Source organism: Ailuropoda melanoleuca, chromosome 4 (assembly GCF_002007445.2).
Source record: "Ailuropoda melanoleuca isolate Jingjing chromosome 4, ASM200744v2, whole genome shotgun sequence".
Taxonomy (NCBI): domain Eukaryota; kingdom Metazoa; phylum Chordata; class Mammalia; order Carnivora; family Ursidae; genus Ailuropoda; species Ailuropoda melanoleuca.
The window spans coordinates 61,386,962-61,531,140 of NC_048221.1; the positions used below are offsets into that span (position 1 = coordinate 61,386,962).

The 144,179-nt window shown below is 46.6% G+C and overlaps 1 protein-coding gene across 3 annotated transcripts; it reads right to left on the reverse strand.

The window, feature by feature from the left end:
• Window positions 1–39,408: 39,408 nt before the first annotated feature.
• Window positions 39,409–112,489, reverse strand: NCK2 (NCK adaptor protein 2). 3 transcript variants are annotated; one of them, XM_034658923.1, is made up of 5 exons: window positions 112,387–112,489; window positions 109,935–110,119; window positions 76,863–77,104; window positions 55,582–56,303; window positions 39,409–40,773 (listed from the first exon to the last, which is right to left on the reverse strand). In XM_034658923.1, exons 3-5 carry the CDS (start codon window positions 77,086–77,088, stop codon window positions 40,579–40,581), a joined length of 1,143 nt encoding a protein of 380 aa, XP_034514814.1. In that variant the 5' UTR covers window positions 77,089–77,104; window positions 109,935–110,119; window positions 112,387–112,489; the 3' UTR covers window positions 39,409–40,578. The 3 variants fall into 3 exon arrangements, with proteins under 3 accessions (XP_034514814.1, XP_011229447.1, XP_019660625.1); XM_011231145.3 differs by lacking the exon at window positions 112,387–112,489 and adding an exon at window positions 85,483–85,580; XM_019805066.2 differs by lacking the exon at window positions 112,387–112,489 and having other exon boundaries at window positions 76,863–77,101.
• Window positions 112,490–144,179: the final 31,690 nt, after the last annotated feature.

Genomic DNA, 144,179 nt, shown 5'->3' on the forward strand with positions numbered 1-144,179 from the left:
GGAATATGTTCTACATTTTAGGGGGCAAACTGTAAAGTCACGTGTCAAAGATCTGCGTACAGGAAGGGCTGAAGAACTACAGCCAATTATGCAACCTTCTTAACCCAGCTATGGAAAAATACCAGGAACAATTCAACCTCTCCCAAAGAGGCAAATGGCCTGCTGACAACCTCGCATTTCAGCGTTCAGGTATACTCATACAGCACAGACGGTGAAGGCTCAAGTAGGACTCTGCTAAAATCTGGTGGCAGAATAGAAAAGTCAGAACTATGATACCTGCTCCTGCAAGCGTGCTCCTTGCAGTTATTAACATGCCAGGCCTCACGGCAGCACGGAGACAACGAGGCTCCTACCCTCCCTACTCAGGCCGAAATCATCACTCTGCTTCAGATTCTTTCCAAAACAGTTCTCTGACTATTGCTAAAGTAAACCTTTCTCTTTCTATGAGGAAAAAAAGGAAAGCTATGCCCTGCATGCGGTCCCCTCCATGCAAGGATGATTAGTGTCAGATGCCATTTTGATTCCATTGCTCACCCAGCAGCTAGCAGTGAGCACATGGGATTAGTCAAAAGCAAACAGCAAGGTCCCTTCCAGCTGCTAGCCCTGGAAATTGGGGATGCTGCCAGGTAATTAGTGCCCCACTTCTCTAGGCTCTTCTAACTGTGGCAAGGCAGTTGCCATCAAAAACCTGACACACTAGAACCAAGTCTCAGTGAGGCTGTGCTCCTTTGAGATGCCCCAAGTTCTCATGAACATTTCCGACCACACTGTGGTCTGCAACAGGCAGGCCTGCAACGGGGGGACTGGGTCAGCCCAATTCTACCCACTGTCCTGTTCCAGTAACAACAGGAAGTATCAGGGACAGAGATGAGGGGAGAAACCAAGGCCTCCTTTGCCTAGCTGGTCTGTTTCTGAATGACTCAGACGTGGATATTTTTCTCAACATGCAGGCCCTCCCTAGAGTTCCTTCTCTTTCATGAAGATCTAAGTGATCTCTCGTGGAGATGACTCGGGGAAGCTGGGCTCCTCCGGGAGGAAGCAGAGTTGATGTGAAAGAGATGATTGAGGTTGGTAAGGACATGGTGAAAGTGGACATCAGAAAAAACAGGCAGAGCGCTCTATCTGTGGATTGGTCTAGAAATGGTTAGAGAGAAACTAGGACTTATTAAATGTATTCACATTGCTAATCCCATCTGGTGCAGACTATAGATAGATATGTCCATTCTACAAAAATGCATCACTGAAGACTGATAAATACTGACAAATGAGTCAGGCCTATGGTGGGTGTTCAATCGATGTCCTGGAGTGAATGAAACCTGGTGACACCGCCAAGGAGAGAATACGCTGTGCAGGTATCAGAGTTCTGTCTGAGGGAGAGACTTAAACATTTAGGGATAGAAGTGGCAACCACAGCAGGTCACCTTGACCTAGGTGTTCTTAGGTTCATGAAGAAGAACTCGTGTGAATCATCTTAGTTACGCAGAATTTCCTACATTCGGGATCTTGTTGACTGCATTTTCCTGGTGTCTTTTCATGTGCTTCACTTTTCTCTGCATTTCCAGTAAATGGTAGAGCTATAGGCTTGATTAGATTCTGACTCAATTCTTCTGGCAAGAATTCTTCATGGATTCTTCATGTGTATTTTGCACTGCATCTCTTGAAGAGATTAATGCACTTCTGGTGACTTCGGTGTTGACCAATGGGCTGTCAGCTTGCCCCACCTCCTAAGAAGTTACTCACTAATCCTTCACCTAAGTGTCCTAGCACCTACTGGGGATTGATGCCCAGATCCATTATTTCATGAAGGATCATGTTTCTCTTCTGAACTGGCCTCAACCCAGGGCTACGATCCCTGATTCTATCGAGTTCTCTCAAGTTTATGGCTATCTGTAGGTAGGGTTGGGGTTGGGGAGGGTCAAAAAACAACAGAGGACAACTGAACAACAGGAGCCCTTTATGATCGATGATGTATTCCTTTCCAATTGTCGATCACTCTATGTTATGCAGAAGACCTTCAAGTCCAGTGGCTTTCGTAAGTGGTGAGGCCCAGTATTCTTACTGCTACTTCCAGTGCAGGAAGACACTTCAGTGACCTGGGCTCAGGCCCAAGTTACCCACCTCTGTAAGCTAGACTGCTGAGTAATTTTACTTAATGTTATTATTCAACTTCCTCCTCCATGTTCCCGAACTGGGTCTTCTCAATAGAAAGGCAGTTCTGGACGTATTACCTCGCCATACACTCCAGAGTTCATTGTCATCATTGCGATAACAGGTGATCCCAAATGAAAACTGTGAAGTCTATCTGTTCCTCTGCTTTTCCTCTGTCTTATCTGTATGGAATGTGTGTGAGGTTGGTTTAGGGGATAATCTGGTAAAAAGTGAGCCTCAAATCTGGGGGGTTTAGCATTTTAAAAGTTTGCTTTTGACTTGCAGTGCATATCTGATGTGGGCTGGTGGGGAACCTTGACCCATACAGTCACACAGGGTCCTAGGCTGACAAAGTCCCCACTTTTTAAATCCTGCATCATCTGGAAGCTTTATCTCCAAGGCAAAGAGAGTTCTGGAGGTTCTTGAACCAGAATCAAAATCTTTGGCTGGAAGCAGCTTAAGTCACTTCTGCTCTCAGCCCATTGGCCAAAATTCATTGCTGGTCCCGCCTAGTCATTTAATCTTCCTGGTGCCTGGAATGGGAGGAGAACTGGATGTGGGTGGGTATGAGAAATACCCACCACTGAATGTTAGAAATTTGTAGAATAAGGCCTGCTGTCATTTGAAATTTGTACATTGAGGCTTGTCAGTCGTAACAGGTTCTGGGATTTTGCACATTCTTTTATTTACTTGTTTGCCAAAGTTTTCCGGAACTTTACATTTGCCAGACACGTATTGCAAGCACTGGAAATGGAGCAGTAAACAAGACAAATCTCTCCCCTCATGGTGCTTACCTTCCCAGGTCAGAGGAAAACAGTAAACGATGAAACCAACGACGATACAGTACAGCGTCGGGCAGTGGTAAGTGCTGTGATGCAAAGTAAAGCGAGGACATAGCTACAGAGGTGAGAAGCTGGGGCCGACTTCAGGATAAGCTTCTCTCAGGAGTGGACCTTTAAACAGAGAACAGTACGGAGGCCGGTCATGGTGGAAGTATGGGCCTGGAGGAAAGCTCATACTGCCTGATGTGGAAGTGAGTGAACGGGTTCAAGAACAGCAAGTCGGGATGGGCAAACAAGTGCAGGCAAGTGGGAGGAACACAATCCATTCCAGTCATGGAATCCATAAGGCACGGGGATGACAGGCACAGCTTAGGGAGTCTAGTCAGTGGCACTGTAGTAGCGTTGATGGTGACAGACGGGGGCTACACTTGTGGTGAGCGTGGCATAAACTATAGACTTGTGGAATCACTGTGTTGTACACCTGCAAGTAATATAGCCTTGTGTGTCAACCATCCTATAAAAGAAGGAGGAGGAGGAGGGAGAGGGGGAGGGGAAAGAGCAGCAAGTCAGACACTACGGTGTAAGCACAACAAAGGGGGAGGAGCTGTAGGGATGAGGTTGAAGGAAGTGTCCAGGGACCAGGTGCCCGGGACTTTTTGAGCCCAGGGAGAATTTTGGATTATATTTTATGTGTGATGAGAAGTCATGAGAGGATTTTGAGCAGGGCAGTGACCTAATATAATTTTTACTTCTTAAGGGGGAGCAAACACATTGAAGGGGGAAGGGGAGATTAGGTAGAAGGCTCTAGTGTGAGCCCCAGAGACAGATGGCTATGGTGACCAAGACTGTGAGGGGAGTGGCTGGACTCAAGGTAGAGTTTGACAGGCCATGTGTCCCCAGAGGTCCCGGATGTTCAATCTCTCCGTGCCAGTACATTCGGGCACGAGAAGCTGTGTGATGTGATAAAAAGCGGGAGCCCTGGAGTCGGGCAGAACCATGTCTGCCCTTTTGCTCCATCAATCGCCAGTTTTCTTATCTTGGGGGAAGTTGCTAAACTCAAGAGCCTCTGAAATGGAGGTGACGATGCCCATCTCATACGGTTTTTGTGAGGGTTACAAATAGAATATGAAAGCACTTCCATGTTGCTTACCATTTACATTGGAATATTCCACTGGGGTAGTTTCAATGTACTCTTGTTTGGTATTTTAAATGCATCTGGAACACCCTGATCAGGGCTCCGTGTCCCAGCAGAGGCTGGGACCAGTCCTTCCGTGCTTGCTATTCAAGGTGTGTACATGACAGCTTGCTTAAAAATTAACTTGAGAGGGGCGCCTGGGTGGCACAGCGGTTAAGCGTCTGCCTTCGGCTCAGGGCGTGATCCCGGCGTTATGGGATCGAGCCCCACGTCAGGCTCCTCCGCTATGAGCCTGCTTCTTCCTCTCCCACTCCCCCTGCTTGTGTTCCCTCTCTCGCTGGCTGTCTCTATCTCTGTCGAATAAATAATAAAATCTTTAAAAAAAAATTAACTTGAGAGAGGTCAGAAATAATATTTCACTAGTGAAATTCGTGCTGGCTAAAATAGCATAACAACAAGGTGAGCCCAGCAGCCTAGCACTTTCTGGAAGGATGACTTCAACTCCTGTTGTTCTAGCCTCTGCCATTTCCTGGAGGATTCCCCTGCCGGGCCTGATTCAAAGGTGAGAAGGTCCTGCCCCTGTTATATCACCACATCTGTCTTCAGGAAACCCTTTGTGCAAGAGGTTGTCAGAGGGCCCAGAGGACAGGGAAACCTGGACTTCCCCAAACTTGTACCAAGAGCTCATCTGACTCCTCTGGGTTTTCTAATGAGGAACATTCCGGAAGTCAGCCTGATATTTGTTCTCACTATAAACTTCAGTGGAAAGGATGGGATAGGGCTGACCTACAAGTGCCCTCCTTCTAGTCCCACCCATCTTTAATCCCCAGAGGCCACCTAGATCAACTGAAAACACCAGCAACAATAAAAACCCAGTTGGACCTTGTGGATGGGCAATTTGGCTGGGTCAGTTCTTCACAGGAGCTTAGCTCAGCGCCTGTCATACAGGAAGCACTCAATAATAGCAGCTGTTATTATTTTATGGGTGAGAAAACTGAGGCCCAAAGTTACCAATCCGTGAGAGGCAGAGCTGGGAAGAAGGCTGAACTCTGCTTGGTTCAGAAAATTCAGTCTTATTCACCCTACTACTCAACTTTTGAGGAGACAGGGGCTGCTCATGGAGGCCCCCCAAGGGCCAGACTAACCCACTGAGTTACTGTCGTGCTGCAGGGAAATTTATAAAACTCTTCTGACAACAGAGAACAGGATAGATTTCAGTGGATAGAAACTAGGGACAAGGAAACCAGCTAAGATTCTCCTTAAATAGAAAACCAGACTTGGATGTGAAGGATAGCAAGGGGCAAGCCTAATGACCGTGTGCCAGCTTGCAAAGGAAGGGGTAGCAGAACATGGTGGCTGTCATGGAACGAGATGTGTGAAATGATGCTGAGCTCCTGTTTGCTCACTGGAAAATGATGGTAATACTGGGAAAGGGGACACTTGCTTCCAGGGTCTGAGAAGCATAAGACTGGGAATCTACTCCTTCTCGGCTAAGCTGTTCAATAGTTGGGGCAACCCAAGCTTGAAGACATCTACGAAGGTCTGGCTGATGAGGCTGGGGACTGTGAGTTGGAAGGTGTGTGTGTCGGAGGGGGAGTGTGTGTTGGTAGAGGTGTGCGAGTGTGTGTGCGTGTATGAGTGTGCATGTGTGTATGTGTGTGAGTGTGTATGTTGGGTGGGGTGCCTGGACAGACTTGCTTCAAGTAGCAGATGCATGATTACATCCGGAAGTGAATACCACACACCATGCCCTAGAGTCACTGGGTAGCTGAGCTTCCAAGAAAAGTATCTTGGAGCCGGGCCCCCTCTATTCCAAATATGCAACCTTGCTAGCTAGTAGAAAAATAAAATCCCGGCATCTGCCTAGTGTGATGGGGATTGGCCTTGCAAGTAGCCACACATCGCTTTCCCGGTCCATGAATGATCTGAGGTGGGCAAGGATAACGGGGTTAGGCTTCTCGATCTTGACTTTCTGGTGTTCTCTGAGGCGTACAACAAGGAGGGGGGCAGGGCGAGGCATCAAAACTGGAGGTGGCCTGATGTGGGCTCCTTCAGAAGACAAGAAACTGGCCATCAAACTATCAACAAGAGGCCTCAACACAAGCAAGAGAGGCTTTAGATGTCACTTTGAAAGGTTCGACACATGCCAATTATATCTTCCAAGAGCCTAGCTATATGTTGGTGGGGGAAGGAGAGGTTTGTTTTGTTTTGTTTCTCAAATACAAGGAAATTTTTGGTTGAGAGGAACTGATGTGTTACTAAGAGTTACACTTAACCCATTTAACTGTCATTTCCTGAGAACTTCTAAAGCTTTCAGCTTTTAGATTGGAAAGATGCAATGCATTGATCTCAGGAGGAAAATCTGATTCAGGCTAGATTGAATCTAAGTTTATTCCAGTAAGAGAGTCAGGGGCATTTTAAAATATCACATTTGCATCACTAACTGCAAAACAACTTTCTAATTGCCCTATTGTTTCTTTCCACCTTTCTTTCCACATGTCTAACCCAGCCTTCTTTCAAATAAAATATTATGATTTTTAAGCTATTCTGTCTTTCATCATCTTAAAAAGATCTTTATGCCATCAAATGGCACTTGGGGTGGAGATTTTTCCCCCACTCCAGGCTGATTTCATTTCTCTAAGGTCATCTGTGAGAACCCACATTGCTTGCTTTCTTTCTTTCTTTCTTTCTTTTTAAAATTCAATTAGCCAACACATAGTACATCATTAGTTTCAGTGAATCATCGGTTTCAACAATCCATCAGTTGCGTACAATACCCCGTTTTCTGAAAGCTGCCTTCAAAGTGCTGGCCCTGAGAGCGACAGAGAAGTCACAGGACCCAAGAAACCCATTCACTCCATTTGCAGTGGCATTTTTGCCAGCGCAGGCCTGGGCATCGGGAGAGCCAGACTTGGGTCCCTAGGACTCAGGCACACCTCCTTCACGCTGGGTGTCTCCACACTCCCGTGCAAGTAAGGCAGGTGTCAGGTCAGGTGATGGGCGGGTCCATTTCAGCTCTGAAACTTCCAAAATGCCCACTCTGGTTCTTAGACCTTATGTTACCACCCTCCCAACCCCAAGGCCTTTGGTTTTCTTAATGCAAGAGATCAGCTTTCATTGATCACTTCGTACGATGAGCTGAGCAATATTTTTCAATTATCTAATTTTCAATTACCTAATTTTCCCTTAACTCCCCATTATGGAACAATTGTTCCTGAATTTATCTAGAAGTATTAAATTGGAAGGAAACTGCAAGTGTTATTTTACCTTACAGAGGAGGACCGTGTAGGTGTGGCAACCTAGAGGCGAAGGCCCTGCTCCTTTGTTCTCTTTCTGCCCCTTGCTGGTCTCAGCATCTGGGCCAAAAACAAGGGTTGCCAACCACAGTCTGGTCTTTCCACAATGCAAGGTGCTGTGGTCTCTCTATGTTCTGTCTTCCACCTCTTGGAATAATGAAGTCTCAAACTGTTCTACCAGCTTCATGAAGTGCTGTTAACTATCTGTCCCCAAGCTGCCTCCCTCAAGGCTCCAGAGAATTCCCAGACTGGAGGGGCAGATGTGATTCCTGACCATCTCCTATCCTGGAACATAAACTTCGGAGGACAGTGTGGGGTCTGGGTGCTCCCAGCACTGTATCCTGATTACCTAGCCCTCTGCCTGGCACACAGTGCTCATTCAGTGAATATTCTAGAATAATGAATGAATGAGGTGCTAGCACTCCTACCATTATGTGTCTTTCTCAGGCATCTTTCCTAATCTCCTTAGCGCATCTCTAAATCCAAGGAATAAGTAATGACTGCAGTATTTCTGTGGCCACCGAGCACATCTGTCCGTCCAGCTCATTGTCTCTGCCATCTCCATCCTCAGAGAGGACAGGCCATATAAGGTAGTTCTAGAATGTAAAGGCGTTGGAGCCTATCAGGCCAAATCCACTCAAAGCTAGCACCTCCAGCCTTTCTCATTTCCCTTTGAGTAAATTGGCATGTGGAGAAATCCTTCCTTATCTTTCTGCAACTTCTTAAACCTTGCACACTTGACCCCGGCCCCGGCCCCGGCGTAGCTGGTAATCTGGAGTCGTCCTCTATTTGAATTATTAGTCTTCCCAAATGCACAGCCTTATTCTTGCAGGTTTTTTTTTTTTAAGGGTTCATGACCTTGACATTGCTTTTTAGTGACATTCCCATGGAACTTCAGAGATCGGAAGCTTTCTAAAAGGCACAGTCCCTCTGGTGACATCAGTGGATTGCCTTGTTCTATGTAGGGGCCAAGAGCTGGCAGCCCCAAGATGGGTCACTTTGCCATGAAGGTTATTTTGAGTTAAAAAGCAACTGAAACCCAACAAACTCAGGAACAGCTCTTTACCTCCCCCTCAACTGGTTCGGAGGAATTGAGAGAGAGGACCTGCTCCAGGAAGGGAGCTATCCCCATAGATAACACCATCATCCGATGACTAGGTGAGGTGGACAGGGAGGAGATGCCTAGCAAGGCCTGTTTGAACAAAGTCTTCTGTGCCCCGTTGCTTCTGAGGGGCCCAGCAAACATGTGTTTATGAAACATTTACACTTTTTCATCTCCCTGTTTAATTGCACTTCTTCTCTTTGAAGTCCCAGACTCCTGCCCCTTCTCCTTAGTTCATGATGACATCTACGCCTCATTTGGCTTGTCTCTGGAATTTCCATGTGGACTCCCCATATGTATGAAATTAATGGGTGTTATATGCAGCTAATGAATCATGGGACTTTACATCGAAAACCAGGGATGTACCGTATGGTGACTAACATACTATAATAAAAAATATTATTATAAAAAAAAAAAAGAAAAAAATCTGCTTTTCTCCCATGAATCTGTCTCATGTCAATTTGATTCTTAGTCTGACTAGAAGGACTTTGAAGGGGACGGGACATTCTTGTTCCCCAACATCTGCGAGAACAGCAGCCAGCACCAGCGGGCACGGCACCCGCCCAAGGGGCAGCAGGGAGGAGGGCAGGCGGAACAGACACTGGCCGGCTCAGCCATACGGGCCCTCTTCTTCCTCTTTCCGAGGGGGAAAACCAAGACCTCCCCCACCCCTGCCACTGTTTTGGCCACACGCTCCTCAGGAGTGTGAACTCGTAGGACAGAAGAGAGGACTCTGTGGGATGAAGTTTAAACAATGGATCCAGCCCTTCACTTCAGAACTCACTAGGTGTTTCTTTTTTCTCCCTGCAGTTTGGCAGACGCTAGGTTCTTGGTCGCTGGTCTTCCCCTCACCTGGCAAGTCTCTCTCTTCAGACACAAGAAATCTCTGTAATTCCTGGAAGCGAGATCACAGAACAGACTCCTGGAAAAATCATGGCAGACCCAAAGCTTTGTGTCCAGCTCACCGTGGACTCGGGCCTTGACTGGATGCAGCACAAGGCCGGTGCTTCTCAAGGGGCCCCGTGTTTGCAGAAGAGAGGAGATCGTCAAAAGCTGGATAGTATGTTGTTAAAAACCAGTCTCCCCACAGAAAAACACTTTCATATTGAAGGTGTGAGTGTTTGATGGGAAGATAGGGCATAGCGGTTGAGGGTGTGGGCGCCTCAGCCCCTAGCCCCCCGCTCCTGCCTCTCACAATCCCCTTTCCCTCACCGCCCCGGCCTGGGGGCCCCTCAAGGGGCATCTCATGAGACCTAGAGTGCCCCTTTCGAGAGCTCCAGTCATGATTTGCTTCCTTTAAGATCACTTCTGCTGAAATAAAATGTTTTCAGACATTAATTTTAGGCTCTTCCCTCCAATAAACGTCAAGCCTGTCAGACAGTAGCAGTCCTGAGTTTTTCCCATCTCTCTTTTTCCCTATCCTGCTTTCAGAAGAGTTGCTTAAAAACAACAAAAGCAAGAGAAAGCGGTAAAATGAGCCCAGGGCAGGGTGTGAGACAGAAGAGACCGGCAAGCCTGGGCGGGTCCAGGCGGTAGAGGTGACCCCAGACCCTTGAGGTTGTGTGGGAGCCACTGTGTGACCAGCGGACATCCTCCAGGCTTCAAAGCTCTGCACGGTGGGGAAACTGTCCCCTGCTCCCGTGTTCGTCAGTGGGGAAACCCACTCAGTGGTGCACCAGCTCGGCCTCAGGCTTGAACAAGAGCTCAGAACCGCTGGCCAGCAGTGGGCCTCTTCTGGCTGCTTCGAAGTCTTGGCTGGCCGAGGGAAAGTCCTTAATCCCGCCTATTGTACTTTGGTTCCAGGAAACAAAGAGTGGGAAGGGCTTGCTCAGCGGCTTTAGGCCAGGTCTTCCCCTTCCCAGGCCACAACAGGACACCTTCCCTACCTGCACTGCCGCTAAGTAACTGCTTCCTGCTGAGAGCATGTTTCTCTCCAAACAACCCTGGAGGGCTGGGGAAGGCATTCTCCCTCATGTTTCAAAAGGAAAGCTAGAATATAAATTGATCAGCAGCTTGGTATTTCAGGGTAGTGACGGCATTTTGGTAAAAAAGGCAGAAAGCGGTGGTGGGAAACGGGGAGCATGGCTGGATGACCTCTGTGCCCTTGAGGCAGTCAAGAGTTTCTGTTCTTTGCCTAACTGCACGCTAGGCCCGAAACCCCAAGAACTGTTCAGACAGACTTGGTGTTCATGTAACCAGGAAATAAGGCAGAAATCCAGAGAGATGAGGAAGGTAGGGAAAGGGGCAAACAGCACTCCTTGGGGTTGGCTGTGAGCCCACTGCTGGAGACCTGCTCTGAGCCGAGCCCACAAATGACCTCCCGCTGGGTCCCTGCCTCTGCAGCTCCCACCAGAGCAGGTGACAGCGACTGGGTGGAGTTCCAGAGCCTTCCTTGAAGGGTATGCAGGGAGGGGTGGGCCCCAGGGAGAATCATGGTTTCCCCTGTCTAGGCCCCAGTGAGGTCACCGACAGGGGCCTCTCTCCTCAGCCCTGAGGCGGGGCTGGGAAGTGGAGGTCACTGTTAAAAAACAAAGTTCAACCGAGTGAATTTGAAGATCTAATTGGCTTTCTTCACAATTCCTCAATCAGGCAGCATCCCATCTATCAAGTAGAGGGGAGCTCTTCTGAGCTGAACAAAAGAAAGGTTTTGAAAGACAAAGATAAGGCATTAAAAAAAAGAAGAAAGGAATTTATTAGCAAGGAGTTCCTTGTTTAGGCAAGGTTGTCCTCCTAAGGGGAGAAGATAGGGGCCTATCAGCAAATTTCCTAGTATTGACCAGGAAATTCCAGGTCAACTGGTTAAAGGTTATACCTTCGCCCGGGGGCTTGACAATGTTGTCAGGTTAGGTATTAAATCTTGGTTTGCGGACTGGGTGCCTTAGTCTACGTGATGTCATTTGGGGCCTGCGGTTTTCTTTAGAACACCACTAAATAAATATCTGAGGAGTGAATGAGAGGATTTTGTTGTATTCAAACACACACCCTTAATAGTGCTCAAACCCAGCTCTGTCTAATTTTCAAGGCATGTTCTCTTTCCTCCATCGTGCTGAAAACAATTCAATTACCTTTGCTTCATCAGAAAGTGATTGCCTGCTCCATGTGAGCCAGTCCTGGGTAGCCACAGTTAAGGGGACACAGGGAGTGGGGAGGAGTAGTTAAGACAGACAAATTCCAAGTCTCGTCATAGGAGCGCGTGCTCACTGCGTACGTGCTGAGAGGCAGTAGGGCCTGTGAAGGTGTTAGTGAGGAAACAGAGATCACAAGACACTTTCTGGAAAGGAAAGAACAAAACAAATGTAGGTATCTGATGAACCACACATTGATAAAACGCCAAGGCCCAGAGGATCCTGTGACGGGTAAGAGTCTCACCCTTGAGGGGGCGCCTGAGTGGCACAGCGGTTAAGCATCTGCCTTCAGCTCAGGGCGTGATCCCGGCGTGATGGGATCGAGCCCCACGTCAGGCTCTTCGCTATGAGCCTGCTTCTTCCTCTCCCACTCCCCCTGCTTGTGTTCCCTCTCTCGCTGGCTGTCTCTGTCTCTGTCGAATAAATAAATAAAATCTTTAAAAAAAAAAAAAAGAGTCTCACCCTTGAGATTTCCTGTTTTAGAGGCTGTATTAGCCCGGGTTCTCCAGAGAAGCAGAACCAGCAGGAAATACAGAGATGCTCAGATTGAGATTTGTTACAGGAATTGGTTCACATGGTTATGGAGGCCGAGGAGCCCCATAATCTGTCTGTGAGCTGGAGAACCGGGAAAGCTGGTGGTGTAACTCAGCTCAAGTCTGAAGGCCTGGGTACCAGGGGCCGATGGTGTGGGTCCTGGGTGGATCCGAAGGACCCGGAGGCTGGAGTGCTGATGTCTGAGAACAGGAGAGGGACGTCCCCTCAAGTAAAGAGCAAATTGGCCCTTTCTCTGCCTTTTGTTCTATTCAGGCCCCTAAGGATTGGGTGATACCCAACCTCATGCATTGGTGACAGCAATCTTATTTTATTCATCTGCGAATGCAAATCCTAATCTCTTCTAGAAACACTCTCACAGACATACCCAGAAATAATGTTTTGCCAGCTAAATGGGCTTCCTTTAGCAAAGTCAGGTTGACATAAAATTAATCATCAGAGAGGAAATCAGAATTGAACTCAAACATTTCCAAACACTGGGTATGCCTGGAAGCCAGCCTCCTTTCTTGCACTGACACAGCTGCTTGTTGATCTAGAGTTAGGCTGTCCCATACCATAGCCACTGCCACCTGTGGCTACTGAGCATTGGAAATGGGCCGCCAGATGTTGTATCAAATATACACTGGATTTCAAAGACTTACTTTTAAAAAAGGCACTATCTCAAAATTTTTTACATTGAATGCATCTTGAAGTAAAATATTTTGTTGAGTTAAATAAAATATATTATTAAAATTAATTACAATTTTATGTGGCTATTAGGAAATTTTAAATTGCATCTGTGGCTTGCATTTTTTCTGCTAAACCAGCACTGACCTAGAAGGAAACCTAAGATCCCCTTTCACAATTTTCTTTAAACCAAGACCCCAGGAAGAGTCCGGAGGAGCTTCCAGACCTGTCTTTTTCGTACTCCCCACCCTGAACCTTCGGGCTGTCTTGGTTCTCCAGAGTCACAGAACACCCGAGCAGAGGCTGATAAAGTCAAAAATATTGCTCCCGTTGGGACCCCTCCAAAAAGGGCCTTGGAAAATGGACTCCTGAAATGGCCTGCAGAGATCCTGCATGGAGAGCTCCGCACCCCCAAACAGACCAGAAGCACATCCTCCAACTGGCTATTTCTCTGTGTGCTGTGTAATATAGCAGGCAAAACCGTGTTAGTAAACTTGGTGCAGGCTGGACTAACCCAAGTTACTTTCTCCAAGTTGCAGGAATGCTCAGAGCCTATGTGTATTAATAGATATTGTGCCCCCCTGAAAGTCAAACATTTTTTTAAAGATCTATTTATTTGAGAGAGAGAGAGAGAGAGCGCGTGCGCGTGCACAAGTGGGGGGAGGGGCAGAGGGCCAGAATCTTCAGGCAGACCCCACACTGAGCACGGAGCCCAACTCCAGGCTTGATCTCACGACCCATGACACCACAACGTGAGTGGAAACCAAGAGTTGGACACTTAACAGACTGAGCCACCCAAGGCGCCCTTCAGAGTCAAACATTTTATGTGACTCTTCCTAAATTTATTGAGGACAGTTTCCTCACATCTTGTTTGAGTGTCCACCAAACATACATCAAGAAAGGCTGTGTGGGCTCTGCCACCACCTGGTCCTCTCCCTCCCTAGAAGTAGCCAGGGTTACCAGGCACGCCCACTGGGTCTGAGAGAAAACCGCAGTCGCTTCTAGTTTCTAGAATACTTTGCTCACTGGCATTTGGCAAAATGGCACTCGATTTAATAACAAGAGGAATTTGCGGATACTCAGCCAGGTAAGACCATTTTTCTCTGCCTGGTTTTGATATTCTGTGCTCCAGACCTCGGGAGCACTTAATTGTCCTCTGAGTTATATGATCATAAGAGATTTCAAAAAATATATATAATTTGTGTACTGGGAGTAAGCAAGAGAGCTTTATATCAATGCCTAATTCATTCACCTCTGCGGAAGAATATAATCAATTTCCAACAGATAGCTTGAAGATTTACAAAGTGTTGAATTAAGGATCTTACTCAATAATCATCACTACTATTATTTCATACCCAGGCCCAGGGTGTGGGGGCAGTGGAGGATAGAGCCTGCCGGTGGCCTGCTTGCTGTAAACCACCAGCAGGCTGGGCCTGAGGGACGGTTGGAAGGGGGCCAAGAAGCTCATTTGTGTCAATCCATCTTGCTAACATTGGCTGCAGTTCTGTTCTATCCCAGTCCCTCTTCCCCACCTCACCCCTGAAACTCTGAGGTCCCTCCCAGATACTCAATTCAGGCCACAGCTAAGCTTCCAGCTTCTGTCATTCGTTCCCCACACCTGGCTCACATAAAAAAAAAAAAAGAAAAAAAAGTGACCTATAGGTCGTTTTTGCTATCTCAGGTATTTTCTTACTCTTAACTCAATCCTCCTGGCTTCATCATCACCTTAACATTTTTCATGAAACGGAACAGCGACACTGTGCCAGGCATAGGGCTAAATGCTCCTACAGGGTCTGCACATACAAAACTGGTTGGTTTGGGGTGTTTTTAAATTTAATTTTATTCAATTAATTAACATGTAGTATATTATTAGTTTCAGGGATAGAATTTAGCAATTCATCAGCGGCATACAACACTCAGTGCTCATTATATTACTTGCCCTCCTTAATGCCCATCACCCAGTTACCCCATTCCCCCACGCACCTCCCCTTCAGCAACCCTCAGTTTATTTCCTATAGTTAATGATTTAGGGTTTAAAAAAAAAAAAAGTCCTGGCCTCATTTGGTTGAATTCATTATCCCTTTTTGTTCTTTTATCTTCATGACAATGAAATTAAAGGTTGATCCTGATTCGTGGTGGACCACGTCTGCCAGCTGTCTTTCTTCTGGAATGCTCCCTCGTTATCCTAATGCTGGCAGTGCTCCTGTTCTCCGGAGAACCTGCTTTCTGTTCTCCAGAAACTGGAAACTCCTTGCTGGCTGGTCGCAGGGCAGGGCCATCCCCGGATATGGAGCCTTCTCTGCCTCTGCTAACACAGCAGAGACCCAGTTTCAGCTGACAATCTCATATTGCGGGACAGGAAACAAAAGAGCAATTCAGTCCTTGTGAAAACTTGCCAGATTTCCATGCAACGATTTTCCTTCTTGAAATCACTTTTTGTGTTTCCATCACAGAAATGAATTCAAAGGAAAATGAGTAATTGCTGGTTTACTCGGAATCACTGGGCCCCCGCAAGTAAGTGCATTCCTGCGTGAATCTATTAATTTCCATTTCCAGGGCTTTCAGATGTAAAACAAATGTTTGATGTAATATGCACCACTACTCTGCTATAATTAAACCTCTTACTGTCTAAATTGGTGGAGCACTTCATCGATCAGTGTAAATTTGGTCCTTAGGAGATAGCTTTCCCTTTCTTGATACGTGGGAAAATGGCCCCAAGTCTTCTGTAAGATTTCCTGGATGCTGCTCTCCCCCAGGTTACAATAAGAGAAATGGCTGCTTCTTGGTGGCCTCACTGCAATGCTCATGTCCACTGACGGCTCAGTTCATATGTACTTAAAGGGGAGTGAATGGTGGGGAGTCTTCAATTAGGAATCAAAGACAATCGACCCTTGAATAGTGTGGGGGATTAGGGATGCTGGCCCCCGGCAGTCAAAAACCCATGTATGGCGTGCCTGGGGGGATCAGTTGGTTAAGTATCGAACTCTTGATTTTGGATCTGGTCATGACCTCAGGGTCCTGAAATGGAGCCCGGAATTGGGCTCCACCCTGGGTGTGGAGGCTGCTTAAGATTCTCTCCCTCTGCCCCTTCCCCTCCACTTGCACACACTTTCCCAAAAAAATTTTTTTTTAAAAATCCATGGGGCGCCTGGGTGGCTCAGTCGGTTAAGCATCTATCTACCTTAGGCTCAGGGCATGTTCCCAGGGTCCTGGGATCAGGCCCCGCATCAGGCTCCCTCTGCCCCTTCCCCTCCCCACCCAAGCTCTCTCTCTCACTTTCTCTCTCTGTCTGAAATAAATAAATAAAATCTTTTTTAAAAAGCCACGTATAATTTCGGATTCCTCCAAAACTTAACTACTAATAGACTACTGTTGACCTTACTGATCACATAAGCAGTTGATCAACACATATTTTCTGTGTTATATGTATTATAATAGTGTATTCGTACAATGAAGTAAGCAAGAGAAAAAAATGTTATTAATGATATCATAAGGAAGACAAGATACATTTATAGTACTCTACTGTATTTATTGAAAAAAATCTGCATATAAGTCGACCCGTGTTGTTTAAGGGCTGGCTGTATACTCCTGAGTTCCTGTGCAACACCATTCTGAGCACAATTTACTAAGCACCCCCCCAGGGCTCTAGAAGCCAGTCACAGTATTCAAGATGCGGGCTCCCCGTTAGCCAAACCACGTCCTGTATCATCTGCATTGTTCTTCCACAAAGTGGGGAGGCTGGTTTCCTGCCAGGTCTGATAGCCTGGAGTTCATTCCTCACACAGAGCCAGTAGGAGGCCCGGAGCAATTCTCAGCCACTGCTCCCTTCCTCACCCAGGTGCGGGGGCTACCGTACTGCCACATCCAGGTCGGTCCTGGCCCCAGGCCCTAGGGCTAAAGCCAGACCCGAGGCAGGGAGGCTGTCAGTACTCCATCACCCCTTGGTTAGCTCTCACTGCACCCCGCATTTCAGACCCCACGGCTTAGGCCTTAGCTCTCCGAAGACGGACGCCACGTCCCACCTGTATTCATCCTCAGCGCTCAGCTGCAGACGAGGAATCTGCTTGAGCTAGTTGACGAACAAAACGATTTATCTCGGGCTACTGAATGACTTCCCCAGTGCTTGGAAAAGCTGAAGGACAGACCCCGGGAAGATCTCCCTGGAGCTACTCTCAAAGCCACCTAGCAGAAGCAGGCGATGTTCATGGCCATCGGGGAGGGGTCTGCAGGACATGGCTTCAGAACCGCCCCCCTCTGCTCATGTCACACTGGTCGAAGTAGATGTCTCATCCTCTGCCTTTCGGGCCACTTGACTCTTTCCAAATTTAACCTCCCCCATTTGCATCAGGAGATGGATCCTAAGTGATGTCTAGCGTCCTAGTTGTGGGATTTGGGGAGAATGAGGGTTTTCACCTGCCCACCTCGGCAGGAAGGGAGGGCACACGGAAACCGGAAGTGCTTTGGAAGACAGGCTAAGTGCCTGACACCCGGTTTTGTCAGTTTCCCAAGCTACCGGGTAACCTGACATCCTCCCCCTCCCGACTCTATCCATTTTTATCTTCATAGTTGTCTTCATCCCCCAGGGCTCTGGAAACCTATTTCTACTGGCTGAGAGCCAGCTGGGAACCAGCCACCTGCTGACAAATTCCAAACCCAGGACTGTTTTGTACTGAACACTTCTCTTTGCTGAGGTCCTAATTTTCTGCAAAGTGCCTCTTCTCCCCACCACCCCTCAACATAGTCCCCATTTTATGAGGTGCATCTCCTCTACTACGGCCACAGTTTCTTGCTCCAGGAATAAGCAGCTTCCTGATCCGAGGCAGTCAGGGATCTCCTTTTGAATCTATAGGCTGGAACCCAAGACGGCTGCATCAAATTTAGTGATTGAAGCCATAAAAAAAAATCTCGGGAGCTCTCGGAGGCTGTGATTTCTGCCATGTGGACAGCACTGACCACAGTGAGAGCAAAGAAGGAAGTCGATGAAAATACAGAAGGAAATTCATGAGAAGGAGAGGGAGTGCCAAAGGTCCCTCCCCCCTCCTGTCCCATGGCCAGGCTTTCAGCTCCGGGGGATGGTTCTGTGCCCAAGGAGTGTTGTCATTCTCCCTCTTTTGCTTCAGTTTGTGGTGGCCTCTGTCATCTGAAACAGGGATTCTGAGGTAATACGTATTTATTGAATGGCTTGAGGGGGGCTATTTGATTCTCATTAGCACGCACACACACACACACACTGTTTCTCACACACACATGCACACATGCGTGCGTGTGCACACACACTTCCTGACTCTGCCGGTTTTTAAAGCTCCAGTCCTATTGCTCTGCTCCCCTTTGTAGCAAAGCCTCAAAAGAACTGTGTGTACTTCCCTTGTCACCTCCTCTGTCCCAGCCAGCGTCCCTTCCTCCTCACTGCTGGCTTCCATGTCGCCGACTTCAGGGTCATCTCTCATCCTCTCTCTTGACCTCTCTGCAGCATTTGATGCCACCGATCGTGTCCACGTCCCTGGAACTTTCTTCATTCACTTGCAGGCCACAAGTTAGCTTGGCTTCCCTCCTGCCTCACCATTGCCCCTGCCCCAGTGACCCTCTTGGTTCCTCCTCATATTCTTGACATCTTCATCTTTGTGCCGTTTTGCTTTCCTAGCCCTCCTTTGTCCTTCGTCTGCTCTTCTCTATCACAGGAGACCTGGCTCGGAAGGCTGTTTTCCCAGATGCCCACGCCAGCTGGCTTCTGCTGCGTATGACTGACCGGAGGCTGGGCTGGGAGACCCAGCGGGGAGCCTTGAGCGCTGTCTCCAGCAGCAGCTTCATTTCATCCTGTGTCCACATCCTGCGGGCCTTGCCGAAGCTCAGCGGCCGTCAGGTGAGCCCAGACTCTAGAAATACCACCTCTGTTTTGTCCCCAGGCCACATGACTGTCTATAGAGAAAATCTGATGGGATCTAAAAAGCAGCTATGAGAGTGAATGAGTTGAGCAAGGTTACAACATACAACGTCAAGGCACAGAAATCAGTTATTTATCTATATACTAGCAACAATCAGAACTGAAAGTAAAACCAGTACCACTTAATAGCATGTAAAAATATTAAAAACTTAGGGTTAAATCTGACGAAAGATGTGGAGGACCCCACACTGAAAACTGCAAACTTTTTTTTTTTTTAAGATTTAATTTATTTATTTGACAGAGAGAGAGAGAGAGCCAGTGAGAGAGGGAACACAAGCAGGGGGAGTGGGAGAGGAAGGGGGAGTGGGAGAGGAAGAAGCAGGCTCCCAGCGGAGGAGCCTGATGTGGGGCTCGATCCCAGGACTCTGGGATCACGCCCTGAGCTGAAGGCAGACGCTTAATGACTGAGCCACCCAGGCGCCCCTGAAAACCACAAACCTTTGCTGAGGGAAATTAAAGAGGCTTAAATTAATAGAGCTATATACCTTATTCAATGGCTGGAAGACTCAGTTCTCTACCAAATGGGTCTATAGATTAAAATGGCTGTCTTAGTTAGAGGAGCACACGGTGCTTAATATTGGGATAATGGATTGAAGCCTCATGTTGGTGTAGAGATTACTAAAAACAAACAAACAAAAAACCCAAAAAAACAAATCCCCCCCGCAAAACCCCCCTGCACTTCACGTACCCTGAAAGCCAAAATCCTTACCCCAGCCTCACACATTCTCGCTTTCCCCATCCTTGTCTCTGCTCCAGGCACCCTGAGTGCCTGCCTGTTCTTCCCACACCTGCTCTAAGACAGCAGGCAGCTTTCCACATTAAGGACTTCATTGTTCACTGTTCATCTGTTACCCAAATTTCCATGTGGCTAGGTCCTTCTTTGAAGCCTTTGCTAACATGTCGCCTTCTCAATGAGACCCACCCTGACCACGTTATTTAACTCCCCACAATCTTGAGTCCCCTTTCCCTGCTGTTTTTTTTTCCTAGAACTGACCACTTTTAATAAAATAGGTATTTTTCTCACTTATTATATTTATGATTTAGTTTGTCTCCCCCCCCCCCGCTAGAATATAAATTCCACGAATGCAGAGGATTTTTGCCATTCCCACCCCACCCTGATGTATCCCAAGACCTAAAACAGGGTCTGGCACATAGTGGACTCTCATAAAGATTTGTCCAATGAGGGAGTGAATGAGTAATGCATGGATAACACTTGCTAAGGATAGAGGTAACCTACATAAATACAGTTATAAAGTCAAGCTCAGAATATGGTGACAAAGCTTTGACTTTCATGTCCAGAAAGTGCTTTATAATTTTACACGATTATGCTTTAAGCAGTAGTATTTTCAATCAGTAACAATGCTCCCCCCAAAAGCTCATTGAATGTGGATGATTGCAAATACAGCTTGCTAACATCTCACAAGTCAAATCTGTAAATGAGGACTCCCCATGAATGGCTTTTCCCATAACACGCTGAGTTAGAAAACAGCAATTACGGATATCCGAAGAATGAATAAACTCATTTCGTGCATGTATTACCCTTTGAGACAATAGAGTCAGCTTGAGAAATTGAGTGCAATAGGCCACCTAGTTGCTTCAGTCAAATCTGGTTTAGCTCTACTGAAATTTCATCTTCACACAGACAAGGGCACTGTGTTTGGATGCCAGCAAGCTTTTAGGTAAAAAGTCTTTAAAGTAATTTTGTGACACAAAAATGTGCACGGTGTTCTTTCTGATTTGATGTTTCAAGTTTAGAATGCCTACCAGTCTACAGCAATAGTTCTCAAGGTTTGATCACTATTAGAAATGCAATTTCCCAGACCCCAACCAGACTGACAAATCAGACACACCGGGAGTGGGATCTGGATTTCTATAAGCCTTCTAGGGGACTCTGATGGCTGCCAAAGCGAAACCGGGACCACAGGGTCTGTACAATAGTGAGGTTTGGAAACAAATTCACGGTGGTGTCACTTCTACTGCCTGAACTGAAATTGGTGCCCTGAAATAAATCAGCAAAATATTCCTTATTTTTAACAGTTTTGTTCTTTCTACCGTTTTCTTTATTTTTTAAACCAGACAACTTTTTCAGGAGGCACATTAAAATTTAGGTAATAGGGGCACCTGGATAGCGCAGTCTTTGGGTGTCTGCCTTCTGCTCAGGGCGTGATCCTGGCGTTCCGGGATCGAGTCCCACATCGGGCTCCTCCGCTGGGAGCCTGCTTCTTCCTCTCCCACTCCCTTACTGTGTACCTTCTCTCGCTGGCTGTCTCTCTGTCACATAAATAAAATAAAGTCTTTAAAAAAAAATAAATAAAAATAAAATTTAGGTAATAAAAAACACTATTTATTTCCAGTAATCAGCAAAGCCTCATCAAGAACTGAGTAAATAAATGCATTTTTTATATGTTAACACAAAAGGTTTACTATACAGTGATAAAAATGAAGTATACACACACGCACTCACGCACGCACGCACGTGCGTGCATACGCATAAGTGTTTTTATTGATCTGTTGTGAAGGAAAAGAAATCAGACGCAGGGGCGCCTGGGTGGCTCAGATGGTTAAGTGTCTGCCTTTGGCTCAGGTCATAATCCCGGGGTCCTGGGATCGAGTCCCACATCGGGCTCCCGGCTCAGCGGGGAGTCTGCTTCTCCCTCTGTCTGCTGCTGGCCCTGCTTGTGTTCTCTCTCTCTGTCAAATAAATAAAATCTTTAAAAAAAGAAAAGAAAAAAGAAAAAAGGAATCAGATGCAAAATAATACAGTATAATTTCATTTATATAATGTTGAAAACAGGTTAAACCAAACTGGACTGTTCAAGGATGCGTGCTCAGGTGGTAAAAACCATAGAGAGTCGAGAATGGTATTAAAGTCAGAACAGTGGTTGCCTCTGGAGGGAGGGAGGGTGTTTTGATGGGGAAGAGGGTTACAGGCAGGGTTTCTGGGGTAAAAACAGTGCTCTGTTTGATGACCTGGGGGGCAGTTATGTGGGTGTTTGCTTTATAAATACATGAAACTGTACATGGAAGTTTTTATGCATTTTATTATATTTCACAATTCAAAACTGTCTTAAAAAGAAAGAAAAATGAAAGAGTTGATACTGTTGTGTCCCCTTTGGCTTCAGGAATTATTGTTACCAATACAGGAGGGTCTGTGGGTTTCTCCCTGATTCAGTCCTGTCTTCTCCCCTTCACCCACGGGAATTGTTCTGAATTTGTTATTAACCGTTGTGACTCATTTTATCTATTTCTGTTATGTATGTGTATATGTACGTATATAGCCTTAACTAATGTATATCACTGTGCTGTTTTTAAACTTTACATAAATAATCTTACACTGAATATATTCTACTGCAACTGTTCCACTCAAATTGCAAATTCATGTGGATTCATATGACTATGGCCATTCATTATTCTTTGTTTAGCTAAGTGCATTATCTGTGGATATTTGGTTGTTTGTAGATTTTCTTATTTATTATAAATGTGTTGTTATGAAACATTCTTGTGCATATGCCATAAAATCCCATCTATATGTATGGAATATGATGTCATTTTAGAATTATATAAATTACGGAAATACAGACATATGAAAACATGTATGTAGACATATATGGAATTTCCTGGTGTGTGTCTAATGGTGGATTTCTCAGCCATTCAGTATGGTTACATTGAACTCGATTAGATATTGCTGATTGGTTTCCCAAGGAGGTTGCACCAGTCGCCACACCTCCAGCAGGACACTGGGACTCATAGCGCTGGCATACCGGGACCGTCTTAGAGGTCTAAAACAGAATCAAAATTTGTTCTAATCTGCATTTCCCTGTTCCCTGACCAGATGACACCCCCCTTTTTTATGGCCATTTAGGTTTCCTCTTCTGTATATGGCCTGTGCACCCTTTTTTGTATTGAGTGTTTCTCTTTTCCTTTTTGAAGTTCTCATTGTCGAGAACGTGTTGAGTGTATTTTCTCCCAGTTCATGACTTGACCTTATTTATCTCTCTGGATTTTGTCTTCTGAGAAATGGAAATCCTGGTTTTTAACGGAGTTGTACTTGTTTATTATTTCCTTCAAGATTTATGCTTTTTGTGCCTTATTTGTAATTTTTTCCGGGTCAAATTCATAAAAATACAGTTGTACGGCATCTTCTAAAAGCTTTGCTTCTCACATTGATGTTTGTCCTGTCATATGAAATGGGGCTGAGGGTCCACAGCTGTGGGCTGGCTTATTATGCCACCAATGGTCCCTTTCTCTACAGGCCATCGCTTCGTATTTACTTCTGGACCAAACAGCTAAATATAATGTGGTTATACTGCTCTTTCTCAGTTTTCCAGTTGTAGACATTTTCTACCAACTTCCTAGTATGAGGGATGAAATGGAGCTTTTTGACCTGACCTTGTATCTCCTCTCCTCCACATCCTAGAACTTTCCATACTGTTCTGCCCACCACTTTCTCCCCTTTCCTTGGGGTGGGAATTCCTAATAGCTGCTTGTTAGCTCTTGCATATCTTATAGTTTTCTTAACTCTTCTCTCCATTTCTAGATTTCCTCAACATTATTACACAACCCTGTTACTGAGGCCATCTAATTTGTCATTTCCAAGAGCTTGTTCTGTTCTGTCACTGTTCATGTTTAATAGCATCCTGTTCTTGCCAGGGACACATTGTGTACTGAGAGAAGCATCATGTAGCGGTTGGAGGTGCTGGAGGGAAAGCCTGAAGGGGACTGGGCTGGGGGCACCTGGGAATTCAGGTGAGTAAACAGCCCCAACAAACATTGTCCCATAGAGACGTACTGTCACCCAATTATGTCATTTTAAATGTTCTAATAGACATATTTTAAAAAGTGCAAAGAAGGAGGTTGTAATTCATTTTGATAAGGTACTTTATTTAACCCAATATATTATTGTTTCAACATGTTATAGATTTAAAAACTTATTAATGAGCTATTTCACATTGTTTTTTGGTATGTCTTCCCAATTTGGTATGTATCTCACACTTAAGCATATCGTCATTCAGGCTTGCCATGTTTCAAGCTCTTGGCTGCCTGTCGCTGGTGATGACTGTGTTGGGTAGGTCAGGTCCACAGGGAGCTGGACCCAGCCAGTAGGCTCATTTCAAAGCTGCCTTGACTCCTTCAAGAACTCCCTCTCCAGCCTACCTCCTGTCTTTCTGGAACTTGCCCCCAGCACTCTGACCCCCTGAATGGTGGGCCCTAGAGCACTGCTCCATCCCAGATCCCTGTCTCAGCCATGCCTCCCTGACCCCTGCCCATCTCTGCTTTATCACTTCTTTTGGACATTATTTGTGTTACTTCATTTGCTCCCAGTTTCAACCCTTTAGAAAGTGCTGGTGCACCCAGGGCTCACTCCTTGTCCTTCTTGCTCTACCAGGGCCTGTCAATCCTTGGGGTCCACTTAAGACCTCCAGCTTTGCCATAGCAGCCTTGATACCCGGGGCAGTTGCCCAGCTGACTGGCCTCAATCTGGTTAGAAAAGCTGCAGCCTAAAGGTGTCATGGCGGGTTGGAAGGAGCTCATCCCTGATATGGTGAATACTAGCTCCACCTGGCAGCTAGCTCCGGGTGGGGTGTGAACTCCCAGACAGGCAGCCAGCTCTGGTCATGGCAGGCTCAAGAACTGGAGTAGGCTTAGGGCTACAGTGTCCAGGGTCTGGTAGAGAGAAGGCAAGGCCAGGAAAAATACAGTAGCGGCCAGCAGGGGGCAGAAGAGATGGTCCCAGTGCTCAGGGGGCAGATGCGTGGAATGAGACAGAGGGTACACCGGAAGCTCTGCCTGCCCCAGACCCCCGAGGGATGGAACGGGCAGGTGTGCCTGGTGAGTCAGCCCTGGGCCCCTGCTGCCCTCCCGATGACTTACAGCTTATACAATAGCCTGATTGTGTCACTGCGTTTAGCTATGGCTTGGTTTGCAACCCAGGGACTCAGCCCAGGGACCTCTAGGGACAGAGCGAAACAGCTATGAGAGAGGTCTTTGTGCAAATCTGTCCTGCAGGAAGGAGCCCAGGGGTCACAGAGAGCATGGCTGAGGCTGAAGAAGGACAATGCTGGACGAGAGGAGATGGTCTCAGCAATTCGTTTGGACTGATGTCCTGTGGGTTCAGAAAGTGGCAAGAGGAAAGCTTTTCCAATCAGTGTGGAATTGCTGTGCATTTTAGTAGGTTTGCAGACAAAAGACTTTGTAAGTCTGAAGTCTAAGAGAGGTTAGTGAGGTCTCAAGATACTGCAATGATTTCTAACCAAGTGAATGATTGGAATGCATTTGCCTTCCCCCCCCCCCCCATTGTCATCACATACAAGGACTTACTTGAAACTGTTTGTAAACAAAAATGAAGGGTAGCTTGGCTCTCTTGGGGCTGACAGCTCAGTCTCCCCGGGAAAAACACTTAACCCATTTTTGCAGAAGGTGAAATTTCTTAAAGGTTATTCTAGACCATGTTTAGACATGAGAAATACAGAAGCATTTCACAGCTTATTACTGTGAAACAGGAAGTTAAAATGCTCAGACAGAGATGTGGGTCTAATACCAATGGAGCCAAGTCCTTTGTCCAAGACACCAAACAGTGGTGACTTTTCATGGGTACCAGCTTGCAAGGAGGGCTTTCTAGGTGTTAGCCTCTTGTGTCCTAGAGGAAATAGGTGCAGGAAATTTTTTCAAGCTCAAAACTGTGTTCAAATACTATAAGTATAACCTCTGTTGTCCCACTTCCAGCAGGCTACAGGCTTGATGCTGTGATAGTCCCAAGGACACTGCTGGTTTCTCTAGCTCCAACGGATTCATTAATATTGGGTCTGCAGCCCCTCTTGGATTCCCACCTGATTCTTTATTGAAACACTGGGTGAATCTCACCTGGACCCTGAGAGACTTCTTTGCTCCTGGGCGGACCCCTCACATTCTTCCATTCTGGCCTTTCTTGCTGGTGTCCACTGCGTTGGCCTCAGTGCATTTATAGGGACACCTTTTCCTCAGCTTGTGTGTCCTCCAATGGGCTCAGATGGAAACCCAGCGTGAGACTGGGGACCATTCTCAGAGAGACCGGATGCTGTCCTTTTCCTTGTCTTGCCCTTCCCTGTCCACACAGCTGCATTCCGTGGACATCATTGTCCTTCATGCAAATTCACTCCTACCTCAACTCCTGTCATACGTTCACAGAGAAGTCTGAATCTAAATGGTAACATAAATAGGGGACCTCCACTATTAATGAGAACTTAAATCCTGGGGGATACTCTGTAAGGTGTGATAAGATGCCAAACTTAGACTCTTTTTATCTTGCAGTTTTGCTACGTGTCCCAAAGGCTGTCCTCCTTTTTGTTTCTCTGTAGGTTGACTTCGTGATTCTAAGCAACTTACACTTTCAGGTACCGTCTATCAACTACTGACAGGCTCTCCTGTGCTTTTGTTTATGCTCTTTCCTTCTTCCCCTATCAACTTTGTTTTCTGGAATTTTATTTGTACATTGTCAAGGTGGACAACATTCCTATGATGTCAATAGCCACATCATTCCCCGCTTTTTCCTACTAATGACTGTGACATTCTCAAATCTGAGATTAATTTTGCTCATTTTAAAGTACTTGTTGAATTATCCCTGTTTCTTCAGTTGTTTGTTCTATTTTTGGACTATAGTGTTTCTCCTCATATTTCCTTTAGTATTGATAATTAGTGGGTTTTGTATATCGTTAGTTAACGTTAGTTATCACAGATAATGTTAGTCATTCATTGTCATGGAACCTACCATTCCAGAGTTGGGACGCATCTGCCAGGTATCCCCACGTACACTCATACATAATTTTACACCATTTCTATTCTGCAACTGTGCTTTGGGCACCAACGGATAATATTCACAGTAGTGGAAACCTCTAGGGTGGGTCCTCTAGAATCAGGAATATGCTGAGAATATGATCTGGCTTGGGCTAATCTTGAGTGCAACCAAGAAAGGCAGTTTGCAAACATCCAGGAAGGAACTTGGCACAGATCACTAGAGAACATGGGCCCTAGAAGTCTCATCAGGATTTATCTCAGGAAATAGCATATACTCTCTCCGCTCCGTGCCATCAGTCTGCGTGTCTGGAATCAGTACTTCATGAAATATTTATTGAGCATGTAGTCTATGACAGACATTGCCTTAGTCTGCTCAGGCCGCTACTACAAAGCACCATAGACTGGGTGGCTTATAAACAACAAAAATTTTTTTCTCACAGTTATGGAGGCTGGGAAGTCCCACGATGTAGGTGCCAACAGATTCAGGGTCTGAGCTCTTGTCTTAGTTTAGGGACTCTCGCTGTGTCCTCATGTGGTAGAAGAGCAGGGGAGATTTCTGGGGTCTCTCTGTAAGGGCACTAATCCCATTTGTGAGGGCCTGGCTTCCAATTGATCCGCCTTTAATATCATCCCCCTGGGGACTAAGATTTTAACATATGAATTTTGGGGGATGCAAACCTTCAGTCTCTAGGAGCCTGTGCTAATTTCTGGAGTCACAAAGACAAACAGGACACATTCTTCACACAAGAAGCTCGCATCTCAGGAGAAAGCAAGAATGGGCCCATTACAGGGCAGTGTGGTTAGTACTACCATGAAGATAAGCACAGATCCATGTGAGACCTCGTGGGGGTGGGGGGCTGTAGCTAGTCCAAACTGAGGGGGAGACAAGCCTCTTGAATGGGAGGTTTCTGAACTGGGTCTTGGCGACATCCTTAGGTAAGAGAGGGTGGCAAGTGGGGACGGGAAGATGAAAGGTCCAGGCAGAGGGAAGGGCAGGGACAAAGGCTTGGAGGCCCGAGAGAGCACAGCAAGCCAGGTCTGAAGACAGCATGTATGGCTGGAGGACTGGCTGCGGAGGAAGAGGGAGCAGAGCGTGAAGAGACGAGAATCTGGGAAATGGAGCCGGGAGGGATGCGTTCCCAGCGCTCTGGTTATCCATTGCTGCAAAACAAACCACCGGAAACAGTGGCTTAGAATAATAACAATCATTTATTTACTCATGAACTGGCAGCTTGAGCAGAGCTCATCACAGAGGGCTTGTCTCTGTTCCACATAAGGATCAACGAGTTGGCACAGCTTGCGGGGGGCTGCATCCAAGGTCACAGGACTCCTTCCACAGCGGCCAGCCCGTGCTGCTGGTGGCTGGGGGTCTAGCCAGTGTGGAGGGCCACGAACTTTGGCGTCTTTCCATCAGGACCTCTTCAGGGGCCTGGTCTCCCTCGTGGCACAGTGGCTTTGTGCCCAGGGTGAGCACCTCAAGATGGAGAGCCGGGGGGAAGCTGACCTGGCTTTTGTGACCTTGCCTCTGAAACCATGTAGCCTCGTTTCTGCTTATGCCATTGGTTGAGCCAGCAGGAAAGGCACCCAGTTTCAAGGGGAGGAGACCTAGCCCCCATCTCTTGATGGTTGAGTGGCAAACTTCCAAAAAAGCATGTGGGACTAGCTCTTTCTAGAAGTGCAGTCTTCCCCATGCAGCGACTGTATGCAAGGTGGAGTGTAGGGGGACGATACTAGAGGCAAGGAGATCCATAAGGAGATGTGTCAAGTGAGCAACGAGCAGACTGGAAGGATGGAGATGTATTTCAGAGTCTCCTAGGTTCTGGAAGTCAGGGAGGGAGGCTCAGTAATCAGGGAGCAGCACTGGCCACGATCCACCTTGCCAGGGGACACTGAGCCCTTTGGAGGTTCAGTCTATGTATAGCGGCTCTCAGTTCCCTGGCCTCGATGCTAGGCCAGCTAGGAGTTGTTGGTGTGTGCTGTCCCCACATCAGTCGGTGCTGTGGTTTCTGTGGTCCCAAGGAAGCCTGGGGTGCCACTCACAAAGGCTTACTGTTGTTACTGATTGATAATGACACCAGGACCTTGCTGCCTGCAGAGACAAGTCCTCCCCAGACACCACTGAGGAGAAAGAAATTTTCACCTGGGAGGGAATGGGAAGGTCTGGTCCACTTTTGGAACATGGGAACTCCTCATTGTGGCCTGCAGAGGAGGTAGAGGACCTTGACCTCCAAATGCCTGGCCACGCATTCGGTGGACGAACAAGAACATTCAAGATAACATTCAAGAATGTTCAAGAACATTCAAGATGCTTCTGAGAAAGTGCTTATTTTCAAGTCCACAGAAACTGAAGGATGGAAAATAATACTATTCAGCTTGTTTGTGAAAGACAAGAATACCTATTGGGACTTTTACTGTCTCCTTCTTCCCACAAATGGTCACCTATATCTTGTTCTTTGAGCAGCACATACCTTCCTCTCTACCAACTTTGGAATACAGCTGTGCTCTCCCACCTGGAAGTTGACACCTTCATCTCACTCCCACCAGCAATGAGCAGGAAGCCCATTCTGGGCTCAGAATCGTGGCCTTAACTTTGACCCCATTATCCTGGTGCTGAAACCCAGATGGTTGGCCAACAGCATCTCACCATCTCTGAAACCTTTGAAAGTGCATGAGGACCCTGAGACGGGCTCACAAAAGGAAGCCCTACCGGGCACCAGCACTGAAGTTGTCAGGCAAGGCTGTCACATGCTTTTTCCTGATGCCAGCAAGACTGAGTCTTCAAAAAAATCAAGAGCCCCTTGCCATGGCATGTCCCATGTGAAAGAGAGCCCACCCCAGCGATCTGTTAGAAGAAACTATGGCTACAGCCACTGTCGATCAGACAGTCTTCCGTGCTGCTCCTACAACCTCCCTGAGCCTCAGTGTCCTTGTTTGTAGATGCAGTGGGCTTGGCCATCCACGTCAGCACAAACCTTGGAAGTATGTTTTTTTTTAAGAGCAAGAACTGGTCAAGGTCATCCAGATGAATCCCGTTTCTTGACTTTCTTCTCTTTGGTGACGTTTCCCTCCTCTCCTTGTTGATCATTCACTTCGACTGAAAGCCACGGCAGATTTTCCTTCCCATTTGGTTACTTAATCTTTCGATATCACATAGACTTCTGAGTCCATGGATCCCTGGGGTTCTCTCTTCCTTCATCAATTCCTCTTTATTCTACCCTTTATCCAGTTTAGATCCCTAACTATAAGAGAGCATATTTTATCTAATGTCATTAGGTCTGGCAATTGGTAATTTAAGTAAGAAAGCGTTTAAAAAGTAGAAATATTAAGTTAAGATTGGGAAGGCCAAAAACTAACACATACACCTTTGAACACATTACTGTGGCTTACAACAGATAGATGGGCATTCGTTCACCAGTCTTTGGAGTTAGGTCCATGCCTTCCCTCTGAGAATGGGTCTGCTGATGGGAATTCTGCCCTGCTTGTCTCACATGAGTCACTATAAAGCCTCCACTACAATTTTGTTTGGTTTTCTTTAGAATGGAGTGAACACCAGTCGATGCCCGCAAAGTGATCTGAGTGCAACTGTGTTCTTACAAAGCCTGGAATACACAGGTGCTAAAACACATAAAACCACTTCTCGTTACACAGAGAAGAGTGGACAGAGTGGGTGCTCAGGTGCGGCACCTGCCTGGCTCCAGTGCTCACCATCTGGTGGGGTCCAAGCCCCAAACCTTGTGCTCTTTGAAAGCTACTCCCCAGCGCTTCTTCTCTCCTCAAACCCTCATCCCTCGGTCTTCTTCGGTATCCCTATCAGCTGATGGCCTCGCTTCCGTCACTGGAGTGATCTTTGAGCCAGACAAGGCCATGAGAGACTCGACCAGGGGCTAGATGTCTATTTAAGAGTTATGGCCCTTGAAGATGGAACAAGAATCCCTGATAGAATGGGGAGCTCACTACAGAGACGAGGTACATCTAGTGACATGGAAGTGATTGCAGGTCTCCCTGAGTAGGTAAGAAACTCTGTGTGTATTTGGTAGCTTATGTACTTATAAAATTTAAGAGAATTTGGCGTGTTAATTTAAAACAAACATCTAACTGAATTTAGACTTCCAAATTTAGGTTGGACTCTAAGTAAATGTACAAACAGCAAGGGAACATTTAAGGGAGCTTAAGACTCACTATTTATAAGTTTAATTTATTAGATTTCCAAGGATTACTTAAGTGCCTGGAAAGGTTTGTTTGTTAATTAGATCACTGAAGTACTTAAGACAGGAAATTGAATTTAATACACATATAAATGCAATTTAAAATGCTTAAAGGAAAAAAATGCTTAAAGGAGTTTAATTCCATGTTAATATGAAAATAGACATTAATCAAACTAATTATAAGGGATTGCTTCATGTTGGGTTTATCAATAAAATAAGATTTGTAAACTGAATTAAGAAACTTAAGGTAGAACCAGGGTTTGGTAACTGTATTTTGTCTTTTAAACTCAAGTAACTTTCTTTCAGATAATATTACCTATAGATTCAAAAGCCATTTTTTTAAGGACACAAAAATCTCCCACTGATAGCCTTATACTTCATGGGGAGACAGAAGCCATCAGATAGGCACCCTATCACTGTCTGCTTACCAAATCCCCGAGCCAACTGCATCCACCATTCCTTCTTCCTTCCAAGGAGCAACAGAGTCTTATTCCTTCCATCACTGCTCAGTTCTCCTTTGCTCCCTCTGTCCCTCCCTCCTCTGGGTGTCCCCTTTCCCACATCATTAGCTTTGCATTAGCATGTAAAGAAGCTAGTACAGGGACCAACATGCAAACATTGGTTGAACCAAGAGCTACATATATACGTGAAAGAGGATGGGTGTCAAAGGGGTGTAGAGACAGACAGAGTTATTGTGAATCCAACTATCCCTGGTGGGTCCGGCTGCCTATCTCCATCCTAAGGTATTAAATTCATTAAAGTCATAGGCAGAAGGGGAGTGGTGATTGCTGGGACAAGATTGTACTCTTTATTGCTTAACTTGGCTGATTTTACATGTTAATTATTTTCTAGAATCAATTTCCTTTTAAGGCTAATCTCTAGTCTCACGATCACTTGCTTTTAGATTTTATTTCTTCTAAATTAGGGTAAGCTGTACTCTCTGCATTACACCTATGAATTAAGATACATAAAAATTAACCTTTCAAGATAGTATAATGTAAGTTGAACGTACTTGGTAATGCCAAGAGGTGTGTGGGTTTGAGGATATGCCGACACTCAAGTTTAAGCTCACACATGCGGTTATGAACATGAAACTGAGCTATAATGATGTGACATTTTCCTCTAATCTTTACAAAAACATCACAGGAATCATACCCATTAGTATGGCTACTACTGAAAAATCAGAAAATAACAATTGTTAGCAAGGATGTGGACAAATAGGAAGTCTTCTGCACTGCTGGGGGGGATATAAAGTGGTGCAGCCATTGTGGTAAACATTATGGTGGTTTCCCTAAAAGTTGAAAATAGAATCATCATATGATCTATGATCCAGCAGTTCTACTTCGAGGTATGTGTCCCAAAGAATTAAAAACAAGGACTCAAAGAGATATGTGTATGCCCATGTTCACAGCAGCATTATTCAAAATAGCCGAAAGGACGGGAGGCAACCCAAGTGTCCACTGACGGATGAATGGATAAAATACAGCATATACACACAATGGAATATTATTCAGCCTTAAAGAACGAAGGAAATTCTGACACGGGCTACAACATGAATAAACCCTGAGGACATTATGCTAAGTGAAATAAGCCATCTGCAAAAAGACTAATACTGTATGATTCTACCTCTATGAGATACCCAGATTAATCAAACTCACAGAGACAGAAAGTAGAATGACAGTGGCCAGGGGCTGGGGGAGAGGGGAAGGGGAGTTGTTGTTGTCAATGGGGACAGAGTTTCAGTTTCAGAAGATGAAAGACTTCTGGTGATGGATGTGGTGATGGTTGCACAACAGTGTGAATGTATTCAACGCCACTGACGGGACAATGAAAAATGATAAAGATAGTAATTTTTTAAAAGATTTATTTATTTTACAGAACGAGAGACAGAGTGTGTGTGCAAGCAAGAGTGGGGGGAGAGGCAAAGGGAGAAGGAGAGAGAGAATCTCCACAGAGTGCGGAGCCCAACATGGGGCTCGATCTCATGACTCATGAGATCACAACCTGAGCCCAAATCAAGAGTCAGGCGCTCAACCAACTGAGCCAGCCAGGCGCCCCAAGATAGTAAATTTTGTTACGTGCATTTTATTACAATTTTTTAAAAAGTCACAATAGGTCACGACACATTTGGTATTCAATTTAAGGGATTTTCCAGAAATTCTATGGTAGATTAGACAGATAAGAAATAGCAGCTCTACTGAGGGAGAGCCTGACTCAATTTCAGATGCCTTATGACCTTTTTCAGACCCAGAGAGAGACACAAGAGCCTGAGAGACACAGGCCTTCCCTCTAAGGCTTGCATGTGCAAACTCAGAGTAAATCAAAGTACCACTGGGTCTTAGAATGTACTCTTTGTAGCTAATGTTTGATTATGTCGAGGCTTCCTTCTTGTGTTTTAAAGTGGTTTGACTCTTAGTAAACTAGAGAGAGGGATGTTATTTCACTTTATAGGCTCTCTTTTTCTGTGGGTAATCAATGGATAAATATCTGCTAAGCAGCTACTATGCACAAGGAGCACAGTATTAAGAACTTTGAGAAAAGTTTTTTGGTTGAACCGTCTGAAACTGCCAATATTCAACCATTTTTGACCGGAAAAAAGAGGCAATTTCATATGGCTCAACCTAAACTCAGTTGTTGATAATCTGGGGAGAGAAACGTTAGACAGACACCAGAGAGGTTGGCCAGCAACAACCAGTACAACCAGTACAACAACCAGTATGACCAGTACAGCCCCAGAGCCAGATAAATGCTGAAGGCCTTCTGGAGAAGAGGCAGCGGCATAGAGGAAATGGGGAAGGGGCTGGGACAGTGGGGTTTGGTGGGCACAGGAAGTTACTCATTTACCAAAATGGCTGCTTGACGGGTGTGCAGACACAGGGAGACGGGCGTGCCCGGGCTCCGTGTGGAGTTACCAGCAGTGATGAGGAGCCACTGGGGAGCTGAGGCTCGAAGGGGAGTGGGAGTGTGTGGGCCGTCTAGTCTGGATTTCATCATCCGTGGGAGGAGGGGGCTGCTGAGCACGTGGGAGCTTAGATGGAAGCAGGGGTTCAGGAAGAATAGATGGTTGAGTGAAGACATTAGGTGAAGACAGTGAGCAAAATTTGCCACTTACTGTAGCAGGTGCCGTGAGAAAATAGACCAAATTCTTGGTGGTTGAGAATAGCAAGTGGTGCTGTTAGGGATGGATGAAGCCCTTACAAAGGAAGCAGGTGCTGTGGGGTTGAGCGAGGTGGGGCTACGTGAGAAAGGCAGAAACAAGTGATATCGTTGAGGAGGGGATGAAGTAAAACTGGGTTCACTAACTGTCAAAAAGTGACCGAGCTTCATGTAGAATTTTGAAAGAAAAAAACGTGATGTGTGAAACATATCCAGCCAGGCAAACATTCTTTTTCAAGGGCAACAGGAAGGTGTTTTTAGACAAGAAAGGTCTCAAAGCACCTCGTTCTTTTATCTTAGGTTGATTCACTCAATGCCGTTATGCCATTAGACAAATACTTACCGAGTACTTACTATGTGCGGAGCACTGGTCTATTTTGGTTACACGAGGTAGCAAGGCAGATACCCCTGCCCTTGTGGAACTGAATTCTAGCTGTGGGGTGTGTGTGTGCGTGTGTGTGTGTGTGTGTGTGCACGCACACACATAGTAAATAATAACCATAGCAAATAAGTGAGTTATACAGTATGTTTGAAATTGATAAGTACTATGGGGGGAAAAAAAAGCAGGATAAGGGTGGTCAGGGTAGGCTTCATTGGGAAGTTTCTAGATGATTCAGATTACAAATTCTGTATTTCACAATATTCATTATGCTGTTAATTGACTTCACTATATTTTTAATTTGGCAATTTTTGGCTAATGATAAAATTATTTTCTGATACCACCAGGAAACCAAGCAAAGCCCAGAGCAGAAATCTTTCTCCTAAATATTCTTCTACAACCAGTACAACCAATTGAGCATTGATTTTATATTCACCCAGTTTTGGTCCATGCAATTTTAAATGCAGAATTTTTTAAACGTACATTGCCTTCAAATAATTTATATCCATTGTAGAAAATTTGGGAAATATTAAAACGTATAAAGAAAATACAGTATTTCCAAATGCTCAAAATGATTTCTAGATAATTTTGTAGCCAATATCACAGTCCCCACCATGAAAATGTACCCCTGAGAAGTCAGAGGCTACCCCCGCAGTATGGGGGCTCTTCCCGAAGAAGAGCTCTGAAAGCCTGGTTAGCCAAGGTTGCGTCCCTGAGCCTCTAACACCTGCTATGCCCACAGTGATGAATTACTGTGATTTAAATGCTATTTGGATATCTGCGTTCTGGTTAGGCAAATGTTTTAATTGGTTTCATTACTTCACGGTCATCCCTTTCTTACTATTCATTACTATTCACAGCGCCGGGAGGGAACTGCTTGTCTTGGTAGAAATGAATAAATACCGCTACCGTCTGAATCCCCTCTGTGACTAGAAGGGACTTGATTTAAATACAGTGCCTCCGTGGTTCTACAAGCAGACACGGCCTGGAATCGTGGGTTACCTCGGGCTTCGTTTAGATAATAACTTAGCATATGAATCTATTTTTCCCTTTTCACTAAGATCATTTAACAAGCCGTACAAAGGTTCTAAGCACATTACATTCTTACGCAAAGCAGCTCACCTTATCTACACATATAATAACCTCTGACAACTATAATATCGCCGTTAAATGGTTGTGCAGGAAGTGCAGCTCTGTGCCAGCGTTTCTGAGGCCACTGAGGTACAGAGGTCTCCAAACGTGGCGGTCATACCGCTGAAGGGCCGAGCCCAGGCTTACTCCCAGGGCAGATGCCAAAAGGGTTGGACGACCATGAAGATAGGACCACTGCCGCTTTGCACTTGTCATTTCCCCAGGCCATGGCCTATTCTTGGAAAGGTGCATGCCCTCGGCCGTCAGCAGGAGTGGGAGCACAAAGCTCTGGGCCTCTGGTTCCTGACTTTGGCTGCAGAACTTGGTCCCCAAGCTGAGGAGTTGGCCACACGCCCGCCCCCTGGGGAGGAGGCCATGCATCTTAAACATCTGTCAAAGTGAGCTTTGATACCAGCTGTCAGGCTCATCCATCTTCGGTAATGACTTGCTGTCAAGTAACAGGATCCTCCAAGGATGGAATGAGTCCTTCCAGCTCGCTGGTACGGCCAGGAGCGGTGATATGAGAAATCCACATGGAGGTTAAGGCAAATAAAGAGTACTCTTTACAAAAAGACCACTCGAGTGATTCAAGGTCTGACATTTCTCTCTACACGATCCAGAGAAAGGACACGCTAGAGAAGGTGCGTGTTGCCAGTAACGTGAGCACAAGGGGGTGGGAGCCGGTGACTTTTCCAAATGTTTCAAGTAGGCTAGAACAGTATCCACAGCGTAGGCCTCAAACCACCTACATCAGGATCTCCAGGGGGCATGTTAAAAACACAGATGCCCGCCCCTTGCCCCTTCAAATTGGAATCTGGCGGTTGAAAAACTGCAGGAAAGAACATTTTCGAATGGTTGGAACTGTAAGCCCTCTAGGTTTGAGTGAGCTGTATTTAGAACAGCACCGGCCGGTGTCCTCAGAGGAGTGGGCATACCTTTTATTGAGAAGAGGGCATTAGGGACTGAATGTTTGCACTGCCCCCAAACTCACGGTAACATGTAATCCGCAACGTGACAGCATTTGAGGCGGGGCCTTTGGGAGGGAGTCACGTGACGAGGACGGTGCCCTTACAGATGCAACTATTGCCCTGATGAGAAGAGGCCAGCGAGCTAGCTGGTTCTCTTTCTGCCATTTGAGGAGACAACCTGGTGGGTTGGACATCTGCTACCCGGAAGAGGGCTCTCATCAGAACCTGACCACACTGGCACCCCGATCGGAGACCTCCAGTCTCCAGAACTATCAGAAATAAATCTCTGTTGTTTATGAACCATTCGGTTTATGGTATTTTGTTATAGCAGCTCGAGCTAAGTCGGGGGCAGAGGTTTTCTGAACATTGGTTGGCCTAGTCAGCTTTTGCCCAGTACTCAATGACTCTTGTGTTGTCAGCTCAGGCTAAGACACATAAGGAACTTGGAGGACGTTCTATTCTATGCCCCCCCCCCCCAAGGAGAAAACAAAGATGTCTGCTCCTCAAGGGAGGATTTTTTTGGGGATGTGAATTTGTCGACTACCTGAGGTAAGAACGTAAGGGAGAGTATGGTGCTCGGTGAGGCCCAGTATGGCTTTGGGGCCTGGACTTCTATTGGAAGATTGGTCACATTTAGAATGAGGAGTTTCTTGGAACACACATCCTTGTATACTTGGAGTCTAAGTTCTAAAAAGTGGGGGTGTCTTGGCATGGACACTGCCAGTCGGGGCCATGCTGAGGGTCTCAGGGCGCCAGACCTCTGCAGTGGGGCCCTCTGAGGAAGCCCGTGGCTGGTGGAGTCCCCAGAGTTCCAGCAAATGAGGAAGAATGTCCAGTAGATCATGTGACACAGTCAGCCTGACTGGCATTGATCACGCCGTGTAGCACGTCCTACAAAGTTGGTCAAGTGCTCTACCCCCAGATAATCCTCGCACAAGCCTGGGAAATGGCCAAGATGGCGAGGAGCCCCATTGGCCTGCAAGCAAACCCAGAGAAGCTGGCTAATTCGAAGTCACAGGGTTAACAAGGATAACCGGGCACTCCTACCACACTTGGCTGTGGCAGCAGCTCCCAAGTCTGGAAGAGGGGTACTGCTTCATGGGAGAGCAGATAGCACCCCTGCAAGGTGTCAGACAGACCTGGAGCGACCATATTAATTACACGAAAGGTAATTACACACCTATGGCTGAGTTCTAGGGAGAAAATGACCAAGACTCAACCTGTATTTACCAGAAAGTTTTATTTTAAAAGAATACTTTCAAGCTTTTCCAGGCTCTCACAGTTCTAAACTTTGGTCTTTAAGATTAATTTGCCATTCTGGTATCGGGTGGTAGAAATGGCAGAGAAGTAGTTTATAAACCACTTCACATATAGAAACCAAAGACAAAATTGTACTGGCACCGAAAATACTTTGTTTGGAAATGTCAGGGTTTCAATAGACCTAAAGATTCTAATTATAATTTGAGACTATAATTTGTGATGCACTTTGGGAGAAAACAGGGCCAGTTTTAGCTCCCTAGAAACATGATTTAATAGCATCTGGCACTCGTCACGTGTGAGGGCTTGCTAGTCCAGGGCCGTAACTCAGCAGGGCTGTTTCTGAAAAATGAAGGCACGTTGAATGCAAACAAATGAGCAGAGTCACACAACTATACAATGACTGCCCTTTATTGTCCTTTGCCGTCTGTGCAGAGGCAAGGGAACGGCAAAGCAAGGTCTGTCCAGGAACTCTCAGACATGCAGGAAGATGATGGCAGAAGGGCCACCTGGACAGAGCATTGGCGGTCCACACTCCAAACCACATGGGGACCCTGCCTTGACCGCCTACCCCACTGTCAGCAGGCTCATACTGGGGCTATCAATCCACCCTCCCCTGGTCCACCTGGTGCCTGGAAGTCCAGGGATGCTGGAACCTTTATAAATACGAATCCTGATTTGCCCCAGGCAGCTGGAAGACTTCCCATGGTGTTTTGGGACAAGACTGAAAATGACGGTCACTTTTAACTATAAGCCTTAGAGAAGTTCCTGAAGCCAAAATGTCTATCTGTATTGTGTCCTTTAATTGCTTGTTTCTTCCTTAATTGCTATGTGTAAGCCCAAGTCTTTAAGCTATCCAGACACTCATTATATGGAGAGATTCTGTCAGGTCAAAATGGAACACACAACAGTGAGACCTGAAAAAGTCAGAAGGACTTGTAATTTCCAGGGATAAGGTATAGAATAGATGATCCACTTCACTCACCTGGATATATATTCTGATGGAACTGGGTACCCCAACTCCACGTACCAGACCCCAAATGTCTAATTTATATCAAAGACAAGAGATACAATGAACTCACAGAGAACAGGAATAGTAGGTTATGTGCAAACTCTCACCAAATCACTTATTTGCCCTGGAAGCCCCCTGGGCTGATATTGGAAGGGTGTGGCGCCAAAGTTAGCTCTCTGGGTTTGCAATCCTGCCGGATCATGTACCAGCCACGTGACCTTGTGCATTTACTTCCTGCCTCATTTTCTCTGTATAAGGGGGATGAGAGCAACCCCTCAGGGGGTTGTGAGGAGAAATAAGTGAGGATGCCATGTCTGGCATAGACCGGGCACTGAATACACATGTGCCGTCGGTAACCCATAAAGGAAAGGCACAAATCCCGTGACGTAACTTTGTTTCCAGTGCCAGGCACGTTGCGAATGTTTGAGATTCGCTTACCAACTGAGCAAATGAAAGTAAGACACAGGTGGAGAGAGAAAAGCTGGCACTGAGCAGCGTGGCTGACAAGTTTGGTACAACATTTTTTAACAAATAATTTCCAAAGAGTAAAGTTACGACCAAGCTTGCAATTCTGCTTTCTCTTGGAGTTTCACTAATTAAAATTTATTATTTCAGAATACAAAATATGTGGTGGTAGAAAAAGAAAACACGCAAATAATAAATTTGTTAAACTCCTCTTTAAAAATTGTTTCCCTGTAGGCACTGAGTATCTAGTAAATGCTAGAGCAATTACTCTCTCGTAATGGAGTCTGAGTTTTCCCAAAGATAAATACACACATAGTCTTGTCATAATACTTTTTTTTTTATTACAATATCCAAAAAACTGAGTATGCAAGTTTAGGAGGTCTCAAGACCCCTTCTTCAGTTGTAGGAATGTGCCATCTCAAGACTGTATATTTAAACTATAAAGAAGTTCAAATGTAAAGAAAAAAGAAAATGCAATTTCTTCATAAACATTCTGTGTCTCTTACTACCAATCACATATTCTCTTGTAAACCCTGAAAAATTCCCTGTAAAGCAAATAATATATATATATATATATATATATTATATATATATATGGTGTGTGTGTGTGTAAAGTGTACGGTAGCTCCCCTTCCCCAAAGATCAGCTGTTTTCCTTAATCATCTGTATTAGTGTCAACAAATGGCTACGGATACATATTACTTTGAGAATTAAATACATAATTGTGAAATTTAAACAAGCCAAAGGGCGAGAGGAAAAAGCACTATGCGGATGGCACATTTGGGGGTAAATGACCACAACATGTCTTTTTGAGTCACGGGTCTCGCTTCTGCAGACTGACTCTCAAGGAAATTTCTTTTATTGCAAGCATAGCCCCGAAGGCACTGGACTTTCCTCACTACTCTCTCATCTGGTGGTTCTGGTATTGCTACCAGCAGGCGTGTCCGCTCCCTGGACAGTGTGGGAGCCACGCGAGGGCGAAGGGCACGGAGCCGCGGCTGCCAGGCCCAGGGCCGGGGGCCTCTGCAGGAGCTCCCGGCCCCCGCTCTCTGAGTTGTACTGTAGTTCACTTAATTAACGGCAGCGTCGGTGCGTTCAAACTGAGCCCCGTGTCTTTTTCGTGAGGGGTTCTGGTAAGCACGAACGATCTGAACAGACTAAGGCTGTTTTCAGTTGAGCAGGAGTAAAGTGAACGAACGTCCCCCTCTTTGGCCTCCCGTTCTCGAAACCTGGCGGGAGGAGGGCAGGCCGCAAAGTGGCTGTCAGGGCCTGGCCTGGCAAAGGGGAGGCGAGCGGAAAAACAAACCGACCTGCACGCAAAGGTAAACGAGGCCGAGGAAGCCAAGAACCGATGAACCACCGGGCAGGGCGGAGCCCGCTGCAGGGGGCCCGTGAGCGCGGCTTCTTCCCGGGGCAGATCCGCCGGGCTCTGGGGAGGCGAGTGTGGCACCGAGGGACCGCAGGTGGCAGGGGCTGTGGGCGGGGCCGTCACTGCAGCGCTCGGACGAGGTAGAGCTTCTCCCCGTGCTCGCTGGTGAAGATGGGCGCCTTTTTGTAGTGTTCCACCAGCTCGTCCATGGTGTGAAACCGCCGCTGCCCGATGCAGTAGACATTGTCCACGAGCTGCACCTTGAAATGTTTGTTCTTCCCTGACGCCTTCAGAGACACGGAGAAGTCACTGGGCTGGGGAGGAAACGAACACGAGTCAGGGCAGCCGCACGCAGGAGACGCGGGGGAACGCCCCCCCCCCCCGCACGCACGCACGCAGCCAGGTGTGCGGTAGTACCCAGCACGGCACCTGCGGCTGCGAGCGACCCAGGGGCCGTCCGCGGTTGGCGCGTTCCGAGTCCAAAAAGAACTGCATTTTCCTGAGCAGAGCTTCCGTGCCACATGTTATTTTGGTTATTCGAAAACTGGGGTCCCACCCCATACACAGCGTGTGGGATACCGGTGTGACCCTGATGCTGGAGACACTTGAATTTTATTTCCCAACCTATTTCTGAAAAACTGGGGGGTTTTATTTTTTTTAAAGATTTTATTTATTTATTCAACAGAGATAGAGACAGACAGCGAGAGAGGGAACACAAGCAGGGGGAGAGGGAGAGGAAGAAGCAGGCTCCCAGCGGAGGAGCCTGATGTGGGGCTCGATCCCAGGACTCCGGGATCACGCCCTGAGCCGAAGGCAGATGCTTAACTGCTGTGCCACCCAGGCACCCCTAAACTGGGGATTTTTAAAAAGTGGTTTGCATATAGGCAGCAGCTAGAAATTTCCCTTCCTCTATTAGAAATGAAGCCATCAAAAGTTTTCTAATTCTAAGCTATTTAAAAATAAATACTTTAAGAGCAGTTGAAAACTCTGGCTGCATTTTAAGCATGGTTGGTAATATCCCAGGGGGCGGCTGTACTATCGTTTAAGTGCAGATTTTATTGAGAAGTATCTGAATTTGTGATTATGTCAGTGTCGTACCTATATGTGAATCGACTTTAGAAAGATATTATTTTTGGGGCGCCTGGGTGGCGCAGTCATTAAGCGTCTGCCTTCGGCTCAGGGCATGATCCTGGCATTCCGGGATCGAGTCCCACATCGGGCTCCTCTGCTGGGGGCCTGCTTCTTCCTCTCCCACTCCCCTGCTGTGTGCCCTCTCTCGCTGGCTGTCTCTCTGTCACATAAATAAAATAAAATCTTAAAAAAAAAAAAGATATTATTTTTATTCAAATTGGTCCTGCCTCTTCTGAGGCACTGACTAGCCAGCACAGTTGACGGGGAAGTGGAAGAAAGCTGGCCCCCTCAGTGACTACACAATAAAACCCAACTGTCCACCATGGCAGCGTGGCACTGTGCCCACATGGCCTGTGTCACCTGGCCCTGCCTACAGATCTAATCAATGAGATGGAAGGTATGTCCCACCCCCAGTCCCACTGTCATTCCCGTTCACGTTGGTCGAGTCATCCTGTCCCTACCTTGGACGACCATTCCTGCAAGGAGCTGAAGGTGTTCTACCTGAAGACGCCTCCCCATTCTCTCTCAATCAGGATTAAGTTCTTCCCTCCTTGGCTTGCCATAAAGCAGAAAGCTAACAGCTTCCAGTGGCAGGAGCAGAGTGTATTCCAGAAACTGCTCTGTAATAATAATCTATACGTATGGCCTACCCCTTCACTATGCATCAGGCCAGGCAGACCACGTCTTCCCCACTGCTGTATTCCACAGAGAGCCATACCGATGGTGGGAGCCCACTACCGCTCTTAACAGAATTCCTAAAGCAGGGTTCAGTGCCTCTCAATACCCAGCAACTTCCTGCTGCTGAGGACCCACCCAGATTTGTGTCCTTCCCATGGGGACAAAATTACCTGTCTTTTACATGGAGTGTACAACCTTTGATCCAAAGTGTGCAAATCTTGCAAAACAAGTGAAAATCCCATAAACCAATGACATCCCAGGGAAATCCGTATCTGAGGGCATTCAACTCTGCAAAAGCACTGCGGGGCTTCCCCACCAGTCACAGCTGCTACCGTGAAAGAATCAAGAGACAACTACACTCAAAGTTTGTATTTATGGATCCCTCTGCCCCACACAGACCAAAAAGAAACAAACCTTTGAGGGAAAAGCCCCATCTTATCTCCATGCTAACTCTGGGACTTGATGCCCCAGAGGAGCCCCAGGAAGTGCTTGTGGGATGGACCTTCAGGAAGACACAGAAAGACTGACCCCTGATTCAACCTCAGGCGATGTAGGATTTTCAGGATCATGGCCACAAGAGGGTCAGGGGGTGGGGAGGAGGACACAGAACTTGAAAATTATTTCCTCCACTAGACCTCTTGGGAACGAATCACCACAAACCCTGATGTCACAGATGATCCTGTCGACCCGCCCTGTCAACAGAATATTCTAAATGGCACAAAACATCATTCTAAGTAATTCTAATCAATTCTCAAATCATGATTGTTTTCACGGGACTGAACAAGTTGGGTGCAAGCTAGCCTCGGTGTCCTCCGTATTATTTTCCAAGTTGGCTGCTGTGTAAGGCTCTGAAAAAAGAACCAAGTGAAACAGGTACTGCCCGACAGTCCTTTACGTGTGAGCAAGGCCCGGAGCACTGGCATCACTGTCGCTGTCACAACAGTTATTAGTCCTAGTGCATCAGGACACCTCATCCCTGTGCAACAGTACGTACAACTTATGAACCACTTGACCCTCTCCTGAGGGCTTCAGGGTCTCCTTAAAGCAATGTTTAGCTTCAAGCTTCTATTACATTATGTGTGTGTGTATGTATATATAAGTACGTTTTGTGTGTGTGCCAGAGTGTGTGCCTTTAGATAAAGACAGAAGGCGATCTCACTTTTATAGCTGAACACAATCAGGCACTGTGCTAATTTTATAGATCCTTTAATCAATTCACAGATTACACAGCATCGTAGTCGAGGTAGCGTGAGAGTCAGGGTACGCACATGATATACCCAATTTTAATTAAGCCAAATGATCAACAGATGACTTCCTGAACAGGGAAATGTGCTTCTAACTTAAGCTCCCCAATTTAACATCATGGCGTGCGCCACATGTATTTGTGTGTTACGGCAGTAGCGCCGACGCGGAGGAGACGGTAATTTTTAATTTCATGGGCTCTTGAGCAGAAACCTTAAAAGTTAAGAACGTAGAACGAACCAAGTCTATGTCAAGCAGGAATGCTGAACACTTGGGGAATTCTCGGTTCATCCTGAGTAGATTTTCCAATAATTAGCACTACAGGAAGCCTGCACATGAGCTGGACCAGTGGTTCTCAAGGTGCGCTCCCAAGACCAGTCCCAGCAGCAGCATCCCCTGGGAACTCATCAGAAAGCGCAAATTCCCAGGCCCCGTCCCAGACCTGCTGCATCAGATGCTCCAGGGTGGGGCCCAGCCATCTGCGGTTTAACCCCGGCCATCTGTGTCTCAATGAGCCATCCATGGGACGCTGATACAGTTTGAGAACAGAAATGCAACCTGGGCCAACCACCAGCAGTGTTTTCAAATGTTCAGAGCCACGAAAAAAGACATGAACAGGACTGATGGGCTAAGTAGCCCCTCGAAGTGGGGAGCTCTGCAGCCAACCTCACCCCCAGGCTGTGGATGCCTTTCTGATTCTGTCCCAAGGAGTCTGGCCCCACTTGACATTCCTGTGAGGAACTGGCTCAATGAAACAGTGGGGATGCCGTGGGCAGAATCTTGTTTCCTTAAACTGGGCCAGTTCCCTGGGTCTGACAGAGATGGAGTGGCTCCACACCCAAAACAACTGTGCCTCCAGAGAAAGATCATGAGGCAGGAGAAGACCCCTGTGGAGGTGACGCCACCAGCCTTGTCCACATCTTGTCCATTTTCTGGAATGACTTAGGGGAGCTGGATGAAGAAGAACCATGCCACGCTCCCCTCGACTAGTAGCGGGGTGCTGATACCATGACCTCACACTCTAACTTGAAGCTGCTCAAAGAATCTTAGCAGGGTTTTGTGTGAATACCTACATTGAGAAAGACGACCCAACCAGACTCCAGCCCGCCTTCTCTCTCCACGCAGGTTTTTTTGGGGGTGTTACTGATCTGAAGACACAGGCCCATATGAGGTCGCTAATAATCTTTCCACCCTGGGGCCCAGAGCAAAAGCCTGTGGAGTGTCCCTCACTGGGAGGCCAATGTGCCACAGTGATTCTGGGGTGGAAAGTGTGCTGGACTGGGGAACTCCCCACGATTGGTGGGGGTCTAAGCCAGTACTGCTGTTTTTGCATCGTGGAGAAGTTGAAGACAGGCGTTCTTAAGAGCTCCACAATCTCATGGCGGGGACGTGCTCTGGAGAAGCATGCACGTGTGTCCTCGGGTACAGCTTTAGCAATGTCCAAGCCGGATCACTTACAATGACGCCGACGTACAAACCCTCTTCACGTCCACCAACGGGAAAATGGATAAACAGATGAGGTATGTACTCCATCAAACAATGATACAGACGCATCACCATGGACTAAATAAATCTCACAGAGTAGGGACCAAAAGAAGGAAGAACAGCTAGAGGATGGTACCGTCTACAGAATTCAAAAGCAAGCACAGTTAAAATGTACTGTTTAGGGATACACACATATGTTTAAACAATCAAGAAAATGATTATCAGGGGTGCCTGAGTGGCTCAGTCCGTTAAGCGTCGGCGTTTGGCTCAGGTCATGGTCCCGGAGTTCTGGGATCGAGTCCCACATCGGGCTCTCTGCTCATCAGGGAGCCTGCTTCTCCCTCTCCCTCTGCCTGCAGCTCCCCCTGCTTGTGCTCTAGCTCTCTTTCTCTCTCCCCGTCAAATCAATGAATAAAATCTTAAAAGTAAATAAAAATAATAAATAAAAATAAAATCTTAAAAAAAAGAAAGAAAATGATTATCATAAAATTAAAGGTAGCAGTTACCTCTAGTGGGAGGTGTGGTGCAATCAAGCAGGCTAATCTGGGGGTGGGCAATAGCTTCTAGACTACCAGCACTGTCCTATTTCCTGACCCTGACCTGGGTTAAACACATACTTAAAAGTCATTTTCTGTGTGCTATGTGTCACAAGAAAAAGAAGTTTTAAAGGTGCTAAATTTGAAGCTAGGAGACCTCGCTTGGCTATCCACTAATCATGGGGCACTGGCATTTATTGCTCCAAATACCACCTTCTACCCTCGTGCCAACTTCTCCCCATCCATTCTTTTCAGACGCCAATTACATGTATGTTAAGTTTTTCACTTGGGTCCTGTAAATCTCAGGTCAGCCTACCATAACCAAACACCATAAACTGGGTGGTTTAAAGACAAATTTACTTCTCACAGTTTGAGGTGGGGAAGTCCAGATCAAGTAGCCAGCAGGTTTGGAATCTGATGAGGGCCTGCTTCCTGCTTTCTAGGCAACCATCTTCTCATGGTGTCTTCAGACAGCAGAAAGGGCAAGACAGCTCTCTAGGGTCTCTTTTATAATGGCACTAATCCCATTCACGAAGGCCCCACCCACCTAATACAATCACATTGGGTACTGGGCCTCAGCATGTGAATCTGGCAGAGGTGAGACACACAGACATTCAGTCTGTAGCAAAATCTCTTATTCTCTTTCTGTACTTTCTGTCCTATAGGTGTGTATCCTAAAATCTCTAATTCCTCTGGGCTATCCTTCCATTTACTAATCCTTTCTTTGGATCTGTTTAATCTATGGTAAACCCACCAAGTTCTTAATTTCAGTTATTGTATTTTTTAGTCTTAGAATTCTCACTTTTGTTCCTTTTTATTGCTTCTAATTTTCTATTCAGATTCATCTTGCTGAATTTCTTGAACCTACTAGGGCATACATTTTAAGGACCATGTTTATACATTCAAAATCTGGGCTTCTACGGGTCTGTTTCTAGTCTCTTTTCCTCCCTTTTTTGTTTTTGGTAATTCAATCTTGTCTTTTGGTACTTTAATTTGAATGCTGCATATTGATATGAGATTTGAAATGGTGCTACTGTCCTCTGGAGAGGATTTGCTTTTGCTTCGGTACTCAGTGAGGGTGGGGCAGAACACCTGAATCCAGTGATGCAAATCAAAACCACAGCACGCTGTCACTTCACACCCATTGGGATGGTTATCATGAAAAACAAAAGCCAAAAAAACAGAAAGTAACAACTGTTGGCGTGGATGTGGAGAAATGGTGTGCACTGCCGGTGGGAACGTGCTATGTGCAGCCGCTGTGGCAAACAGAGGGCAGGTCCTCAAAAAAATTAACCAGTGAATTACCATTTGATCCAGCCATTCCACTTGTGGGTATATATCTAAAAAAACTGAAGGTAGGGACTTGAAAAGATATTTGCACACCCATGTTCACAGCAGCATTATGCACAATACCCAAAAGATGGAACCCACCCAAGTGGCCATCAACAGGTGTAAGCAAAATGTGGTCTATGTATACAACAGAATCTCATTCAGCTTTAAAATAGGAAGGACATCCTATCACTGGCTACAACATGGATGAACTCCGAGGACGTTATGTTACATGAAATAAGCAAGACACAAAAGGGCAAGTACTATATGATTCAACCCATATGAGGAACTTAGGGTAGTCAGATCACAGAGGCAGAAAGGAGACAGGAAGCAGAAAGTCACCAGGGGCTGGGGCAAGAGGGAAATGGGTATTTAATGGGTATACAATCCCAATCAGGAAAGTTAAAAAAGTTTTGGAGATCGGTGGTACTGATGATTGCACAATAATGTGAATGTCTGTAACGCCACTGAACTTAAAGATAGTTAATTAAAATGGTAAATTTTATATTATGTATACTTTGCCACTATAAAAAAAAATCTCTTAAAGTTTTTGTGCTGGTCTAAAAGCTTTGTGAAGTTCCGGTGGAAACAAGAGGCATGTGACAGAGGGACCCAAGGCATCAGGACGGGCGAGGACACGTGCTCCTCCCGCCATGGACACTAACCTGCAGTCGTCTGGGGGTGCAGGGGATGCTGAGGGGGGTGGGGCGGTCATGGGGTCCGGCGCACCGCCTCCTAGCAAGGCCGCAGCGGTGGTACACAAGAACTCAGCATTTCCTCCAGATGACCTGCAACACCTGGTGACCCTAGCTAACAGCTTTCTTTGGGGGGGCGGGGGGAGCAGGGCGTGGAGGCAGGTGGCAGCTGGAGACAGGGCTCAGACTCAGCTCCTGAATCCAAAGTGTGTGCTTTCCTTTGGCCTGGAGTCAGGCAACAATGATCCCTAAACTTGACTTTTTCCCTATGAATCCCTTTTTTCTCCACCTTCCAAAAATGCTACAGTGATACTGCCCGGCTTTGGCTGGGACACCCACTGGGCCCTCTTAGAATATTTGAAAATTGGCAGTATTAGTAAGATACTCTAGGAGCCGTGTGTGCTGGGCGAGCACTTGCCTTGCACACACCTTGAGACCAGTGTATACACTTCTTGTGGAATTCCTTCTATACTTTGCAAAGAAACAATTTTCAAGGGACTCCTGGTGAAGACCCCTGGCAGGCCGTCCAGTGTCCTCAGTTTCAGGAGAGAAGACATGTGAGCCTACCTTCCAGGTACTTATTACTTACATACAAGAAAATCATGTTTTTGTTTCCCAAGTGTCAACCAGAGCTGAATTTCTGTCCCGGTCCCTCAGCCATCTCTCACTCCACAATCTTGAAGCTGGAGACGGCACTCGGGACCTTCCTTCACCAGCGGAGAAAACACATCCACAGGAGGGAACATGCCTCTGGCCTGGCCAGTGGGCACCTGCCGGGGCCTGCAGCCTCACCTGCCTCTCGCTTTGTGTCTATGCACGTGTATGTTGTGAAGAACAAAACCAAACCGCGTGGTTCACAGAGATCCTAATACTTTCTATGCTTTTCTTCCATTGCTAATTTAGTGGAGTGATCGCTGGATTACTGGGCGGGAAACCTAACTTCTAGCTCTTGTAGAAACCAAACGTTAAGTCTCAGTCCAGAAGACAAATACATTTAGCTATTTCTGTAGCCACAGCTAAAAAGAAATCGAGTTAAAAAAACAAACAAACAAAAACAAAAACCACCCCAGAGGCCTACGCTGGTACTCTGTGTGTCCGCCCTATAAGCCTTTCTAATAAAATGCTAAAAACTTCCTTGATTCAGTTGTTAAAAATTTCCATTACATCTTGAAATGTTTTTGGGGAAAAACATTTCTTACAGGGACTGGTGATTTTCTATGAGAGCAATACAAATATTTAGATAAACAGTAGTTCATGATCTAGATTTTTATGAAGAATCTTTCTGAATACGGTTATGGATAAATTATTTACTTTGACCTATTTTTTGTTTTACTTTGAAAGACTTGTTCTTCAGTTGCCAGTGGTTACTGGATGACCATTTCTCTCCCCATTACGTCTGCAGGCCTGAAGATAGGGTATGTGGACCCCCCTTGTGGCAGCAAAAAATAGGCCAGAGGCCACGGTTCTGATTCGAGCTCAGCAGTGCATTTAGCACAACCCCAAGAGAACACGGGCATGGACGGAGAACTTCGGAATCTCTAACACTCTGCACTGGCTGCCTGCTGACTCCCATACTGTATCTGCGATGAACATTCTGGATAATTAATTCATCAGTGAACACAAAGAGTATTTCTTGGGAGTCCCACCAAGGTAGTAGGATTCAATGCCAACAACATGACCCAATATGCACTCTCCATGCTGACCTGGCCTTTGAAGTGGCCAACACAGCCATGTTCAGGGGCAATGCCACCCTAGCATAAGACTGCCCTGTGACCCAGGAGCATGTGGGGAGCACACGGTCCGGGCCTGCAGGTCAGGAAAGGCTTTGAAGGAGCAATGCTTGAAGGACATGTATACATTACACTGGTGAGGGGTGCAGGGGAGGGGTACTGTATTCTAGAATTTTCCAGACCTGTACAAAGGTCTGGAGGAAGAGACAGCCCAGTCCAAGAACCCAACAGTAGGAACACCAGTGCAAGGAAGGAAACTTGGCCTCTAGGACCTGGAGAGACACGAGGCATGAACGGAAGAGGCCACTCAGCAATTCTCCGCGACACAAGGGGAAGAGGGGCCACGTGCAGCTTCACCACCCTAGTCCGATGGCCTGACGGGGCCCACGTGGTGAACCTGCACCTGCTTCCTTTACGTGTCATGAGTTAGCTGAGGTTTGGGGAACAGACTACTCTTCCTTGTCAACATTTATCTCCCTCCAGAAACAAATCAATGGATTCAGTACTATTTACTTTCTTTTATTTGAACAAAGCAGAAATCAGACTCCGTTTAAAGCCCTTCATCATAAATAATGGTTTTCTAAGATTCTCAGGTGCCTTCTGTATTACTGAAAGGCCAGTTATTTTGCCTGCTGGTTACATGCAGTTTTACTGGCAGTCTGCGAAGACACGGGAGCTCCAGGGCAGAGCACTCACTTAACTGAACCAGTCCATCCCCCTCCTCCCAGGAAGAAAGGGGAGCCAGACCTTTAACGGAGGCCAAGAGCACAGTACAGAAACCCTTGTTGGGTTCTGAAAAAAAATTACAAGTGACACCCTGAGCACATTTGTGATTGATTTTATTTTAAGAACTAGCTTTAAATAAGACTCTAGTCTTTTTTCACAGATGCCAGTTCATAGCCTGGATTTGATGATTTGTCTGAAGGCAAGTATGGAAGGGCTAGCCAGGGCTGACGAGGCTCGGAGCCATCTGAGAGTTGGGTCAACGGAACAGGTGATGAGCAGTGAACTCTTAGAAAAGTAGCCATCCTAAGTGATGCTTCGGGTCCTTTCAGTTTTAAGAATTCGATATATTTCAAGTGAGACATACTATAAAAATCTAGGCTTAAAGCTTCCAGTCAGTACTGGGCAAACAGCCTGACAATTAAAAAGTAACGCTATTTTTGCAATTGGAAAGATGCATGCAATTGGAAAGTTACTGCTCAAAGCAACCTATACTCTTCTTTAACATTGACCCACCACTGAGGAGACATCTAGAAATCATGGCACCAGACCATGGATTTAGAAAGCTCGTAAGCCAGTCGCTGCTGGAAGGAACGCACTCCGTGGCTCCTCAGCCTCTGAGCTCCTAGGAAGCAATGTTCACTCCACTCTGACAACCGCACTCTTTCCCATTTTCTATCAGAAACACAGAGCAAAGGCTGCTTATTTGTTATCAAATTCGCTGAAAAAAATAGAAAAGCACTTTAGGAGGTGAATTCCACTCAACAGAAGCCAACAGTTCTACCTAAAGGAAACTTTAGAAGAGATGGATATAAATATTCACCTTTAAGCATGTTTATAGTTCTTCAAATGTAGTATAAAGCAAATGTAGTATTTAAACAACTGTTGTAAATATGTCTAAAACCATTCAGGTTACAAGATAGTTTTCAAAGTGTGGGCCCGAGTTCAGCAGCACGGGCATCACCGAGGAATGTGCTAAGAAATGCAAATTTTCGGGCTCCAGACCCCCTGGGTCAGGGTCAGGAACATTACGGGTGGGACCCCGCAGTCGCTCTCTCACCAGGCCCCCAGGGAGATGTTGGCACACAGTACAGGGTGAGTATCAGTGATCTAGAGAGACAAAGGGGTGACATCACCCCAAAACAGAGTTTTGGCAAAAAAATTATGATTTCTATAAGAAATAGAATTTGAATTCTACAGCAAGGAACTATACTAATTCTTTCCTTCTGCTTCTCCCTGGCCAAATAATGTAACGGATTTTTTTTTTTAAAAGAGCAAGGAATGGAACACATGACTGTTCATGTGGCCAACACACACATTACGTTAACGTTAGCAAAAGTTAGTTTTTCTCCAGCAGAAACAAATGCAGCATATGACCAGAAATTAGTATGCAAATCCTACTGTAAAAATAATACACATGAGGAAGGAGATCTCTCTGGGATTCGCAGAGCCTGGCAGAGGAAAACGGCTCCCTAAACCAAGGCGGGTGCTGCACAGCTAGTCCCCTTGGCCAAGTGCATCCCAGGTGTGAGCTCTCTTCTCGAATAAGCGTCTCAAGGACGGAGGGGGGGGCACCTGAAAACCTCAACTCCTGACAGCTTGCCCAGCTTACCAGAAACCTGCCGCTGCTGGTTATTCTCCACTGTGAGCACAGCTTTCCAACCGCATCCAGAGAATAAGTGTGGGCAAGGACATAAGGATGTACGATGAGCACGCACAGGACAGGCAGGAGCTTTGACTTTTCTAGATTTAATAAGCTATGGATTCGCAGGTGCAGGCAGGATAACGGAACATGGAGAGGAAGAAACGGTGCCGTTTTCACCTTGAGCTGCCAGGGAGAAAGGACGATCACGGAGTGGGGAGGAAGGGAGAGAAGACGGCAGAAAACACAGTAGGTACTGAGGGTCAGGATAGGAAAGAGAGCCCGAACAGGATCATGTGGCTCGTTCGTTCCTCCCTTAACAAAACACGCCTGACAGCTACCTCCGAAAACACCCAGGACATCACTCGCACTGGCTAGCACGGGATGCAGCAATGTTTGTGTTTGTTTTTCCAAAATATGCGCTTCTCCTCCCCCAGAAGCACACATGTCCTAGGGCTCAGCACTGGGTATATTTTTATTTTTCAAAACAGAGAAATACGGAGTATTTTTAAATACGAGATAACGTCAAGCAAGCGCCTAGCTTATTTATACTGGAATCACTCAGGGGATCTTAACGAGGCCTGTCTGGAAGAGGCGCGCTGGAACTGCTTCTGTGCTTATTCGGAAGTCAGGCGTCCCGTGGTAACCTCAGTCAGAGGAAAGTCCCAGGCCCAAGGACTGCAAGAGAGAAAACGGAAGTGAAAGGAAGACGTCTCTGCATCCTGCAGGAATGCAGACCCCGTCAGAAACCCTCCTGCCACCGGCAGGATGCAGAATGCGATGTGCTATTAGACTACGGCTGCTGGACTGAGGGCTCACATCGGTCTGGTGGTTGCTTTGAAAGCCAGGCTCTCATCTCAGAAGTGCCAACATGAATAGGAAAGGAGACAAAGAAGGAGAGGAAAGGATAAGAGAGCCCTGGCAAGAGGCAGAGGCAGTCAGGAGATGGTGGAAAATGAATAAGGAATGGATCTGTCCATCTGTCCATCCACACGGTTCCTCAATAGCCCCAGATGACCGGGTATGAGCAAGAAAAGCAGACCATGGCCTGCTTTGGAGAATTTCTCTGTTGGGAGAAATGCAGCAACACATCTTGGAGACCCCTATAACATCCTTTTGGCACAAGGCAGGCATCCCAACAGCGGAAGATGCCACACATCAGGTCACAAGCCACTGGGACAGGCAGGCCTGCACACCGTCAGGTCACGTGGCCCTCAGCAGCCCGAGCCAGTGTTAGTGAGGGTGCAGGGCTGATGGAGGGCCCTTTCCACCTCCATCCTCCTGAAATCACACTATTTGTGTCTCATAGCTTGTTTTTCTAAGTTAAGACAAAATGCAAAAAATCTGGAGAGGGTCCTATAAAAGTGTCAATAATTAATGTTTCAATTATTCAGAAAGTCAGCAAATTCTCTTATAATCTGAGACAAACAAGACACTGGAGCTTACTCTAGTGCTAAAATGGAAACCAGGTAATGTAAATTCTGGCATACCTCAGAGAGACTCTAGACCACCGCGAAAACACGAATGTCACAGTAAAGCGAATCAAATGAATTCTTTGGTTTCCCAGTGCATATAAAAGCTATGTTTACACTAGCCTGTAGTCCATTAAGTGTGCGACAGCATTATGTCTAAAAAATGATGAACACGCCTCAACTAAAAAACACTTTATTGCTAAAAAATGCTTACCATCACCTGAGCTTTCAGGGAGTCAAAGTCACTGGTCACAGATCACTGTAACAAATATGAACATGATTAAAAAGTTTCAGATACTGTGAGAACTACCAAAATGGGACAGGGACACGAAGTGAGCAAATGCTGCTGGAAAATGGCGCCAATCAGACTTGCTCACCACAGGGTTGCCACAAACCTTCAATTTGTGAAAAACAGTATATGTGAAACACAGTGAAGAGAGGGATGTCTGTATCCCTCCCTATCCACAAGGATCTGGTCTCTGAGTTCACAGTGACACCCGCTTAGTGTGTTTTTCCTACAGAACCACAGTAGGAGGTCCACCCCAAGGCCAGCAATCTGAAGGGTGCTTTCCTCATCTACCCTATCTCCAAGCCCTAGACAGGAAGAACAATGAATGAGGCCAAGGTTTCCACACTGCAGGGCTACTTTTGGCCCTTCTCCATCCTAGAAGTGTCTTCAAACTCAAAATTTCTTTCTTTTTTTTTTTTTTTTTTGAGGATTTTTAAATTTTTTTAATTTTTAAGTAATCTTAACACCCAACATGGCGCTGGAACTCAGAACCCCAAGGTCAAGAGTCGCACGCTTTACCAAGTGGGCCAGCCAGGCGCCCCTCAAACTCGAAATTTCTAAATCAAGATTATACTTTCTCACTTGGGATTACACTTATCCCTTAAGTACTCTGGACTAACCACCTTCTACTGTAATTGGTTTTCCAGTGATTCCTCTAAGTTTCTGCTCAAAAGAGTTAAACGTGTGGCATACTTCACTCTCCTAAGCCTCCAGCGTGATCTAAAGGAAGCTATGCACACAGCTTACGTCACGTGAGAACGATTCAATCTGATGTCCTGCCAGCAATGATAAGCTCTGGCGGCTGGATAAGAAGATCTCGGAGTTCAGATTTCAGAGGGAGTTAATATCCAGGCCTGGTGTGCTTGCCTAAGCACATCTAAGGCGGCCGCCAACCCCGCGACCTGCTGACACCGTAAGGGTTCTGGTTGCCACCATCATGACGCGCCTCCTGCCTCCAAGAAGAACAGATCACAGCTGCCTCTGTCTCAGAGGAGGAAAAATATTTCTGTGGCCTCGAATTCCTCTCAGGTCAGTCTGCAAGAGTCTTCAATATGCACTTACTCATGGTGGCATCAACCTTCCCAGAGGACACCAATTACAGTACAGATCACGTACTCACTAGTCTTACAGTTCACATTTAAAATTAAACTGAAACCTGCCAGAGCCAATGCAACGTCACTGCAGTGCACTCTACCTACATTAGTCTTGTCTCCGGGGTGGGGGTGGGGATCTTATCATAGGGAAGGAGCATCTGCAAAGAGATCAACAAAACCGGTTGGGTTGAGTATTTCCGTAAGGTTTACGTGTGAAAAGGTTACCCTGCACGACACTGACGCTGGCCCAGTAGTTCCTCCAGACAGGCCCAGCCACATACCCAAAACACAAACCCCAAATCCGTCTGCCGCTGCAAAAGGGTCTGCTACAAGTCAAGTGGCCTCATACCTCCGATTCGGTTCACACACGCAAACTCAGCTCTCTCAAGCCCTGTCTTCTTCTTTTCCGTTCTGTTCATAAGTGCTTTAAAAGCTTTTCAGAGATGAACTCCGTCATGCCACCTGCAGTCGAGATGACCTTAGGATTGTATGGTTTCAAAAGGAAAACAAACCAACCAACAAAGGCTGTGTCAGAAACCAGGTGCCCCACCCGCTGAGCACAGCAGACATGCCTAGGACCCAGGGAGGAAACAAAGTCAATCACCAGGGCCTGGGAGGGGGGAGTGGGGTCACTAACAGAACGGGGAACCCAGAGAGAAAATGATGTCTGAGTCTGTAGAACATTAAAGGGGTAATCTCAGTAGAGCGGCAAAATCACATTCAGGACTAAAAAACCATTTCACTTACCGTCCCATCTGCGAGAGTACGTCTGCTGGAGAATGACGGCCACTGTCCCCAGCGGGGTTCCTGCACCCACAGCAGACTTATATCTATTACAGAGCAGCAACCTTTTGCAGGTTTACAGGCATATCGTATTCCTCTAGCTTAACTGGAGCCCCAAGTACGTGGGGCTCTAGGTTAAGAGGCGCTCCAAACATCCTTTGGCTATTTGCAGTGTGGAGAGGGAATGGAGCAGACGGGCGCGGGGTGCAACGTACACACAGCCGCGCACACTGGCGGGTGCGGCCTGGCGCCTCCCTGCGCCGGGCAGACCTCAGCCACCCCAGGGCACTTACCGAAGACTCGCTGTCCCTAATGAGGAAGTCGCCCTCGACGCCCCTCTCGTTGAGGGCGCACTCGGCCTGGTGCCGTGTCACGTTCCCGTAGTACCACTCTCGGCCCGCGAAGCGCCCGCTGCACGCGGGGCCCGCGTAGCTTATCTGCGGCGCGTGCGAGGGGTGCAGGGCGGGCCCGTCGCTGAGGACCACTACGTAGTTTTTGGGGACCAGGCCGACCTGCCCCCGGGCGTTTTTGCACTTCCACCACTCAGGGTCGTTCTCGGGCTTCTCGATCACCTCCATGGTCTCCCCCTTCTCGAAGTTGAGCTCCTCCTCAGTGACCGAGCTGAAGGGGTACAGCGTCTGCACCACGTGCAGGACCCGGGCACCCTGGCCATTGCTCATGGAGGCGCCCTTCCGCAGGCTCAGGAAGCTGGGGGACTCGGCGGCCGCTTCGTCCATCTCCTCGAGGACGTAGTTGGAGGGAAACCAGCCAATCTGCCCATTGTAGCTGCCTCGCCACCAGCCGTCGCTGCACTTCTCCATGACGGTGACGCGCGACCCCTTCACCAGGGACAGCTCGTCCTCCCTTTCGGCCACGTAGGCGAACTTGACAAAGGCGGGGATGTTGAGGTCGTAGATGCGGTCGGCGCCGCCCCCGTTGGCGGGGTACTCCGCATCCGTGCTGGGTGTCGGGGATGCATCCCGCGCGCTCGTCTTCCTCTTGGTCTTGCCGAGGCCTGTGGAGACACAGCAAGGGCTCAGTGGGCACGCAGGGGGCATCACTGGTGCTCGGACACGACACACGGTTGGGGGGGTGTATGACACAAAGCCACCGTGGGCACACCCTACAGCCACCTCCGGCAAAGGGAGGTGCAGTTGGGGTGTGCCTTTGCAAAAGCTGGGAATTCCTACACCTTTCTCTCATTCACTTCTGAAAAGAGTACCCAGTACTAGCACTGCAAAAAGCTAACAAAACAGCAACAAAGCTCATTTCCTTCTGAAGGATGATACTTTTCAGAAAATTCCTGTGCCCCTCAGAGGGAAAAATTAGGTAGAAAGACTTAGACAGGATGTCTTCAGCCTTCTTGTACCCAGCGGGAAATTGGACTGATGAACTCAGACCTGCTCCAAGTCTAGGAGTGGTCAGAGCTGCCTGCCCTACTCCTGCCTCGCCACTCCGGGGACACTCCAGACCCTCCTCGGGCTGCCTGGCAGCAGACTGGCCCCACTGGGTACAAACCAGTACCCTCCTTCCTTTCTTCTCCTGCAATTCTGTCCTTTCAAAATAAGAAACTCATTTCCCACATGTTGTGATGAGCCAATTAAAAAAAATTAGTTTATCCGTTAAGTCTAAGGCAGAATTTTTCATATTATGATTCAAAACCCACCAGTGGATCAGAAAATCAATTTAATGGGTTGTGACGGTCTTGTATGTGTGTGTTGAGTTGTTCTGGTTTTCTTTAAGGGCATAAGATAGAAAATCTCAAAGTGCATCAAGCAGTCTGTTGCTTCAGTTACATAAGGGAGTGAGTACTGAGTTGCGGTGTGAAACTTACTTCTTCCTGTGCATGGGGAAAACAGTGTGGAAATCCCTAAGGTAAAAATGTTTCAGCCCAAGTATAATGCAGAGAATTCTGGAATCTTCTTGAGAAGTGGGCCTAGGGGAGGAAGGCACATCAGCGCTCAGAGCCGCCGTGTGCCATTAGACTGGTAGGGCGGGCCATGCTCCCCAGCTTTTCCTGATAGATGGCTGGCCACCCACCAGCTCTGCACCAGCTCCTAACCTGGTCAATGTGGAGGTTGTGATGGTATGGAGACTGTGGCCATTTGCAGATCCCCCTCCTTCCCCGCCCAAATGACACCAAAGCACTTTCCCAGGTAGCCTGTACCTCTCGTTTTATTCTTTTAAATGCAGTAAAGACAGAATGATCCTAAGAATCACCTTTGCTTCTGCTCCCTTGTTGAGCGGGCAGGAGTTCAAGAGGAATAAAATGTTGCCCCGTGGCCATCCTCTACTGCAGAGTGCTGCGCACGGCCGCCCAGAGCAGGCCCACCCCTGGTCTAAGACTCCGCCGCCCGCTCAGTGCCACCAGCAGGGCCCGGCCACTAAAAGGCCCTCATACAACGCATACAAGGTGACAGCAGAACGATGTGAAGGGATCCTTCACGAGGTTTTCAAGCGAACGTACAGATTCTTTAAATGAATTTTAAGGAATTCAGGTTTTTTTAAATACAACATTTTATTCAAGCATATAGGAAATATGAAAGTAAACAAGGATATTAAATCAAGTTAAGATTTTAGACTTCTACTTACACGTTAACTCACTTTACATGAAAACATGAACCTCTAAACCTTCGAATGAGTCCTTTCATGCGATTTCAAACCTACGTTAGCTTAGCTATGCATGAGAGAGCAATGCGGCGATTCCCTGGCTTCAGAATCCAGAATCACGAAAGCACACTTCCATCCAGAAGGCTCGGGCACCTCATCAAGGAGTCGGCATGCTAAAGCAGCAATGACCAGGCAGAGGACAACTTCTACTGGTAACAAGACTTCAAGAAGTAATATTTACAAGTAACTTTTTTTTTTAAAGATTTATTTTGAGACAGAGAGAGAGGGAGAGAGTAGGGAGAGGGGCAGAGGGAGAGAATCTTCAAGCAGACTCCCTGCTGAGCACAGAACCAGTGCGGGCTCGATCTCATGACCCTGAGACCATGACCTGAGCCAAGACCAAGAGTCAGATGCTTAACCGACTGAGCCACCCAGGCGCCCCTACAAATAACTTTCTAATAGACCTTTTCAAATTTGTGAGCGGGATTTAGAATATTCATTGCTACAGAAAGGTGTCAAGATCAGCAGAAAAGACAGCATTAGACCCTAGACCTCATAATATGCTGTTGAAGACACTTTACAACCGACTGATGAATACCCCACTTTGCTTACTCTTCAAGCACAAAATAATAACTTTAGCCACTGAGTTTTTACCAGGCACCTTCCTAGACTTTGGGGAGACCAAGAAAAACAAGACAGGCACCCTTCCTGCCTGTGTGGAGCTTAAATTTATCAAGACTGGAACATTCCGCATAGCAAGCACACAATGGAAAGTAAACCCATTCTACTCTAATGTCACCCAAACAGTCTTTGAGGCAACTCTGGACAGGGAGGGGGTCATGGAATGCAGCAGAGCGACTGCGAGCCCAGCCCAGAGGAGACTCCCAAGCAGGCCACCTATCAGCTGTGTGCTCCTGGGCAAGTTACTCAATGGGGCTGCCATGACAGCGTACCACAGACTGCGGCGCTGAAACAACAGAAAGTTATAGTCTCCCAGTTCTGGGGGCTAGAAGTCAAAAGACTAGGGGGTCGGCTGATTTGGTTCCTTCTGAGGCCTCCCTGGTTAGCTGGCAGATGGCCACCTTCCTGCTGTGTCTTCACATGGGCTTCCCTTCGTTGCACGTCTGTGTCCTAATTTCCTCTTCTTACAGGACACCTCACACTGGACTAGAACCCACCCTAAAGACCGCATTTTAACTCAATGACATCTTTAAAGGACCTTTACCAAGTCTGGGCTGGTAAGACTTACTGGGGGCTAAGACTTCAACATATGAATTCTGGGGGGCATAATTTAGCCGCTAACAGGTACCTAAATGCAGACTGTAATATAAGGCACAGGAAGGGTTCTATGAATATCAATGACTACTCTGAGGGCTTTGAATTTCTTTTTTCTCAAACAGATATTTTACCAGGAGAGGGCCAAAGTCCTCTGAACAGTCTTGGCAACAATGTTACCAGTGCCAGATGGCCACGAAAACAGAAAGCTTGCCTGTAGAGCTTCTGGCACCTGAGCAACTTTATTCCATGGGCACAATGTCACATACAGCTGCTGAGGCAGTGAAATTCAAGAGACAGGTGTCTGGGAATAGGGAGGACCCTGACCTTACTGATATCTACATGATCTGAACACTCAGAACAGTCCAGGGACAAAGTGAGCATCCCCCCCCCCCACCGATTTCTGCAGATGGGGAAACTGAGGCTGAGGGGCATCAGAGAACTGGCCCAACACATACATCCAGTGAAGTGGCATAGACTCGTACACCAATAAAAGCCCATTTAATCCCTAAGACCCTGTACCAAGATTTCTATGGGAAATGCATGAGGACTGTGGGGTGTCAAAAGTCTATCCTTACTTTCCATACCAACCCTCCAAAGCTGTGATGAGTGCTTCCTCTGATCCTAGGGAAAGGAAATGGCCCATGTCTCCAGGCGGGAGCAGGGCTGATGCTCAGGGAGTGAAGATTTGGGATAAGAAACAGATCACGAGTAACCATGAGGCCATGCGGCCACTGCCACGTGGCAGCTATGAGATCTCAAAGGCTCAATGGGAAATCTCTGAATGCAGAACAGGCAGTGTGGTTCACGGACGTCTCAGGGGATGGCTGTGCTGCTATGCCCGCCCAGCCCCACGCCCCGCACCACTGTGCAGTGTCCAGGCTCCAAGCAACATTTCTAATTTAAAGGCAAATCTGTTACCTTCTAGGGAAGGAGGCAGGTGGAAATTTCAGTTTCCCTGTCCCCTGCTTTCTCTGTGGCTATTTTTCCCACACCTCTTCTGCCTTGTTTCTTCTTCTTTCATTTAAGTCAAAACACCTACTTCCCACAGTTGTAGCAAAAGCACCTTGAACTCCAATGTGTGTTTTTTATTTTCTAACAAAGATAACGTGATTTTTTTTTCTCTTACAATTTTACTTATTTTCTCAGCAGGAGAGGCAAATCCTCACACTCTTGCAAAGTCTCAGGTAATCTTTACCTACAATAAGTAAACAGTAACTAACCAAACATGGCCGACCGGAAGCCCCCATTAACCAGTTTCTACTCACTGTGCCGAACACACTTTCTCATGGGGCCTGCTCACTTTGGCCCAATCGTGAATTCCCGGGATAGCCCGGGCTGTAGACAGAAAGAGCCCAAGAGCAGCACTCGGCCCCCTGCCTGGCCACACCCCTTCCTGCCACCCACCCTCCATCCCCCAACACCCTCTTTCTTAGGTCTGGGAGCGAGACACATGCAGGATCCCAGGCAGTTCCAGACCCCGCCACATGGGACCTGAAGCATAGGGGAGTACTGGTGTGTTTCAGCAAGATTTGGCATGACTTCAAAGGATGGGCTTTTCTTTCCGTTCTCCCGTTAATCATAAAATCCAACTGCACAGACTTTATTTGGTGCTTGAGCAATTTGGCTGGAGGCTTTGCTGCACTGTGCTCTGCATGAATTGCATTACGGATGAGAATATCTAGAATTGGACCATCAGAAAATCTGCAATTGCTGGCATGCTGTATTAGGTGATGTTAAGTAACATTTTTTTTCACCAAGTAATGACTTTCTCTACAGCTTGTTCAATAATGTATAAACCGCAACACCTTTGCACAAAGAAAGAACAAAGAACAAATGGAAATCACTGTTAAAAAAAAGAAAAAGACGTTGTTTCATGTGGCATGTGCTCAGGAGTGACCAGGATTTTAACTTCTACAGTAAAGATTAGGCTCTCAGAATAACTGGGGTCGGGTCCACACCCCCTCAATCCCCCAACTTGCCCCGTGCCCCCGCTCCCGCCCCGGCAGCTCCAACGCTCTCCTTGCTCCACCAGGGGTCCTGGGCAGGAGGGCGCTGGACGATGTGCTCCACATATGGAGATGGGTAAAAGTCTTGGAGAGCCTGAACACTGGCCCAGGACTCCAGGCCAGTTAGCAGTCAGGCTGGACAGAAGCGCATGGGCCTATGAGCATGGGGCTGCCTGGGATGGACTGGTTTAGAGCCGAGGAAGGATGTGAACAAGCTCCTTGACAGAGCCAGCTCTGTAGCTGTCACATTAAAGGCCAGCCACAATTTGTTCAACGAGCTTTATCTGCATCTAATAACAGTAATAAAAATAGGATTTGAAGCGGCAAACAGGGGAGTTGGATCTAAACATCAACTATACAGCTTTTGTGACGATTTTCTTACACCAAGCTCTGGATCTCTAATCCTGAGTTACATTTTCATCGACAATAATGAGCACATTTTTAACTTTCTTGAATAAAATTACATACATTAAAGGCGGAGTTCTAATAAAAGCTTGAATATGTCATACATTATTAATGTTGGTGATTTTCAACTCAAAATCTTTTAAATACTCCTTTGAAGATAAGGAGATGTTAAAACAGATGACTCCAAAATATGCTCTGTCACCTGCCAGCTGGGGTTCTGGGGACTTAAGACAAAATGTCAGAAGTATATAGTATATAGTATATAGTTCAGAAGTATATTCAAGTTGACTCATTTAGACGTTTGCACCAAATTTTAGGAGGTCTATTTCAAAGACATTTTATTTTTGTTACTTATCGGATCTGCAACATAAACCAGATTTAACTAGAAAGCTTCCCTGTACCTAAAATGCCATTTACAGTAAGACCGGAGGTCATTAATTATGGGGATTTCCCCCATTAGGCTTAAGGCTCTATTATAAGAGTCAACTAAAAATTACAAAGGGCTTTATTATTAAATGCTAAGGAGATATGACAAGGTTTGATTAAGGTACAAAGTGTCCAAAGTAACTTTTCATATAAGGTTAGGATATATTTAATGTTTGGCTTCTAACAGCTTTTTGTTCTATTATATGTGCGTTTAATTTGTGTCTAGTTTTTAGCTATGCCAGAAGATTAGCTTTCACCATTCAGAGAACAGCCAGCGCCGAAATTTACAATCAAAATATTTGATATATATAAAGGGAAAAACCCTCAAATTTACTAAACTTCCCATATTTTAAAGGGTGACCATTTAAAATCAATGCAGTGGTCCTGTTGTTGTCAAATGTTCAGTAGCCTTTATCCCCTCTTTAATTCAACAAAACCCCTCTTCTTGTGTTCAGCAGGGCCATCCCCACCCCACCCGGCCATCCACAGGGGACCCACGACTCACACCTGCCGCAGTTATGAGGGAGTACCAGCCATCACCACCTGGTGTTGCCCACGTTTGTAGAAGTCTGGGAAGAATGAAGGGCTGAGCAGGGATGAGGCCCAGAATGAGAGAAAGTGCCCCTGGATCCAACCATACTTCCCAATGATGGGAGCTAACGGATTCCCTTTTGAAATTTTCCTCTTCTTTTTGTTTTTTTTCCACCTTATCTTTTTTTTTTTTTTAAGATTTTATTTATTTATTTGACAGAGACAGCCAGCGAGAGAGGGAACACAAGCAGGGGGAGTGGGAGAGGAAGAAGCAGGCTCCCAGTGGAGGAGCCTGATGTGGGGCTTGATCCCAGGACTCCAGGATCACGCCCTGAGCCGAAGGCAGATGCTTAACGACTGAGCCACCCAGGCGCCCCTCACCTTGTCTACTTTTGATTGGACTTTCTGTCACTTCAATGAAGACTGCTGAAAAATACAACTGCCCATCCCCCACTCTCACTCCTCCCAGCCCACCTCCTTCAACATGCCAAACTGTTGATTCCCACTTAGCAAAGTGCTATATTTGGGTGAGAAAATCCAAAAGAATACAGTCGTGGTTTGGGAGCACCCAGGTTTGGGTGTGGGATGGTGGGGATGGGGGGCCAGCGTCCCCTCCGTGTCATGGTTAACTGCGGGGCTGGTGTGCCTGCTGCCTAAGTCCAGAGAATCCTGGTTTGAAAATACTTACTGCAAGAGCCATCGTGGGAAATCTGTGACACGGGTGGCCATAGACATCAGGCTTAACCAACCCATACCATCGAACCTCAGTCTGATGGGGGCTCGCGTATCTGACTTCGGATGGTCCCAAATGAATTCACCGTGGTCAGTATCTTAGGCACAGCTTGTCAGAGAAAACCCCAAGGGCAGCTCAAGAGAGGGGGCAGGCTCTTCAGTACAAGTTATTTCAGACAAGGCCAACTCTAAGTCAAAGTCGACTCAAGCATAAATGCCATCACTCAGCTGTTTCAGTTAGCATCAGGTCACACAGAGGCTCAGACATGTCGCCAACCATTGACCACGGATGAGCTCAGGAAAGGAGAGGCAGCGCGGGGGCAGAAGAGACAGGCGGCACGGGGCTGTGAACAAGACGTGAAGGAGGCCTTGGGGCCAAGCTACAGAGGACAAGCGGGACAGTGGGATGTGGGACGAGGCCGAAGGGCTGGGCCATGCTGCGGCGAAGACGTGTACAGCGGAGGCTGGCAGACTGGGCTGGGCAAAGCAAAAGGCCTGTCAACTTAACTCTCTTCTGAGTGTCCCACTGGCAGAAAAAATTCCACCTGGCATGGTGACTCACCATTAGGAACCAGACAGGCTGAAAGAAGGGGAAATATGAAGTTTCTAACCACTTGTGGGACAAAGGACTAAATGCATCCTTGGCAGCTTTTGTGTCTCTTTGGGCAACAGCTTCATTTGCAAAAAATCCCAGCCTTATTGTCAGTGCTGTTGGAAGCCACAGTCCATCCACACTCTCTGTAAGGTCTGACAACAGGGGAGAATACACCCTTCTGACAGCCAGGCTGGGCTAGAAACAAAGGAGGCTGGAGTACAAAGTTGGCCAGGAAACTTTCTTCCTCCAGTGGTTTGAATCTAGCTTTTAAAAATGAAAACCAAGGTTTTTCCCAAAGGCTTAGTCAGTCCGCATCTCCACAGCCAGACCACAGACAACATGACCATGGGAACACCGCGGGCTCATGGGCAGGACTCGGGGTCAGCGAGTAACTAACTTCTTGTGGGCCTTTCCACCACAGTAAAGCGAGGGCTGATCCCAAACGCAAGCTCAGCACTAAGATCCACAAACACGAAAATAATGTCACGTCACCCCAAGGCCCACCCCCCCATAGTACCCATGTCCATTTCAGTGCCCGTCTCACTGTGCTGTATTTATCTCCCTGAGAAAGATGGTGTTTAGTCCTGTTGTGGCCTCAGGGCCTGACATTCAGTAAGTGTTTGCTCAAGTTAATAAGCCCCACTTCCTATCTCACCACCACGATTCCGTACGCACTGATCAGTCCTTCCTGACTGATCTCTCCAATGATACACACTTATGTTGCCGGGAGCGTTAACACGTTACTGAGAAGCGGGCTGTTACCACAATGAGCAAACCTCCCAACCCCGGAGGGAGGAAGGACTCGTGTACATCGAAAGGGGCTGCCACACCCGAGGCAAACCCCCACTGCCTGGGTAGGGGTTGCCTGCTGAGGGATAGACAAAGTGACTGTTGGCCATCCCTCTGCCCAGGTGGTCCCTCCTCCAATAGGCAGCCCCCCCAGGAGCCAGCTCAGAGAGGGGTGCCGGAGCAGAGGGCCTACCATCACACGGGGCTATGCGTCCGGGGCTCTGAACTGAAATTTCCATTTCTGGGCATAAGAAAGCCTGTTCATGTGTGAGCAGGCAGGCAAATAACATGGTCGAACATCTCAGCCTGAAAAAAAAGGATCATTTACAGTAGAGGATTTTCTATCCGATGTGAAAGTCAAATGGTAACACAGATGCCAATGAAAAGAATTTTTAAAATTTTTCATTATAATTTTTAATTAAAAATACATATTTAGTAACTCTCAACACATATTCCCGACCCAAGCATCTCTGAATATGCAAAGGGGTGTACGAGACGCGGCCATGGCATGATGCCATGTGACCGAGCGAGTCAATCCGCTGGCAGAAGCTCAGAGCACAGGCAACTTCTTAGGACCGTACCTGCTAAGTGAAATGAAATGATAACTGCATGCAAACGAGCAAAGGGACGGCAGCACATTCGTGGGGGGAAACCCAGGCGGCAAGCGGCTGGCAGCGACGACGGAGCCACACTTCAGACGGCATTGCAAGCCTGGCTCTCACACCGACCAGCTTGGAACCACAGTGATCCTACCGCACCTCCCTCCCTCGGTTTCTCCATCTGTAGTACGAGCATATCGGTGGCCCCAGTGGGCTGTTAGGAGGGTCCAGTGACAGGGGAGCTCATGAAGTGCCATGCCTGAGACACAGCAGGAGACCAAGCGATAGCCCTCATCATGTTTACTGCTGTTATTAAAATATCTAAGAGTTTCCCTTCCTGGTTGAGGAAAAAGGCAGAGCCAAGTGGAGAAGAGCACAGGTGGTATTTTCCCAACTGAGGTGTGCACATATCTGTTTTCTTCGTAAAATGCTCCTGGGGGGCCAGGCCCTCAACCTCACTCCTGCTCTGGTCAGGAGCAGCGATGTCATGAGGGCCACCATGATCAGTCACAGAATGCGCGATCACTGCAAAATGGGCCTTGGCATAGGGTGAAAAAGGAGCCCCGCTTTCCAAGTAGGGATGAGCAGAAAGGCTCACAAGCTCACATGCTGCTCTGAACAGGGCAGATACCAGTTACCAAGATGCCAGGCTGTACCCGCCTGTGCTCCAAGAAGGGGCCTTTGATGTCCCTCGGTTCCGGCCTCCAGGCCCCTCATCTCTGGCTTCCATGGACAGCGCCCCGCCTGTGCCTCGAGAGGCCTGGCTTTGCTGTGAACGAGCCTTGCAACCTTGGGCAAGTCACTCCATTTGCCTGATTTTCGTGGAAAAGCTTGGACCCAGGTTATCTCAAGACTCATTCTGGTATTTGAGGGTTCTACAGATAGCCCAATCTCTCAAATGAACTCCACTTAAACTTAACTATGCGTATTAGGATAAGAAGAAAAAAACAAAACCATGGAACAACCGCAAGGGGTTCACATGGTCACCACAGCATTTTTCGTAGCACCTGAGGTTAAATGCTATGGATTTAGCCAGGTTAAATCAGTAGCGTAAGAACCACTACCATTTCACTACTAACTCATGCTCTACTTATAAAAACTCCAATTTTCCAAGTCAGACCATCCACTGCGTTGCTCCCTGAAAAACCAAAAATACAAAATCAAGCGAGATTCCCTGTAAACAGAAAGGCCTGCTCTGAGGAAACATGATGGCTCCAGTTTTAAAAAACGGATGAAGGGCTGCCCTCCAGGTGGCTTCCGGGCTGTGAGAACCACCGGGGCAACCGGGGTGTTTGCCGAGTCTATGGGTTAGCAGCGGAGTGGGGGGGGGAAGCACGAAGACAAGGCATCAGCAGTGTGGAGGGCCGCCTGCACCCCACCAATTACACTCCAGCCTAGGGCAGGGACCAGGCAGGAACCCTGCAGGTGCCCACCCGCCCTCCAGGGCTGAGTGCCGGACAGGAGCTCAGCGGGAGCGGGCACCACCAGGAGGTGCCCATGCGGGCCCCACAGGGATTCGGGGCTCAGCGTCAAGCACCACAGCACAGGCGAGTAAACAAATACCCTCTCTGCACCCCATGCCTGCCCCCAGGGGACAGACACCAAAATGTAATAGCGAGAAGGAACATTTGAGACATGGAGAGGGTCTAAAAAAGAGAGCGTGCCATATGGGGAAATGCAGTTAGAAACACGGTAAGAAGATTTCACTTTAATTCCTAGGCATTTTTAGTTCATGTTTCTCTGTTCTAAAACTTGAGACTCCCACATGAATATCTCTTTAGTCAAGAAAGGGTGTTCTCTATGCTCTTTAGAAAACTGAAGCAGAAAATGATAATTTTAACAAGCAGCATACAAGACATCGGTTTCTGGGAAATACATAACCTGTGTTCTTGTCCTTCCTCAGGACACAGGGTAGCGGCCGGCCCAGGGGACAGAGCAACGTGGCTCTCGCACACCCACATGTGACGACACGCCTGCTTCTCCTGGTTTTCTCCGGGTACAGACCCCTCCTCATTTCCCCTCGCCTCTCCTGGCTTTTCTCTCGTTAGCATTCTTTTTAACAATCTGTCTCGTCTCTAATTATCCTCCCACTAATCTGTTGTGAGTTGTTTTACATTTTTGGTTCTAAATACTTGGACGCTTATGATATACAAAAACAAATCCAAGTTTATTTTGGGTCGCTGGCACCACAATTGCCGTAGAAGCATCCATATTATGTGGGCAATGCATTTGGCAGGTCACTTCTATTGGGAATGAACGCCCAAGACAGAAACCTAAAGAATTCCAAATTACGAGACGTGTAGGTGATTCATGGTCATAACGATGGTAAATTATACAACAGAGACCAGAAAGGTAAACCCGACATGCTAACTGTAACTCTGGGAACCCAGACTCCCTGCTTTATTACTGTGAGGGGATGATAACTGGCTGGAGGAGTCGAATGTTCAAAACCAAAAGGAGTTACCAGGTGATGGCAATGAAGGAGTGCGCCTGTCCCAATGAGCACCGGGTGATGGATGGAAGTGCTGAATCACTACATCGTACGCCAGAAACTAACACAACTCTGTACGTTACCTACACCGGGATTTAAAAAAACCAAGAGCAGTTACCTTAACCTTTCCACGGGGAATGGTTTGGCTTTGCGCTTTCTTGAAATGAAGAACTGGTTCCTCACAGAGTGACACAGCCTAGGAATCATGTTTAAGTGACTTCCAGGGAGATTAACAGCAATTTTCTTACCCTTGTAGAACATTCCATCCGGGAAACAAACAACTTCTATGACAGATGCACCATAAAGAACCAGCTTCTCCTTTTGCGTGGTTGACAGAATACCCAGAACTCAGCCCGCCGGGCACTGACGAGCCAGGAAGTGGATGCCAACGTTCACCTGGTCAATCTCCTTTCCAGCATGTGCTGGACCAGCACGTGTGCCTTGCAGAAAGAGCTGGATATCTTCTGGACTAGTGGCACTGTGACAGCCAGTATTAGGAACAGCAGGAAGTCACCCATGCAACGTCATTCTGACTACATATGTGTATAAATACTGAGCAAAGAGACCCAGGGATGAGTTTGGGGTGAGGAGGTCACAGGTAATTTGTATTTTCCCATATTTTCCAGGCTTTTAAAAATAAGTATGCTGTGTTAAATGTTAGTTTTATAGAGTACCGGCATCTCAGAGATGGCAAGGCTGAGGAATGCCTGTTTGCGGAGACCTGGGCCGTCCAGAGAAACTGTGAGTGGTGAAGACGGCTGAAATGTATGCGCCCGCTAGTGGTGGTTACAGGCTTGCCACTGGCCAGACGGCTCCCGAAATAAAAACCAATGTACAGACAAGACATGTTCCCGTGACATTCGGCCTCTAAATCACTTTAATGAATGGCTCCTGCTCACCCCCACATGAAGGAACTGGGCAGAATTACTAAGTGGCTCGCTTGGGGTCAGGGAGAAAACGATGCTCACCGAAAGAGCTGGTCCCCTAGCATTTTAGGGGTGAGAGCAAGAGTGCAAGGAAACCACAACGGCTGTGCAGGTGGGGGCCCGGGGAGGGGTGGATTTCCCTGGTACCGACTCCAGGCAGGCACTGCGTGTGTCCCCCCAACCCTGCCCGATCTGAACCCCCAATTCTAGCAGCTGACCAACGATAATGGAGGTTGAAGTCGGGCAGACGCGGTGTGAATTCCAACCCTGTCCCTTACTGCGTGTTCCTGGGCACATGCCTAACCTCCCGGTGTCCGGGTTTTCACGCAGGGAACCAGGATGTCAGCACGTCCCTCTTCGAGTTAGAGTGAAGATGGAAACAGAAGTGCATGCAGGCACCCAGCGCGCTCCCGGGCACGAGGAGACACTCAGAGAGAGACAGTTACTACCGTCTGCGCGCTGGAGGCATGCACACGAAATCCGTTTTGGGGTCCTGGTCTGAATTTTTCTGTGGCATTCACTTCTGGTTTGTCTGCAGGGTGTCAGGGGGGACACGTTTTTGCAGGGAATGTCAGGAGCATGGGGAATACGGGCTCAGGGAGCCTGCGGGCTCTTCTGCCAGGGCACGGCCATGGTGACAGTACTCCCAAGGGGACCAGAGGCCTGGGACCAGTCCTTGGGACAACGCTGAAAGCCCATCTGAGGTCCCTGAAACACGGCCGCAGACATGTTAGGTCCCCACTGCGGGCCCTAGATAAAAATATTTATATGGAGTCCAAACTAAAATTCACGTAAAAGTAGGAAGAACATTATCACACACATCTGAATTTTGTCTCCTTAAGCTGACATTCATGCCTAAAGCATCCTACTGAATGTTTCCATGGATGTCCTGCCATCACCTCAAACTTAAACAGGCCTTGTCCTCACAGCCTGATTTCTCTTCCTACTTCCCGAACTCTCTGCTGGACATTCATTCAGGCTCAGAGCCCTGGAGTCACCTGTAGCTAACACTTCTTCCAGCTGCTCCATACCCAGTGAGCACAGAGTCCTGGGGTTTTCCTGTGAAATCCTCCTCCGCTGCTGAGCTTAGACTTACGACATCACCCCTGGGTGGCTCTGCGGCCTCATTCCCAGCCTCCTGCGGACAGACAGACCCTCTCCAGTCCCTTCCTGAGGACCAGGACCAGGCTGCCTCGTGCACGCCCTGACGGTCATCTCTGTCCACCACATGGAAACTCTTGGGGGTTCCCTTTCTAAATGGTCCCGGGCCTGGTGTTCAGGGCCCGCCATGTGGGGCACCCAAATCCCTCAGGACACCCCCATGCTCTCCCTCACCCCAGTCCAGCTAGCTCTGGGAACGTCCTCCAACACAATTTGGCTTCCAGCCTCCAAATGTTGGCTTACGTTCTCCTTCCTCACCTGAAGCCCATCTGCTCTCTCAAGGGTCCGCTCAGCCTGGGTATTCTTCACTGAAGGACTTCATTCAATTCTCAATAGTTGCAGGAGACAAGCAGTCACTTTTCCCATTTTACAGATGATGCAGTTGAGGTTCACAGAGTTCAACAGCTGGGCAAAGACTGGATCTGAACGTGGTGGTGAGTCTCTCTCCTAACCATTATGCACACGGCTCCGTGAAGGGTAGGACAGAGGCCCACGCTGCAGTTTCCAATGAGAAAGGCTGAGACGGTGCCAGAGCTCAACTGAGGACTGCTTACTGGGAAATGCCAGTGTCATTTTCGCAGTTATCACAAGCTTCAAAAAATCGACAGAACCTTCTCCTTACTTCATATCCCACCGGATGGAATGACATCCGGCCAGGCTCCCACTTCTGATCCAGACATACCCTATTACACCATGCTGATCCCCACATAATGTTTGCATCTCGGTTTCAAAGGTTTTGGTTACTGTTTCCAAAGGTCACTCAGCAGGGAATGAAGCAGCTCAGAAGGGATTTCCCAGGGACAGAGCGAGGAAGGGACAGCGCAAACGCAGACTGTTCCCACACCACAGGCTGGGGCAGTCGTCACTCACTGCTCATTTTTAACTGACCACCTGCCCTGGCTCAAGCCCGCTGAGCACATTTATAAGCACAGCAAAGATCTGCAATCCTGTGGTCTCTAAACGAAAATTCCCTCATAGTCCACACAATCACGGAGGCAGTGAGCCCTGGAGATCACTTCCGACCATCACTCTCCCTATCTCCACGTCAACAAAAAAGTACACACTGAACTGACTCAAAACAGTCCAGGCTGATCCAGCAAGCAGTGGGGATTCCCTCACTTGCAAGCTAGGGACAAGGCAAGAACTCTGGATAATTATAGAGAAGTTCTGAATTAAGCACTGTGGGAAGCCATTCTGATGAAGCATCAGCCGGACACGTCTACACCCGGTGTTATTCTTATGTTTTAGGTCCAATGGCAGCAGGTGCTCAGTAATACTCTGATCTCTGAAAGGCTGATGCCAAATTTAGGGTAAGTAGATGCCTGGACAAAGCAGAGGGTGGGGGGGAGGGTGCCCAAGGTATATCTCCTCTGCTACAAGCCTACTTTAGAGCCTTGGGTTGGTCCCTAAACCACTCATGTCTATCCATTCATTTTAATGTGAAGTTAGAACAATGGCGCAAAAATATTATTTTCTCTGAGCCATCTGAGAGCCACTCCCCTGTCTACATGATGTTCCAACAAACCTAAATGCTCAGTGTGTATTTCTACAAATAAGGACAGTCTCCTTCACAATGGCAATACAACCATCAAATCAGGAAGTTAACATCAGTACATTATTATTGCCCAATTCTCTGAGCCCGTTCAAGTTTTGCTAGTAAGTTTTTTGTCTCTAAACTAAAGGACTGGGGCGCCTGGGTGGCTCAGTCGTTAAGCGTCTGCCTTCGGCTCGGGGTGTGATCCCAGGGTCCTGGGATTGAGCCCCGCGTTGGGCTCCCTGCTCTGCTGGAAGCCTGCTTCTTCCTCTCCCACTCCTGCTGGTGTTCCCTCTATCGCTGGCTGTCTCTCTCGCTGTCAAATAAATGAATAAAAATAAAATCTTAAAAAATAAATAAAATAATAAAATAAAATAAAATAAAATAAAATAAAATAAAATAAAATAAAGGACTGGGTATCAATAAAATCTCCTCTAATAGTCTAACTGCCTGTCTCTGCAACGGAATTCTATCAAATGCCTACCCACTAAATCTGGGTATTCAACTTGGATTTGGATACAAGTTTGAGATGAAATCCCATCTCCATCCCACACTGGTACTAGTAATAGCGTGTTCCTGGGGAAGTCACTTAGCCACCCAAAGTCAATCCCAGCATGGCTCTGCCTCTAAGAGCTGTGAATTTCACCCACAGGAACCACCCCCTCCCTGTCTGAAAGCATTCGCTCAAAAGGGTACAAGGGCTATTTTACAGTTAGTTACTCCCAGGTCTGGCTTGGAATCAGAGGTGGGAGTCCTGGTGCTAATCACTGGCAGGTTGCTAACTGGCCTTAGGTATGGTCACACTGGGACAAATGCTAAAGGAACAACTGTGGGGGGTGGGTCACTTCTGGCTCCAGACACCCAGGGAGGTAGTCAGCGACAGACACATGTGCCTTGGAACAAACCCTCCGAGGAGGTTGCCGATAGCTTCTAAATGGAACCGTATCGTTTTGGGTAACCCAAGCCAGCGTGTGTACTTAAGTGAACCACTGAGAACAGAGTTAACCTTGGGGCTTTGCTGGGTCCCAGCTGCCGTCACGAAATTACAACAAAAACCCGTTCTTCAGTAGTCTGAGGGAAAATCTTTGAAAAATACCTCCCTGGAAGCAGCTTCCCCATCTCAAAAGATGTAGCACGGCGCTTTAAAACACCTAACCCATGTGATTTAACGAGCGAGGCTGCAATGTCAAGGCCAGACTGTAGACCAGGAACACTTCTCACCATGGAGCAAAGAGCTGTACGGTTTGAGCCCTTCAAAATATCAACTGGGCTCTGCCAGCAGAACGGGTTCTTAACAATTGCCCCTTGTTATCTGCGGAAAAGTTCTCTTTGACTATTCATGATCATAAGTTGAATATGAGAGGAGATCCAGTTTATAAATGTTTTGCTCATGTGCAAATAAGAGCCCATATTGTTTTATTCGATTATAAATTATTAAAGGAAAAGAAGGAATGTTAATCCTTTCCCAACAGAGATCTTTTTGTCAAAGGTACTGCTTTCTAGAAGTTACTCTAACAAAGTATTGCATGTGATTAAATTGAATTTTCCACTGATCTCAACAGAGCAACTGAATATGAGAAAGCAGGAGGGAGCTCCACAGAGTTCCAGTTCTCTGCAACAGAGACATAAACACATTTATAACACTTTGCTGGGGAGTCTGGTGCGATTTTATCCCAAACCGGGCACCTGCCAGGGAAACCTTACTCTGGATTGAGGAATCAGGTGGACTTCCATAGTGTAAAAATCACAAAGGTGGATGACTACCACGTGTGGCTGCTGGAAGGTCGACACAATGCTGTGTAGTTACTAACATAATTTTCACTCCTTCTCATATGCACTAGAGAGAATTTCTGCCGGCTGCATCAACTAAAATCACGCTGTAATCGTGACAGCATGCTGGTGACAATACTTGAAGCAGGGAGCCATAAACACTTGGCTCCAACCTTTCTAGCCACAGGGACGAGTGGGAGGCAGGACGGGCCACAGAAGGTTTTCTCACCTTCCTTGTTGCCAATGATGCCGTGTCAGGTGCGGCTGTGGGGGATTAAGAAGTCACTCCACTGTGGGGATTTCTTGTCGGGGGGCCTCCCTTCCCCTCGGTACTGTGCAAGAGGGCAATGGAAAACTCACCCTGGAATACCAAGGTCTCTCTTGGTGCAACAAAGCAAGGCTTCCGGGCAGCACAGTGAATACAATATTAAAAGATACAGGAAAACGGCGGGGGGGGGGGCATTTCTCCACAGATACAGATGTTGAAAATATAAATATAATTTTATCTGTGTTTTTACAACATGTAATGCTTAGCACAAATGTGCCCAAGCAGCTGTGCACCTGAACGACGAGGCCTGGTGGGGAGCTGGCATCTTCCAGAGGGGGGCACTCCCCACTCAGGCAGCTCCCAAGAGCCAAGGGGAACAAGTTAAAGAAAAGCAAACTCTGATTCTATTTAAGGGAGAGCTTTCGAGCAATCTGTGTTCTCCAAAAATGGAACTGGCTGACTGTCGAGGCAGAAGTGTTCTGGCAGAGCTGGGTGGCCATCTGTCGGGGGCGGGGTGGTGGCCCAGTACCCAGCACCAGGAGGGGGTGGTGGGGTGAGGCTCCTCTATGCTGAGAGCCCACAGTACCCCCAGCACCCAGTACCAGGAGGGGGTGGTGGGGTGAGGCTCCTCTATGCTGAGAGCCCACAGTACCCCCAGCACCCAGCACCAGGAGGGGGTGGTGGGGTGAGGCTCCTCTATGCTGAGAGCCCACAGTACCCCCAGCACCCAGCACCAGGAGGGGGTGGTGGGGTGAGGCTCCTCTATGCTGAGAGCCCACAGTACCCCCAGTACCCAGCACCAGGAGGGGGTGGTGGGGTGAGGCTCCTCTATGCTGAGAGCCCACAGTACCCCCAGCACCCAGGACCCAGCACCAGGAGGGGGTGGTGGGGTGAGGCTCCTCTATGCTGAGAGCCCACAGTACCCCCTGCACCCAGTATCCAGCACCAGGAGGGGGTGGTGGGGTGAGGCTCCTCTATGCTGAGAGCCCACAGTACCCCCAGCACCCAGTACCCAGCACCAGGAGGGGGTGGTGGGGTGAGGCTCCTCTATGCTGAGAGCCCACAGTACCCCCAGTACCCAGCACCAGGAGGGGGTGGTGGGGTGAGGCTCCTCTATGCTGAGAGCCCACAGTACCCCCAGCACCCAGCACCAGGAAGGGCCGGTGGAGTGAGGCTCCTCTATGCCGGGAGGCCAACCGTTCCCCAGCACCCAGTACCCAGCACAAGGAAGGGCCGGTGGAGTGAGGCTCCTCTATGCTGAGAGCCCACAGTACCCCCAGCACCCAGTACCCAGCACCAGGAGGGGGTGGTGGGGTGAGGCTCCTCTATGCTGAGAGCCCACAGTACCCCCAGCACCCGGCACGAGGAAGGGCCGGTGGAGTGAGGCTCCTCTATGCCGGGAGGCCACAGTACCCCCAGCGCCCAGTACCCAGCACCAGGAAGGGCCGGTAGAGTGAGGCTCCTCTATGCCGGGAGGCCCACCGTTCCCCAGCACCCAGTACCCAGCACAAGGAAGGGCCGGTGGAGTGAGGCTCCTCTATGCTGAGAGCCCACAGTACGCCAGCACCCAGTACCCAGCACCAGGAGGGGATGGTGGAGTGAGGCTCCTCTATGCTGAGAGCCCACAGTACCCCCAGCACCCAGCACCAGGAAGGGCCGGTGGACTGAGGCTCCTCTATGCCGGGAGGCCCACAGTCCCCAGCACAACAAACAGATCACAGCTCCAGAAAAAGTAGACACGGAGTGAGACATCTGGTTAATGGTCTCAATTTGAGGCTTTGTCTTTTCTCCTTTTACAAAGTGAAGAAAAAAAAAATGACAAGGTATTCCAGGGAATTTCTAGATAGTTCAGAGTGCTCGCTTTGTCTTATTTCCTTTCTGATCATCTCACTCAATTTCTCAGCATCTCATCTTAATTAACTACGATATCAAGAATACATTTTAAAAAATGGATAAGAAAGAAAACAAAACAAGTCAAGGATGTTTAGCATCTCCGAAAGAAGGTACTTTGGTGGGCGAGAGGCTGAAATTGGAAAAACTAAATCATATTAAGCTCAGGTACTTATCTGTTCATGCTAACTTCATTTCTGCCATAGTTAATCAAGAGTTATAGGTAAAGGACAACATGTTTCTTTCAACTGACTTGGGGAAAAAAATTACAGGGGCATCAAGTTAGTGGAAAAAGAATCAGACTGCTCATGCAAAATGAAATTTCTACATCAGCCTCAGAACCTGCGATGGCTGGTGTGATTCATACTGAGGCCTGTGTCTCATTTCTCTTTCCACATCACACAAATAACGTAAGCCCTACCACAAAACACTACCCAATAAACGAAGTCTTCAAGTGGATCTGAAGAGAGACTTAGGAGACTCTTCAAGATTGCATGAAATTTAAGACGAACATTTCACAACACCCACTACATTCGGTGTATAATTTTCTTTCCAGTTTTCCCACCTGCTCCCTTCCCACCCCACATGAAACACATCCTCGTGTTAAAAATAAAAAGGGAAAAGTCAAGTAAATGTAGCACAGGTGGTTATATTGACTTATTTCATAGCAAACTCCTAAGCGATAACCAGCAGCCTCAGGAATGACCCGCATTAGACTCTCATAAGGAGGCAGCACTGACTTTTGTAAACGGCAGCTCAGCTCATCAGTCTTCGGGGAGGCCCTCACAGTTACCTCCCCACACCATCTGAAGCACTCACTACTGTAAGTACGTCAGGTATGCACACTGAGGCAAGGGGACACCATTCACTTTAGGTGATTCAAAGGGGCCTGTCTCATGTCAGGATACAGGGTGCGTGGGAAGAAAACGGGGTGACGAACCAACTGGGTTGAGCTCCCAACAGTCCCCACATGAGTGACCACTGCCGGCCTCTGGCATCACACTGGTGCGTGCCCACGGCCACCTGAGCCAACACGGGCCGGGACTGTGGTATGGACGTCATCCATCTGAGAATGGGAAAAAATCCACCCAGTTTGAAGTACTTTTCGCTCCTTCCCACTCTATGCAGGAAGGCCTCGTGGACAGAGTTGTGTAAGACACAGAAGACTTGATGGGGTGACATGGGCGGAGTGGCTGACATTTTTGGAGGTGGTAATTCCACGTCAAGAACCTCCAGAAAATGAGGCCAGGAGACAGAGTCATGTGCAGGGGCCCCCAACACGCAGGAGTGTCAACTTACATAAGACTCCAGACTAAAATCTCCGGGAAATGACACACACGGAATTTCTCCACCATGATGGCTTCATTTTCAGAGATTTAAAAAAAAGACAACTAGGAAGATGTCAACTTTAAAACAGACCTTTTTAAACACACACACACGCACACACACACACATGAACTAAAAAGACGAACACTCCCCCCTCCCGAAACACAAGGCTGCCTGCCTTCTCTAACAGGAAGTAGTTCAGCTCTAATCCGGGTCCTACCGCACTGGCACACTCACCTAGCGTGTCCTTCAGGTTCTTCACGAGGGAGCCCTTCTTCAGGCTGTTCTTCCTCTCCACGTAGTTGGACGGCACGTAGCCCGTCCTGTTGGCCGCGTTCCTCACCCGCCACCATGTCTTGGAGTCATCCAGTAGCCACAGGCGCTCGTTTTTCTTGATGTCCAGCTCCTGGTCCTGTTGGGCAGTGTAGTCCCACTTTGCTATCACAATAACCTCCTCTGTCATCTTTCATGGAGTCCTTCTGCCAGCAAAACATTTGGAGATGCTCATTAGAGAACCAACCAAACACTTCAGCCTGCGTATCAACTTGAAAAATTATGCATTCACAGCTTTTATTACAACTTGGCAACCGGTTTCCTCCTGGGTCTTGAAATAACCTTAAGATGACCTTCTTTCAACAAGCTTTAGTATTTTGTTTAGAAACGGCAACCTCATAAAACAAATCTTCATTTTGTACACTGGGAAATCTGCCTGCTGTGCCAAAACCGAGCACAAACTTTCCAAAAATTCTAAGTAACAATGTCATAATTACATGTGTTCACTTGATTAAGTAACAGCAGCGCCTTGTAGCTGCTATGTTTATATCCACTGTCTCACGATACGCTGAGTTTTATGAATGCATTTAATGTACACACACACCCAAACTGCTCTTATAAGTTAAAACTAAAATAAATGGGGTATCTGGGATGGGCTCCTGAAACAGGAAAAGGAAATTAGTGGAAACAATGGTGAAATCTGAATAAGGTCTAGTTAATAGTAACACAGACCAATGTTCATCCCTTAGTTTTGACAAATGCACCATGGTTGTGGGAGAGGTTAACACTAGATGGTAAACTGAGGAAAAGGTATATGGGAATGTTCTGTACTATCTTTGCAAATTTTCTATACATATAAAATTACTCTTGAGGGGCGCCTGGGTGGCTCAGTCAGTTAAAGGTCTGCCTTCGGCTCAGGTCATGATCTAGGGTCTTAGGATAGAGTCCTGCATCAGGCTCCCTGCTCAGTGGGGAGTCTGCTTCTCCCTCTGCCTTTGCCCCTCCCCCACTCATTCTCTCTCTCAAATAAAATCTTGAACAAAATAAGATAAAATAATAAAATAAAATTACTCCTGAAACCTGCACATGGGTGTTTATAGCAGCTTCACTCATAATTGGCAAAATTTGGAAGTTATCAAGATGTCCTTCAGGAGGTGAATGGAGAAACTGTGGTACATGCAAGTAATGGAATATTACTCTGTGATAAAAAGAAATGAGCTATCAAGCCACGAAAAGGCATTGCTAAGTAAAGAAGCCACTCTGCAAAGGCCACCTACTGACTCATTCTCACAAGACCCTCTCCTTGACCAAACTTTAGTCAGGCTCCTCTGAATCCTCTTCCCAGACTAGGCCTGTACTTCCACGTTTGTCTCTGCATATCCCAATTTTACCATGAATCCTGCTAAGCTGGTTCAGCCAGAATCCTCCACTCTTACTCAGGTGATGCCTGATAGCCTGGCCTGCCTTCAAGAAGAATCCTGTGAGGTCAGTTTAGTCAGAATCCCTCCTCTACCCCGATGTTTCCTCTCAGTAACCATCCATTCATCTATGGCCTACCTTACTCTCTGCCTATGAACTCCCATTTTTACTTCTTATATTTAGTATTGAGTCCAAATGCAACTTGCTTATAGTAATGCCTCTCAGTAAAGTCTACCTTACCCTTCTTTAACAAATGTCATGAATATTTTTCTCTTTAAAAATGCCAACTACACGACGTTCTGGAAAAACCAAAGCAATGGAGACAGTAAAAAGATCAGTGGTTGCCAGGGGTGAGGGATGAGGGTGGGATGAACAGGTGGAGTGTGAGATTTTTAAAGAAATGAAACATGAGAGGCTATGGACTATGAGAAACAAACTGAGGGCCTCAGAGGGGAGGGGGGTGGGGGATTGGGATAGACCGGTGATGGGTAGTAAGGAGGGCACGTATTGCATGGTGCACTGGGTGTTATACACAACTAATGAAGCATCGAACTTTACATCGGAATCCGGGAATGTGCTGTATGGTGACTAACATAATATAATAAAAAAATCATTAAAAAAATAAAAAAATAAAGTAGTGAAACTGCTCTGTATGATACTTTAATAGTGGATACACATCATTACACATTTGCTGAGGCCCATAAAATATGCAAAACCAAGAGTGAACCATATATAAAATCATCCCAAAATATAAAGTTTATTAAAACAAGAAATAAATATGGTATATTATACTTCTAGTTAAGTCAGTTCTGGAGTAATATATAGCAAAGGCACAGCTGAATGACTAAAATGAATACAGTTATCAACTATGTCAGCAGCTCCATACCTTTTAGGTACAAAATGGCCCAGTATTTTTTCCAGCAGAAAAATTTGATATTCAATCCTTCAAATGACCAAGTTTCCTTAAAACTTGGAAGGAAGGGATAATGGAAAGACTCTTGACGAAAACCCTCTTCCCTCTGACAGAGACAATTTCTCATTACTTTCTAGGGATGACTTCAGGATTACAGAGGGAACCAATGCGTGTTGAGTCCGTGGACGCACAAATACCTCTTTTAAATAACATGACACTTTCTACTAGATGCTAAAGAGACTTATAAATAATACATGTTCTCCTGTTTCTTGAATTAACTTCCCAATTTAGAGATAACAAACCTTTCGGGAAGGAGGAAATATTTAATAAATCTTATGCATAATGTAAGCAACATCCAAGAGGACAGAGTTGACACAACGCTCATTTCCAAACTGGAAACCGTTTTGTTACCTACTTTTGGGAAATCTCGAGTCCATACTATGTTATCTCTCTCTCTCCTGACCTTTCTGTCAGGGTTAAACTTTTCAAAGTCCTAAAAGCAGTTTTTCTTCTTTTTTTTTAAATAATAACGAGAGCAGTAATAGGATGGGAGTTCAGAGAATATCCCATTTGAATACCAGGTTTGTTTCTTAATTACACAGTTTTCAAGAGAGTTTTTAACAAGACCAGCCCATCACATAAGACCAATAAGAGCTATCTGTGACTTTCCTGCAGGATGTAACTGCATGCACAGCAGGTAGGTAAGGAGCTAGCCAGGCAGGGTATGTTTCAGTGTGCATGAACATCTCTGGGAGCTGAAACACGTAGGGGCCTGGGCTCTACCCCACACCAATCATATCAGAATCTTGAGGAGTGATGTCTGAGCATCAGATTTTTACAGTTCATCTTTCTGATAGGCCTCAGAAGGGGAAAACCAAGTAAGCGGGGACTAAGTCACAAAATGCCACCTCAGGACGCCTTCTTTGGGTCATTAGACCTGTGGACGATCATGGGAATTTTGAGTGTGTGATGGGTACCCAACACATGTCAACTCGCTTCATCTCCAGAACATTCACCTTTCAGGCAGGTGTTATATTTTAGGAGACTGAGGATCACAGAGATTAAGTGACATGCTGAATGACAGGATCTGAGCCCAGGCCTGTTGACTCCCAAATCTGTGCTCAGGTGCCCCCTTCTGGCGGGGTGGCTTGGTGAGGGTCTAATGGGTGATCTGCAGTTTGATGGGCTTATGTCAGCCCAGGAAATCTAGGATTCCAGGCCAGGTGAAAATAAAAAGTTCCCTCACACCTAGGAAATGACAGCAATGGATTTCAAACCTATTCTAACTGACTTATGACATCTTCCCATCAATATAAAAACTTCACGAGGCCAGCCAATCAATAACTGCCTGACTCCAGTGAAATCCACCAATCAACAGGTGCTTTGTTCCTGTGCATTAGAGGGCTAGCCAATCAACAACCACCTCACCCCGATGGAGTCCACCAATCAACAACCACCTCACCCCAATGGACATAGAGTCCACCAATCAATAAACGCCTTACTCCAGCGCTTCTGAATATCAGCCAATCAACAGCAGTCCCAGTGGAAAGAAGCCGAGAAGGGAGTAAAAGCAGGGGGATGGAAGGTGGTGATGCTGAACCACGTATATGGCAGGAAACCAAGATGTGGGGAAAAGGGAAAGGAGGATGATTTCAGTCTTAGAAGATGGGTAGGACTGGGGGGGTGCAGTGGAGTCAGAGCGGGGCTCTCCAGGCCAGAAAGGTGTGAGCAAGAACCAGAGGGTAGGAACACACTACTAAGCAAAAGAATTAAAAATAAATGACTTCAGAAAGTCATTTAAAATAGAAAGCGAACAGAAGATGTATCTCTGGATATCTTTTTTTTTTTTAAGTTTTTAATTCCAGTTAACATACAGTGTAATATTAGTTTCAGGTGTCTGAGACAGTGATTCAACACTTCCACACGACACCCAGTGCTCATGACAAATGCACTCCTTAATCCCCATCACCTATTTCACCCATCTGCCCACCCACTTTCCCTCTGGTAACCATCAGTTTGTTCTTTATAGTTAAGAGTCTGTTTCTTGCTTTGCCTCTCTCTTTTCCCCTCTGCTTGTTTGTTTTGTGAAATCATTTGGTACTTGTCTTTCTCTGACTGACTTATTTCACTTAGCAGTATACTTTCTAGATCCAGCCATGTCATTGCAAATGGCAAGGTTTCACTTTTTGATGACTAATACTCCATTGTATATATGTACCACATCTTCCTTATCCATTCATCAGTCGATGGGGCACTTGGGCTCTTTCCATAAGCTGGCTATTGTAAATAATACTGCTGTAAACCTAGGGGTGCATGTATTCCTCTGAGTTAGTGTTTCTGTATTCTTTGGGTCAATACCCAGTAGTATGATTGCTGGATCATAGGATAGTTCTATTTTTAACTTTTTGAGGAATCTCCATACTGGTTTCCACAGTGGCTGCACCAGTTTGCATTCCCACCAACAGCTCTGGATGGCCTCTGTTGTTTTTTTTTTTTTTTTTAATTAAGCCATTTCAGTGTTCAGTTCAGTACCCTTCCCCCACCCCACACATCGCCCAGCATGCTGGCAGAGGTTTCACTTCCTTCTCTTTGCCAACACAGGTTGGAAAAGCCACCTGGAGGCCTGTCTGGAGGGAACTGCAGGTTGGCCAAGAGTTCAAATTCCAGCCCTTTTGCTCAGCACCCCAACAGGGGGCCGTGTTACTGTCAGTGAAGGATCAGTTGCTACAGTGTGCAGGACATACTGGACTAGAAAGAGATGCAGCTGAATCAAGATTATTCCATAACAGGGACGCCTGGATGGCTCACTCATTAAGCGTCTGCCCTTGGCTCAGGGCGTGGTCCCAGCGTTCTGGGATCAAGCCCCGTATTGGGCTCCCTGCTCAGCAGGAAGCCTGCTTCTCCCTCTCCCACTCCTCCTGCTTGTGTTCCCTCTCTCGCTGTGTCTCTGTCAAATAAATAAATGAAATCTTAAAAAAAAAAGATCATTCCATAATAAAATTAGATTTAATGTTCTAATAGTGGAAAGCTTTAACAGAAGAAAGTCTGAAAAAGTACACTGAATGTTAAGTGAGAGACAGTATATTCTGATTTAGTCTAAGAATCACAGAGGTCAAATCCCAAGAATAATGCACATTTATCACTCCAGCTTAGGCAGTTCCAGAAAATCTCATTTTTGCCTTTGTTAAGTACAGCTAATTAAGTTATCATGGAGGTCTAACCAACAGAAAGAAGAGCCACATATTTGATTTTATACAGCCAGATCCTATCTTAAATGTCATGTGGCCGCTTTAGAATAGAGCTTAGCAAGAACCTCATGTCATACTGGATAAAAGAAACCCTCAAAGAACCTAGCAAACGAAGCCGCTTTTTCAAAATTTAGGTGGGAGAAGATTTGGGGGGGAAAAAATGTCTAGAAGAGCTATAAAAACTTTCTTGGCTCAAAAGTTTTCACTAATTCCTAAAATAACATCGATCCTATTTTAGGACCCTATTTTCTTTCTAAAAACAATCCTGTTAACTGCATCTTGCTGGGTTATGGCAGGGTTACATACTACTCATAACAGGCCGGGTTCCTCCAACACCCCAAAATGATCACAGGTGTTTCCAGAGAGGTCTCCAGCACCAAGCTGAACCACTCGGTCCTAATGACAAAGAGAAGACATGAGTCAAGGGGGCTGGCAGTCTAAGCTCAGCTGAACCACGTGGAGGTCCACCGCGGACTTCAGCTTATTCTGTAAAATGGGAGTAACAGTACTTGCCAGGCCTCACCAGATAGTCCTGACGCTCAGGAGAAGCATGCAAACACAGTGGTGAAGAGGGTGAGGTCCCGTGTCATACAGACGTGGGCTGGGGCCCCGCTCTGCCACATTAGCCCAGCTGCCTCTCGTACAACATAGGGTAATAAGAGCACCTCACTTGGGAGCTTGAGAAGAAAGCCCTCAGCACACTGTCCGACACAGAAAAGACTCGAGAAGAGGAGTCACAGGATACAGAAGATATATTTACATATAATAGACTATTTCTCGCCATAAAGAAGAATGAGATCTTGCCATCGGCAACAACATGGCTGGGCCTAGAGGGTTTTATGCTAAGGGAAATAAGGCAGGGAAAGACAACCACCATGTGACTTCACGCACACGTGGACTCTACAAAACCTGTAAAACGAAACAACAGACTCTTGAATACAACTGATGGTTTTCAGAGGGGAGAGATCAGTGCGGGAAGGGACAAAATAGATCGAGGGGATTAAGAAGTACATGCTTTCGGTTATAAAAGAAACAAGCCACGGATAGGTACAGCACAGGAATACCCTAATACCGTTTTATGGTGAGAGATGGTGGCGACATTTGTTGTGGTGAGCACTGAATAACGTACAGAACTGCGGAATCACTATGTTGGACCCCGGAAACTAACATAACATTTACGTCAAGTACGCTTCAGAAAAAAAAAAGAATGAGAATTACAGCCATAATTACAACCGTCTGTACACTGCAGCAAACCTGACAAAGGTGAGCTGGGGCTGTGCCCTAGTGACGCCTTCCTTCAGCCAGTCGGGATTCAGGGCGCACTTCCTGTGCAGCACACATTCTTCCAAGGCACCGGGCGGCCGTTGTCTTGTGATCCCAGGCCGAGGCACAAGGAGCACCTCCCCAGAGACACGCCCCCTGACCCTCCCATCTAAGGCGGTATCACCATCCGGCCTCTCCCGTCCAGAGGTCATTCAGTGAACGACTTACTGCCTTACTTCCTGACCAGCGCCACCTGAGACTGCCTGCTTGTCTCTTCATGTCTGTAAGGTCCCACTGTGTGACAGTGGCTGTCTGAGCCGCCTGGTGTGATGGGACGCTCAGGGATAAGGCGGACTGATGATTCAAGGTTAACATACACCTGCCTCATGGGACGTCTGGCTGGCTCAGTCGGTTGAGGGCCCGACTCCTGGTTTCGGCTCAGGTCATGACCTCAGGTTGGGAGACGGACCCGCGTTGGGCTCCGCCCTCAGCAGAGTCGGCTCGAGACTCTCCCTCTACCCCCACCTGCACTCTCTAAATAAAAATAAATCTTAAAAGAAACATATATATACACATATATTTACACACACACACACACACACACATCTGCCTCATTTACCCTTCTACCAACAAACCAATTTAGCCCACTGTAGAAAAGACCAGAGTTACAGAGTTTTTAAAAACTGCCAATCCCAATTCGCAGTATAAACCTTACATGGATGAAATTGGATTTCTCGAACTTAAGTCAAAATACATAGGTAGATAAGTAGACAGACCAAAAAGGTGTAACTTTTTACCCCTAGAATATTAACTTGGAATTTCAGAAAAATACCTATGTGTGCACATGGAAACAGACCTATCAAAATGTATGTGTCTATGGGCAAATAACTGGTGTAGAGAGTAACAATGTAGGAGAAGAAGTTAAGACTACATGAAAAAAATTATTGCCTTCCCCACCTTGATTTTCAACATATAGTCTGCAGTACTCAAATAAGACAACCTACTTCACTATGGGTCTAAAGGACTTTTTTTCCTTTGTAATATTTCATGCCTTCAATGCAGTCAACCTATTATTATGGAAATTCACTGACGTATATAGGCTTTGAGCAGATGAGGTAAGAAAGAAGGATAGGCCCCCAAAGGTTATCCCAAACCTAGTATCTACAAACCTGCGGACGCGTTAGATTACACCACGGAGGGTAATGAAGGTGCTCATCAGCTCGTTCTGAGAAAGGGAGAGTGTCCGGATGCTCCAGGTGGGCCCAGTGCAATCACAAAGGCCCTTACCAGCAGGAGAGGGAGGCCGAACAGTCAGAAATTTGGAGACGCTGCACTGCTTTATTTGAAGACAGAGGAAGGATCTGTGAGCCAAGCAAGAGGGCAGCTCTAGAAGCTGGAAAAGGCAAGGAGCAGATTCTCCCCCAGAGCCTCCAGAAGGAACACAGTCCTGCCGAAACCCTGATTTTACAGTGAGCCCCGCTATCGGATTTCTGACCTCCAGAAACGTGAAGAGGATGTGTTAAGCCACTGAGGTCGTGGCGAGTGGCTACAGCAGCCAATAGCAAACCCACGCAGTGAGTAATTATGCTAAGGTGGGTCCAAAAAGGGAATACCTTCTATGTTTTCCCTCCTGTATTACCATGTCTTTGTCCCTTGGTGTCTATTGGCAAATATTTAAAAACAGTACATGTGCATTAAGGAGATCTACTCAAAGAAACGGTCCCAGAAGCAACTGAAATACCTTAAAACGTCCTTATTAAAGTTTCAAGTTGTGTTGGAGATCAAAGACTTGCCAGACGCCAACTAATTTGACGGGAGTTGGCAGAAACCTGCGGTATCCTGTGGGGGGACAGAAAGGCCAGTTGGTGGCTTTTTATAAGCAAGATCACTAATTACAGCTAACACACTTCAACTTTAAGTAGGACACAACATGGAATCCAGTGGCTGTTCCAACTCGCAGTAAGTTAATTAAGCCATGACAACAGTCAAGGTCTTACCACTGCCCCAAGGCACACAAATGCACTACATGTAATAAACGACAGCGCGAGGCTCACCACACCTTCACTCCAGAGGGGGAGAGGTGCCAACTGAGTGCTTGAGGGGTGCACGGTCGTCCGTGAGCAACGCCATCCACCTCGTCCCCTCACGACACTGCCGTGCACGCGCTCGCTTATCCACGGCTTACAGCGACCTTCTGAGATCGAAGTTATCTACAGATGTATTCAATGAACAACCATCTCGGGGCATAATTAAATAACCCGTCCAAATCCACAAGGCTGTCAAGGGCCTGGACGGGGATTTACCTAAGCTTTCTATCCATTACCCTCTACGGCCTGGGAGTGTTTCCTGCTAGCAGAATTTTGCAGCGTGGCTGAAGAAAGAAATCCCAAGGACAAGGTAGATACTGAGAAATAAGAACCGAATTTCAATTTCTTTTTGATAACCTGGTAAGTGAAAATCCTAAGGGAAAAAGAGAAGGAGCTCCCAGTCTTCTGGGTGCAATCCGGGAAGGCCTCGCTGGCTTTTTAATATCCCATCGGAGGAGGGGTAAAGGCAGACTAGATCAGCTGCGAGAGAATTTTCCCGATTCCCAAACACGAAGTTGAAGAGCTCAGGTCCCCCCATAGAGCAGGCCCACCGGTAGTACTGTCACCCCGAGCAGACGGCCACCTCCCTGCAGCCGACACACCAAGAGCCTGGAGGGTTATTCTGGACAAGGTCTTTTTTTTGTTTGCTGCTAGTTTTATTGGATGATGGTCAGAGCCTGTGGCCTATAAAGTTTCTACATCTTTGAATCTGTGAAGGTTTCCTTTGTGATTGTTACTCTCAGCTGGGGAAGGCCAGGGTTTGAAATCCAGTCTTCGCACCAACCAGGCAGGTGACGTTGGGGGAAGTTGCCTGACCTCTCTGACCTCCATTGCCGTGTTTGTCGACAGGGTCGGGGGGCTTCTGTGAGGACAAAATGAAAGAATCCACAGGACATGCCCACTACCTGGTCCGTGCTGGGTACATGGCAGACATTCTTGCTCCCCCTACGTCATGCGATTCCAAATGACAAGGCTCGCTAGACTTCCATGAAACCTTGACAGGGATTCAAAAATATGTTGCCCTCGATTATGATAGTGTCATTTAAAAAGAGTGAGAGAACTTAAAATAACAATAAGACCCAGTGCTCTACAGTAGTGTCATAAAATCGAGATGCCATAGTACCATCGATCCCATTCTGGAAGTTTTACCAGGAGGTCTCAGTGGGCCTTGGGTACACCCCGGCTCCCACTGTGGCTAATATGAATGATACCTGCTTGCAGTGAGCCTAGAGAGAATCATGTGTCCACAGTATTTATCACAATACGTTTTATAGACAAGTAGCTGTAGCCAAGTTATTTCTAAAAAGAATTTTTTTTAAAGATTTTATTTATTGGTGGGGAGAGAGTATGAGTTGGGGGGAGGGGCAGAGAGAGAAGCAGACCCCCACTGAACCAGACCTGGGTCTCACTCCTGAGACTCTGGGATCATGACTTGAGCCAAAGGCAGACACTCGACTGAGCCACCCAGGTGCCCCTCAAAACATAAATTTCAAGTATTTGTTGAGGTTTATTCCAGAGAAGCAGCCAGTGAAACAATCCCCAAGATGGGGGGTCGCTGGCTTTTTCTGCTCCTCCTTTGCGGCCTATCCCTCCCTGGTGCTCCTGGCCCCTTTCCCACCCCTGGAGCTCTGCAAGCGAGCTCCCTTCCCACTACTGGCTCCAGGGCTCCTGTTCCCGGGCCTCTATTCCTGGGGCTGCTGGCTGTGCCGCACCCCAGTATTTCCCCCTGCCCACGGGGCTTATCCTCATGACCCAGAGCAGGACTGATTACAGCACGGATTAGCAGGAGGCTCAAGCACACACTCTGCCACATGATTTCTTTTTTAAAATTGTGGTAAAATACACAAGATTCACCATTTTAACGGTACAGTTCAGTGCCATGAAGTATGTTTACACTGTTGTGCAACCTCCATCTCCAGAATTTTCCGTCTTCTAAAATTGAAACCGGGTACCCATTACACGCTAATTTCCCATCCCTCCCCTCCCCATCCCCTCCCCCCAGCAACCACCATTCTACTTTCTGTCTCTATGGATGTGACTCCTGCAGTGTTTGTCCTTTTGTGCCTGGCTTATTTCACTCAGCATAAAGTCCTCAAGGTTCATCTACGTCATTGCAAGTGTCAGAATTTCCTTCCTTTTTAAGCCTGAAAAGTATCCCATTGTATGGACAGACCACATTTTGTTTATCCGTTCACCCATGCATGGGCAGACGGGCTTACTTCCACCTCTTGATTATCATGAGTAACACTGCTGTGAACCTGAATGAGCAAATATTTCTCCAAGACTCGGTTTTTAATTCTTTGGGGTACATACCCCAAAGTGGACTGGATCACATGGTAATTCTATTTTAAAATTTTTGAGGAGCCCTCATCCTGTTTTCCATAAAGCTGGAACCATTTTCCATTCCCACGAGCAGTGCACAAGGGTCCCAATTTCTCCACATCCTCACCAACGTTTGTTATTTTGTTTTGTTGGTAGCGGCCATCCTAGTGGGTGTGAAGTACGCATAATTTCTTAAGTGAACCTTCTTTCTACTGGATCCTGAAGAGAATTTGTTAGTGGACGGCAATTGTCAAGAAAAGGAAAGTTTTATACTTTATAACTTATCTTGGGTTTTCTGCTGTACCCCCTTCCCCATTTTTTTTTCTTTTTAATTGAACACTGTTAATTTATCCTTACTACCAGGATCAGACACTCCCCCAAACTGAACCATATTAAGAAAAATACCTTAAAATGTGAGTTTGCAGAAGTTTATCACCAAGTAGCTAATTTTACTATGTGAAATGCCTGGACACAACTGGAATTCCAAAGACTAGACTAATAACTCAATACGACTTATTATGCCTCGGAAATTCTCCAGAAGAAGAAGAATTGGGAGTTCTGTTGCTTCAGTGGACTTTGGGAAGTGCTATTTTTTCCACTATCTTTAGACATAATTGACCACTCAGGCCCGAGAGTATCCAGCTTGCTAACTCTGCTGACCCATTCTCAGTTTCTACATGAGCGTCTTGAACGTTCGTCATGCTGAGAGGAGGTTATGGACGTCAAGGCCCGAGTGTCATCATTCTGGAGACTCACTGTCCACGTAATAAGCCAATTTCATCACACAGTATTAACTGTAAAACACGTGGAATTCCAAACACCTGCACTGGACCTGGAACCAACATGCACTGCCTGACGCCGACCCAGAAGACATCACAGCAACGGGGTCATGAGACAAAGGACAGAAATGGAAAAATACCCCCCGGCAAAGAAGCAAATGATAGAGGAAGAGCAGACAGAGCAGGAAGTGGCAGCCGGTGGCTGCGAAGGTGGGAGAAATGGGGAGAGGCTGGAAAAAAGGATAAAAGCTTTTGAACTCTAAGATGAGTAAGGCCTGACATCTCCTATAAAACACAGTGACTACAGTTGATAACAGTATATTGGATAACTGAAATTTGCTGAGAGAACTTCAATGTTCTCACCAAAACAAGAAATAAATATGTGACGGGATGGATGTTTTAATTAACATCCAGGTGGGGAGAACGTTTCACGATATACACGGTAAATCACCATGATGCACGCTTTAATATCTTACGGTTTTATTTGCCAATTATACATCAATAAAGCTGATACGAAAAAAAATACTCATCTATGAAAATGGACATTGACCGCTTGGGCAAAATTTGACCCTCTGTTACCACGCGAAGGGAGAATGAAATACTTTCAGAGGACGCAAACCCACTCTCCCAAAGCAGACACTTGGCCACTCATCACCATTTTTAGGGGTTTATTAGGCCTTGCTATTTTTTCCCCACAAAAGTAATTGTAACTGTTATAATTTCGGCATCTATTTCATAAACATGTAAACGTGTAAGTATCAAGAGCTTCCTCGGTTTCCTAATGAATTCATCTACACCAATCAATACCTGACCTTCTTCCTGACCACCTTATCATTCACAATCCTCTGCCTGATTCTGAAACACACGAGTGAAACAAGCAGCACAGTGATTTTTAAACCATTCCATACTATCAAGGTCTCGATGTTCAAATATAATTAAGCTGCCAAAATCATTTTATTCTGCAGATATGCAAGGTTTATGCCCACATTCCTAAGTATTCTATGTCTTCAGCTTTCCTATTTAATGGGGGAAGAAACATTACAGAAAGCCCCTCCGTACCAGCCCAGGGGATGGGGAGCCTCACCCAGGTCAGGGACCTGACCACTCCACAGATACGCCTACAAATGCTTTTGTGAAGGTAAATACTGATGCTTATTCCAAATGTGTGACTCTTTAAAGGATATCTTGGGGCACCTGGGTGGCTCGGTCGGTTAAGCACCTGCATCTGGCTCTCAGCTCAGTGGAGTCGGCTTCCTCCTCTCCCTCTGCCCCTCACCCTGCTCCTTCTCTCTCTAGTAAAAAAAAATAAAATCTCAAAAAAAAAAAGGGTGTCTTTCCTATCATTTAAGAAAACAGAAGTAAATGAGAATTTCTAACATCTGTGCCTGATTTTTTGAAATAAATTTTATTTCTTAGAACGGTTTCAGTTTCCCCTACTATTAACATACTACATTAGACTGGAACATTGGGACAATTAAGCCAACATTGATACACTATTAACCAGCGTCCATATTTTATTTGGATGTCCTTGGCTTTTACCTAATACCCTTTTTTAAAATCCACAATCCCATCCAGAAGACCACATTACATTCGGTCCTCATGTCTCCTCAGGCTCCTCTTGGCTGTGACAGTTTCTCGGAATTGACTCATCCTGATGACCTGTCCAGTTTTGAGGGATACTCATCAGATCTTTGTAGAACGTCCCTTGGCTGGGATGTGTCTGGTGTGTTTCTCCTCATGGGAGTGGTGTTAGCGGTTATGGGAGGAACAGCACAGAGGCAAAGTGCCATGTCCATCACATAGGATCACGGAAAGATACCGTCCACGTGACTCATGTCTGGTGACATTGACCTGGCTGGGGTGTGTCTGCCAGGTCTTCCTGCTTCTGTGTCATTCTGTCTCTTGTCCACACTGGGCTGTCTGGAAGGACACCTCTAAGCAGAGGACACCCTCGGGTGGGCTTCTGCTCCACCTTCCTCAAAGAGGTGGTATGTAAGGAAGTTAGGTGTTATTCCACACAGACTTGTCTCCCTTCCCCTGGCTTAAAATTCATTCATTTATTTGTATCAGTGGAGACTTAAAGATATTTATTTTAAACTCTGGGCTACAATCCAGTATTTCTTATTTTGTGGCTCAAATTGTTCTAACTTTGGCTGTCAGGAATTCTTTCAGTGGGCTCCTGTGTTCCTTTGATATGCCACCATCATTGTGAGTGTGTGAGTGTGAGTGTGAGAGTGTGTGTTTGTGTTGAGTACATCCTTATGTTCTGGCATCACGAGATACTCCTGTACATCTCCTGCCCTGGTCCCAGGATCAGTATGTCTGACTTTTCAGTAACCACTGGTACATACATCCCACTTCGTGTGCATCTTACACACGAGCGTTCCCCTGTGCTGACTCTAACCCAGCTCCTGGGTCACAGTATTGTTAAAGAAAGGAAAGAAGCCATTCTGCGGGCCTGCTGCTGTCTGGCTTTGACTAGCCTTCCCTCCTGCTAGGCGATGCCCTTAACAAACGCCTCTCCCTGGTTTCTAATGTACCTCTCACTGTGTCTCCCTGCTGACTAGCCCCATCCCCTTCTCCCACCGCCCACCTCTCCTACAGCCTCGGCTGGGTCCCATCCTCACTAAGCAGGCCTCCCTGATCCCACCCACAGTCTGCTGTACATACTTCATGCTACTGCAAGTGTGATTATTTTTACCCTTGACTTAGGTGAGCCAAACCTTGGTAACATATGTCAAGAGCACCTCAAGAGACCCCAGCTGCTATAAATCAGGGCTCTGACACAGTCACCCAAAGTCCCAAGGGGGCACTTAGGAAACGGGTCGCACCTACCCCACCCCTGCCCCCAGGGCAGCTGAATGTGCTACAGAGGCGCTCACAGCCTGCTGACCAGTCCCACTTTATACTTCTGATCACTGGCCCAAGCAAGCCCTGGGTGCTGCCTGGCAGCTCACTCCGGGTCCTAAGTGAACTCCCTCCCTCCATCTATAAGGGGTCTGTTTCAGATCTCCCTTCTCCCTCCATGAATGTCCCCCGCCCCTTCTGCAGTCTCAGGTGATGAATGACACTGAGAGAAACGGAAGCAGTCAGAAGGAACCCCCTACCTGTGCCTGTGAACGCGCCACTTGTCCTTTTGTTTCTAGGGTGGGCATCTGGGCGCCCACAAGCCCGCCCTCCTCTGTGCACTGGATCCCACCCCTCTGCCCCTGGAGGACCTGTGCCTCTTGTCAGTCCCCACTCCACTGCGTCATGAAAACTCTCCTCCTGTCCAGATCATCTTACCTGCACGCTGACAGCTGACACTGTCCATCAGCTCTTTCTTGCACACGCCCCTCGCTTGGTTTCCAGGCGATCACACAGCCCTGTGTTCCTTCCTCCCTGACTGTCCCCACTCAGTGCCCCTGCTGGCTTCTACTATGGTCCTGACACAGACATGCAGCAGTAGCCAGGCTGTCTGGGAGTCCCTACTCCGTCTGCTTGTGGCCTGGATGAGTCCATCCATCCTCCTGGCTCCGAGCGCCACCTCGATGCAGGTCGCTTCCAAAAGTAAGTCTTCACCCTGCTCTTGCCCCTCAATGCCAGACTGTTCCGCCCCACTGCCTACTGAACCTAGCGAACGCGTCCAGCTCAATGTCTAATGTGGTCCTCAAACTGCACAGGCCCGAAGACAACTCTTCATTCTCCCCACGAGAAACAAAAGAAAATTGATCAAGTCAACAACAACAAAAACCCTCCTGTGTCTCCCACAGCATTCCCTTCTGAGTAAAGGACATAAATGACAACCATTCATCCAGTGGCCCATCAAGCCAAAGATCTTAGCGCGACCCTACAGCCTCTTCTCCCGCACCACCCACCCACGCAGCAGACCCCGCAGGCTCGCCTTCCAAGAACGTCTCCAATCCAACCACTCCTCGCCCCCTCTACTGCCCGCTCAAGCCAGCAGCCCCTCTTGCCTGGACTGTGTGACTTTCTCCTAACTGGTCTCTCTGGGTCCACCCCTCCCCGCAACCCCACTTGAGACATGCACAACGGACAGTGATTTGTGTCACTCTTTTGTCCAATCCCTATTACAGCTTCCCATCACGTCATCGCAGAATCCAGAGCCTTTACAAAGGCCTCCCATTACTTGACCTTGGGCCCTTTCCCTCCACGCTCGTATCCTCCCGCCCCTCACACGTTGCTGTTCCTCAGAACGACCAGGCGAGCTCTTGCCTGCAATGCCGTTACCGCGGTATCGGCAGACTCTCTTTCCCGTCGCTTTGCTCAAACCTCTGTCCAAACGTGCCCTCCCTCGCCCCATCCCTTCCCTGATTCAGTCCAACTCTGCTGAGCCCCGCCTGCCCCACCTTACCTAACACAGCTGCCGCGCGCTCCCTCCATCCCCTCGCGCTGGTTTCTGATTTCCCTGGCACTTCCCAGGAGTACTTCATGCATGTCGTTATTGATTGATTGTCTATTTTCTCCCACTGAACATAATTTGTTGAGGACAAGGACTTTGTGCCCTTGTAAACAGGCACCTAGGCGGGCCTGAGCCGAGGCGTGTCCCCAGCAAGCATCTGAAGGAGCGAGGGGATGAACGGCCCACGGATGGTCTTTATCAGTCGCTGCTGGCGGCCTCCACCAGGAGAATCCGCTCGTGGGTATCAGATACCGAAAGGCTGTCCTGTGTCCTGGTTTGCAGTTGGAGTCACATCTAAGATGCTTCATCTAAGACGACTGCACTCCTTGAGACGGCCATTGATGTTCTACATAATAAGGGCTCTTGACTCATGATGGAAGCCATAGAAGAATTCCAATTCCAATTTTATATGTTATACTCTTCAGCTACTTTGAGTAAAAGGATGAAAGTATATAGAATAGACATAAATATTCATGAAATGCAGATCAATAATGAAGAGTGAATCTTCCAACTCTTTCTAGCAACTGTTTAGCGTAGCAACAGATCATGAGAGATGCCAGTTTAGGCAAGCCCACAGCACGTCTGAGAACGCACAGTCCAAGACCAGAGGACACACCTGGCGAAGATACTCTAAGTACTGTTAATAAAATTCCAGCACTGGAAAACTTCGTATTTATCCTTTTCGACCCCTGATTTCGAAACAGGCAGTTGAACACTGAAACACCACCAAACAGATGTGGTCCTTTCAGCAGAACTAGAAGAATGTAAGGTTTCCTTTTACGTGAAAGCATTAAAGTTTATAACTAGTGGTATCCATTGCTGGCACAACAAAAGACTCAATTCTCATTAAAAGAATGTCTGGATTCTCAAGTAGGAATTCTCGATTTCCACAGATTAAAATCTCATGAAATATACTTGGAAAAAACCGTTGTAAGCGCCGCACATAATGACCACAGGCTGGCATTTAGAAGACGTAAAAACCCTTCAATTCCAGAAGAAAAAGGCCAACAGCTCGATTGAAAAGCGGGCCAAGGACATGGTCCTTGCACAGAAGGGCAGCACAAATGGTGACTACACACCCAAAACACTCTACCACGTTCCTAATTGGAGAGCGCGGTAAAGGAGACGCCTATTGGCCCAAGCTGGATAAAAACGGAACAGGCTAATGATACAGGTGTTAGGACGGCTGGAGAGACGAATATGGAATGACCACGACAGAAGACGATCTGTTGGACTTTTTCTGGAAGCTCAACACGGCACGCGGCACGCAGAGGCACCTTCACTCCGAGTCACAGGTGGCAAAGAAACAGGCATGTGTGTGTCAGGGCACCTGCCCAGCAATGCTCACAGCAGCGCTGCTGTGACAGAGAAGAGAAACAAAAACCCCGAGAGCAAGGGGAGAAGGGAGAAGGCGGTGTGCGGTCACACAATGCTGTATCACACAGCAGGGACACGGAAGCAAGCCTCCCCAAACCACTTAGATGCCTCCCAGAAACCATGCTGAGTAGCGGAAAAAATCAAAGGACATCCTACAAGGTACCATTTTCGGAAAGGCCTGAGACCAGCCAACTCGACAATATTGTTCAGGCTTACCTATGTATGTAGTGAAATGAGCTTTAAGAAGGAAATGGGGGCAGCTGGTGGGAGCAATCGGCAAAGCATGCAACTCTTGATCTCAGGGTCATGAGTTCGAGCCCCACATTCAGTGCAGAGATTACTTAAAAAAAAAAAAAAAAGGATAAAAAGGCAAGAGAACAAAAGAATGGGCAGTTGAGTAAATAAATGAGGGAGAAAAGACAAATGTCCCCAGAAGAATTCCAAATAAATTATGTTGCTCTCTCCACCAAGGAGGGGGAGCTTAACTCTGCTCACTTAAGTGTGGGCTGCACTCAGACCTCCTTGCAAGGAAGACAGAATGAGAAGGGCATAAGGAGGCACTCTGGAGGCAGCTGCTCAACGCCAAGGTCACGTGGGTAAGGCAGAGGGACTGTACATACCCTGAATATTCTGTGATGAAAAATGGCCCTTTACTCCTATGGTCTCCAAAAAACCCATGACCCTAACAATGAAGATCAGCTAAATCCCAACTGAGGGCCACCTGACAAGTGCTCAAAACTGTCCAGGTCACTAAAAACAGGAAAGTCTGAGGAACAGTCAGAGCCTTAGGACACATGACGAGTGAATGTAATATGCGCTCCTGGATAGGACCCTGTGTACCTGGGGATTTTCCGTCCTCTGAAGTGTCCTTTGATATTACTATAGCCATTCCTGCTTCTCTTTTGATAATGATTAATGTTTGCATGGTATATATTTTTCCATCCTTTTACTGTCAACATATATGCATACATATATACACATGCATACATACCAACTATCTCTGAAGTGTTCCAGGATATGACGGGAGAGACAGAAGCTCCTTAGAGGACAGGACACTTAGGTGGCTGGTGTTTTGTGCTAAAATGGAGGCGTGCTATAGGCGTAAGTCAGGAATGGGCCAAACCCAGGGGTCCCAGGGCTACACGAGAGAGTTCAGAACCCTACACTAGGTAATCCACGTGGAATCTGGCTCTCATTTGGGAATAAGACATTTCTGGTTTATTTAGTTGTATTTTTGCAGCGAAAAACCCCAAGTGATCAGGTATTCTCTACAGCAGTCTGAGTTTTCCATGCCTGAGACCGTCAAAACGACAAGCTTCCCCACAAACATCAACCACACTGCAACCAAACACACACCTGAGAGGACGGAGCGGGGCCTCACGGGGTCAGCCCCCCACCCCCCCCCGGGACACAACACCTTCACGCCAGCTCTAGAGTCACAAAGGACACAGTGCAATCATCCGGTTCATCAGCCGATCCGTCCAGATCTTGCGGCACTAGGAGCTCCAATCCTGGTCACCAGGACACTTAGACCTAAGACCCCGGGATCCTGAGGCTAGAGGGGGTGGGTCTGGAGCCGAACACATTGTACGACACCACTGATACCAGAACCGACTTTGGCGATGCTGCCTTTTATAAAGCTGTAAGTATTTCACACCTCTCCTGTGTTCCACATGTAACCCAGATATTGGCTCCACTGGGCAAACGTCAGAGCTCTGTAAAAAGTCCCTAGAAGACAATGAATTATTTCCCTTTCACACAAAATAATATCGACTCTGCTGTGTGATTTCTCCACTGACCCTGAGCCCCATTTTGCAGAAACCCATCATCCCTCGTGCTGAAATCTCCAAAGTAGAGCACATAAGGCACGGAGAGAAATTATTAACAGCACTCCTATTTCTGGTATGTTCTAGCACCCAGGCGCCCTGTCCTGCTTCCTGTTTCTTTATTATATTCTGCTAGATTTCTGGGTAGAAGACCAGTCTCCCTTGAGGGGTAGCTCATTGTAAGGCTCAAAAGTCAGAACTGCCGGGAAACACTGTAATCAGTCGTGGCATGGAGTTTTTAAGTTCCGCACATCACCTACACTGTGACTACATGAACGTTCTCAAACGGAGGACTTCAAAGTCGAAGGTCTCTTGCAGGAAGATGGATGCAAAAACAGAGACGCGCAGGCGCAGCTCCCTCCAGGAAGGTTTAGAGCCAAGCCTGAGCCCAGGGGCTCTCTGAGGAAAATGCATGTTCCAAAGTGGCCCAGAGCACAGAGGGTGTGAGCCGGGCACAAATGCAAGTCAGGCTCCTGTAGGAAACAGGAACACTGTACTGTGACATCCTCTTACCCCTCTTTTCTTGACTTACCTATGCTCTCAATCGCAAACTAGCCCCTTTATCTCCCCAGGGCTAAAATAAAATCCAGGGCCCACATGAGCAGTTTCCAAACCGGCTGATCAGAAAGACCTGAGAAGCTTTAAAATAAAGCAAAAAAGTCCACGCTTCCCAAAATCAAATCCCCAGAGCTGGGACCTGGGCCTGGGCTCTGTGTTTTTTGAAAGCGCCTCCAGGAGGGGAAGCAGGTTTGGGAGGAGTTCTGATGAGGAGAACGCTCGCACCAGCAATTCTCCCCTGTGTCGGCACGTCTGAGTCCCTGGGGAGCTTGCAGCAGGAGATGTCCAGGCCCATCGGCCCCTCCAGGTTGGTGGGTCCCTTGGGCAGCCAGCAGGCACTGACTCAGAGTTGCCTGAGGCCCGTGTGCTTGCTTCTGGAAAGAAAGCGGTGAGGCAGAGGCCGTGGCACACCCGTCTCCTCTGGTCCCCAAGCACCTTTCAAGTGACCAGCCCTTTCTATGTCTCGTCCACCCAGCCAAAAACAGGCGGCAGCATGGACAGCTTGCAGCTCGGGGGAACCCTGGTCCCCTCTCCTGGAGGTGAGAGGCCACTGGGAGATGAGCCCTATGTTCGCTGCCAGTTGGGACGGGAGGGGGGCCTCCGGTGTCGCACACACCGTGAACGCTTTTCCTGTAGAATTCCGTGGCGTGTGGTGGCCAGGACCGTGGTACAAAACCGTACCGTCCCTGAACTCCAAAATCACAGCCGAGCACTCCTCAGGTCCCTCGACGTCACTGGCCCAGAAACCAAGGCCTAGATGTTCACACACAGCCGCGCAAAGCACAACTGAACGGATGCCAGTCCCTCAACCCCATGCCCGCACACACACCACTTTCTCCAGACGCCTCTGTTCAAGCACAAGTCAGAGAGGCTTGGAATCTAACCACCAAGAAAAGACGACCAACGCTTAACGAAACTGCTCACTCTGGAGTTTGGGGAGGATAAGACGCAGTCATTTGAAGATGGCCGGTACACAGCTTTTCCCACAAAGAGGCGGCCACCAGACCCAGGCTGCTGACAGGAAAGACTTCCTGTCTCAGGCTCCTGGGATCGATGGCTCTCCTCAGCTCCCCTGATCTTGGCGTGGAAAGTCTCTCGTAGTCTTTGTAAGCACCACAGAATCTGCAAGAAAGCCTCTGGGTAAGATCATAAGCTGCAAGTCCCCAAACTGCTAAATAAAACAAGTCTGGAGAAGGGGGTCTCAGATCTGCTGTGCTCCCCACTCCTTCCCCATGAGTGTGTAGTGGTGGGGGGACCGAGGGCAGGGGAGGGGTTAGCGGTGGTCCAAGCCAAACGCAGCCTTCTGTGGAAACATCCCACCTGAGCACGAAGCATTCTGCTTCCCCCACTGGGCTTGGGTCTGGCCTGGGGCCCATGGTGGTCCTGGGCTACTCCTGACTATGGCCGGCCCACACTGTGGTCTGCACAGCATTCCACACAGGAAGGTCAGAGAGCCAAGGGCTCTGGGCAGGGAACCCACAATGGATTCCAAAATTAGGATCTCCCCTACTTCTTCCAGAAAGCAGTCCAGCTCAAACCTAACCAATGAACTTGTCAATGTTATGGTTGGTCAGGTCCGGCTCTCTGAGTGGGTGAGAAGACACATGTCATTTCACAGTGAGATGCAGGGTGGGCCCCCACAGGCACCGACCTGGCAGGTGGACACAGCTGCCCTCCCCTCAATAAGCCCTGGGTGATCCTAGTTTCCACTCAAAACTTGCTCCTGTTACTATCTTGCTCAATAACACAGTACCAAAAATCCTTCCCCTTAAACTGTGATCTTCTATGGTCTGATTTAGTCATACAAAGTTTTATTTAATTTCTTGGAGCAAGTCCTGTTTCCAAAGAAAACTTTTCCAATGTTCTCATGAAAGTCAACAGGAAAAACCATTCTGATGGGCAGAAATCTAAAACACAGGTTGCATTTTTGCTCTCTACAGTGAAGCACACCAGTGACACGAGAAGGTGGAAGTTAAGAGGTCCACAGGACCACCCCTTGTCCCCTGCCCCGGAAGTGTTCCAGGACCACTAGCCATGCTGCCTGTGCAAAGAGCTCTGCGGGCTCCTGTGCACCCCTTCAGATCAGCATACGCTGGAGGGAGGTCCACAAAAGGAATTCCCATACTGACACAGCAATTTATTTTTCAACTTTACTGAGGGATACTTAATATAAAAAAAAAAAGTCACATGTATTTAATATGTACAATTTGATGACTTTGGACCTATGCACACACCTTGGTATCATCGCCACAAACGAGGCAATAAACACGTCCACCACCTCCAACGGATTTCCCTGGTCCAGGTCTACAGATGGTCCCCAACTTCCAATGGTTCAACTTAGGGTTTTTTCTAATTCATGATGGCATGAAAGTGACATGCATTCCGTAGAAACCGTACTTCGAATTTTGAATCTGGATCTTTTCCCCAGCTAGTGATTTGCGCTCCAATCCCCTCTCAGGATTCTGGGCAGCGGCCACAGCCCCGGCCAGCCATGCAGTCATGAGGACCAACAACCGGTACGCTGAGACCGATCCTGGTTTTCAGTTTCAGTACAGTATCCAATCAATCACGTGGGGTATTCCACACTTTATGGGAAAACAGGCTTTGTGTTAGATGATCCTGCCCAACCGTGGGCTAATGTAAGTATTCTAAGCACGTTTAACACAGGCTAGGCTGAACGATGACGTCCACAGGTGTATTAAATGCCTTTTTATATTTATATTATATAAATATTATATTTACATGATACTTAAATATTATTAAGTATAATATTTTCAATTTACGATAGGTTTCTTGGGATGTAAATGGATTCTGAGTCATGGATGATCTGTAATTTGCTAAAAGCCTCCATCGCCCTCCCCTGCGACACATGCACATAGCGGGAATGTACTCTTTGTTTTTCTGGCGGAAGGTCAAGAAAAAAAACACTTTCCTAATTTTGGAACCCCGACTGCAGCAATGCTCTCATTCAAAGATCCGTGTGATCTGTTTCTTAGTATTTTGTTCTGTCACAGCTACATGCCCGGTCCTGCGGCTCTTAAAGGAACAGTGCCGCTAGGTCACTGTGCAATCGAGTGTGTACAAGTAATTCTAACCCGTGACCTCGTGGTTCACTTCCTTCTTTTACAAAATGGTGGTGGTGTGGGGAGAGAGGGAAGAGCCACGTCACCTGGTTTTAAAGGAAATTATGGAAGTTTATATGAAAATTCCCTTGTAAACTGTTAAGGTACAATTCAGAAAATAGTGGAAATGGCAGAAATGCCCTGAACTCAGCTTCTACAATCTGTCAGAGAGAAAAGAAGGGGGGAGGGATGTGGGGAGCAAGGACTTGCTTTTTTGTGCTTTTAACTGGTTTTTCCAGCTTTCTAAGAAGCCACACTGCTAGGGCACGGTAGGTAGGGCAAAAAGAAAAATGCTTGATTGAACTTCGACCATCACTTCAACCACTAGAATATGATGACCAGAAAATCATTGACTACATTTAAAAAAAATTGCAATTTTATGAAACTTCACTCTGTACAAAGGTGCGTGGAAGTGTAAGGACTCACAGGGAGGACCCAGCACATGGCAGGTATACGAGGTCCTCTTGCTCCCACAAATGACTTCTTCCAAAGGTCGTTCGTAAGTTAGGAGTCACCAGTACAAGGTGACACTGAAGGCTGTCTGGGCACAGCACAAGGGGACGTCCAAGGCCTGCATCTTGGCTTCAGCTTGGTCCTGAGCTGCTGAGCTCCCCCAGGGACTTCAGGAGGTCCAAGGCCCTCCACGGGACTTGGGTTCCTGTCGCCCATCCCTCCGGTCCCTCCCAAAGCTTTTCTTCCTGCTCCCTTCCTTAAGTTTCCAAAAAAGACTTGCTTCCAAACCATACTTAGTTGCCGGGGACTTTTCTATGGGAAAAAATAAAGCAAATAAATAAAATTCATGGTCTGATAAGAGTGAAAGGCTTTGGGTCAGGAAGATGGGGATGCACCGCCTGCTCTGTCCTTATGCGGGCTGAGCTCTGGCCAAGCTATTTAATCTCTCAGAGCGTCAAGTGGTGCCTGGTTCAAGGTAAGTGTGCAGACCACAAGTGGTTACTATGTCATTGCCAGGTTATGTCAGGGTCATGGGGAAGAGAAAGAACACGGGCTTCTAAACCATGACTTGATCAAAATGCTAGTGTGCAAGTTCAACCCTATGACACAGGCAATCCTCTTAACCTCTCCTGAGGGTTAGGGTCTCTGCCTATAAAATGGAGGCAATGAGATCCGTGTTCCAGATTAGAGCTAACAGTAGAGGAGGCAAGCCCTGTGCCAGGTACCAGGCAAGTGTCTTCACTGACTACACCACCAGGTTAACCATGGTAGAATCAACACTACAATATTTTTAGCAGTTGTCAATACTTACTGGGTATTTATTTAATCAATTTATTTAATAGATTATCACAGACCTAGCTGCTATAAAAACTGGAACATCAAAGGCTAGGGCTATCCCCAGACACCCAGTCTCCCTTAAGGAAGACCCAATTAGTCCAGCTGCCGAGTCCCTAACCCAGATTCCTCAGGAGTCCCGGTGAAGGGGAGAGTGGCAGTAAGGGGGCCAGGATGGTCCCTTCTACTTTGGCATAAATCAGTAAGTTACTTCTAGATACCTTCCCTCCCAATATCAGCTATAGCCCTAAAAACTTAATGACTGAGAGATGGATCTTGTATGTAAAAGGTCTTTCTAAACAATCCCTGTGGGAGTCAAGTGAGTTACCATCAGTCTCGTTGTTTCTAACATACAAACAAAACAAAACAAAACAAAACAAAACAAAACAACTGGGCGATATGATAAAAGTGAGGAGAAAAATTAAGGCAACTTTACTAGGTATATAAACTCAGGAAAAAGTGTTACTCTACAAATTAAGGCTGCTATAAAGACAAGAAATAAAAATTTTCCTTTAACTAAAAGAATTATTACTGGATAGGATTTTTATGAATGTAAGAGTGACAGATACGGTTGGCTTTTCATTTTCTCTTGCCCAATGCATGCATAAACAAATCATTGCTGCTTCTGTAGTAGGCTGGAAAATAATGTGTAATGCATACAGATTTGCTATCAGATGCTTAGAGTAAGCTGTTAGGAGATGTTTTATATAAGCCTCATAGTAACCACAAAGCACAATCCTTTAATAGATACACAAAAAAGAGAAAGCAATCTAAGCATACCACTCGAGGAAATCATCAAATCACAAAGAAATTGACAAAGAGAAGAAAGAAGCAAAAGAATTACAAAAAGCAAGAAAACAATTAACAAAATGACAACAGTAAGTGCATAACTATCAATAATTACAATAAATGTAAATGGACTAAAATTTTCCAATCGAAAGATGGGACAGCTGAATGGATAAGAAACCTAAGACGCAACTATGTGCTTCCTATGAGGGACATTTTTCAGATGTAAGGACATACACAGATTGAAAGTAAAGGGATGAAAAGATATTCTATGCAAATGGAAATCAAAAAAACCCCACAAAAAAACAAAAAAAAAACAAAAAAACAGGGGTAGCTAAACTTATTACCAGACAAAATAGAATTTCAGCCAAAAACTGTAATTAAGAGACAGAAAATATGATTATATAATGATAAAGGGGTCAATTCAATAAGACATGACATTTGTAAATATTTATGTACCCAACACAGGAGCACCTAAATAGATAAAGCAAATATAACAGATGAAAAGGAAGAAATACAGAGCAATATAGTAATAGTGGGGGGCTTTAATATCCCACTTAAATCAGTGACTAGATCATCCAGACAGAAAATCAATAAGGAAATTTGTATGTAAAATACATGCTAGAACACATGGACTTAATATTTACAACAGATTCCACCTCACATCAACAAAATATTTTTCTCAAATGCATATAGAACATTCTCAAGAACAAATCATCTGTTAGGCCACAAACAAGTCTTAATAAATTTAAGAGGACTGAAATCACATCGAGCATCTTTTATGACTTATAATGGTATGGAACTAGAAATCAACTGCAAGACAAAAACTAAAAAATCCAAAAGGATGTGAAGACCAAACAATATGCTACTGTACAATCAATGGGTGAAAGAAGAAATCAAAAGAGAAATAAAAAATATCTTGAGATAAATGAAAATGGAAATACCATATACCAAAAGTTCGGGATGCAGCAAAAGCAGTTCTAAAAGGTTAAGTTCATAGTGATAAAAACCTACATTAAGAAAAAAAAAACACAAAGATCCCCAAATAACATAACTTTACACTTCAAGGAACTATAAAAAGAAGAACAAATGAAACCCAAAGTTAGTACAAGGAAGGAAATAACAAAGACCAGGGTAGAAATAAACAAAAAGAGACTAAAAAGACAAAAGAAAAGATCAATGGCACTAAGAAGCTGGTATTTTGAAAAGATAAAATACATAAACCTTTTCTAGACTCACCTAGAAAAAAAGAGAACTCAAATAGATAAAATCAGAAATGGAAGAGGGGACATTATAACTGATACCACAGAAATACAAGGATCATAAGAGACTTACCAAGAAGAACTGCACACCAACAAATTAAATAACCTAAAAAAGAGACAAATTCCTAGAAATACACAACCTATCAAGACTGAATTATAAAGAAATAGGAAAATCTAAACAGATTATTAGTAAGAACACCGAACTGATAATCAAAAACCTCCCAACAAACAGAAGTCCAGGACCAGATGGCGTCATTAGTGAGTTCTATAAAACACTTAAAGAAGAATTAATACCAATCCTTCTCAAACTCTTCTGAAAAATAGAAGAGGAGAGAACACTTCTAAACTCATTTTACAAGGCCAGCATCACCCCTAAAACCAAAACCAGACAAGGACATTACAAGAAAAGAAAATTACAGCCCAAAATCGCTGACAAGTATAAAAAAATCCTCTACAAAATACTAGCAAATTCAACAGCATATTAAAAGAGCATACACCATGATCAAGTGGAATTTCTTCCAGGGATGCAAGAATAATTCAACATGTGCAAATCACTGTGATGTACTATATTAAGAAAACGAAGAATAAAAATAATATGATAATCTCAATAGAAGCAGAAAAAGCATTTGAAAACATTCAATATCCACTAATAAAAACTCTCAACAAACTGGGTATAGAGGAAATGTACCTCAACATAATAAAGCCCACAGCTTATACCATACCTAACAGTGAAAAGCTGATAGCTTTTCCTCAAAGATCAGGAACAAGACAAGAATGCCCACTCTTGCCACTTTTATTCAACATAGTACTAGAAGTCCTAGCCAGAGCAATTAGATAAGAAAAAGAAACAAAAGGCACCCAAATCAGAGAGGAAGAAGCAAAATTGTCACTATTTGCAGAGGACATGATATTATATATAGAAAACCATAAAGACTCAACTGTCAAAATAAACAAATTCAGGGAAGTTGCAAGATACAATATCAATATACAAATATCAGCTGTGTTTCTGTACATTAACAATGAACTATCAGGAAGAGAAATTAAAAACAACTTCATTTACAACCCATCAAAAAGAATAAAATACCTAGCAATAAATTTAACCAAGGAGGCAAAACATCTGTACACTGAAAACTGCGAAGACATTGATGAAAGAAATTGAAGAAAACACAAATAAATGGAAAGATACTCCATTCTCATGGGCTGTAAGAATTAATATTGTTAAAATGTCCATACAACCCAAAGCCATTCAGAGTCAATGCAATCCCTATCAAAATTCCAATGGCATTTTTATTAGAAATGGAATGATCTTACAATTTGTATGGAACTGGGGTGCCTGGATGGCTCAGTTGGTTAAGTGTCTGCCTTTGGATCAGGTCATCCCAGGGTCCTGGGATTGAGCCCCGAGGCAAGCTCCCTGCTCAGTGAGGAGTCTGCTTCTCCCTCTCCCTCTGCCCCTTCCCGCCACTTGTGAGCTCGCATGCTCTCTCTGTCAAATAAATAAATAAAATCTTAAAAAAAAAATCTGCATGGAACCATAAAAGATCCCAAATAGCCAAAGCAAGTTTGAGGAAAAAGAAACAAACCAAAGCTAGAGGCATCGCACTTTTGATTTCAAGATATATTACAAAGCTATGATAAACAAAACAGTACAGTGTTGGCATAATAAGAGACACACAGATCAATGGAAGAGAACAAAGAGCCCAGAAATAAACCCATACATATATGGTCAATTAATTCCCAACAAAGGAGCTAAGAATACACAACGGGGAAAGAATAGTCTCTTTAAGCAACGGTGTTGGGAAAACCGGACATGCAAAAGAATGAAACTGGACCATTAGCTTACACCATAGATATAATTAACTCAAAATGGATTAAAGACTTAAATGTAAGACCTGAAACCATAAAACTCCCAAAAGAAAATACAGGCAGTAAGCTCCTTGACATTGGTCTTGGCAACAAGTTTTTGGATTTGACACCAGAAGCAAAGGCAACAAAAGCAAAAATAAACAAGTGGGATGACATCAAACTCAAAAGCTTCTGAACAGCAAAGGAAACCATCAACAGAGTGAAAAGAAACCTATGCAATGGAGGAAAATATTTACAAACCACATATCTGATAAAGGGCTAATATCCAAAATAGACAAAGAACTCATACAACTCAATAGCAAAAACACAAACAAAAAATGGGCAGAGGATCTGAACACTTTTCCAAAGAAGGCATCCAAATGCCAACAGGTAGTACATGAAAAGACGCTCAACATCACTAATCATTGGGGACACGCAAATCAAAACCACAACGAGGTATCACCTCACACCTGTTAGAATGGCTATTAGCAAAAATACAAGTGGTAACAAGTATTGGCAAGTATGTGGAAAAAAGGGAGCACTTTCTCACTCTTGATGGAAAGGTGAGTTGTGAAGGTACAACTGAAAACAGTACAGAGGGGGGTGCCTGGGTGGCACAGTCCTTAAGCATCTGCCTTCGGCTCAGGGCGTGATCCCAGCGTTCTGGGATCGAGCCCCACATCAGGCTTCTCCGCTAGGAGCCTGCTTCTTCCTCTCCCACTCCCCCTGCTTGTGTTCCCTCTCTCGCTGCCTGTCTGTGTCAAATACATAAATAAAAATCTTTAAAAAAAAAAAAAAAGAAAAGAAAAACAAAACAGTACAGAGGGTTCTCAAAAAATTAAAAACAGAACTACCAGATGATCTGACCATTCCACTTCTAGGAATATACCCAAAAGAAATGAAAATGGGATCTCGAAGAGATATCTGCACCCCCATGTTGACATTATTCACAATAGCCGAGATATGGGAACACCCTAAGTGTCCGTGCAGGGATGAATGGATTAAGAAGTGGTATATACATACAACAGAATGTTACTCAGCTGTGAGAAAAAGGAGATCCTGCCATTCTTGACAACATAGATGGACCTCGAGGCATTACGTTAAGTAAAGTAAGCCAGACAGAGAAAGACAAATACTGCGTGGTATCACTCTTATGTGGAATCTTAAAAAAAAAAAAAAAAAGTCCAACTTGTAGAAACAAAGTAGCAAAGTGGTTGCCAGGAGCTTAAGGTGGAGGAAACAGGCAGAGGTTGATAAAAGGGTACAACTTTCAGCTGTAAGATGAATAAGGCCCGAGGATCTCATGTATAACACAGTGACTACGGTTGATAACACTGTATTATTTAATTGAAATTTGTTAAGAGGAGGAAATATAAATGCTCACACACACAGGAAGATAAATATGTGAGGTGAGGAACGTGTTAATTAACTCTATGGCCAGGATTCTTCCACGGTGTATGTGGTGTATCCAATCACCACAACGCACACTTTCGGTACCTTACAATTTTGTCAATCATGCCTCCACGAAGCTTAAAAAGAGAAAGAAGGAAACGACGTGGACAGGATCACTGCTGACATTTGCTCTCCGATATTTAAATCAGCAACTGACAGGTGGTGGAATCCGTGCCTCCTTTCCTTCCCTTTGCTCATGAGTCTTATCACCTAAGCCATGGTCTTTCCTCCCCCGTAGCACCAACATCCTTCTACCCCTTGGGCTTCTGTCCTGAAAATGTCTCCAAACAGTTTTTCAAAAGATAAGAAATCTTCAGCATAGTGTACAAGGCCCTTCATATCTTCCATCCCCAGGAAACACCAGCCAGCCTCCAGTGACAGTGAACTAGAGTCCATTTTCACTGATACACGGGAAGAATTAAGTGCAGGCTATACATTCATTAACAGCGCCAGTGTAAAAGGACGGGCGTTGCCACCATGCTTCTCCCATGCTCCCCACTCCCCACAGCAGGCAGGGTGAGGGCTAAAGTTCCCAAGACTGCTCTACAACCTCAAAGCAGGGGAGGCTCCAGGGAAGACAGGAACACAGGGCAGGGAAGTGTACCACCTGGAAAGAGGGGCTCAGGACTCCACTCAGGTCCCTCTGGGGCGCAGTTGGGACGCTCCACTTTCCTCAAACTGCTCCCCTCAGCCCAGCCCTCGTGCAGGTCTCAGCTGGGACAGGGCAAACTTTGAGTCCCAATAACTGGGAAATGCATCCGAGGCTGACATCCCACTTACCACTTTACCAGGCTAGCGCAGCTTTCATTTCTTTCCAAAATATGCCCTTCGATAGAGTCACCTGAAAGACCACTGACCAGAGAGTATGCTGGGCCCCCACTCATCATCGCTTCAATGACTCTAAGAGCCATTACCCAGAGAATCCGCCTCGCCTGTCCTTGCCAAGGGGACCCGCTATGCCTCTGCACACACGTGCCCTCACTGTCCAAAACTCACTCCAAACAGCTTCCCGTGGCTTTTCCAGACTCCTCTCCGAGGGACACTTCACTCTGCCTTGGGCACCAGGGGCCCCCTATGAGAACATCAACCAGAGCGGTCAGGGTCCTGCCCCCATCCCAGAAGGGCAAGAGAAACGCTGTCTAGAGCTTATTTCACCTATTTTTGTAGCTGCTAAAACACTGTAAGAAAAATAGCCTAGAATCCAATTGGTACTCACAATATTTATTATTTGGATGGATACATCTAATGATTTTCCCACTGGACATTTATCTAAACCACAAAAGTAATTTTTAAGAAGTTACAGGATTTTGGCCATAGATGTCATGAGCTTACAAAAATTAATTCTTTAAAATAATATGGGTATGGATATTTTTATAAGTATCTTTTCATGGTTATGATTGATTCTCTACCTAACTGTACCCAGGAATCAACCATTTGCCCAACAGTCATTGACACCTGCCAGGCACTCGTGCAGAATACACGGCTAGGAGTGAGCACATTACTTCCCTCCCTACCTCTCTCTGAAAGAGACACTTTCAGAATAACTAAAATGATAAAGTGTGTTAATATCATTAAGTGTCAGATGCTGATACTGATGAACTACTGATGAATTCTGACGATCAGATTTGAGAATTTGTGCTAATTTTTCGCTTGTTGCCATGAAATACGTGACTGCATTTAGAAAAGACTAAGTCTTAAAAGGTTCCACTTCAATGACTATTAAAAAAAATTGATTTGCGACGGATAAGAGCTTTCCTGTGTAATGGAAATCTCCTAGGACTGGACGTCTAACACCCCAATGGTGTTTATCTTTTATCAGGTCTGCAAGAGAAACTTGGGAGTGCCCCATCAACGCATGATGGGGTGTCAGGCTAGGAAGAGACAGGTCCAGGGATCAGGGTCAGAATAACTTTGAGCACAGTGGGAGGAAGGAAGGAGGACATAGAATCAGGCTGCACAATATGACCTCCAAGCTTGATTCCAAACCAGGACCTAGATCTGGAAATCACAACACTCTAAATAAATGAGACGTGTCATTTCCTCCAGATGAAACCATAAAAGATAATAAGGTGAAGACATCCAGACACTTAATCTTACCCTTATGAAATACTACATATTATTTCTGCTGTTCTGGTTACCACACATCAATAAGGAACATAAGTGAAATTAAGAAGCCGCCAAAAAAGAAAAAAAAAAAAAAAGGTGGTCAAGGGAAAAAAAAGCCCACTCACAAAAAGTTTAGTAGTAGTTTCAGACCAAATGAAAGACAATTCTAATTATATTAAACTAATAAACTTATAGATATCACACCAAGAGATTTTACTGTCCAAAGTTATAGATGCAAGAATAGTTTAAAACAATTTGTGAATAATACAGGCAAAATAAGGGTCTGAAGGAAAGCTAACGAACTGGGTGCTCTTCCTACTGGAGATGAAATTGTACCTTTTCATAAAGCAGGCCAGAGACAGACCACCAGATTATTTAAATCAAATGTCCCAAACGATTTTTTAGGGCTGAGAAGTCTGTTATACAGACACATGTCTTTGTCCAGTACCTGTCACTACAGGACCCCTGGATCTCCGAGCCCACATGCTGTATTACAGGTACAGTTTTAACACAAGTGACGCAGATTTCTCATACAAACAAGCACAACATTCCCCAGAATCCTTTATCTGTTTGCACGTTTTCATGTAAACTTATCTTCCCAGACCAAAGTCAGAAGGAACTTGATGAGACTAAAAGTAGCCTAAAGGCGATTCGTGTTTCTCTCGCGCGCTCCCACCGCAGCACAGAGAAGGCCCAGCTCAAGACCACCTGCTGGGCTGCAGAACTGGGGCCCCAGGGCATTTTACAAGTGGGGGACACCCACCATTCTGCCTCCTAGCTACTCCATGCCATCATGTGCTGATGCAAGAACAGCAATCTAATTTTTGAACCAGAGCCTTTGAGAACTTCAACCTGATGTGGCTCAACACATCGGCCCACTTACTGCCGTTTAACTCACGTAAAACATACTCGGCCAATCGAGCACTTGAGGCAAAAGCACCAACTTCCCGCATTTGCCTTAAGCAGGGCACTGCAGGCTTACCTTTGGCTCTCAGTTACAAGAGATGACCGGCAAAATGCAGAACTCCTCAAACGGTGAAGTTCTCAGCTGGTCACACGCCCGAAGTTACAAAGCTGCAGGAGTTCTCCAAATTCTCGAATCCAACCCAAATCTCAGGAGAGAATTATGATCTGGGCCATCACTTGCATAAAAGGAACATAGGAAATCTAAAAGGAAAAAGAAAAAACCCCATAAATTAGGACTGCCTGCTTGCAAGTAACTGCAAGATTATTTATTCGCCTGAAACCAGTATTTTTAATACACCCCAGAAACAAGTTGCTTTGTACCTACTGACCTCTCCCCAAACAAAATCGTCCTCCTCTACCCTCAGCTCCCCGTTCCCAGCTCTGAGGCAGTCAGGTACCTCTGTGGAGGGAAGAGATGGGGAAGGTGGGGACAGGTGGCCGCCACAAGGCACCTCTGCTCCCAGGATTCTTCCAGCCTCCTCCCAACAACTCCTCCCCACACCCTTCAAAGCCTGACAAAAACAAAAGAAAGGTGTGCCAAATGGAAAGGAAGCAAGTCTGAGAGCCTAATTAAGGGAGAAGGGTTGCAGAGAGCATGGATATTTACATTCAGAGACTCCCTCCTCTTTTGGAGGGCTCCTGCACTGGCCATTTATTGAGAGGGGCCCCCTACTGGACCCACAGCCTTCTGCTAAAAATACCCCTGCAGGAAATCCGAGAATAATATTCTGAAACCACAAGGAAGTTGAGACAAGAGAAGCCTGACAGAGGTGACCGGCAGCCTCTCCCTCCTGCTCCTGGAGAGTTTGCTGCTGCCTTATGTTCTCTGTACTTGGGTGGCTATTTTCAGTCCTTGCCGGCATTGTTGAGGGGTCCCCGAAGCTCTGTGGACCTCCGGGAGAGTTCACTGACATTTTTAATTACATTTCAAAGCCAGAGGGGATCTGTCCTGACAGTTCACTCAGAGAAGATCAATTAATTCATCCCTGGCATGATTATGACCCAAAACGTTAAATACCCCATAGAAAAATCAAATTCTATTTTAGTCAAATAGAAAAAGATAATTCAAGTAGGACTTTCATAAAAATGTTATACAGCAAGTTCATAAATTTTGATTAAAAAATTAATTCTTCTTTGTGCACTCTCTAGCATTATTTTAAAGGCTGCATGACTTTTTATTCCCAAGATTTATTTATTTGTTTGAAAGCAAGAAAGAGGGGATGGAGGAGGGGGAGAGAGAGAAAGTCTCAAGCAGACTCTGAGCTGAGTGTGGAGCCCAACATGGGGCTCGATCTCTCAACCCTGAGATCCAGACCTGAGCCAAAACCAAAAGTCTGATGCCTAACCAACTGAGCCACGCAGGAGCCCCAAAGGCTGCATGACTTTTAAAAATTACACGATTTAATACAGGGCAAAGGTGATGCTCAAACACAACAGGAATACTAGATTGGGGCAAGACAGTAAATGTGCACCCGGACAATTGCACCCTTCCCTCTGCTGCATGTTTACAATAAAATGACAGGGTTTCCAGAAATAGACCAAGTGCTCTATTTCACTTTACTGCGCTTACTGAAGAAAGCCACCAGCTAAACACAGCCATGCCCACAAATGCCACCTCCACATTAGTATTTTCAGGGGTATAAGCTGGATTTTTACAGCTTTAATTGAAAAGTGAATTTGCCTGGAGTCGGATCGCCCAGGCAATTGTGAGGGGGTGTCTGGGCAGCTAGCAGACCTGTCTGCATATACGGGCCTCCCTCTGGATGCACCACGCTCTCACCAGCCAGATTTTTAAGTTTTCATGATAATCTTCCACGATAGCTATAAACACCCACTTTTTCACATGAGGTCACTTTCTCGAGAAGGTGAAGGGTTTTCCTTAACAGGCTTCAGTGAGGCACGCAGGCCTCCAAAGTTCTAGACCCACCACTGCCACGGCAAGCCTGGCGCCACAGCCAACTTATTCACCAGCCCAGAGCGAAAGAACAACGGGCTGCATCTGGAAGCCCAGTCGTCCAATGCTCAGTGTCGCGGGCAAGGGAGAAAAGCCAGACGGAACAGAGCGGGATTTGAACAAAAGAAGGAGCTCCAATCAAAGTGACATCATGTCAAGTTCATTTAAAGGTGCCCGTGGCCATCTGGGATTCAAGCATGACAATGCGTATTCTTGGAGAAAAGCATTTCATAGACAAACTGTCCATGCACTCGACATACACCTCAAATGAAAATAAACAGAGAGATCAAAACTTGTGTGGACCTGGGTTTCAATGTGGCCTGCCGACGGCCTATGTTTAACGTGGTGGGGTTACCAGCATATTCAAAACCTCTGTTAAGGCCAAGTATTTCAAGTCAGATCTTAAGTACAAAGATCTAAACCCATCAGGAAAGCAGACACTCTTGTGCAAAAACCACCTCAGACTGCAAACGCTACCAGGTACACGGTCAGTTGAAGTGCAGAAGGCTCTCACCCAAGAATTCACTCAAGGATGGTCTACACAGCGGGCTTCAGGCAGACGGGACTCTATGAAACGGGTCGATGTTTTCCTTTGAAAATATTTCTCCACTAGCTCCCTGCTCATCTCCCTTTAGAAACAGAAGAGGAAGAGGTAGGACTAAAGGAATTAACACTAATACAAAATATATCTCCCTCCCTGCATTATTTTGGACCCCTAATAACACAAAATTTTATCATTGTGAAATCCACAGGATGGTCTGGATTCTCTGTAACACTGACGTCTTCTTTTTTTCAGCTATGTTTTGAAAAACCCGTGCCACAACTTGGGGTTTCTCCCCGGTCTTTTGGGGTGGGGGCAGCGGACTGCAGCACCTGCTTCTGCTGTAAGGGCAAGCTCTGGGCGTGCGTGCCTCCGTGCCTCGGTCTGCATGTCCGGGAGCACTGCCGGTCCTGGGCCCCGAGCCTGGCACCAAGATGCCCGCGAGGGGCTCTCTTAGTCTCATTTAAACTTCCAGTGCCTGCTTCAGCACCAGACACGTCTTCTCGGTGGTCCCAGGCAGTTTCCTTCACACCTGCACGGAGGTCCAGTGGTGATGTCCACATGAATGCACTTCACTCGGGAGGAGTCACTAAGGGTAAATAAGAGGGTATGTGCCCGGTTCTGCTGACGGCTGTGTGCCGGGCACGACGGCTCTACCTGCCTTACAGATGGCCAGTGCTCCCGGCCACCTCGAATCTCCCAAAGCCTCAGACCGAGCGCTCGGGTGATGCCGCCTGGCCTCCCTGACTCACAGAAACACTCCGAAACGTAACAGGCAGGGAGGGGAAGGGTTTGTACTGGTCCCAGTGAGACACGGCTGGTACTCCACCCGCACAGCGACCCTGCGAGATAAATCTTATCATAAATCTTATCATCCAGCGCAGGAACTAGACCCCCAGACGCCCCCCAGCCCGAATCCGAGCCTCCCCCGTGTGATTTCAAAGCCCAGCCCCGCTCGCTCTTCACAAAAACGATCGCCACTCACAGGGGGTGGAGACTGGAGAGCAGGCCCAGGCTGTCTGCCGTTGCCCTCTGTCCCAGCATCTGCTACCCCGGAGGCCGGCTTCAGCATCGCAGAGCGGGTCGGGCCAGCACAACGCCGCGGCAAAGAAGCCAGCCCACCAATGTACGTACCGCTTTATTTTCAAAGGAACTGCTTCTCCGAGATGTCAACGCAGCCCCCACGGACTTGTTGGAAACCACCACCTGACTGGGTGGAGGACGACACAGCCTCAAGACTCGCAGGCCCTCAGGTGTGCAGCATGACCAAAGCTCACACGTGCCAAACACACCAAGAGAACCCTCCAGACCCCTCGTCTGCAGACAGTGCAGAAAGCAATTATCTTTTTTCTTTTATTTAAAAGTGGGGGGGGATCACAGGACTATCCTAGGCCTCTGGGCTCATGAATGCCACAGCCTTGTCTCATCCTTTTGTTCCTTCCTCACCCCCCTCACGGGAGACCCCTCTCCAGAGCCTGTGGGCCCCACGGTGGCCTAAGGGACGTCCAGCTCAGAACGAATATGGACGGTCACCGCCTGCCCAGAATAACGTGGGGCCGGGCTGTCTTGTTGACGTCAGGCAGAACGAGCTAGATTTCATTCCTACCAAACCACTTGGTGGAAAACTTTATTCCGGCAGGAAAGTGCTCGTTTCAGACACGGAACAAAGCTTCACAAAAGTCTCCTTGGATGGCTTGGCTAAAACTCAAGCCTGGTTTCTTCCCCCGTGCACGGTGGCTCCCCGTCAGGGCCCACAGGGTCCCGAAGGCCATGAGCCAGTTCCCAAAATCTCAAAAAGTCCCATGAAATTAGCATGTTTCCTCAAGATAAAGCAGTCCTCAGCAGGACAGATACCAAGTTTCTGGGCACTGGGCTAGATTTATATCAGTGCTAAATGATAAAACTGGTTCTCAGTTGATTCTGTTGATTAGAAGTTGGTTAATGAAAATGGAAACAAAAAAAGTACTAATTTCTAACTCGACAGCTTCCAAGAGGCATCACATGTGACTAAGGCGGGTGTCTGGGGAGGAGGGTACATGGTCAGATTTTCACTCAGGTTTCTGTGTTCTAAAATAACAGAAATTTCTGCCTTCCGGGACCGAGAAAAAGAACAAAACTGCAGGCAGTGGGGTCAACCACATATAAAGAGGTCAGAGAAAGTGGCAAGAGACCACAGGTCAGGAGAATGAGGGTTCCAGGCCTGGCTCAGATAGCCCAATGCCCATTATGACGCTGGTTGTCTCTTCCTCCATGACCAGGGCCCCTCAGCCCCAATCCTGCAGTTTTGACATGCAAATGGATTTAAGAATTATCAAAAATTGATGATGTGGTACCCAAAAAATTATTAAAGCTTATCTATAAAATACCATGACAAAAAAGTCCTAATGAAAATCTTAATACGAATTTAAATGTTACAGTCCGCTGCTGAAAAATTCTAACAGATAGGAATGTGATTAGTAATGCCATTTCCAATGGTTTATAAAGGTTTTTGTTTATGCATTTGATGGTAGCATCTTCAATATAACAATATTCCATTCTCCAAAAGTTCTGATAAGGTGTTACTCCCAAGATCTTCCCACTAGTCCAAATCAGTTTTCAGAATCAGCATAAAAAGTCTTGCTACACATCTCAATGCAACAACTAGACAATCTAATTACATATAGGGGCATACCTTGGAGATACTGCGCTCAGTATTCAGACCACTGCAATAAAGTGAATATTGCAAAAAGCAAGTCATGAATGTTTCGGCTTTCCAGTGCATTTAAAGTTATGTTTATGCTAGAATGCAGTCTATTAAGTGCGCAATAACATTAGGTCTAAAAAAAACAAAACGAAACAATGTATGTGCCTTAATTAAAAAATACTTTACTGCTAAAAAATGCTAGCTGTCCCGTGAGCTCCCAGTGAGTCATAACCACTGGTCACAGATCACCATAACAAATGCGATAATATACAAAAGTTGGAAATACAGCAAACCTTACCAAACTGTGACATAAAGACACGAAGCGAGCAAATGCTGTTGGAAAATAGGGTTGCGCAACCGAGGGTGGCCACGAACCTTCAGTTTCTAAAAAACACGATATGAGCGAAGCGCAACGGGATAATGTATGGCTGTGACATTTTTAGAAGACTCACTAGCATTCTTTATGATACAGGGTTTAGTTGTTGCCCAGGTAGTTACAGTACCAATAAAAAGCATACTAACAAAAATAAAGTTTAAACACTAAAATGTACTACTGAATAAAACTTGTGCAAACCCCTCTTTTATCTAAAAAGACAGAACAGGAAGGAAGGAAGGAAGGAAGGAAGGAAGGAAGGAAGGAAGGAAGGAAGGAAGGAAAGAAGGAGACAGACTCGGAAATCTTATCTGAGATAGTTCAGGTGTGTTAGGTGATCCAAAAGATTTAACTCCGAATATGTGTAAGAATTATTTTGATTATTTTGCTGAAGTTCATATCCCTTACCTTTTGGGGATAAACGACTGGAAGAATGAGGGAAACTCCAAGAAAGGCCAAAGTCAACAAAAGGGATAGGGATGAGCAAATCCTCTTTCCCTCCACCCCCCTCCCCGGTCCTCCTTCCATCTCTCCTGTGAACACACACACACTCGCTCACATTTTTTTAAAATAGAATCTTAAAAAGCAGGCAAGGCCAAGCACAGGCTCTTGGTAGGGTGGAAACTGGGGTGAGGAGTATGATTTTACTTTTTAACTGTATTCTTTTCTGTAACATTTTTAGAACTACATCTTACTCTGGTGATGAGGACATTAAACTATTAGATAAAACTCCATCCTCTTCCCCATTTCTCTTCACTGCCTGGGCTTCTGGGGAGAAGCCTGGTCTGGTCGCCCTAGGGCATGCTCTTTCCCCTCCCTCTAATGCATCCCCCACCCAGCACTTAACAAGCCCTCACACAGCAGCCCTCCTCTCTATTCCTGGTTCTGCCATTTCGGATCTCCTCTGCTAAAATAGCTGCTCACTGTCTTGGTCTGCAAAGCCCTCTCCCAGACCTTCACCTCATCTTTGGGAACTCCCTGCAAACTCTTGGCTCCCTCCCCGCCCTGCCCCCAGTGCTCAGTGGAGGGGTGAAATCATACCCTCTTTGAAGAGGCTGTGCAAGGCCCCTCCTACGGGAAGAGTTCCTAGATGTCTCCAGAGTCAAACACTCTTCCTCTGGGTCTGAATTTTGTCCCCCAAAATTCATATGCTGAAGACCTAACCCCCCAGTATCTCAGAATGTAACCATATTTGGAGACAAGATCTTTAGTGAGGTCACTAGGTTAAATGGAGACTCGTGCTAATCCAATATAACTGGATTATAACTTAGAGGAAGAGGAAGAGACACTAGAGATGCACAAGCACAGAGGGACAGCCATGCAAGGAGGCAGCAAGATGGCGGCCATCTACAAGACAAGGGATAAGCCTCAGGAGAAACCACACCAGCCAACGCCTCGCTCTTGGACTTCCAGCCTCCAGAACTGAGAAAATCAAGTTCTGTTATTTAAGCCACCCAGTCTGTGGTATTTTGTCATGGAAGCCCTGGCAAACCAATATACCACTTCCTTCACGGATGGTTAGCCCATAAATTCTCACCACATACAACACACACAACAGGAGCCTGAAAAATATGTCCTAAATGAATGCAGGAATGAATGAATGAAAGGAACCAGTCAGTAACAAATCCACCATAAAATCACAGAGCATCTCCCTGCCTCTTTCCTCCTGGGCACAGAAGGAACAGATTCTCCAGTTTTTTGTACTTTCTTTAAAACCCAGTTTAAATACTGCCACCTTTGGGAACACGCTCCCGAGCCTCGCCTTCCCTCGTCAGTGCAAAGTCCTACGGCAGCATTCACCATACTGTACCACTGCCACTGTACTTTGTACTTTGATGTAGATATTTAACCATTTACAGAAATAACAGGGTATAGCTCCCCAGCCACCTTAGCACTCCACCTCGACATTTATGGACCTAGGCCAATCACCTGGCCCCAACTCTGACTAGGTGACTTTAGAGCAAATCCCATAGAAAAATTATTTTATCTGTATGCACTTCAGTGTATACCACAGTACAACTCCATTATTACACCGAAAATAATCATTAATTCCTTAATATAAACTTCATATTTAGTGTTCCCATTCTCCCAGTTTTCTCGTAAATGTCTTTTTATAGCTGATTTATTTGAATCCGGATCTAAAAAATGTCCGTAAATTACAATGTCTTGCATGTCTTTTAAGTCACTTTAAATCTATTTTATTTGAAGGATGACGTGTTAAAGAAACAGAGTCATTTGTCCTGCAGAATACGCAGCATTCTGGGCGTTGTAAATTTCATCTCCCTGACGCTGTTGTACATCTTCCTCCACCCCGGCACTTCCAGTGACTGGGCAGTTAGCAAAGGACTCAGCCGATGGGAGAAGACTTTCTCAAGGGCAGGGACCCAGCGCTGACCCCGTACTTGGTACCAGAGAACACCACAATTAATCAATGATTCAGTAAATGACAAAACCAATTGGAGGTGCTGATTGTTATCAGCGTACTTCTCTGCTTCCGTCCTTTCCGCTGGTCCCATTTTCAAGCGTGATCCTGCCTGGGAGGGATCAAGGGCATGGCGTTTCTCCACTTCTGAGCCCTTCAGAAAGAAAAGGTCCCGCTCTACTTCTTCAACTGGGAATAGGTAAATAATATTTAAGACGCAAAGTTATCAAATAGTCTAAGCATTGAATGATGTTCTTCTGGTTTTTAGGAAAATGGTTTTAAAAAAATAACCATTGGTGAGGCCGACGAGCCCTGAGCAGTGGCTCAAGGTGGCCTGGTTTCACTGATGGACATTCTTACGCAAACCCAGAAAGGCAGCATCCATGCCCCCAAACTACCCTACTGAGAATGCTTCCCCTGTACTTACCCAAAACAAGAGTCCTTTTTTTTCTACAAGGAACACTTCAATTGTTTTATATAAATCTAAGCCCAGAATTAATCAAATCAGAAACCTCAAATCCTTCATCTCCCCTGCCCTTCAAATTCAACATCTCGGTGTGGTTTTAGCACCACACATTAATTTTGGAGAGCACGCTAAATCTGCCAGTCCTGCAGCTGACACGCATGGGCATCACGGGATGGAAACATCCAGAGAGAGCTGTTCAGATCAGGGCCCGGGTTCTAATTAACTTACGACTGAATCGCCGTATCCCCACTGAGTGAACCGCATGTACTGACGCAGATTTGGTGTTTACTCAGACCCCATCTTTGTTCTAGATCACATTGTTGGCCTTTCAAGAAACCAAGACTCTCAACGTGGGGTGGACGTGAGTTTTACAGCTACTAGATGAAGGTACTGAGTTCAAAAGGACTGCAAACAGTCCATGACCTTTGGCACCTGAGAAGTCCCTGGAAGCATACAGAACCATTAAGTTCTGGAGAAAGACTTTGTGGGAAGGTTGGTTGGTTGTTCGAATTTTGTCTATTACTGGTAACTGAGAAGCCTCCCACAGAATGAGTCTGCTTCTAAGAAACCGGGAAAAACAGCTCACTGCACACTATCCTATTTTACTTCTAACGAATACTGAATAACCTTGATTTGTTTTCCCCTCTTTAAAGTAGGGGGGATGCTTATATAGATATTATAGTACCCCCTAAATTACTCTACAAAATTCCATAAAATATGTAATGAAAAGGAAGTTGAGTAAGTTAAGTTTTGCCATCAAAAAAAAAGGGGCTAAGAGTTATAAAGTTTAACTTATAGAGAACAAATTTATGATTATTCCAAATGAACAGGAATTTTAATAATATTGTGTTCTGAAAGTACCCTTAGCTACTTTTAAATATTCCTAAAATGGTCAAAGTGTGTTTCAGCCACATTTTTTCCCAAATGCCAGATGCTTTCACAATTCTGTGACTTTATGTCTACTATTTCTTCCCCCATACTGGGATAGCTTTATTGCTCCAGCTTCCCAAAGCCACTGTCCAGCTAAATCCAACTCACTGTTCAGAAATGAACTCAAACAGTTCCCTGTTTGGAGACATTCTATAGGAATGGAAGACATTCCTGCAGAAATCACTCTTTTATAATCATAAACTCCCCTATTTAAAGGCTATCTCGACAGGAAGAGCCTCCAGGAAAGGACCTCCACATGCTGAGGTCCATATGGCTTGGCCACATGGCAGGCGCTCGATAAAATGATAATAACAGACATTTATCATCCAATAAACTTTCACTTCTTTAATTATATTTGTAAGATCTGCTGCAATTGTCCAATACCCTACAGCATTCAGTGCCATCTGGCCCAGAATCCTCTCCTCCCAAATTTCAATCCAAGAGACCCTGAATCCCTTATACAACCGTCCTTGAGCCAGCCCATGAGTGTCAACATGGAGCCTTAAATACAGATAATAACCTAACTATGCCAAAACTAAAGAGGGTTCTTCTACTTACAAACCATATTCCTTAATTTTACTGTTATAAATTCATTTTTCTGGAGTTTTTCATTTGTTAAATAAATTAGCAATGAACCAATGAGAGGGAACGAATCAGAGTACTTTGAAATTCTAGAGCTCAAATATATACATATATATGACTTCCTGTGGCAGCCACCCAATTAATGCCATCCATAAAGCCATTCAAATACTGTGTGTGGGCTGAAATCCAATTAAGTCATTTCTGTCTGAATATCCCCAAAGAGCCTCCTGGTGAGCTCGAAGTGGAAATAATCACAAATGCCAGATTAGCTGTGTAAGCAGTTCCAAAGCTGAAACCAGACGAGAGCGTGAAAATCTACATGCCCAGCCTTTTAACTGGGCACAAAGGAAAAAAACATCTCAATGACCCCCTGGCAGAAAGTCAAACCCATTTCTTTGGTCTGCCAGGTTCTCTCAGATAATCCCCACTCAGTGTAAGCATCAAAAAAAAAGAAAAAAAAAAGCTTTGATCCCTTCAATTACACACATTATGAAATGATAAACTTCCACTCCACAATGCGATTTTGTGCACAGAGGAAACAGAGTCAGCAAGAGATTTCAAACTTTCTCTGAATTCACCAACTCCTTATGGACTATGTCTTAAAATTAATAAACTCTGACATTCACAATTACCTCTATGCATGGAATTTGTTCCAAAGAAACATGCAAGCAAAGCCAAAACCTTAGAGAGGCTGCGGGACAAGACAGACTCAGCTCATGAGTTCAATTTCTCTCTCGTCTTACAACCCATTACTCAGATTTACAACTCGGCAGAATACAGAGTATCTTCAGCTTATGTACAATAGCCAAAATCTTGCATGTTCTAACCATGCATCCCAGAAATGGAAAGGACTCTAGTTTGCCCAGTCATTCCAAACAGGTCCCACCTGAGACCTACTGATTAGAATATCTGCAGTTTGTAACAGCTCCTAGGTGGTTAAAACGCCAGCCCCAGCTAAGAACCAGTACTGTAGAGAAAAGACCAGAAAGTGAAAAGGGCCAGTTCCAGAACCCCTATTCTCTCAACCCTAAGTATTCAAATTCAAGGGTGGTCTAAAAGATGAATCCAGGTAATGAAGTTGGCCGTGGCCCTGTGTATGATGTAAAGGACGCGAAGACTTGGTTTTAAACTGGATGTCAATCCCTGTTCGACATCTTACTAGTTACAGGGTGTTGAGGCTGCTACTTTGCCCCAAAGCCCAGGTTTCCTTGGAGGCAGTATCAGTCCCCTCGCGGGAAGAAGGAAAGTCACACTTACTCAATGAAAATGTGTTGCACATTTGCTGTGTGCAAACACTGTACATAAATAAGGCACAGCACAGATGCTGTCCTTCCTAAGGAACTCGGGCTGGTCAGGGCCCAAAGTCAAACAGGAGATGACAAAGCAGAGTGCTTCTTTATTTCATTTGCTACAAGAAAACTGACCTACAAGGAAAAAGAAAAGTCAGCTGAACTGTGCGAGGTAACTTCTAAAACAGATGTGTGCTATCTAAAGTATCTACTAATATCTGCATTAAAAAAATTAAAAATTTTAAGGAGACAAGCAACCAGTATTAATGTGTGTGTGTGTATGTGTGTATAAACATAACAGCTTTAGGTAAAAAATAATTTATGATGCAACAGAAAGTAGGACTAATCTTGCTTACCCAAGTCAACCTTCCAATAGTTGGAGGAACCATGATGTCTCTCAGGATCTCTTCTCCAAGCAAAACCCTCCTCACCAGAACAATGCCAAGGTTCCCTGAAACTCATCACCCCAATACTGTTCCCGCTTCTAGACAGACTTCAAGATAATTCCTCCAACAAGTATGTTTTGAACCCCTACTAGCACCATGCTGGGTGCTGGACACACAACGTACAAGACAGATGCACGCTTTGCCCCCACGAGGCAGACACAACAGGCAACTGGAAGGGCCACAAAGGCGACTCTGGATGCTACGGGTCATTATCGATCACCTCTGTAAGTGGTACGCGCACTCAGACGGCAACATCGCTGCAGGAAATGGAAATGCTGGCACCAACTCGAAGGTAGCGGTGCCTGACCGTGCCCTGCTTCTCAGGCAGCATCATACCTGCACGGCCGGGCTGGCCTCACTACACCTGGCCAGGTGTTTCTGAGTGGCATGTGCTCCTCACGAATCCTCCTGTTCTGCCTCACCATGCCAGTCTCAGTCCACTGTCCGAGCTCTGCAAGAGTTCTAGACTCTGACTCTGTCATGGGGGATCCCTATCTCTCCATCCGTTTATCACCTGCAAATCTGACACCCAGGTCAACTTCCAGGCTGCGGCACAGATCACGGCCAACGGCAGTACGCATCTGAGACCTGAACCCGGGGAAGGTCAGGCCAGGAGTCCACATTCTGTGGCTATGGCCGTCCAACGAGCTCCTAACCCACAGAAGAGTTCCACACTAAGGGAGATGGGCCTGTTACCTGATTTGGTAAAGGGGCTTTGCTTTGGAATGAAATATCAGCTCCGCCCCTTCCTGGCTCCGTCTTTCGGCCAGATGGCTTACTGTGTCTAAAGCTTAAGTTTTCTCCTCTATAAAACAGAGGTTAAAGAGAAAAGGATTACCTTACAGATATGCTGTACACAGTAAATAGCATAAAAAGCACCCAGCAAAGTTCCAGATACACAGTAGGTGCTCAGAGAAAACACTTGTTTGTTCCCCCTACGAGACAGTGAAACGCCTCTCCTTGTAGTGGGGGAGTGAGCTGAGGGCCCCCCTGCCCATAAACACCCAATCTTTTTTTTTTTTTTTTTAAGATTTTATTTGTTTGTTTGACAGAGAGAGAGAGACAGCCAGCGAGAGAGGGAACACAAGCAGGGGGAGTGGGAGAGGAAGAAGCAGGCTCACAGCAGAGCAGGAAGCCTGATGTGGGACTCGATCCCAGGAGACCACGCCCCAAGCCGAAGGCAGACACTTAACAACTGAGCCACCCAGGCGCCCCTAAACACCCAATCTTTGAATGGGGTCCGGCCAGAGAACACGGAGAACAATCCCCGGCAGCTTTTATCAGAGGAGATAAGCTTAGCCAACTGGGAGATCAGAGGACAATGAGTGGAGGTGAGAAACGTCCTCTCTCTCTTTGGCCCTGGCACTCCCTATCATTCCTTTGTGCCATGAGCCACTCCCCTCACTCCACTGTGTCTCACACGCTCTGCCCTCCGATTTACTCTTTTTCTGTCTGCTAATGTTGTACACCCTTTTTCCTGTGTGGAAACAGACTATGAATGTAAAAAACACATGACTGTTGCCCAACCTCGTACGGAGTGCACGAGATGATGTGGGGGTAAGGGCGGGAAGTCAAGGGCACTGGTCAGTGGGTAGGGTTGGGGGAACAGAGCACGGGAAGGGCAGAGGACCACAGACAAATCCCCAAGAAGACAACAGCCCAGAAGGCTACTGAAGAGTGACCAGGGCAGAGGGGAGGGCCCAAGGAGAGCAGGTACGCTAACACTAGAGACGTAAGTGGGTCCGCCTTTACGCAGACACCCTGCTGACATCCAGCACATGGCATCAAGGAGAAGAGATGTCGACAGGCTCCCCGCTGCCAGCTTCCATCTCCATTCTGTAATCTGGTTAAAGGCTTCTTTCCTGATTCTGCTTTTTTCTCCATTTAGAAAATCAGAACATTCGCCATCTCCAGCCTTCTGGTACTTCTCTCCTTCAAGGCCGCAAAGAGTATCAACAGGGCCCCTGCCATCCACCTGTGAGCGCACAAACTTCATCTGAACCTCAGTGTGTGAGTGCAAAGCAGTCAAGCGCTGTCCTCCTCACTCTTCGCCTTTTGAGCTTTAACTCCTTCACAATGATATCTGTTCTATATGCTCTCTCCTGAGGATTATTCTTTTTGACAAAAAACAGCAACAAAAATGTACATGAAGGTCGATCCGTCCTGCTCCTGCTACTGGTCACACATGACACCAAGCACCACGCCTACGCTCTGAGTCCCTCTCTCAGACAGACCAAGACAGAAAGAACACCTTCTCGTTTCAGACCTTCTTCGAACGTTGAGGCTCGCCTCCCCTCACCTGGGACTCGGCCTGCCAGGGCTACTTCCGTGCATATCCCACTCTCTCATTTCTTCCCAAATCATATCCTAACTTTTTTCAGCCTGCAAATCCAGCAACTGTGGGCCTTGGAGTTTCATGCACTAACGACGGAAGGACACAGACCAATGAAACGACAATCCTTTACTCAGCGTTCCCTGGGTGCCACAGGCAAGGCTGAGCACCTTTACTACGCTATCACATTCGGTCCTGACACCAGGATGTTTCATCGTCCCCATTCACAGCAGAGGAGTGAGGGGGTGGGCAGAGGTGTGCTGGGTGCGTGGGTGCAGTGAAAATATGGAGCCCGCTCACCTGGGAGCCCTTGGCCTTAACCCTGCGCCTGCCGCCGCTCGCGCTAGACACCAAGAGCAGCCAGACTCAGCAGTGCACCCGGCTCAGACAAAGGCACTGAACCCCCTTCCAAAGGACCGGGTGGTGAGGGGGAACTGGCCATGATCTCTGTCAAACACTGACGGAGAGGCTTAACGATGTCACATGAGCACAACGTTTCTAAACAGATTTCCCAAAGACCAGGAGCTACAGGAACCAAGGAAAACTCTTCAAGAAACTCTTACACACCCTCCCTCTCATTTTCCTTCCCCCTCTTTAAAAAAAAAAAAAAAGTTGTCATTAACTATTTTCAATCAAATTTCTCACCATGCATCCTTAACCGGCCTCCCACATCCAAGAACACAGCAGGCAAGACTGCAGAGGGGCGGGCCAGGTAAGGACCATCAAAATCCCTTCTTGCAATGGATGTTATTCTACCCACTTTTGGACACAATAAAGGGAATCATCTGCCTTCTACCCCAGGCCAAAACAACTTCGTGATCTTTGGGCCTCTGCTGTCTCATTTACTTATATGCAAGCACAGCAATTAGCTTTTTATAGACTTTCATAGAATGCTTTTTGTTTTATTTAAGGTAACAGAAAGCTTTCAGAGAACTCATCTGTTCCAGTATGGCATGGCATGTAATGGAACTAGCAAACAGGAACACAGAAAAAGACCCAAGTGCTTCTGGGAATTTAGTATATGATAAAGGGTGTTAGCTCCAGTTACTGGGGAAAAGACAAGACTTCTCGATAAACAGTGATGGGATACCTTGGCAGCCATCTGGAAGAAAGATGGAGCCACACTTCACATCCTACGACAGGATGAATTCCAAATGCATCTAAGGTTTACCGTGAAAAAATAAAAGTATAGAAGGACATATGGAAGAAATTCTTTATAGCCTTTAAGGCAAAACTTTTTTAAATCTATGACTAAAAATCCAGAAACCACAAAAGATGTTTGAATTCATCTACATAAAAATAAAAACTTTTTTTACATGGCAAAATATACCCAGGCAAATCCGAAAGACAAATAAAAAGAAAAGGGATATTTGCAATTCGTGACACAGACCAAGGCCTGCTCTTCCTGATTCAGGGAGAGCTCCTTAAAATTGATGAGAAGACCAGCAAGTCAAGAAAAAGAGGCAAAGGAAACTGGGCAAGAAAATATCTGCCTATCAGATAAATTCTGGACTTCGATAAAATAAACGGATACTAGAGTCAAACGAAGATACCGCCTCTCACCTATCAGCCTGTCAGAGATCTGAAAATGTGGTAACAGCACAGTGTCAATGTGAACTTGCCATTGTGATCACTGTCATGTAGTTATTTAAAATGTGAACATTTGGGGCGCTTGGGTGGCTCAATCAGTGAAGTGTCTGCCTTCGGCTTGGGTCATGATCCCAGAGTCCTGGGATCAAGCTCCATGTCCAGCTCCCTGCTCGGTAACGAGCCTGCTTCTCCCTCTCCCTGTCTGCTGCTCCCCCTGCTTGTGCTCACTCTCTCTCTCTCTCTCAAATAAGTAAAATCTTTAAAAGTAAATAAAATAAAATGTCAACATTTGAGGAAGCTGGATGAAGGGTATACAGAAGTTTTTTGTACCATTTTTGCAAATTTTTGTTAAGTTAAAATGTATTTCAAAATAAAAGTAAAAAAATTTTTTTTTAATTTTAGTGTGATAAAACATCGAGGCTGTTGGTGAAGCTATGGGGAAGCAGGTATGCTCGTGCACTGGTGACGAAAATGCAAAACTGCGCAATTCTATGAAAAGCAATTGGGTAAGACATATCAAAATAGCAACAGCCTAAATGGCTGTCAGTAGGTAAACAGTAAAATACACTACATCTACAGCCGAAGGGCTACTCACTTACAAACAGGAGGAATATCTCTAAGTTTCAAATAGGAAAAAGTTCAAAAATAGTTACCGCACAAAAATAGGTAAGAACACTTCAGATGATTTTCCCCAAATGCGTTTATCTATGAAGAAACTTAACTACCACTTGACTGCCCCGTTAAGCTGCCTCAAGTATATCCCAGCAGTTTATCCTCATTATGTTGAGATTCATGACCCATTTGAACTTAATTATCAGTAACCTTGGTGAGCTCGCTACAGGCTTCTCCATCTAAATAACCCATAAAAATATGTTTTTAATCCAAGCTACAGGGATCTCTAAGGAACCTCCCCATTTGTATCTGACGATATGAAGATGAAAGCATTCGTTTCTTCTAAAATCAGTCCCCAAACTCTAAGGTTACCTTTTATTAAATTGAGATATAATTCACACACCACAAAAATTCACCAATTAAAATGTGCTATTTAGTGAGTTTACTTATTTTTAAAAGTAAGTAATAGAGAAATCTCTTTATACTGTAAGAAGAAAAAAGGGGGGAAACAGGAGGGAAACTAATGGGTTGAGTAACCTATTACTTAGATATTTCCGGAACATTCTGGACGTACAAGAAACCATAAACCCTGCCTCTGGTGAGGCCATCTGGACGCCCGGGTTAGGAGGAAGACTTCCCTCCATGCTAGATTTCGGTTGCCTTTTGCTTATTTGTTTGTTTTGATGTGTGTTACTCTTTCAAATAAAAATTTCTTTCAACAAAATAAAAGCAGATAGAAAACACATTTTACAACAAGCTAACCTTAACACCTACTCCTTTCACAGAATACTAAATCCTACAGATACTTCTGTTCAAAAACACATCTTCGGGAGCTAGGAGATAATTTAATATTCGCCCTGAAATAGATGGATCACACCCGTAAATTAACGAAAATGTAGTTATAATTTTGTTCTCTTCGGAAATGAACTGAATCAGATTGATGCAGCTAGTCACCCTACAACCAGGCCTTCCTCAGGATGATTAAACTCTTTAAAAATCTGCAGTTAGTGCCAGTAGCTTTGAAAAAAAGTTATGAAACCATAAATTAAGAGTCCACACCAAACTCCTGAAAGAGTTCTCAGTGCCAAATTTACGAACTGGTTTTGTTTTCTAGAAGCATCCACAATGCAAGGTGCTTTGTTTTACCTGTGGTTACAGAACAACTTGGCTCTGTTCCCTCATTCCAACTATGAGAGAATCATAATGAATCTCATTTTGGTTGGGAGTTGCTGCAGACCCAGGGACTTATTGATTGGGATTACACCCCTCTCCCACGGGCCTGGCAGAAGCCCCAAGAAGACGAGGACCACTTTATACTCCCCACCAACCCTGAGGTCCCCAGGCCCCCGTCCTGTGCGTGGCTTCCTGCAACGCTCCCAGGAGTATTTGAAAACTTCCTTCCACTTGCCCACACAGACTGGTGGCTTGCTGCTTGGCCACACCGACTTTTCTTCCTTCAAAAGACATGCAAACCATCTTTTGCCCTTACACCAAACAACCTGGAATTGTGGTGCAGGTGGTCCCTTCATTCATGCTCTAGAACCCTGAGTACAACACTCACCACTCAGAATAGCACAAATTGTTTTCTGTGCAGGGGAAAAAAAATAAAAATCAACCCAGGCTTCAGAACGCTATCAATATTTAAGGACTTCCCCCAAAATACTAGCAGAAAGGCTGAAATAGGGATATTTTGTAAGGTTCTGAATGCAGCAAAGGAAAAAGGCTTATAAACAACGTCAGCTTTTCTCTTGTGGGGGCAGGGGAAGATGCAGAAAGAAAAGGGTTGGCGGCATAGGATATGAGTCAAAGGCCTAAAAAGGATAATAAATGTTTATGTCTTCAGGCCACAAAGTTAAAACAAGAAAGGAGTTTTGATGACTCAATCTATTTCTGAAAGACCACCCTCCTAACAACGAGCGGAGCCAAGCACTCTTCCACAGCCGCCGGCAGCCTGGAAACCAACCACAAAGAAGCGTTAAAGCTCACAAGGAAAATGTTAATAAAATTTATCCTAGAAAACCAACTCCTAAGAGGGCTGCCAAACCTGTGCACCGTCATCGTTAATGTCTTAACTATCCTAGTGATACATATTTCCTTTCCTGGAATCGAATTGCTAGTACATTTACTTGTGTCAAGAAGAAAGGCCGAGGGGCGCCTGGGTGGCTCGGTTGGTTAGGCGTGTGCCTTCGGCTCAGGCCATGATCTCAGGGTCCTGGGATGAAGCCCCGCTCTGGGCTCCCCGGTCGTGGGGAGCCTGCTTCTTGCTCTCCTCCCCACTCATGTTCTCTCTCTCTCGAATAAACACAATCTTAAAAAAGAGAGAGAGAGAGAAGAAAGAAGAAGAAGAAAGAATAAAGAAGAAGAAATAATGCCGGTCAGGCTTTTTTTTCCCCCAAATCATTTACTTTAGCCAATGCAAGAGCGGGGGAAGTACAAGGGGAAAAAAAGGAAAAAGAACAGTGATGTTAGGAACGTCTGGAATAGCACTCAACCACTGGATCTCTTCTTCATCACCAAAGGCAAAAGGTGGACAAGGCTCTGAAACCATCAAGGACCAGACAACATCTAACTCCAACATCAAAACCTCGGCCTCCTACGCCCTGTGCTCACACTCTGGGGACAACCAAGTGCAACTGACCCCACTGTCGATAGCCCCCAGGTGCTCCCTACCTGAAAAAGGGAGCATGCCCCCTTTTATTCATATCGCATTAAAACCACAATGCGATTGAATTATTCAGTCCTCTTTTTAGTTGAAATGGAGTATTTCATAAGATAAGAGAGAAAACGCAAAGCATAGAGATAAGAAAAATGTATCTTGTTAACGCACAGCATCAATGACAAAATAATTTCATAAGAGCAGCAACACTGCCAGCCTCCCCGTGGGTCACCGACACTCACGTGCACCTCTGAAGGACAATCTTTTCTTTTTTTTAATTTAATTTTTATTTTTCTGAGAGCAAGAGAAAGCATATGCGGGGAAGAGGGGCAGAGAGAGAGGGAGAGGCAGACTTCCCGCTGGGAGGGACGTCCAATGCGGGGCCCAATCCCAGGACCCTGAGATCATGACTGGAAGAGAAACCAAGAGTTGGACACCTAACTAACTGAGCCACCCAGGCGCCCCTCGGGTCTTTTCATTTTAAAAGATTTCTGTTTTCCTAAAGTCCTAGATATAAATATCTATTGAAGAAAGAGAGAGAGAGAAGAGAGGGAGGATGAGTGATGTGACCCAAACTCTCGAAAGCAGGGTTGAAACAGAGGGTTTCACCGGTGGTGCACGGACGTGTGGGGACCAATCAACCTTTGTCGCAAAGCTCTCCCGAGCACTGGAGGACGGTTAGCGGGAACCCCCATCCTCCCTGGAGCGGTGAGGATCAAAAATGTCTCCAGACACTGCAGTCATCGCCAAATGTCCCCTGAGGGACAAAATTACCCCGCTGAGAACCACTGAACTAGGATACATGTAAATTAAATAGACCAAGTTGTGTTGTTTTCTTTTTAAACAGCAAAAATAAGACAGGAATATTCATGTATTTTCTAACTATTTTGGAATGTGATTAAAATATTTAGATGGCAGTTGCTATAATTACCCTTTCCAAAATCACTGACTAAGTAGGCACATTCAGTTAAACTCAGTGTCATGATTGACTAAGTCAGAATATGCCATATAACTAGAAGACAACCTCTAAACTCTAGCTTGGGTAAGTGGGTAATGTATGCTATGGTTTATTTAAGAAAATGAGAAATATTAAAAACAAACACACAACTGTACGATTGTATATCTGTGCTTGCATTAAAAAGCAATAAATAAAAGAGGGAAGGAAAAAAGCATCCTTTTTCAAATAGTGATGGAAAGGGCTTGAGTGAGAAGAGCCTGAAGACACAGAATGAGACTTTGAGCACCCTTCTTCTCGCTCTGGAACCATCTAAATGGTTTATGTAACTATATACCAATATTAACTTTTTTAAGTTCTAAAAATCAAAAGCAGAATGGAAACTAATTAACCAAATTATATACTGAGTTGGTGGCATAAGCAGAGACATTATTCCAAAAGACTTAGAAAGATAGTAATTTGACTGTATTTCCCTAGTGGGATAAACCCTAAGGACAAAGATATCTTCTGCCTTTTCCACTACTCATACGGTTGGTAAAAATGTTGGTACTTATTCTAAACCTGTATATGTTGTCTATAAATAAGATAATCAAGCAAATAAGTTCTTATGCCAATGCTCCCAGGGAGAAAAACTTTCAGCCTAAGAGAAAAGCGATACAAATATAAAACCAAAGAAGTAAAATATCTTGTAATTCGAATTCTGAATTAGAAATACGGGTGTGAATTTACAGAGGATTATGTCAGAAAACAAACCAAAACAAACGAAGAAACCCACCTCTGTCCACTGAAAAGGCCCAGATCCAACAAGCAGCCTGGAAGGAATGATCCCTAACTCCCAAACCGCAGTCCCCAAATTCCACTTCCACCTAACGGGTCTTTGAATTATGGGCCCCCGCCTGGCGTGGGCACAGCCTGTCGGACCCGAAGCACTGCAGCCCCTAGCCTCCGGTGGCGATGATGTCAGACTCTGGGCATGAGCAATGGAGCCCAGAAGCAAGCTCCAGCAGCCCAGCGAGGCTGCAGCCGGGCACGCTCAGCAGTAACAGGGATGCCAGCCACAATGAATGAAAATGTTTCAGAAATACCCTCGATCGTGAGCTCATAATGTCTCTAAAAACACACAAGCAAACCACATCACTGGTGGCTTGTGGAGGATGCTGGAGAACCAGAACTATTTATTCTGAGAACTGCCAAAGAAAAGGCAAGACTTTCCTGCGTAAGAGGACCTCAGGCTAACAGCCGCACATTCTCCTCGTCTGGCTGGAAACAGAGAAGGAAGGGCAGGATCAGAATGGCATCATTTTGCAACCCTGATGAATTCGGACGGAGGCAGTGATCACCAGGGCTGTCTGTTCTCCTGCCCTCCTCCTGAAGCACACACACCACCCACGATGAAGTCTTGCCTGAAGATCAGAGCAGAAGGGGCTCCAGATCCGACCAGCAGCTTACAAGAAACACAGGGGCTGGGCGGCATGGCGAGGGAGGGTCTGGTGAGCAAGCTGCAGCTGCGGGAAACCCCAAGGACGAAAAGACTTGCTTTCTCCAACAAATCAATCGCCACAAAAAAAATGAGAGGGTGGAGAAAGCAAACAGACCATTCAACAGCAATAAGGTTCTGAGATAGTTGGGGAAATCTGAACACTGGTTACAGGTTTGGTAATAATAAGGAATTAGTTACTTAAGTGTTTACTATGATATTTACACATGAAATGAATCGATATCTCAGATTTGCTTCAAAAATAAGCCACTGGCGTGTGCAGGAGTTCAGATGGAATAACACCAGCCATTAATAACTATGTACTGAAGTTCTGATAATGGGGATTCATGAGGATTCATGCCATGATTCTACCTTTAAAAACTACACTGAATAGGATTATCCTGTAAGCTAAGAAATCACAGCTTAGGGGCACCTGGGTGGCTCAGTCGGTGAAGCATCTGCCTTGGACTCAGGTCATATTCCTGGAATCCCAGGATCAAGCCCCAGGGACAGGTCCCCCATCCCCCCACTCAGCAGGGAGTTTGCTTCTCCCTCTGCCCCTCCCCCAGCTCCTGCTCCTGCACTCGCTCACTCTCTCAAATAGTATTTAAAGAAGAAGAAGAAGAAATCACAGCTTACAAATGAGAGACAGTCCAGAACATCAAAAAATAGGGCAGCCTAAAGGGCCTTCACAAACCCCCAGGCTCCAAACCACCTTCTCCTTAGGAAGGCTAGTAGAGCAAGCCCAGGGCACAGAGCGAGGTGCCAGTGGGGCCACCGCAGAACCCAGTTCCTGAAATCTCGGTCTGCTCCCGTAGCACAGCGGGGCTGGGTAGAGGAAGAGTTCTGATGCACTCATAAGCCTTCTTCGTTTTTGTTCTTTTAACTATGAGAGAAGCAGGAGAGGAAGAGAGAGCGCACAAGCAGGGGGAGCGGCAGGCAGAAGGAGAAGGAGAAGCAGACTCCCCACTGAGCAGGGAGCTGGATGCAGGGTTCCATCCCAGGACCCTGAGATCACAACCCAAGCCAAAGGCAGACGCTTAACCACTTCACCGGCTGAGGCACCCAAGCCTGCTTTTTACAATCAACTGCTAAGATATTAAGGCTCTTCCTTTTGCTTGTCAACATACTTCCAAAAACATTCAGTTTTTGGTAATTTGAACTGCACACCCCCCCACGAAAAAGAACAATCAGTTCATTCCTTCAATAACATTTTGAGAATTTATTCAGCTGTGGAACACAGAACAGTAAAACCTTTAGTGTCGTGTGAGCACGAGCAGAAAAAGCAGCTGTGTCACCTTCATGCCGAAAACTACGTACACCTTCCAGCTCACTGGCTGCAACGAGAGTGCACGGCACTGGTTTGTCTGATTTGTGAAATCATAAAAATTAAAGCATTTACCAAGCACCCACCTAGCCGGGTCACCGTGATCCGTTGTTTTAAAGTGAGTCACTGAGAAATGTCCCTCACTGTGAGAAGCTGAGCCCGTCGGAGTCCTCTATAAACACAGAATAAACTGTGCTGATACACAAGTAAAGAGTAAGGACATCCCAAGGACATGATGCCAAGATAAAACTGCTGGAAAATGCCGGCAGAGGAAGACTGAGGGAGGGGAGAAGGTGCAGTCACTAAATCGGTATCTGAAGCCCCACATCCATACCACCCCCAGCCCTGCCAGCCCCAAACAGCAGCCACCCTGAAACTGATGGAGCCTACATCCGTGCCCATTCCCTGTTCTCTGGGGCAAGGACAAAGAAATGAAGGCACAAGAGATGAAATGAGGGAGATGAGAAATGACCAATTCCGTATCAGTGTGGCTGTAATTGACATCACTCCCCCAGGCTTCTCCAGATGAAATCAACATGCTCTTACAGATTACTAGTATTTAAATCCTAGTGGGGGAAGGATAACAGATGTGCTCTGAGTCCTTCACTTCCCAAATGAGAAAAGAAAGGTGCAGAATGGCTGAGCCCAGGCCATGAGAGTTTCAGGGTGCCTCAAGCACCCTTCCAGTTATGTTACTTAAGGGTATTTCCGGAGCCCCAAAGTTTCCTGGCTGGAGGTCACAGCACCCAAGCTGTGTCATCCAATTCTTGTCAAGTTCTAGTGACAAGAGAACTATCGTAGCGGTTTCTATCTGTGCGTCGACATGAACGGGAGGATAGTTTCATTCTGGTTGATTTCTTATGAACCCCTGTGGGCGAGAGATTTCCTTGTCGACACAGCCTGACCACAAGACTCTTGCTCTGGCATGGGTCAGAGGTCAAAGCACAGGGCTGAAAACGCCCCCCATGACTTGCCTGTGCACAGAGCCAGAGGCCCACCTGGACCGCAGCCTTAAATAGAGGCAGAGCCCACTGAAGACAAGCTCTACCTGTTTACACCTCTTTCCAGGTGTGCTGAGAATGGAGCCAAAGGCCAGGGGTTCCAGCAGCCCATCCTGGCGCTAAGCCCCTCTGCCTGAGAATGAAGACGGGCCAGAGGCTGGGGGCAGGGAGATATCCCATCAGGTGGTGAGACGCTTCGTGCAGCACCACCTCGCACATGTCCCGAGCCCCCAGACACAGGGACTCCATCTACGGCTCCTCTCAGGTATGTGGAGTAGCAAAAAGGGGCCAGGGGAGGTGGCTGGGCCCCCAGGCTGCCTGCCCAGGGGCCCACTCCCCAGCACACCACCTCTCACACAGTGTCCAGGCATATAACCTTACCCCTCTTAAGGGCTTGGTCACCTGCCAGCCTGTGGCACCGAGCAGCAGAGAGCTCAGCACTGGTTACCAGTCTGAGTCAGCAGTGCGAGACCTACTAAAAATAGGTGGTAAGCAGTTACACAAGCTGCAGGAAGTGAAGAAATGAGAGAGTCTGTAATTGTAATCCGATCAACAAATTCTAAGGACACGAGCACTGTTTCTTAATGGTTTGCTTTTATGTCTGAATGTGCAGGCCTATTTATGGGCTTTGACGAAGAAGGAGCTTACTATATTTTTAGCTCACAAATCAACTTTTAATTCTTCCCATTCTACAAATGGGAAATAACATTTCACATAGCACAAGCAATAAAAATTAAGATGTTTTGAAGATAAGCCACTTCGGCTCATTTGCATTTAACACATGACTGACTATACTATGCATTAGGCTCCGATTCTATGCTCCTCCTCCAAGATGGGAGTGAAGACAGAAGTCAACACCCGTTTGTGGAAATTTAGTTAACTGCTGCTCCTGGCCAGTGTTTTCTGGTGGCCAGGGCAGCGGTTCTCCCCGTGCGCCCTGACCAGCAGCAGAGACACCTGGAAGCTTCTTAGATATGTAAATTACCGGCGGGGCCCACTCCAGANGCAGAAACTGGGGGGGTTGGGCGCAGCAGTCTGTCTCAAAAAGCCCTCTAGCTAATTTGGAACAAACTCAAGTTTCAGAATCACGAACCACAGGGCAAGATGCTCACAAGAGATCATAACAGGCAATAAACACTTTACAACGCATTTCGCAGACACGTTTTATTGCCCATATTAAGGATGTTATCTAGCAAGAGAATCATTTTCATCAAAAAGACTCCAAGAAATAGCTCTTCAATTGGAAAGAACTCTCTTATTTGGATTAAAAGAAACAGGATAATTTTTTCTCACTGAAAAAAGTCATGAAACTTTTTTTGTGCACCAGGGTCAAGTACATGTACGAATGCAACCGTGGCCTGGTCATCACCCCTGTGGGAAGGTCCCAGTCGATCCACCCAGGAAGGCAAAGCGGACACCTCCTCCCCCAGAGCAGCCTGAGCTCCAGATACCGGGGGCCGGGGAACAAAGCCTGGCAGAGACGCGCGCATTAGAGACATCGCAGTCGTTGTATATTTTAAATTGGAGCTCGTCCACATCTGCTTAGCATTTTGAAAAGATTAATGCAACTAGAATACATTTTTAAGAACTCAAAGCAATAGGGGTGCCTGGGTGGTTCAGTCAGTTAAGCGTCTGCCTTTGGCTCAGGTCATGATCCCAGGGTCCTAGGATCAAGTCCTGCATCAAGCTCCTTGCTCAGCGGGGAGCCTGCTTCTCCCTCTCCCACTACCCCTGTTCATGCTCTCTCTCTCTCCCTCTCTCTCAAATAAACAAAATCTTAAAAAAAAAAAAAAAAAAGAACTCAAGGCAATAAGTAAGAGATCCACTGCCCTGACTACAGTCTCCCTCTGTCAAAAACACATGGAATTAATACAGATGGCTTCTGTCTTGAAGCACAGAGTAGTGAAATACAATGGCTTAGAACTGATTTAAAGCTATTTAAAAGTGAAGAGAAGGAATAGAGGGAAACTAGGAAAAAGCATGCATTTTACAGATAAAGAACTTTTAAAGAAAAGAAACAAAAACTAGAAAACATGGGAAGAGAAGGCGTCTTGGGGAAGGTTAGTAAGACCTGCCCTGGCTAGCAGAAGATCTTAGATCACGTATCTAGTTCTCTAACACACCCTAGGAAACACCCCCCTACAAAGTACAATATACACATATATGTAAATACTACTTACAGGACTTGTTAGGAAATGAAGACAACCAATACTAGTTTCAGAATATCCATCCTCGTTAAGGAGAAAGTTAATTTGGGCGGAGCCCGGACCCGAGTCTACAAACCAGAGAAGAAAGCTAAGCATCAGGCTGCACGGCCATCATCTAAATGGTGCTGACAGAAATGGGGGCCAACAGAAGAACTTGCCTCTTCTTTGAACCTACTTGTAGGCAACGGCTTACTCCTCCACAGGGTATTTATGGCTGTAGCAGTTTCCAGGGCACCCAAACCCTTTAAACCAAAGACAGCGATAGTGTCTAACTTTGACCTCTAATTCACGTAGCTGATTAGAGATACTCACTGTATTCAGAACTGGTCTCCTTCCTCCCACCTCCAAACCCCCCAAACTCAAATAAACCAAAGTGAAAAGAAAGTCAACACTTCGCAGCTTTTATAGCCCTGGTCCTCATTTTGCAGCCCGGTACAACCCGTGCCACCTAAGAAGGGCAGGGTCCAAAGCAGAATCTGCCCCTCGGTGGGGGCAGGGGTCTACTCGGTCCGACTGGTCCTGCACATGGTCAGTGAGCGACCTGTGAGCAGGGGTTTGCTGGCCGGCCTCTTCACAGAAGAGCCGGGCTCACACGGGAGAAGGAGTTTCTCCTACAGAACAGCCAGGGGTCCAAGGTAAAGCAAAAAAGCATTGGTCTCCATCTTCCCATCCCACCCTCCTGTTGTCAAGGAAAGAAAGCAGAGCTTCGTCTCCTCGCACGAGGGAAGCTGGCTGCGGGGATGCCCTCGCAGGGTTCGGGGGGAGCCGGTCTCCCCTGCAGTGAGGGGCCCAGGGAGGCTCACTGGATTTGTCTGCTTGGACTAACATAAGAAAAGACCACAGAGTGGGTGGTTGAAACAACAGAAATTTATGTTCTCCTAGTTCTGGAGGCTGGAAGTCCCAGATCAAGGTGTGGGCTGATCTGGTTCCTGAGAGCTCTGTTCCTGGCTTGCCGACAGCCGCCTCGCTGTGTCCTCACATGGCGGAGAGACAGCCAGTTCCCGGGCGCTCTTACCAGGAACACACGAGTCCCATCAGATCAGGGACTGATCTTACGAACTTATTTAACCTTGATTCCTTCCTTAGAAGCCCTGTCCTCAGACATGCCGGGCCTAGGACCACAACAATGGACATGGGGTGGGGGCACCCAAATCAGTCCAACTGGGGGAGCTGGCCTGAGGCAACAGCAGCAATGGGATCAGAACTGGGGTTGGGGCATCCACACCCTCCACGGCCCTGAGCTGACAGTCCTTCCATAGGAAGAAAAGGATCCAAGAAAGAGAAAGACGACTGAGTGGTGCAGGGCCATGGGCTACACAGATCCGGAGAGCAGAAGGGACAGGCAGCTGCCTGGCTGCGGCAACTCCTCGGTGGGGCCAGAACCAGAACCCAGGCGCAGGCGAAGCAACGCGCAGACAAGAGGCAAAATGCAAACCACCACACTCATGAACACGGCTGGGCACCAGGCCCAGCTGAGGCCTAGCGGGGTCCCCTCCTCTGAGTCTGATGACAGTCCTCCGGGGCTGGCACTGAAAGCATCACTCATGAGAAATGAGGGGCTGACAAGCAGAAGTCAGGGAAGCTGCCCAAGGCCACTCAGCTGAGAGGGGGCAGGGAGGGGCTGGCACCAAGGCAGCGGGCCCCAAAGGCAGCCCCCCTGGCCTCCATGACAAGTGGGAAGAGAAGAGACCCAGGAGGGGGCGATGCTGGAGCCCCGGGAGGGTGGGAAGGAGGAAGGGGCAGAGGCCAGGACTGAAGGACACAGAAAAACAAGAGATAGCGTTAGAGACAGGATTCAGCAGGGCCAGGCTGCCGCCCTCTGCAGAGCCCTACCCTGAGCTGGCACATGTCAGGTCCTTTACAAAAGGACTTCGCTCTCCTTCACAACCCTGTGATGGTGGCAATTCCTTCTTCGCCTAAACACACGTCAGGCCCTGCACTGAAGAAACCCTCTAGCAGCCCGTGCCTCAAGTGGAGCAGACACCAGACCCAAGTGGAGTTCAAGGCCAACCCCAAGGCTGGAAGCAAAGTCTCCAAAGCCAGAGACCTTCCCGGGCGGGCCTGGGCCAGCACGTCCACCCTACACCGCACTGCCCACTAGCTGTTCCCAAGGCCAAGGGAAATGAGCGAGTGCTGCTCAGTTAATGGGAACGGTTGCTATTACACAGACTCAAAATAACCGTTTTGTTTGGTATCAGAGCCATCTGTATACATTTCTCTGTCTTCCCTGTATCAGGTGTGGAGGCTGTCTGAAATTTACCAATTCACCGTTCCATCCACAACACTAATGACGGAGCCCTCCACAGAAGAGATGATCAATAAAAGGCTGGATGAGTGAATTAATTAACTGATAGAGAAATGTACAATGAAGGGACATGAGAATAAGGCAAATAAGGCAGAAGGTAAATGAGAAAATCGACAGATGGGCAAAGGGTGGACACATATAGACGAAAAGATGCAAAAAAAAAAAACAAAAAACCCAGGCAAAAGATAATAAGTGCAGGGGACAGAATGGTCTGGGTTAAATGATTGGTGTCTCCCTGGAGTGTCCTTCTGAACCAGAAGGATTTCATCGCTACCAGCTATAATCATCTATTTTCTTCAGCACGCCAGATAAGAACGAATAAATAAACAGACATTGCACTTACTAGAAGGAATTAAGCACCGTACGCCCAACCTCCTGCTAGCCCAGGGGTGACGTTCTGCATGTGATTGAGTGTTCCTGGGCTTTTTTGTACAAAGCACAATAGCAAAATCACCATGCACACGGCAGGGTGAGCCCAGCCTTGGCGGGAAGGCTTCAAACACCTGAGCTGACACTGACACGGGCTGGTCAGATAAGCTCGGCAGCTCCCACTCCACGCCGACCGGTTTACACTCTCCCCATATTTCATGGCAGGGAAACCAATCTGTGGGTCTGTTCAGATGAAGAGAGGTAAACCAGGCAGCATTAAAATTCGGCTTTCTATTGGATGTCTCTGATTGAGTCTGTTTTAATTTTACTGTGTTTTAATTTTATCTTTGTGATTAATAGGAATTACAGTCCCATGACCCTCCCCCCTGACAACACCATGACTATTTTGTCTTATGGCTACAGACGTCACAGGAAGAGGAAGCTTCCAGACAGGCTCCTTGGTGGAGAGGGGAAACCGCCCTCCCTTCCGTGCCCACCGGTACACAAACACCATGGCCACCTCAGGATCCTGGCGACATTACCCAGAACCAAATGCCTGCGCCGCCAGAAAGCATTCTGAATTGTGAGGCTGTCCACCTGCATTCACAATTTCTTCCCTTTGGCCATATATCCTACGCAGTCAGGTTTATAGGATGAAATACCTATGAACGCTGAAATGGGAAATGTCAGAAACACCCATGATGCGATCTCTCACCCACCCACTCCCCGGGGCCTGGAACAGTGGCTGGACACCGGACCCATAGCAGGGAGACAGTCATTTCCTCCAGAGGCCAAATTGTCATGCCCTTTGTTCACAATTTTGAAGGTGCTATAGTTTCCACTAGATTAAGTGAGAATCTTTTATGGAAAGCACTTACAATGGCCTGACTCATACCTGTGCTCAATTCAAATGTTAGTGATCAGCATTATTATATATGAATGATAATAGTACATTCCTGCTCACTTATGTTTAAAAACCCGAAAACCTCTTCACATTGTATACCCTCAGCCCTTTCCCGCTGAGACACAGGTTGGCAAGGACAACATGCATTCCTCCGTGCATTCCTAGCACAGCCTGTGGCACATGGTGGAAACACACGTGGAAATGGTATGTGGACGTCACATGCCCCTTCACTTCAATGGAAGCAGTACCCACCATGACTGGCTTGAAAAGGAAATCTGGAACGATTTGCTATGTAAGCAAAGGAATCTCTCCTTGCCCCTTCGTCCCAAGCTCAATCTGCAGGGGGAAATACTTCTCACTGGCCACACAAATTAGCACGTACCACTTGCACAGTTTACAACCAGTAAGGAAGGCCAGCTCAGAGCCAGCTCCGCATCAAGCTATTCTTACCCTAAATGGAGAGTACCCTATTTGTGAGCGGAGCGACAACAGAATCCCTACCCAAGGGCACCGTTCAACCACTAGCTCTGCCTTTTACCTAAAATTCTACCAAAGGCAACTCACATCAACCTGTAAAACAGTTAACATCCAAGTAACATCTGAGCAAGAACAAATTAATATCTGTATTAATATTAATATTAATATCTGCTAACCAGGCCTCCATCCTCGTCATTACAGGCAAGTCAGCCCCTTGTGCACTGGGTTACTTCTGCAATTAAAACAAAACAAAACACCTCACTAATTAAAAATGGAAAAGCAACCAACCAACTAAATGATCACAGGGTCCCCTTTGGCTCATAAATATGCCGTTAAGCACATTGTGACTGATAAGCCAGGAAGTTCTGACACCAACTAGAGAAAAGATATAAACTCAAAAAGCCATGTTTTTCTAGAGTAGAATTATATTTTCAACAGAATCAATGACCGAAGGACTCAGTGACATCTAAAACTGCTGTTACAGAGACCGTAACAAGTATGCCTTCAGTTCTGTTCACGCGTCCGTGCTGGAAATCCGTGATGCACAAGGACACATATTTCTGCTTTGTTAGAGAGCACACGGAGCGGATGTGGCCGAGTACATGGCCTGCGAGGAAGGGAGTCTCTGCAAACCTCTGTCACCCAGACAATGATCAGATGAAGAGGACGCGGCATTCAAGGCTGTGAGTCACGGAACAGACATCGACTCTGACTCCGCATTTTACTTCAGGAAAGTCAACAAGCCAGGACCGCCTTTTGCTAACTGCGATGCTGTAATTTACAGGAAAGGGACGTCTCTGAAACAACTCTGCAACGTACTCGTGAACTGCTAAATGTCTTCTCTCTGCTGCGAGGCTGGTCTTCCACAGATGCCACCACGATCCCCCTGAAGTGGCCCGGCGTGGTGATGGTGGCCTGACCGTTCAAGCTGGACAAGCCCCTTCCAGGGACAGGCCGGCACCTCGCGAGACAGCCAAGGCACAGCCAAGACAGCCACTGAGGAAGCTCGCATTCACGTCCTTTCCACCTCCCAACGGCACACACCACGACGGAGCGCGGTGGGGGGCCCCGACCCACGGTGCCTGCCGTCCTTATAAGAAGACAGAGACACCTGGGGGCCACCGTGTGATGACAAGGGCAGAGACTGCCGCTCCACAGCTGCAGGCCAAGGAATGCCGAAGCCTGAGGAACGCAGAAGCTCGCAAGAGGCCAGCAAGGACTCTCACTCCAGGTGTCAGAGGGAGCGCAGCTGCCAACACTTGCACTTCAGACTTCTGGCCTCCAGAACCGTGAAACAATAAACCTCTGTTGCTTTAAGCCACCGAGCCTGTGGTACTAGGAAAGGTATACAGTTTCTGGGAACATGGGGGCTATTTCCCAGGCCAGACGGTGGCCACCCTTCCAGCTGGCTCCAGCCTGCACCATCGACATCCCCACGGCCCGGTGGCTCGTAAGGTGCAACAGGGAGCCAAGCTTGGGATAAAGAACCAAGTGATTTTTCTCTTCGACTTTAGCAATCTGAGGGCTTTTAAAATGGTTGCGAAGTCATGCACAAAGCAAGAAAAGTCTCTTTTAGAGCGTGATCAAAGAAATGAAAACACCTATGATCACAAAAGTACTTGTAGATCTCTGAGGAAAGACACATATTGCGAGAGTCACTGGACTCAGTGACCACAGAACAATGCTCTCCAGAACTTGTAAGGCTCTGAAGAAAGAACAAAAGAAATTACTTAATCATTTACACAAAATTAAAAAGCTTCGATAGGAAACCGTCCACAGAAAATTACTCCCAACGGGTATGGGTATGTATTAAAATCCAAATATCAAAACTGACAAAATAATCGTAACATTATCCATGCCAACAACACGTAGTTTTATACATATAACTGACATAAGGCACACAACATATGGAACACTTTCCAAATTACCAGGCACCCTTCAGAAATGATCAGCAGTTGAGGCAAACTCAGTGCATCTTACTAAGGCCTATATCGGCATTAGGGAATACGGCAGCAAAGGGAAGCCAACCACAGCATCATGCGTGAGGTCACGCTGTGTCCATTCCCCACCTCCACCTAGCTCCTTCCACCTGTTCAGAGGGGAGACTTCGGTGGGGAGTCGGATGCCCCAGGACATTGCCGATCTTATTCTACTCAATCTGTCTTCCACTGCCCTCGTCCTCCACAGGAAGAAAAGTACCTAATGCATGACCGGTTCAATGAATTGTAATAAGCTGTCCGTGCAAGACACAAACCTAGGCTCTTGGTTTCAAAAGAAGTCCCCAACCAGCTGCTCCCTGAAGTGGCCATCAGCATTTCCGAGCACATGCTACATGCAGCAGGCCTCACCGGGCACGAGCTCATGTCTGTGGGGGAGGCTGCGCATCTCCCTGGTTTTGGGAAGGCCTGGTCTTCAAAGCGCACACATGCAAGAAGAAAGTTCAGGAAAGCCTCTTTTCTAGTGGCAATCTACCAAGCTCCCCAAGGGGATGGGGACCAACCAAGCTCAGGCTAGGTTACAACTGGCCCTGTGGCATTTCTAAACACCACTCAGAGCATTTTCACTGCCACTGCTGTTCAGTTTTAAATCACTGCATATTTTACTTTTATTTTTATTTATTTATTTGACAGAGAGAGAGAGAGCAAGCATAAGCAGGGGCAGCTGCAGGCAGAGGGAGAAGCAGGCTCCCCGCTGAGCAGGGAGCCCGCCTCGGGGCTCGATCCCAGGACCCTGAGATCATGACCTGAGCCGAAGGCAGACACTTAACTGACTGAGCCACCCAGGCGCCCCTGAATCGCTGCATATTTTAGAGAAAAGCCCACGGAAAGGCTTGCCATGGCCCTTCTGGTGCTAACTGAGCAGGAGCTAAGACTCAAGCTCGCTCTTTCTCCCCAGCCGCTTCAGCAGAAAGCCTAGCACATCTCTCGAGGATTTTAAAACCACCGGTTTTACTTTCCAACCAAGTAAAAAGAAAGAAAAGTACTAAAGCTAGACACTAGCTCATAGCAGAATTCAAGGGCAGGGTGACGGGAATATACAACGTGATGTGTGGCCAGCGTTCCTCAAGTAAGAACTTGTGTGGAACTTACATGAACTTGCACAGTTAAGAAAAGAGTGCTGAGTATACAGGGCGTTTCCCCTCAAGTTCTCAAAAGGCCTTCAGCCCAACCATCACCTGAGGTGGAGAGGCGGAAGGTGTGGCACTGGTTTGAAGGGAACACTGGCGGTGAGGTGAAGGGAAGGCAAGTGACGGTCCCCACTAGGGATGTGCCTGGTCCCCTGTGCCAGAAGGGAAGCCCATCACTAGTCCCCAGGGCTGTCCGGCCTGTCTGCCAACGATCAGACCAGGAAAGTCATCCTCCTACTCGACCTATTCAGAACCAGTGATGGCAGGAGCGAGAAACCACCTAGTGAGAGGCTCCCACACTGGGAGAAATGGGACAGCAACTTCTTCCAGTCAGAGGCAGGGATTACAACCTGCAGGCTCTGTGCTGGGGGCTTCTTCTTAAAACCAGTCATGGTTATAGGCTAGCATGTGGCCATCCTTCCCTTCCCTCCCCCCAGCCTTTCTTTTCCTTGGCAAGAAGAGAGTGAGGAAGGGGACAGGCCCATGGGGAAATTGGGTCTTTGTCCTGGAGCCTGGCTTAAGGGACCCAGTGGGCCCCAGGTCATCAGGTCGCTCAGACACTGTCAATCTGATAACCAAGAAACTGGCAGTTCTGTGTAGTTAATCTCAGTCCAAAGCATTACAGCAAGAAATCAGCAGGGACTAATATATATGCACACGCACCAATCCATTCGGCAAACATCCAGGGCCCCGAACAACACTGCCAGAGTCCTACTTAGGCACTCAGATGCCAGCTGGACAAACAGGCACAGGTACAGAGAGCTGACAGCTACCACTGGTCATGGACCACTGCAGGGTCATCACACGCCAAGGAACGGGCTCCTTTCAGGCACTGCTCTTTATAAACCTTATAACTATCCTAGGAGGTAAGTATTACTCTTGTCCCCATTTCTCAGATGGGGAAACTGAGGTAGAAGAGCCCAACCAAACCAAAGTCACATACAACCAAGTGGAAGGCCGCCATCCATGCCAGGGGACCAGATCTGTACCACCATGGCGTACTGTCTCTCGAAATTAAGTGCATGAGTGCTCAAAGACAGACGTACCGGAGAGGCCCAGGAGACCTTCTAGGAAGGAGCCACTAGTTCTAGCTCTGCGGTAATCCAGATGCTCCAAAGGAGAGATGCCACTGCAGTCCTGCCACGTGCAAGGAGGTGAGCGGTGGGGGCTGTGGGGGAGGCAGGCCAAGCACTGGGAACAGCATGGGCAAAGGCACAGTATTTGAAAGTGCGTGGC

Excerpts from the sequence above, each read along its gene's own strand:
- NCK2 (XM_034658923.1), bottom strand. The coding sequence starts at position 77,088 with ATGACAGAGGAGGTTATTGTGATAGCAAAGTGGGACTACACTGCCCAA. Across the intron at positions 56,304-76,862 it reads GAACCTGAAGGACACGCTAG|GCCTCGGCAAGACCAAGAGG; the intron begins GTGAGTGTGCCA and ends GTGTCTCCACAG. Across the intron at positions 40,774-55,581 it reads TTAGGGACAGCGAGTCTTCG|CCCAGTGACTTCTCCGTGTC; the intron begins GTAAGTGCCCTG and ends TTTCCTCCCCAG.